We start from the raw sequence: 144,179 nt of genomic DNA, 5'->3' as shown, positions 1-144,179 counted from the left end.
TGAATTACAGTCTGCTTTCACTGTTCTGTAAAAAAAACATTTATTGACCTTAAATGTATGTTTTTGTGTTTGCTTGTGTGTGAGTGAGCAAGTCTGTGTGTGTGTGTGTCAATGCTGGCTTATGAGTGTGTTGGTAATAGGAGCAAAGGAGGAATTTGGTTCCTAAACAACCAAATTAAATACTCCAATAAACAGCCTGTTGTAATGAAGATCAAATGTGGTTGTGTGAGAGCTGGTGAGAGATTCACTCCCATATGCTTCCTCTAGGGTTTTCACTGGAATAGAGAGAGAGAGAATCCCCCCTAATCTAGTCTCTCCCTGCAGATCTCAACAGCTCGTCATCCTGCTGGCTCTGGACTAATGGCTTTGGTTGGCAGATCTGCAGGGAGGGAATAGATTAGGAAATATTCTCTCTACAGATAGGGAGGTACATTTTTCCAGTGCCAAAATTTACACCCCCTTGAACAGTTAAATCGTAATTATTTGTAATTGATCTACTCCATAATGTTAAAGTGAAAAGAAAATTCTACAAATGTAAAACTAAAATATAGCCATTGCGTAAGTATTCAACCCTTTTGTTTAGGCAAGCCGAAATTAGTTCAGAAGTAAAATTTGGCTTAACAAATCACATAAGTTACATTATATTTCTGTGTGAAATAATAAGGATTGACAATATTTGTATGGTCCCTCAGTCAAGTATTGAAATTCAAGCACAGATTCAACTAGAAAGACCAGAGAGCTTTTCAAAATCCTCATAAAGAAGGGCAGTGATTTGGTAGATGGGTAACAATAATAAATCAGACATTAAATATATCTTTAAGCATGGCCAAGTTAATAATTATGCTGTGGATGATGTATTAAACCACCCAGACACATAAAAGATGCAATCGTCCTTCTGAACTGAGCCGCAGGAAAGGAAGGAAACCGGGCGTAGGGATGTCACCATGAGGTAATTTGTGATTTTAAAACAACAGAGCTCAATGGCTGTGATGGGAGAAAACTGAGGATGGATCAACAACATTGTAGTGACTACACAATAATGACCTAAATGACAGAGTGAATAGAAGAATTATAAATATACAGAATACAAATATTCCAACACATGCAGCAAGGCACTAAAGTAATACTGAGACGGAAAAAAACACAGCAAAGGAATGTCATTTTTGGCCTAAAGGCAAAGCCTTATGTTTGGTGCAAATCCAACACAACACATCACTGAGTAAGTGCCTCCTTATTTTCAAGCATGGTGGTGGCTGCATCATGGTATGGGTATGCTTGACATGGGCAAACACTGTGGAGTGTTTCAGGATGAAAAGAAACGGGATGGAGCTAAGCACAGGCAACATCCTAGAGGAAAACCTGCTTTACACCAGACATTGGGAGATGAATTCCCATTTGATCAGGACAATAACCTACAACACAAAGCCAAATCTGCACTGAAGTTGCTTACCAAGAAAACAGTGAAGGTACAGTTTTGACATAAATCCTTGGCAAGACATGAACATTAATATCTAGCCATGATCTCCAACAACTTCACAGAGCTTCTCACCTGCATTGCTTGCTGATTGGGGTTTTAGGCTGGGTTTCTGTACAGCACTTTGAGATATCAGCTGATGTAAGAAGGGCTTTATAAATAAATTTGATTTTAGCTGGAATCAATTTCTAAAGAATAATGAGCAAATAATGTACAATACAGTTGTGCAAAGAGGACTCAACGCTGTAATTGCTGTCAAAGGTGTTTCTAACATGCATTGGGGATGAATACTTATCTAATAAAGATATACTGTATTAGTGTTTTACTTTGCATTAATCTTTAGAGTATTTTGTGTAGATTGTTGATAACCAATGACAATTAAATCAATTTTAAACCCACTTTGTAACACAATAAAATGTGAAGAAATCCAAGGGGGGTGTAGACTTTCTTTGGGCCTTCAGAGAGTATTCACACCCCTTTTCCAAATGTTGATGTGTAACATCCTGAATTAAAAATGGATACCATTTAGATGTTTTGTTACTGGCCTACCCACAATACCTCATAATGTCAAAGTGGAATTATGTTTTTTGACATTTTTACAAATTAATTAAAAATGAAAAGATTAAATATCTTAAGTCATTAAGTATTCAACCCATTCGGAAACATAATGTTAACTTTCACTGCTATGCGGATGATACACAGCTTACATTTCATTGAAACATGGCGATGCCCCAAAATTGCCCTCCCAGGAAGCCTGTGTTTCAGACATAAGGAAGTGGATGGTGGCAAATGTTTTACTTTTAAACTCGGACAAAACAGAGATGTGTAATGGTTTTCCTCCTTTTCGTCTGAAGAGGAGAGGCGAGAAGGATCGGAGGACCAATATGCGGCGTGGTAAGTGTCCATGATTGTTTATTAAACACATAAACCGAACACTCTATACAAAACAATAAACGTACCGTGAATAACGAAAACCGAAAATAGTACCGTGTGGTGTATAACACAGACACGGAAACAATCACCTACAAAAACACAGTGAAACCCAGGCTACCTAAGTATGATTCTCAATCAGAGACAACTAACGACACCTGCCTCTAATTGAGAACCATACTAGGCCGAACACAGAAAAACAACCTAGACACATAAAACATAGAATGCCCACCCAGCTCACGTCCTGACCAACACTAAAACAAGGAAAACACAAAAGAACTGGTCAGAACGTGACAAGATGCTTGTTCTAGGTCCCAAGAAACAAAGAGATATTCTGTTGGATCTGAAAATGAATCTTGATGGTTGTACAGTCGTCTCAAATAAAACTGTGAAGGACCTCGGCGTTACTCTGGACCCTGATCTCTCTTTTGACAAACATATCAAGACTATTTCAAGGACACCTATTTTCCATCTTCGTAACAATGCAAAAATCCGAAACTGTCTGTCCCAAAATGATGCAGAAAAGTTAGTCCATGCTTTTGTCACTTTTAGATTAGACTACAGCAATGCTCTACCTTCCGGCTACCTGGACAAAGCACAAAATAAACTTCAGTTAGTGCTAAACATGGCTGCTAGAATCTTGACTAGAACCAAAAAATGTATCATATTACCTCTTTACATTGGCGTCCTTTTAAGGCTATGGCTGATTTCAAGGTTTTACTGCTAACCTACAAAGCATTACATGGGCTTGCTCCTACCTATCGCTCCCATTTGGTCCTGCTGTACATACCTAGACGTACGCTACAGTCACAAGACGCAGGCCTCCTTATTGTCCCTAGAATTTCTAAGCAAACACCTGGCGGCAGGGCTTTCTCCTATATAGCTCCATTTTTATGGAATGGTCTGCCTATCCATGTGAGAGACGCAGACTCGGTCTCGACCTTAAAGTCATTATTGAAGACTCATCTCTTCAGCAGGTCCTACGATTCAGTGTATTATGGCCCAGGGGTGTGAAGGTGATGAACAACCCTTGCAAATCTCTGCCAGGGCGGTTCCCCTCTCTCCACTGGGATTCTCTGCCTCTAACTCTATTACAGGGGCTGAGTCACTGGCTTACTGGTGCTCTTCCATGCCGTCCCTAGGAGGGGTGTGTCACTTGAGTGGGTTGAGTCACTGATGTGATCTTCCTGTCCAGGTTTGGCACAGTGTCTCCCGACCCCTCCTGTCTCAGCCTCCAGTATTTATGCTGCAATAGTTTGTTTTGGGGGGCTAGGGTCAGTCTGTTTTATCTGGAGTATTTCTCCTGTCTTATCCGGTGGCCTGTGTGAATTTAAGTATGCTCCCTCTAATTCTCTCTCTTTCTCTCTGAGAACCTGAGCCCTAGGACCAAGCCTCCGGACTACCTGGCCTGATGACTCCTTGCTGTCCCCAGTCCAGCCTGGTCTTGTTCTTGCTCCAGTTTCAACTGTTCTGCCTGCGGCTACCTGTTCACCAGACCTGCTACCTGTCCTGGATCTGCTGTTTTCGACTTTCTCTCTCTACCGCACCTGCTGTCTCTACCTCTGAATTATTGACTATATAAAGCCAACTGACATTTACTCCTGAGGTGCAGACCTGTTGCACCCTCTACAACCGCAGTGATTACTATTATTTGACCGTGTTGGTTATCTATGAACATTTGAACATCTTGGCCATGTGCTGTTATAATCTGTTACAGCCAGAAGAGGACTGGCCACCCCTCAGAGCTTGGTTCCTATCTAGGTTTCGTCTTATGTTCCTGCCTTTCTAGGGAGTTTTTTCTAGCCACCGTGCTTCTACGTCTGCATTGCTTGCTGTTTGAGGTTTTAGGCTGGGTTTCTGTATAGCACTTTGTGACATCGGCTGATGTAAAAAGAGCTTTATTAATACATTTGATTGATTGATTGATAATATTCCAAAAACATGCATCCTGTTTGCAACAAGACACTAAAGTAATAACAGTGGCAAAAATGTGGCAAAACAATTACCCTTTTGTTTTGTCTGGCAAATCAAAAACAACACATTACTAAGTACCACTCCATATTTCAAGCATTGTGGTGGCTGCATCTTGTTAGGAGTATGTTTGAAATCATTGAGCTGGATGGTTTTCAGGATAAAAAATAAATGGAATGGAGCTAAGCACATGAACAATCTTAGAGAAAAACCTGGTTCAGTCTGCTTTCCACCAGACACTGACAGATTAATTCACCTTTCAGCAGGACAATAACCTAAAACACTGGAGTTGCTTACCAAGAAGACAGACAAAGTTCCTGGGTGGCCGAGACAGGTGTCTGTCACCATGACATGCGGTACTTTGGGGTGAACACCCACCTGTCTCGATCAATGAGAGAACACTTGAAATAGACAAGATGGCAGCGTACACTTTGTTGGATTACTTCATGGAGCAAAACAAATATTTATTTTAAAAACAGAGCATTTTCTAAATTCAAACGGAACCCCTGCAACTGGAAGTTATCATTTTATGGGACTCCTGTTTCCACAAACTGAGGATGAAGACAGTATTGCCAGAGTTGGTTGAAAATTATTTGCGCTACACCAGAGTACCTATGCTGTAACTCCCAGTAATGGATACCAACATTCTTTGGTTAAATCACATTATCTGGTGTAACAATAAGCCGCTACAGTTCTCTGCACTTTACTATACCTGAGACTAGGGCTGTTGCAGTGACCTATTACCGCCACACCAGCGGTCACGAGTCATGAAGGCGGTCAAATTTCACATGGCAGTCAGAGTCATGAAGGCAGTCTAATTCCACATGACCATTTAGTCACGGTATTTAGGCTTCTCCAAGCTCTGATGCTGCTGTAGCCGTGGTAGCCTACCGAACTTGCTAACTTTGGGTACTCAGCACTCTATTGTTCCTCTAATCACGCTGACATCAATGTAAATCTATTCGGAAATCTATTCAAACCCTACAAAAGAGCCCTTGAGCTAATGTTGCGTGACATTTGTATAGGCTAGGCCTACTATATTTATTTATCAACTTTCCTAATATTAAGCACATTGCTTATAATTACAACAGGAGTATAGCCTACCTGGCTGGCATGAAAATAAACCACGATGAAAAGCGTCTTCCATTCACTATTTAAGTGCATAGATGACATGTCTTTTTTCCTCCTGCCCCTGTTTCGATACAGGTGCATGATAATGGTTCATTCTAAATCAAAACAAATGTCATGCATATATATATATATTATTTAGTATAATGTAAAGACAAGATTAAATCACGAATAGTCTGATGGGTGACAGTATTAGCCTATCACTTGTGAATTATATATTATCACTTGTGAATGATGCCCAGCTTAAGAAACAATGCCTTTTTTTGCGACTTGTTCGAATCATAGACGCACACCTCATGTAGCCTAGCCCATGAAAATCGCTTGTAGATACAGCAGCCAATTGAACTACACTAGTTCAAAGGTGATAGACCTTCATTAGCTGAAGAGCCTATTGTCATTACATAATCAACGTTCACATCACTGAAACTACATTTCACTGGGGAACTACACTTCCCACACATCTGTTTGACGTTTTAATAAGGCTTGTGTCACAACTAAAGTGGCCAAATTACTTCTTAAAATTAAGCACATTAATCTGCTTTACAATGAGTGTAGAGCCTAACTGGCATATATAAGCAGAAGCTTTACTTGACTTTCAAGTTTGGGGAAGATAATTTTTACCATAAAAATGCACCTTTATAATAAAAGCGTTACACTTATAGCTCATTACCATGTGCGCATTGCTGCGCTTATAATGTGAAGAAATAACCTAATAGTTTATCAACACGGTTGGCTTTTGTACTCTGGTGGTTTGCAGATTGCGCTCTTTTGCTGTTCGTTAGGCCTAATCATCTTGTTGGCTGACGAAAAGTAAATGTGGACAGTTCTTCCAATATCTTCAATATGCACCTCAGAATTGGATGTGAGGACCTACTCAAGTGATGGAGAGGCGTGTGAGTGATAGACGGTTCGGATTGCGCAGCACACTCATTGAGAAGGGCACAACGCAGCACCCTGGGCCGCAAATGGCATAGATTTTTTTTTTTGCCCAACGTTTGAAGAACAACTCAAGTTACATTAATAACTCTAAATTAAACATATAGGAGGACCTATTTCTTTGTTAACCGCTCAACACAGAATAGCCGCATGTGCGCACTCCCTCAAATCGGTTGGAAAAATATTTATATTTTATTCATCTTGATTCAGTTGTATTCTTCATACTATACAATAATATACAACAATGCCACGGAATTCTAAGCAAATCTTGCCAGCTAAATGTTTGTAATACCTTTATTTAACTAGGCAAGTCAGTTAAGAACAAATTCTTATTTTCAACGACGGCCTAGGAACAGTGGGTTAACTGCCTGTTCAGGGGCATAACGACATATTTGTCCCTTGTCAGCTCGGCGATTTGAACCTTTCGGTTACAAGTCCAACGATCTAACCACTAGGCTACCCTAAATGAGCTACTGTAGCCCACAGCCATTTAACATAGCCAGATCCGGACCTAACATAAGGACAACTCAGAGAATGCTATTATTTTCTTCTGAAATAGACTACATTTTCTTCATCTCATGTTTCTTTTGACCTGTCTAAAATAAATAATACATTTATTGTGAAGGTGTAGGCTATATTACATGGATTTATTAGACTTTTTTAAATGGCTTTTTAAAATGGCTTGTGCTAAATGTGTTAATGTTAACAAATGTGAATTACCGTGAGGCCGATAGTTATTTCCTTGCAATCACTAGCTGACGAAATTTCGTGACCGCCACAGCTCTACCTGAGACACACTCGGACACACTGAACTGCACTACACTGTTCATACTGTATTTTTTTGTGTGTTACATTTACCATATAACATTCTTGTTGAATACCCAGTTATCTTTTTTAATTAGCATTAAATATTGTACACCCCTGTATTTTTAATTTTGACAAAAACATTCTTTGGATATATCTGAATGTCTAACATCTGTTTGATTCTACAGAGTGCTGTACAGCTTATATACTTATTTTCTATGAATCTATAAAGGAAGACAAATTTCAAAGATTGATAGAAAATATCAATATTTATTTTATGGTGGTTCTACATCAGGGTGTCAAACTCATTCCATTGAGTGCTTAGTGTCTGCTGGTTTTAGTTTTTTTCCTTTCAAGTTAAGACCTAGACAACCAGGTGAGCGGAGGTCCTTGCTAATTCATTCATCAATCAGGTACAAGGGGGAAGCGAAAACCCACAGAGACTCAGCCTTCCTTGGAATGAGTTTCACACGTGTTCTACATGGTCTTATGCTGAGCCACACTGGCTGCGTTTGCACAGGCAACCAATTCTGATATTTCTTCCACTAATTGGTCTGTCTGCCAGAAGTGGTATAGGGCTCGTAGACCTTAACCACCAACTGTTTGGAACTTTTGTAGAAGATTTTCTGGTATTGCACATCTCCTGGAAAGACATAGTTGTGGTGTTACCATTTGACACTTTTTGTGGAAGGGACGTATTGACACTTATTTGGCAAAGGTGTCAACCGATTGGGACCTAAGTGTTTAGAGACAGACTATTGAATTTGGAGCAGCTTTTGAGAGAAGAGCAGTCAACAAAGTGAATGAGCTGGGGGGACTGCAGAGGGTTTGAAATGTCTTAGAAGTGCAGTTCTTACACAGCATGTATTTCTGTGTGTTGGAGATTGAGGAGAAATGGCACCTTCAATCGTTCTCAAACACAACAAGACATGTATTGTTTCTAAGCACAATCCTGCACAATAAAAAAAAACTTCCTCATTTCAAAGACCTATCTGTAAACCTCTCCCAGCCCATTGACTATGACAGATCATTTTTGTCAATAGTAGCCCTTTGCAGGGGATTTTTGCAGACATGTCTTTCTACTGTGTTTAGAGAATCTGCAGAGAAAAGAATGGGGTGATTGTGGCTTATTTTCTTAAGAATAATGTGCAAATATTGTACAGTCCATGTGTGCAAAGCTTGCCCAGACTTGTCACGAAAGACTCACAGCTGTAATTGCTGCCAAATACATTTTCAAACATTTCTAAAAACACGTTTCTACTTTGTCATATTGCTGTATTGTGTGTAGATGGAAAATGAATCAATTTATCCAATTTGAATTCAGGCTGTAAGAACAAAATGTGGAATAAGTCAAGGGCTTTGAATACTTTCTGAAGGCACTGTACCAAGAGTATTCCTCCAAATACATTTCATAGGTGTCAATTTACCACCACAAACTGATGCTGGCACTAAGACAGCACTCAATGAGCTGTATAGGGTCATAAGCAAACAAGAAAATACACATCTAAAGGCGGCGCTCCTAGTGGCCGGTGGTTTTAATGCAGGGAAACTGAAACAAGTTCTACCTCATTTTTACCAGCATGTCACCTGTGCAACTACAGGCGACAAAACTCTAGCTCACCTTTACTCCGCACACAGAAACCCATGCAAAGCTCGCCCTCTCCCTCCATTTGGCAAATCTGACCCTAACTATATCATGCTGTCAAGCAGAAACTCAAACAGGAAGTACCAGTGACGCGCTGACATTTTTTTTCAAATGCTAACATGCATTGGTCAAAACTGAAGTCACATTGTCAAAACTCTTCACACAGTCAGCGAAACAGAAGTGTATGTGGACCAAACTGTGAATCATTTTTCATCGCATTCACACAAAATGCATTCAATGACCACATTCTCCGAAATCCATGAACACTTTCAACATTCATACTCCACCACCTGCAAAACTAGATATTTGCAGCACATGTTTTCAAATGCTAAAACACTGTTTCCAAAACTGTTAAAAATACATTCAAAATAGAATAATTGCAAATGAAATGCATTTCTGCAGTAACCAGGTTGAAACATATAGAAAATCTCAGCAGAATATTTAATCATTCCAATTGTAATTTCAGCTGAAAGCCGACCCAAGTGTCCTGTTTTTAGTCTCGTTACCAAACAGACAAAAGAGGACGGCTTCAGAATGGTTTAGTTTGGAAACATGGATCAAGGAAGACAGGTTGGTGGGGAAAGAAGAGTGGCAGGGAGAGGGAGAACGCGTGGAGGACAAAGGAGAGGAAGACCAAGAGCAGTGGTCTCTGATGAGATAAGGGCCACAATTATTGACCATGTTGTAAACCATGGTCTCTCTTTGAGAGAGGCCGGTTTAAGGGCACAACCAAATCTGCGGCGTTCAACAGTTGCATCAATAGTACGCATTTTCTGGCCAAACAACAGCTGTGATGTGCATCCTTCAATGATAATTGAACTACATATTACAGTACAATACATTATGTTCACATGTTTACATGTACTGACGTTTTGAAATATATTGATTGTTTTGTGTTTTTCAGTAGGATCCAAAGTTTGCCTCCCACAGGAGGGAGAGGCAGAATATTATCAGATGCGCAGGAAATTGCCATTGTTGCCATGGTAATTGGCAACAATGCAATAAAACTGTGGGAAATTCAGGACAGAGTGCTGGCAGACAATATCACTTTTGGAAATGTGAGTCCTAGAGAAACATCAAATAAGGATGAAGCAGTGGTACTCTGTACCCTTTGAGAGGAACGTGTGAATGAACTCCGGTATCAATATGTCCTGGTAAGATGTCTGCTCAATAACCAAACAGGGTACATACACAGCTATGCATAATGTAAAGTACTGTAAAACTGTGGATTTACTGTATTTTAGAGTAATGGAGATGGAAGCCAGGCAAACTGCACATTACATTCCTCTTTGTGGATGAAGCTGGATTCAACCTGGCAAAAACACGCTGCGGGGGAAAAAATGTGATTGGACAGAGAGGAACCGTGGAGGTCCCAGGCCAGAGGAGCTAACATCACCATGTGTGCAGCACTGTCCAATGATGGTTTGTTGTTAGAGAAACCACTCATTGGCCAGAGAGGCTCATTTATTTGCTGGATGACCTGCATAATCGACTTGTGCCGGCAGAGGGGAGAGGGGCAAGAAACTCCCCTACCTTCGTTGTTGTGTGGGATAATGTGGCATTCCTCCACTCTGCTGCAGTCACAGACTGGTTTTGCTGCAGTCACAGACTGGTTTCCCACACATCCCAGGATGTCAGTACTATTCCTGCATCCATACTCCCCCCTTCCTAAACCCCATAGAGGAGGTTTTTTCTCTCCATGGAGGTGGAAGGTTTATGACCACCATCCACATGACCAGATGTCCTTACTGGATGACACTTCTCCTGAAGACTGCCAGGGTTGGATTAGACATTCCAGAAGACACTTTCCAAGATGCATCACCAGAGAAGACACAAGATGTGATGTTGATGAGAACTTGTGGCCAGATGCAGGAGAGTGGGAGAACTAGAACCATCATACAGTATGAGTGATTATACTATACATATAATTATTATTGCAGCCCTGGAATTTCAGGATTACTATTATTTTTTCAACTTTTTATTTTTCACAAGTAAGTTTCCCCAATTGTTTACACACTAAAATTGGAAGTTGAAATGCAATCACCGAAACCGAAACTCATGTACCAAATCCCGAAACAACGTCTGCAAAATTGCAGCCACAATTCCCGCTTTACACTCAGTTTTCAATTTTATATCACCCTTTTTGCAAGACACTACATACAGTTCTCTACATTAGGCACAACATTAAAATTAAAGTCTCTTTAGTTCCTTTGGAAAGCGACGCCAAAGCGACGCCAATCACAATGCCAAGCTCTACACCAATTGGCAACACCCAGTCCTCACAGGTGTAAACACTAGTTGCTGAATTGTTCACTTAGAAATCAGAGCTTTAGCACTATAAAAGGCCACAGATGTGCTCTCCTGTTTTGGAGGAAAATGGAAGTCAATGGTGAAGCAAGAGTTAGAGGTGAAGGAGTGAGAGGAAGAGGAGGACGAGGAAGGACAGTTGTCTCCGATGCGATCAGGGAGTATGAGTTGAGGGAATATCACCATGTGCGCAGCCGTTAGCCAGCAAGGCATCCGCCATCACCATGCCAACCTAGGTCCCTACAACACCGCCCTTCTCATCACATTGTCACGCCCTGACCTCAGAGATCCTTTTTATGTCTCTATTTTGGTTTGGTCAGGGCGTGAGTTGGGGTGGGCATTCTATGTTTTGGCCTTGGGCATTCTATTTCTAAACGCATTGTATCCACATTTGTAGTTGTATTGTAGTTGTATTGTGTTATTAAATATTCAAATAAAATCAATCAATCAAGGAATACTAGTGTGGAGTATTGTATTCTACATTATACTACAACATTTTATAGTAATGTAGTATAATATAGTAACACGATCGAGGGGGAACCTCGGCATGAGCTCCCCACGGACAGCACGTTCGAATCAAAACAGCATTGACAAAGCTAGCAACTAGCAGTAAAGCTAGCTAGAAGTTCAATTGATCTAAAAAATCTCAAGTTATCACGATGTGATCAAGGCATACTACAGTGTCTAGTATAGTATTCTCCAGTGTACCACAACATTCTATAGTAAGCACTACATAATTGAGGGATACTACAGTGCGTAGTATAGTATAATACACAATTCTAGTTCAAGTGCAAATTAGATTTTCACATCTGCAATTCACGTGAGGTAAAAACATGTTATTCTCATGTGTTAAAGGTGGTGTTAACATGAACTCTATATTACAGTTTTTTCCAACTGCTTACACAAGTTTTCAAAACTGTCTCCTTTTTTTCAAAACTCTACACACAATTCCCAAAACTGCACACACAAAAATGCAAAATGCCTAACATCTCCTTCAAAATGTAACACTGCATTCAAAATGCCATAAACACATGTCAGAATGAAGCATTTGCATCAAATGGCAAACACTGCTTTCATAATACTACATTTTTGGATATACCATGTAAACACTGTTGTTCTAAATCTAAAGTTCTTTGGTCTTTCATAGGCTTATATCTATATTTCAATACAATGTTCTACAGTGAAAGTAATCTGCTGAGCGGGGTAACAAATACACTGTAAACACCAATGCAATGTAGAAACAGAAAATATTTATTAGGCCAAACATTACTGTTGTATACAGTAGCATACAACAAAACCATAAACATATGTAAACCAAAAGTATATTCTTTAGAATACAGTAAAGAACACAATTTGTGTGTGTGGGGTCCCGGGGGGTCAGTCCAGGAATTGGTAGGGGGGGGGGGGGGGGAATCCACGTCCACATCACAGGATACGTTTTCTCTTGCCAAACATCGAGGGAAGTATCTCCTAGCATGGCGTATCCAACCTTGGACAGAGGCAACCTCTATGTCCCCACATAGACCATATTTATAATTGCAGTCTCTTGTACATCTGTAAACAAGCGTCCTCGTCCTCCATGATGTCTTTACCTTTCCACTCTGTACAGAATTCAAACACAGTATGTGTTCAGCATAGGAACTGTAAACAATGTACAACAAAAATGTAGTACAGCATGATAACCAACCTCATTCATTCAATGCAGTGCAGTAAATGGATGGCTTAGAGTTACAAATGTTTATGCAATACTATGCAGTCATACGTATTTTACAGTACATTGCTGTAATGCTAAAATAGTCATTAGATAGTTGCATACCTGTTCTCATTTCTGAAGGTTCGAATTATGGACGCCACTGTAAATCGACTCAAGTTGGGCTGGACTCTCAGTCCAGCCTCTCTCATGGTCAAACCGTGGTTGATCACATGATCAATAAGTTTTGCCCTAATCTCATCAGAGATGGCTCTCCTTCCTTCTCTTCTTTGCCCTTGTCCTCTTCCTCTCCCTCCTACTCCTCTTGCTCTCTGTCCATTGTTGGCATCCATTTTTCAAAACAGGTAATCTGACCTTTGACCTATTTATAGGCCTATACTACAGTAAAGCAGTGATTGGTTAGTGATCAGTTAAGCTATTAGTGTTTGCACATGTGAGGAGTGTGTGTGTGACCTGGTGAATAAGTGTAACATTTTGATTGGTTGTGTTTGGAAAAGGAAAGCAAGTCACTTCCTGTTCGATTTTTGTGTTTTAGGTAGATAATTGTGTGTAGTGTTTTGAAAAAAGTGTTTTATGCAATTGACAACTGAGTCAAACGTTGAGAAATAGCTTATGGTTTTGGATATTTGGTGTGTAGTTATGCACTTTGAGTGAGAGGTTTCAAAAATTGTGTGTGTAAGCAGTTGGTAAAAACTGTAAATACATCTCTTTTTGTTTTCAAATGTGAAAATGTCAGCTCAACATGTGAAAACGGTTATTTGTATTTTGTAAGGGAAGTAATTACATGGTATGGGGGTAGCAGGAAAATCGGAATGCTGTGAACCAAGAGGTTGTGAGTTCAAATCCCAGGTAAGGATATGTTGAATAATGATTACTGTATAAATTAACATACACAATGTAATCGTGTGTGTCAAATATGTAAGTGGAGAACACTGCGGCTATTTCGTGATGTTCCGGGGACATCCTAACATCTTTTGTTTGCAGGGCATCATGTAAAAATGTTCATCCACATGTGAAAGGTTATGTGATCACGTGACAATCTACATGTGAAACTTCATGTGAAATATCATCACATGTGAATTGTTCCAAAACCACATGGTTTCACACGATTTCACATGTGCATAACATGGAAATTCACGTGAAATCATATGTTTTTTCCCCGTAAGGGATAGTCATAGTCCCAAATGGCAACTTATTCCCTATACAATATATACAGTGTGTGTATATATAATGTATACCATTTATCAGACACTTTTATCCAAAGTGACTTACATTCAAGCATGCATAAACTTTTGCATAGATGGTCCCAGTGGAAAACAAACCCACAGTCCTGGCATTTCAACCACCATGCTCTACCAACTGCGCCACCCTATTCTACAGTATATAGTGCACTTCTTTTGACCAGGGCTCATAGGGTCAAAAGTATTTTTACTATATAGGGCATAGGGTGCCATTTGGGAGACACCCTATGACTATTTTGGGCTCCCGAGTGGTGCAGCGGTCTAAGGCACTGCAACTCAGTGCAAGAGCTGTCACTGCAGTCCCTGGTTTGAATCCAGGCTGCATCTCATCCGGCTGTGATTGGGAGTCCCATAGGGTGGTGCACAGTTGGCCGGGTTAGGCCATCATTGTAAATAAGAATTTGTTTTTAACTGACTTCCTTATTTAAAGGTTAAATTACATTCCAGAGAGGAACAGGCGAAGCCACACGTTTTTAAAACCAGAGTTCCAAGCGGACCAATCAGACCAGTGACAAATTCTTCTTTAGGTGTTAATTTTCTCAATCTAAATGCAAAACCTAGATTCGAGCCAATTTCTTAAAGTAACTGTCCAGTGAACATCTCACTTTTAAAGGTTCATATTCTATTAACTCATACCCAAATAATGTTGTTGACTCGCCCTATAGCCTACTCGTATATGTGGCCAAAGCATAAATTGGAGAAAATAAACATTAAAAAACCCACCTCAAACTTGTATCTTAAACAGATCTGCCAATCAGCAGTCTACTCGCATTAATATTTTTAATGACGGTAGATGCCCTCACCATTCTGTTGTTGGGGTACATTTTAGTTCATATTTCATAGAAATCTGGAAACATTGGACAGTTACTTTAAGTAATAATAATTAATAATAATTCATTTCTATAGCGCTCTGTGCTTAGGCTGCTACTAGGGCACCATGGCAACTAGAACTAGCATCTGAGCATGTCCTAACTCCAGCCTCGTGAAGTTCCCAATATGGTCAAAAACGACTTTCTATCAAAAGAGTGCTTTCAATTTGACTGCCTGCACATACACAGTTCAGCTTGAAACGACCTGATGACGTGTTTCTGCGCATAACGTTGGCGTGAAATTGCCTACAAGAGTGATCGGGGGATTTATATTGGAGAAGCAGTTCCTGGAACTCTTCATGTCCTCTATACTCTTTGTGGAAAAAGCCGTATACCACCATCTTTGCTGTCGAATCTATCCTGTTTGCGGGGCTAACCAAGTCAAAAGTCAATTTTCCACTGTTGCATTGCTGGAATCTACAGGTAACTGGCAAACTAAAGGAAACACTAACATGTAGGGCCCTATTTTATCAAACCTAACGCAATGTTAAATCTAGGCGCTGGTGGTGGCGCTATAGACACGCTCAGGTATGGCAGAGATATTTTAGCTATTTTCACTGCTGGAATTATGGTCTTAGTAGCTGGTTGCTGCACGAAAGGGCTCGGGTTTGATGAATAAATACATTATAGGCGTGTTGAGGCTTGACCCATCAGTGGACAATCAGAACATGCTCCATGGCGAAATATGTGGTTGTTTGTCACGGATCCTCCCCGGTGCTGCTGCTCATTCCTTTCACCAGCTCCGGAGGTCTATGTCACAGGCCTTCCATTCATCACAGGCCTTCTACGCACACCTGGTTCCCATTCCCCCTGATTAGTGTGTATGTGTGCCCTCTGTTTCCAATTGTCATTGTCGATTATTGTCCCCATGTCCTTTGGTCTTGTGAGTGAGTACCTGTGCTCTGTTGTATCGGCTTTCGTGTTATTGTGCACTTGTTATTACCGGTCTCGTCCCATGTATTATTTAGAGGTTTACACCTCACTCTTTTGTTTGGATTACATCCCTGTGTTATATATTTACGTGTCTGTTTTGGGCTTCGTCCCTGTCGTTTTCATGACGTACTTTATTTTTGGGAGAAATAAAAGCCCCTATTACGTATTCCTGTGCCTGTCTCTTATCGTAATACATCGTAATATATTGCTTCAAGTTCTGTGTTTTATGTATTGCGTTGTCATCAACTCCAATTCGAATGTTAGTCCGTTATAGCCAAGCTGGTTGAATCAACATTGTTTCAGCATAATTTGTCAACGTATTGTGACGTGGGGTCTACATGTAAAACACATTTGGATTTGCAAAAAGTCATCAACCAGCATCAGGGGCAGACTGGGACAAAAATTCAGCCCTGACATTTCAGCCACACCAGCCCACATCACTGCACCCGCACACTTGAGCTCCTCTGTCACTCTGTCTGTCTGATTCTCCTTGTTGTCCTCTGACTTTTCTGGGGCATTTGCCTCTCTTTCCTCAACTTGATGATGGGCTTGAGCATCAACATTATCTGGTTCAATGTCTGTTGGGACTAGCATCATCCTGGTTGTGAATTAATAAATAATCCTTTTAGTCAATTATAGGGAACACACGTTATAAACTAATGTGCAGTTTTCAGGCTCTCCTTAACAGTGCCATACACATACAGTGCATTCGGAAAGTATTCAGACCCGTTCCCTTTTTCCACATTTTGCTACATTACAGCCTTGTTCTAAAATGGAATAAACAATTTTTTTCCATCATTGACAAAGCGCAAACTGTTTTTTTTTAATAGAAATCTTTGCAGATTTCTTAAACAGAAATACAGTATTTAAATAAGTATTCAGACACTTAGCTGTGAGAAATGAAATTGAGCTCAGGTGCATCTGTTTCCATTGGTTATCCTTGAGATGTTTCTACAACTTGATGGGAGTCAAAATTCTATTGACTGGACATGATTTGGAAAGGCACACACATGTCTATCTATATAAGGTCCCACAGTTGATAGTGCATGTCAGAGCAAAAACCAAGCAATGAGGTCAAGGGAATTGTCCATAGAGCTCCGAGACAGGATTTTATCGAGACACAGATCTGGGGAAAGGTACCAAAAAATGTCTGCAGCATTGGAGGTCCCCAAGAACACAGTGGCCTCCATAATTCTTAAATGGAAGAAGTTTGGAACCACCAAGACTCTTCCTGGAGCTGGTTGCCCAGCCAAACTGAGCAATCAGGGGAGAAGGGCCTTGGTCAGGGAGGTGTGAGTTCGTCTGTGTAGATGGGAGAACCTTCCAGAAGGGTAACAATCTCTGCAACACTCCAATCAGGCCTTTATGGTAGAGTGGCCAGACAGAAACCACTCCTCAGTAAAAGGCATATGACAGCCTGATTGGAGTTTGCCAAAAAGCACCTAAAGGACTCTCAGACCATGAGAAGCAAGATAATCTTGTCTGATGAAACCAAGATTGAACTCTTTGGCCTTAATGCCAAGTATTACGTCTGGAGGAAACCTGGCAACATCCCTACGGTGAAGCATGGTAGTGGCAGCATCATGCTGTGGGGATGTTTTTCAGTGGCAGGGACTGGGAGACTAGTCAGGATCGAGGGAAAGATGAACGGTGCAAAGTACAGAGAGATTCTTGATGAAAACCTGCTCCAGAGCGCTCAGGACTTCAGACTGGGGCGAAGGTTCATCTTCCAACAGGACAACGACCATAAGCACACAGCCAAGACAACACAGGAGTGAAGAAACCTGAAAATAGCTGAGCAGTGACGCTCCCCTTCCAACCTGACAGAGCTTGAGAGGATCAGAATGGGAGAATGGGAGAAACTCCCCAAATACAAGTATGCCAAGCTTCTAGCATCATACCCAAGAAGACTCGAGGCTGTAATCACTGCCAAAGGTGCTTCAACAAAGTACAGAGTAAAGGGTCTGAATACTTACACTACTGTTCAAAAGTTTGGGGTCACTTAGAAATGTCCTTGTTTTCCATGAAAACATACATGAAATGAGTTGCAAGATGAATAGGAAATATAGTCAAGACGTTGACAAGGTTATAAATAAGGATTTTTAATTTAAATAATAATTGTGTCCTTCAAACTTTGCTTTCGTCAAAGAATCCTCCATTTGCAGCAATTACAGCCTGGCAGACCTTTGGCATTCTAGTTGTCTATTTGTTGGATTGGCTTGATGGGCTCTTCTTACATACCATACGGTCAAGCTGCTTCCACAACAGCTCAATAGGGATGAGATCCGGTGACTGTGCTGGCCACTCCATTATAGACAGCTGACTGCTTCTTCCCTAAAGCATAGTTTGGAGCTGTGCTTTGGGTCGTTGTCCTATTGTAGGAGGAAATTGGCTCCAATTAAGTGCCGTCCACAGGGTATGGCGTTGCAAAATGGAGTGATAGCCTTCCTTCTTCAGGATCCCAGTTTTCAGCTGTGCTAACATAATTGCAAAATGGTTTTCTAATGATCAATTAGCCTTTTAAAATGATAAACTTGGATTAGCTAACACAATGTGCCATTGGAACACAGGAGTGATGGTTGCTGATAATGGGCCTCTGTACGCCTATGTAGATATTCCATTAAAAATCTGCTGTTTCCAACTACAATAGTCATTTACAACATTAACAATGTCTACACTGTATTTCTGATCATTTTATGTTATTTTAATGGGCAAAATATTTTCTTTTCTTTCAAGAACAAGGACATTTCTAAGTGACCACAAACTTTTGAATGGGGGTGTATGTAAATGTGATATTTCAGTTGTTGTTTTTTTTATAAATATGCTAACATTTATAAAAATCTGTTTTTGCTTTGTCATTATGGGGTATTGTGTGAAGATTGATGAGGGGGGAAAATTATTTAATCACTTTTTGAATAAGGCTGTATTGTAACAAAATGTGAAAAAAGTCAAGGGATCTGAATACTTTATGAATGCACTGTGTCTATATACAAAAATGTCATGCCCTGATCTGTTTCACCTGTCGCTGTGACTGTCTTCACCCCCTTTAGGTGTCGCTTATTTTCCCCAGTGAATTTATCCCTGTGTTACCTGTCTCTCTGTGCCAGTTCATCTTGAATGTTTAGTCAAGTCAACCAGCTTGTTTTTCCCCATACACCTTTTCTATTCTCTTTTGCTAGTCTTCCCAGTTTTGACCACTGCCTGACTCTGAACTACTTTCCCGCCTGCCTGATCTGACCTTGAATCTGCTTGCCCTTCGGTACCTATTGGACTCTGAACTGGTTTTGACCTTTTGCCTGTACACGACAATTCTCTTGCCTACCCCTTTTTGGATTAATAAACATTGTAAGACTCCAACCATCTGCCTCCTGTGTCTGCATCTGGGTCTCACCGTGTGCCTTGATACAAAAATGCAACCAAGTAATAGACAAATCATGTTTTAAAGAAGAAGCAGGAAGGGTAATAGGAATATATACACAATGAATATGTTGAATATTTAAGTGGTAATGCCCGAGAAGCCGGTGTTTGGAGGGGTGTTGTGCCAATATATCCTCCATCACCGGCTTTGAGGGCATCATCATTTTTATACAACGGGTAACATTTTCAAATAATGATTGACATATTTTAATGAAAAACGTTATTTTCATATATTCATTCACTTAAATATTTTGTCTTGCCCATTCACCCTCTGAATGGCACACACACAATCCATGTCTCATTTGTCTCAAGGCTTAAAAACCTTCTTTAACCTGTCCGCTCCCCTTCATCTACACTGAATGAAGTGGACATCAATAAGGCATCATAGCTTTCACCTGGTCAGTCTCCGTCATGGAAAGAACTGTTCCTTACGTTTTGTACACTCAGTGTATATCTACTATATACTGTATCTACTGCTGATTAGGAGTTTGACTGCCTTTATCTGTTCAGCTTACAATGAGGAACCCTGTTGTGTCTGCCTGAGGGGAGAAGCTGAAACTCTAGGTGGAGTACATGGGAGGGTTAGTCTCATGATTGTTTGTTCATAAACACAGTCTGCAATGCAGAGCTACCTCACACCTACTGTATCACCTTCATGGCTGTCTGGACCAGGTGATTGATTTGTTATTTTAAAGTAACTGACAAGTTGCCAAACCAGGCTGAAATGCCCTTAGAATTGAATACTCCATATTTGATAGCCTGGTAGAATAGGAGCATGCCCTTCTGTTTGACTCCAAAAACCCTGAACCTACGCAGAAAATAAAGGCATTGTTGGACACTAGAGCATTTGTAAGAGTGGACCTGAGTATTGTCCACGTTATGGACCACCACAGGTGAGTGGTCACCAATAGATTTGGGGTCAAAAAACATTTGCTGGACATTTAGGATGAGGTGGTGGTCATCACATCACTACACAAACCTTTGCATCTCTGACATATACACAGTAGTGTCAGTGTCTATACATTAGACTGAGAATGGAAATATCAGAAAACTGGACAACATAGTCTACTTGTACATTAATTTGTATACTGTGTGAATAGGATGGGTGAACTCTCAGCCTTGGGGGGCACCTCAATGACCTTTGGCTCCCGTTGGTCAGAAATGAGTGATACCACCCGATGGTATAGAGTTTGACTGACATCTGTCTGAGTTTACTGAGGAGGATGTGTGGCTGCAAGATGTTAAATGCTGAACTAAGATTCACAAATAGCAGTCGAGCATAAGCCTTGGGGTTCTCCAAATGTTGCAGGATGAGATGCACTATGCTGAAGATTGCTTCATCAGTGCCACGCTTGTATTCGTAAGTAAACTGATACAGGTCCAACAGTGTGTTGAGTCTGAGTGAAGCTTAAACACCATGATCTTTTCAAGACCATTGATTACAATGGAGGACAGAGCAACAGGTATACAGTCTTGTTTTCTTTGGGAGAAGGCTTTAAGGGAAGAGGGGTGATGATTGCTTTCTTCTACCAAGGTGGAACCGTGTGGGAATGTACAGACCTCTGAAAGACCAGGACCCAGGCTGGTGTAACTAAGGGAATGGCGTCGGCAAGTATAGCGGCCGTTTTACGGGCTCCTGACCAATGATGCTTTTTTGTTTTTGCATTGATCATAACTTTTTTTTGTACATAATGCTTCCGTCATAATGACTGAAAATAGCTTCTGGACATCAGAACAATGATCACTAACCTCGATTTGGATGAAGAATTCTACTTCAATGACTCGGCCGCGAAGGACATACTGTTCAACCGGGACCAGGTCTTAATCCCTGACACTGAGACAATGAAAAGATGAGCTCCGTTCGAGATTATTCTATTAACGGGACCTGGATTACCAAGACTCATGAGCTGACCAGCTGGCAAATGTCTTCACAGGCATTTTCAAACTCTCCCTGACCCTTTCTAAAGGACTATCGCACCGTAGCACTCACATCTGTAGCCATGAAATGCTTTGAAAGGTGGGTCAATGCTCACATTAACACCATCATCCCAGACACCCTGAACCCACTCCAGTTCACATACCGCCCCCAACAGGATGCAATCTCTATTGCACTCCACACTGCCCTTTCCCACTTGGACAAAAGGAACACCTATGAGAATGCTGTTTATTGACGACAGCTCAGTGTTCAACACCATAGTTCCCTTGAAACTCATCACTAAGCTAAGGTCCCTGGGACTGAACACCTCCCTCTGCAACTGCATCCTGGACTTCCTGACGGGCCACCCGCAGGTGATGAGGGTAGGCAACAACACATCCGCCACGCTGACCCTCAACACGGGGGCCCCTCAGGGGTGTATGCTTAGTCCCCTCCTGTACTCCCTGGTCTCCCATGACTAAGTGGCCATGCACGACTCAGACACCATCATTAAGTTTGCCGACAACGATGAGATTGCCTACAGGGATTAAGTCAGAGACCTGGCAGTGTGGTGCCAGGAAAACAACCTCTCCCTCAACGTCAGTAAGACAAAAGGAGCTGATCGTGGACTACAGGAAACGAAGGGCCGAGCACGGCCCCATTCACATCAATGTTGATGTAGTGGATTGAGTAGAGAGCTTCAAGTTCCTCTGTGTCCATATCTGTCACGAACCGGTTCAAAGTTCATAACAAAAAGGGAGACAAAGTGGAGATAAGGAATAACAAAATATATTTATTAACTGGAGTAAACTAAATACAATTAACAATGGTGTGTGTAGTCAGTAATCAGTAGTGTAAGTGAGTGTTTGCATGCATAAATGTGATAATGAGGGGTGTTGAAAGGTGCCAAAGCACGCACACAAACAAACAAACAAACAAAACAGCCACAAAAAATGCCACAACCAAACTCTATCAGTGTGTCTACATGGAGAGAGTCTCCTCAATAAATGGGGAAGAGGTGTATTTTTCCCAGGACACACCCGAGCCAAGGTGTGTCCCATTTCGCTGACGACCCTCCTGGCTCCGCCCACCGACATCCTATTAAGGAAAACAAGAGCAAAGAGAAATAATTCGGCAGACAGAGTGGGAGGGTCATCACACATCACTAAGGGTCTATCATGGTCCAAACACACCAACACAGTTGCGAAGAGGGCACGACAACGCCTTTTCCCCCTCCAGGAGGCTGAAAATATTTTTTATGAGACCTCAGATTCTCAAAGAGTTCTACAGCTGCACCCTCGAGAGGATCTTGACTGGCTGCATCACCACTTGGTATGGCAACAATTTGGCATCCATAGTGGGCAGTGCGTACGGCCCAGTACATCATTGAGGCCAAGCTCCCTGCCATCCAGGACCTCTATACCAGTTGGTGTCAGAGGAAGGCCCAAAAAATTGTCAAACACTCCAGCCACCCAAGCTACAGACTGTTCTCTCTGCTACTGCACGGCAAGCAGTACCAATGCACCAAGTCTGGAACCAACAGGACCATGGACAGCTTCTACCCCCAAGCCATAAGACTTCTAAACAAAACTGCTAGATAGCTAATCAAATGACTACCTGCATTTACCCTTTTTGCACCAACTCTCTTGCACTGACTCTATGTACACATACTTACACTGACACCCCAACACACACATACACACACTGCATAAGCCCTCACAAACATAACATGCACACACATGTAAACTGATGCCACACACTCTAACACACACACACACACACTTTCACACTCAGTGTAACCATGTGAAATGGCTAGCTAGTTAGCGGTGGTGCGCGCTAATAGCGTTTCGATCGGTGGCGTCACTCGCTCTGAGACCTTGAAGTAGTGGTTCCCCTTGCTCTGCAAGGGCCGTGGCTTTTCTGGAGCGAGGGGTAACGATGCTTCGTGGGTGTCTGTTGTTGATGTGTGCAGAGGGTCCCTGGTTCGCGCCCGGGTCGGGGTGAGGGGACGGGCTAAAGTTATACTGTTACATTGATGCTGCTCATTGACTCGTTACTGGTACTCGCTGTACAGTATATGGCCATGTTATTTTTACTCATTATTTGTATTCGTTATTTACTATGTATTCTTTTCCCCTGTGTCACTATTTATGTGTTTTATCTTATCTTTAACTCTGCATTGTTGAAAATGGACCCGTAAGTAAGCAATTCACTGTTCGTCTACACCTGTTGTCTACAAAGCATGTGACAAATAACATTTTATTTTTTTGGAATGTTACTTTGCACAAAGCAGAGACGCCATCGGGGCCTGTTTGTCAGGTTGCTTAAAGAGTCTTGTGGCCTCTCTATAGGGTTACATTTTAACTTGTGGTCACAGCCATCATTAACAAAGGTGTTGAGCAATGAAGTATGCAGAAGTCATGACTAATTTGCCATTGTCTTTTCATCTGTTGTGTATACTGGCTTTCTGGTAGGACTCGCATAAGTGATGGATTTTTATTGTTAAACCCTTGTCCTTGAATACTGTTCATTCTGGGCTGGTATGCTGCCAAATTCTACAATAGTGATTGCTGTATATTGAGCCAAACGCAATTGTATTGTCATTATCTGATGATAATCAAATAGGTGCCATGAGTTATAATAGTCAAACATAGATTTATTGTTAAATAAAAAACAGTTGCCCATACTTGTGTCTTAATCGGGCATTGGGCCACCATTCGCTGCCAGAACATCTTTAATGCGCCTAGGCATAGATTCAACAAGTGTCTGGAACTCGATTGGAGGGATGCGACACCATTCTTCCGCGAGAAATTCCATAATTTGGTGGTTTGTTGATGGTGGTGGAAAGCGCTGCCTCAGGCGCCGCTCCAAAATCTCCTAGAATTGTTCAATTGGGTTGAAATCTGGTGGCTGAGACAGCCATGGCACATGGCTCACATAATTGTCATGCTCATCAAACCATGCATTGACCACTTGTGTGCTGTGGATGGGGGCATTGTCATCCTGGAAGAGACCACTCCCATCAGGATGGAAATTATTCACCATAGGTTGAAGGTGTTCACTCCGGATGGCTGTGTATTTATCGGGGTTGAGTAGACCTAAACCATGGCATGAAAATGCACCCCACATACCATAACCGATCCGCCAGAACCCTCATTTACTCAAGTGTTTCCTTTATTTTGCCAGTTGCCTGTAGCTATTACTACTCTGACTTTGGGGCGAAGCAGTATATACCGTCATCTTTGCTATATCACACTTACTCAAGTCCACCCTGTTTGCGCTAGCAGGGTCTAGCCTAATCAAAAGTCAAATTTCTCCTCTTGCATTGCTGGAAGCTATTGTTACTGTGACTTGTCCTGTATATGGATAATATTCTAGAATAGAAATGATAGGAGGCCGTCTGCTCTCTTTAAACGTCCTTTATTTCAAATAGTGATGTTCCAGATGCGTATCAAAATAAAGAATAGTGGAAGAGAGTGTGCTGGTCCCTATATCTTCTAATATTCTGTAATAATAACATGTAAGAACATGGACTGTTGCACATCATTGCAAACGAAAATGTGTCGTTAGGACGTCCCCGGAACATCAGTAGGTTGTGTCATGGTCGCCTGGATGTCCTTAAGATGTCCACTGTTTGCTTATATGTTTTTATACTTTTCTACTGGATATTTATTGCACTTAAAGACGAAAAACCTGTTAACTTTACCATGCTGTCTTTTTCTATATCTCTGAAAGCTTGTACATTTAATCCCACCAACAGAGGTAGTGATGATTTCAGTATTTAATTTCATCCCGCCATACACCTCTGTGTAAACCGAGCCATAAAAACATTTCCAGGCTTTGGGACGATGCTCACTTGTGAGCCAATCAGAAAGATTCACAGAAATGCTTTTATTCATTTATTCTCTCCATTTAAATGTATACAGTTCCGTCCTTGAGCTGTTCTTGTCTATTGTCGCAGAAATGCCTTGGCATTTAGCCTGGAGGAACGCACGCAGTGCATCTGCCATTTTATCTGGTGGCTACTTTCAGCCAGCTTCATCTCATTCTTGATACCATGTCTTGTTTTGAGATGTTTTGACTGACTATGGTTCAAAATGTGCTAGCTATTCAACAAGTGTAATGATGTGTTTAAGAGACAGGTGCTCATTGTGCAAACGTATATATGTTTTCAATAAACATTGGAGACAAAATATAGTTTATATCAGGGGTGTCAAAGTCAAATGGACGGAGGGCCAAATAAAAAAATCAGCTACAAGACGAGGGCCGGACTGTTCGAATGTTCATTGAAAAATTTTTAAATGACGCATATAGTCTAGTGAACCTAATTGAACCTACTGAAAACCTAACAAATATATTACAATATGATCAGATAAATAAAGCAATATTTTCTTATGGCTCTGTCAGTAATCTTTAATTTTCAACAGACACAAAAGACAAATTTCCTTTATATAAATATCCCCATAACATGAACATTAAATGAAAGAAACCGGTATTCAAGGCACCATCAGTAGACTATATTTTCTATTTTAGCAAAAGTGGGCTAAATTTACTTCAAAGAAAAAACAATAATAGCAATTTTCTATCATCCACTCAACTGAAATATTTTTAAAATATAATTGGATTGAAATACAAAAAAATAAAGTGCAAAAATCTATTAATCAAAAACAACACTTTGTTTAAGGAGAAGTAACATGCAGTGAAAACAAATATTAAATTTTAACTTTTAAACTTGAACTGAGTAAAAACTCTAAATATGTGATTGCACAGTAATGTTCACTTGTTTGAGGTTGAGGGTGATACTTGGTGGTGTCCCATCTTTTCCACAAGTTCATCAATGTTCGGGGTAAGGCTCTGAGCTGAAGAAATCCTCAGAATTGAGTGGAGGTGTTCAGCAGTAAGTCGACTTCTGTGTGATGTTTTGTTCAGGTTCATCAAAGAAAACAGTTGTTCACACAGGTATGTGCTGCCAAACATAGACAACGTTTGAGCAGCCTGGATGCGCAGCTGGGGCATTGTGCCGGGGAGGAAACGGGCGAACTCCGCAGCACCCACTGCCGCATATTTTGCCCTCAGTGCATCATTGCATTGGAGGTCAATCAACTCCATTTGGAGGTTTGGTGGTGAGCTTTCCACGTCAACAGCAAATGGGTTACCGAGCAGTTCCAACCTGCTTTTTTGTGCTTCAAAGTCAGCAAATCGGCGTCGAAAGTCAGCGGCAAGCATACCTATTTTATCAGCCAACTGTGTGCTCGGGAACGCACTGGTAGAGAGCTTCTCTTTCATGGTCTGGCAGCTGGGAAAGTGGCTCAAATTTTCTTTCCGCATCTGCGTCTCCCACAGAGTCAGTTTGGTTTTAAATGCCTTCACTGTACTGTACATATCAGAGATGACACGATCCCGACCCTGCAGCTGCAAGTTTATTGCATTCAGATGACTCGTAATGTCACACAGAAAAGCCATTTCACACAGAAACATTTCGTCTCGGAGTTGTGTTGTGTCTTTCCCTTTGCTGTCCAAGAACAGACAAATCTCCTCACGAAGCTCGAAACATCTTTGAAGCACCTTTCCCTGGCTTAGCCATCGCACCTCTGTGTGATAAGGCAAATCACCATGCTCCGTTTCTAACTCCGTCAGAAATGCCTTGAACTGGCGGTGATTCAAACCTTTGGCTCTGATAAAGTTAACTGTGCGCGTGATGATGCTCATTACATGCTCCATTTTCAAGGCTTTACCGCACAACGCTTCCTGGTGTATGATACAATGATAAGCTGTCAGCTCACCTGTCGCGTTTTCCTCTTGCATCTTTTCCCGTATCTTCGCCACCAGTCCGCTCCTGTGTCCACACATCGCAGGTGCTCCGTCGGTTGTCAAACCCACGAGTTTTTCCCAAGGCAGCTCCATCTCATTTACACATCTTGACACCTCTTCATACAAATCATGCCCCGTAGTTGTGCCATGCATAGGACGTAAAGCCAAAAACTCCTCTGTCACGCTTAGGTTGGAGTCCACTCCGCGGATGAAAATTGACAACTGGGCAATGTCAGAAATGTCGGTGCTCTCATCCACAGCCAAGGAATATGCAATAAAATCTTTTCCCTTTTTCACAAGCTGCTCTTTTAGATTGATGGACAACTGGTCTACTCTCTCGGCAATGGTGTTTCTGCTCAGACTCACATTTAAAAAGAGTTGCCTTTTTTCTGGGCAAACTTCGTCACAAACTTTAATCATGCAGTTTTTGATGAAATCCCCCTCCGTAAATGGCCGGGCTGATTTAGCGATCTCTTCTGCCAAAATAAAACTGGCCTTGACAGCAGCCTGGCCTTGTGATTTGGCTTTTTTGAACAGAGCCTGTCGAGATTTGAGGCCTCGTTTTAATTCCTCTGCCTTTTGTAGCCTTTGTTCCATGTCCATATTCTTGTTTTTGTCCGCGTGTTTCGTTTCATAATGTCGTCTCAGATTATACTCTTTCAGTACCGCCACACTTTCTCCACACAGAAGACACACAGGTTTTCCAGCTACCTTCGTGAACATATACTCCGACTCCCACCTTGTTTGAAACCCCCGGTTCTCAGTATCCACCTTCCGTTTTGCCATTTTTGATGGGTATCTGAAAGTTAATTTTACTGTGATGCTGACGACTGCTGTGCCAATAAATATTGAAATGAAGCAGCCTACTGCTCGGTGCGTCACCTTTGCATTGTGGGAAATGTAGTATTGGTGCGTGTAAAAGATCTGCGGGCTGCCGGCTTGCTGCGGGCCGGTTCTAATAATAAATCAAGATCATCCCAGGGGCCGTAAAAAACCTTCTTGCGGGCCGGATGTGGCCCGCGGGCCTTGACTCTGACATATGTGGTTTATATGTTGTCAAAAATTGTAGGCCAACGCTGTTTGTTTCGCTACATAGTTGCGCACACGTTGGTTTTGTTGCTAAACAATGCAGGCAAAGATATTTCTAACTAACCCAAGATAGTTAATTGATGTCAGTTACGGTGGGAGCAAATTAATTGCATGTTTGGACAAAGCCACACACAAGCTAGCGTTGTAGCATATATTTCAATTCAAATCAAATTTTATCAGTCATATGCGCCAAATACAACCTTTCAGTGAAATGCTTACTTACGAGCCACTAACCAACAATGCAGTTTTTAAAATTTTTTATCAGAATAAGAAGTAAAAGTAATAAGTATTTAAAGAGAAGAAGTAAAATAACAATAGCGAGACTATATACAGGGGGGGTATATGCGGGGTCAATGTGCGGGGGCACCGGTTAGTTGAGATAATATGTACATGTAGGTAAAGATATTAAAGTGACTATGTATAGATGATAACAACAGAGAGTAGCAGCGGTGTAAAAGAGGGGGGGGGGGCAATGCAAATAGTCTGGGTAGCCATTTGAATATATGTTCAGGAGTCTTATGGCTTGGGGTAGGAGCTGTTAAGAAGCCTCTTGGACCTAGACTTGGCGCTCCGGTAACATTGTCGTGCAGTAGCAGAGAGAACAGTCTATGACTAGAGTGGCTAGAGTCTTTGACAATTTTTAGGGCTTCTTCTGACACCACCTGGTATAGAGGTCCTGGATGGCAGGAAGCTTGGCCGCAGTGATGTAATGGGCCGTACGCACTACCCTCTGGCATCCTCCCTATATATGTCGTGCCTGGCCGTGCAGTCATGAGTGAACAGGGAGTACAGGAGGGGACTGAGCATGCACCCCTGAGGGGCCCCGGTGTTGGGATCAGCGTGGCGGATGTGTTGTTACCTACCCTTACCACCTGGGGGCAGCCCGCCATGAATTCCAGGATCCAGTTGCGAGGGAGGTGTTTAGTCCAAGGGTCCTTAGCTTATTGATGAGCTTTGAGGGCACTATGCTGTTGAACGTTGAGCTGTAGTCATTGAATAGCATTCTCACATAGGTGTTCCTTTTGTCCAGGTGGGAAAGGGCAGTGTGGAGTGCAATAGAGATTGCATAATCTGTGGATCTGTTAGGGCGGTATGCACATTGGAGTGGGTCTAGTGTTTCTGGGATAATGGTGTTGATGTGAGCCATGACCAGCCTTTCAAAGCACTTCATGGCTACAGACATTAGTGCTACAGGTCGGTAGTCATTTAGGAAGGTTACCATAGTGTTCTTGGGCACAGGGACTATGGTGGTCTGCTTAAAACATGTAGGTATTACAGACATGGAGAGGCTGAAAATGTTAGTGAAGACACTTGCCAGTTGGTCAGTGCATGCTCGCAGTACACGTCCTGGTAATCCGTCTGACCCTGCTGCCATGTGAATGTTGAACTTTTTAAAGATCTTACTCACATCGGCTGCGGCGAGCATGGTCACACAGTCTTCCGAAACAGCTGGTGCTCTCATGCATGTTTCAGTGTTATTTGCCTCAAAGTGAGCATAGAAGTAGTTTAGCTCATTTGGTAGACTTGTGTCACTAGGCAGCTCTCGGCTGTGCTTCCCTTTGTAGTCTGTAATGGTTTGCCACATCCGACGAGCATCGGAGCCGGTGTAGTATGATTCGATCTTAGTCCTATATTGACGCTTTGCCTGTTGATGGTTCGTCAGAGGGCAGAGCGGGATTTCTTATACGCTTCCGGGTTAGAGTCCCACTCCTTGAAAGCGGCAGCTCTAGACTTTAGCTCAGTGCGTATGTTGCCTGTAATCCATGGCTTCTGGTTGGGGTATGTACGTACAGTCACTGTGGGGAGGACGTCATCGATGCACTTATTGATGAAGCCAATGACTTATGTGGTGTACTCCTCAATGACATCGGAGGAATCCCGGAACATATTCCAGACTGTGCTTGCAAAACAGTCCTGTAGTTTAGCATCTGCTTCATCTGACAACTTTTTTTTATTGATCGAGTCACTGGTGCTTCCTGCTTGAATTTTTTAATGTAAGCAGAAATCAGGAGGATAGAATTATGGTCAGATTTGTCAAATGGAGGGTGAAGGAGAGCTTTGTATGCATCTCTGTGTGTGAAGTCAAGGTGGTCCAGAGTTTATTTTCCCTCTGGTTGCATCTTTAACATGCTGAAAGAAATTTGGTATGACAGATTTAAGTTTCCCTGCATTAAAGTCCCCAGCTTCTAGGAGCGCAGCCTCTGGGTGAGCGTTTTCCTGTGTGCTGATGGCGGAATACAGCTCATTCAGTGCGGTCTCAGTGCCAGCATCGGTCTGTGGTGGTATGTAGACAGCTACAAAAAAATTCAGATGAAAACTCTCTAGGTAGATAGTGTGGTCTACAGCTTATCATGAGATACAAAAATGATTAAATGTGGATCAAACAAGCTCCCTTTTCAGAAAGAGATTTCTAAAGCACATACAAGTTTCTAAGGTTTCTAAAGCACATACAAGCACCTTTGTTCCACAAAATTCAAGTTGTTTGGGAAAATATTATTAATATTTTATTCTATTATATTCCATTATATTCTTATTATACAATATATGTGTTGACTGTTATTAGGGCAGGGGAATGTATGTGTGTCTTATCTGTTAAAGTAACAAAATAACAAACTATTGATTGTATTTGTATGGTATAGCCAAGTAGTCTATAGGCTGCACCGACCAGTAACATAATTAAACTCAAAATGACTATTATGCTATTTTGAAATAACATAACAAGAAATAGAGGAAAATGGGACTGTTTGAAAGGGATCATATAAACATTGCCTGTTTTTCTTTTACTGGCAAAAGGCTGTGAATTCTGTGTCAATTAGGTATTATATGGATAATCATGTTGATTCATGGGTGTCAGTAATATGCAAATAATTGTCCACTTATGAATTTGACAGTATAGGTGTAATTTCCCCAGCCCCATCATTTACCTTATTGTAAACAAGGTGGCAGGAATGCTGACATTACAGATCGTGCCTTTAAATGAACTAGATAACCGGAAGATACACGGGGCTGTCATTCATGGCATGGACAATATGTCTTCACATTAGGCCACTCATACAGCAGATAAACTCATACGAAGGGTTGTTGTTCCTTGTGGCATCAAGTCAACAAGCTGAAAAGTTTATACACCAAAAGGTGTGTCGTCGGCCACAAAACTTTGAAGAGGAAGAAGGAAAGTGTTAATGGGAAACATGGGAAATGTAGGGCGGTAACGCATCAAATTGAATGCCCACCGCCGTTACGTTAAACCTCATAGAAGAAGAAGATGGGAAATGTAGTTTAGATGCGGAGTCTGGGGTCGCCATCATCATCACGCGTGGTTTTCCCCCGATGTTCAACCAGTGACGATATCCGCAGGCATTAGGTGTTTGTTTTACGAATAAGTACTTGAAGTAGATTTGATTTTGTTTCGATTGTCATTTTATTTAGTTTTTTTTGCCAGTGTATTTGCTTCCATTCATCGTCTCCGTTCGCGGGGAACTCAGAGGTAACGTTAGCTAGCTGGGTAGCATGTTAAATTGACTTGCTAATTATGAAACGTTACGTTAGCCACGGTAGTTGCTAGCTACCACGCGGGGTTAAACTATTTCGATATCTAGCTACTATAGCTGACAAAAAAATATAATGACCTGACTGCTGTCCAAATAACGTTAGATACCTATATTATTTTGATGCATTCCACAAGTGTATAGCGCACTGTAGCTGCCTACGTTAGTTGCTAGCTAGCCTAGATAGAAGGCCTATTTGGGCCAAAGTTTGGCCCGTAAGGCAGGGGGCTCGTTCCAAGCCTCGGTTCGATCCTTGTGGTTACTGGGGGAGATGACGCTCACAAATAGTGTGTTTGTCAAAACGTTGTCTTTATAAGTGCATTAACTAACTAGTCAGGTAACGTTAACAACTGATTTCGACGTATTGCCCGCTAGTTCGCCAACGTTAGTTATTTCGCTAGCTAGATATCCACGATTCATTGTAGCCGGCCATTTGCTCCTACTACTAGTTTAGTGCGTAACGTTAGCTAGCTAGCTAACTTATTTAGCTATCTCAGTTTCTGATCAATCTCATACTACTAACGTTAGCTAGCTAGGCTTGTTTGTCTCTTTCCTGTTGCAAAGTGTTGTGGTATGGTACAGCAGTAGCTAGTTAACGATAGTTGGTTACCTAGAGATTGGTGGGTTCAAAAGCAGGTCACTGTTTTTTAAATTATTTTTTGGCTAGCTATCGGTGACTATATTATTACGCTCTACTAAGCTAACTGTTGTATTCAGGAAGTAAACAGAATTTCAAATACCGAATGTTTATCATACTTCCTGAATTAAATCATTATTGACCCCAACTAGGTGTTTGGCGTTTATTACAGTGTAGCCTAGTTTGGAATCTCTTCTATATCATCAATATGGTTTATAGGGGAGGATTGTTATAGTTAACTATTTGTGCATTGTACCTACCCAATCCACTCCCATTTAGTCTTTATTGGCATGCCTAACTCCATAGTGCAGAGTGGATGGCTTATGATACTATGACCAACATTTATTTTACAATAGTGTACTTCCTGATTTGTAGGCTGTCAATTCTGTTCTGTTCGGGACTGACAAATAGGCCTACCCTCTATCATTCCAGTCCCCATCATTTTAATACTCTCACTTATCTGACCATTGTCCTGTCTCTCTCCACAGAGGAGCCATGTACAACGGCATTGGCCTGACCACGCCACGGGGCAGCGGCACCAACGGCTATGTGCAGCGCAACCTGTCGAGCGTGCGGGCAAAGCGTCCACGGGATGAGCGCGGCGGCGAGCGAGACGAGAAGGACCGTGAGAGGCTGGAGAGCCAGCTGAACCGTCAGCCCAACGCCGAGATCCTGGAACATCAGAGAAAGAGGCAACTGGAGGTCAAGTGTGCAGAGCTGCAGGACATGATGGAAGAGCAGGGGTAAGAAAGAGGGATAGGTGAGGGAGGGATGGGCAGGGGTGGGGGGAGAGGAAGGAGTAAGAGGGGGGATTTAATTAAGCTGGCCAGTGTTGCACTGGGCTATGGCCCGTCACGTAACCGGATGAAGCCGCTGAGGAAGGTGTGCCCTGGTCAAATTGAACGGTAATCTGCACCGCTCTGTCATATTGTCAACTATGCAGAGTGTTGTTTAGAAACATCTGTTTTCTATAAAATGTATATGTTTACATTTTCAGGCTAGTCTTCCATTGGGAAGGCAGGTGAAGCAATCACTTTCATATGTGGACACAGAATCCTACTCATTACTCCACATGCCAACATCACTTTTTTTGGGGGAGGCAATGTCGGCCAGAGTGGGGGCCCTGGTTCACGCCGGGGAAGCAGTCCGGTTCCAAAATGAATGCAGTCACTTTTCGCCCAGTGCAAACTCCAGGCAGCCGGACCATTTTAATCAATTCCCCTCTGAGAGGAATGGGAGGGACTGAAATATTTGGAGAGAAAAGGGTGCAGAAGGGGAGAGTTAGCTGCTGAGTCTTATCTGCTGATCTGTGTGTGTGTTGGATGACAGGTATTCCGCTGAGGAGATTGAAGAGAAGGTGAACAGCTTCCGCATGATGCTGCAGGAGAAGCAGGAGCCGCCTTCGGCCCCCACCGAGAGACCATTGTAAGTACACTCCACCATAGATCACTGTAGAGTAATGAAACTAGTGAAACCACCACAGATCTGGCCATCACTACGGACTAGTGACATTTCTACTGCGGACTACTACAGACCAGCATGGCTGCACAAACTTTAAATCAACTCATCCGGCTTTATTTATGCAGCACATTTCAGACATGGAAAAATCTAAGAAAATAAAAACTGAAATATTTACTCAACAAAGAGGATAAAAAAAGAACAATTAACAAAAAAAACTGAATGACTAAAAAGCACCCTAAGGAAAAGTAAAGCTAAAAAGGTGTCTTGTCTTTTTTTTTAAAGATCTCTTAAAATGTCAAAAGTTTCAGTCCCCTTCAGGTTCTCAGGCTGGGGGCATAGTAACTCTAGGCTGCCTGGCCATGCCTCTTGGTCCTGGTCTTTGGTATAGTTAAACGGCAAGTGCCAGGGGACCTACTGGGTACATACCTTAAAAACATGTCTAACATGGATTGGGGTGCACAGTTGTGGATTGATGATAAAACAAAAACAACAGAATAATCTTAATGTAGTTTGAAACTCACAGGCAGCCAGTGCAGAGACCTTAAAACCGGTGTAATGTGTGCTCTCTGTCTGGTCTTGGTCAGTACCCGTGCTGCAGCATCCTGTATGTTTTGCAGTTGACCAATGGCATCCTTGGGTAGACCAGACAGGAGAGCATTACAGTTGTCAAGCCTGCTTGTAATAAAAGCGTGGATGATGAGTCTCTGTATCAGCCTGAGAAAGAAATGGCTGCACAGGTGTTAAAAGTCTGTTTTGGTCACATAAATTATTATTATTATATATTTTTTAACCTTTATTTAACTAAGAAGTTAAGAACAAATTCTTATTTTCAATGACGGCCTAGGAACAGTGGGTTTAACTGCCTGTTCAGTGGCAGAACGACAGATTTGTACCTTGTCAGCTCAGGGGTTTGAACTTTTAACCTTCCGGTTACTAGTCCAACACTCTGACCACTAGGCTACCCTGCCGCCCCGAATCACACACTCCTAATGTGTGATTCGAAATTGAGTTCACAATCTAATATACCACCTTGGTTTTTTACCTGGTGTTTGGTCTTTATTGCCTGTGAATTAAAATGTGCGGCCAGATACTCTCTGTGCTTTGGCTCCAGAAATAATTACCTCGGTCTTGTCTTGGAGCTAAAATCCTCTTGTGACTGAAATGTAAAGTTGTGTATAGTCTGCTTAGCAGTGAAAATCAATGCTGTGCTTTCTGATAAAGCTGCCAAGGGGTAAAATATACAGTTGAAGTCAGAAGTTTACATGCACCTTAGTCAAAAACATTTTAACTCAGTTTTGCACAATTCCTGACATTTAATCCTAGTAAAAATTTCCACAATAAGGTGGGTGAATTTTGAACCATTCCTCCTGACAGAGCTGGTGTAACTGAGTCCGGTTTGTAGGCCTCCTTGCTTGCACACGCTTTTTTAGTTCTGCCCTCAAATTTTCTATGGGATTGAGATGGCCACTCCAATACCTTGACTTTGTCGTCCTTAAGCCATTTTGCCACAACTTTGGAAGTATGCTTGGGGTCATTGTCCATTTGGAAGACCCATTTGCGACCAAGCTTTAACTTCCTGACTGTCTTGAGATGTTGCTTCAATATATCCACATAATTTTCCTACCTCATGACACCATCTATTTTGTGAAGTGCACCAGACCCTCTTGCAGCAAAGCACCCCCGCAACATGATGCTGCCACCGTGCTTCATGGTTGGGATGGTGTTCTTTGGCTTGCAAGCCCCCCCCCCCTTTTCCTCCAAACACAACGATGGTCATTATGGCCAAACAGTTAGATTTTTGTTTCATCAGACCAGAGAACATTTCTCCAAAAAGTACAATCTTTGTCCCCATGTGCAGTTGCAAACCGTAGTCTGGCTGTTATATGGCGGTTTTGGAGCAGTGGCTTCTTCCTTGTTGAGCGGCCTTTCAGGTTATGTCGATATACGACACGATTTACTGTGGATATAGATACTTTTGTACCTGTTTCCTCCAGCATCTTCACAAGGGGCTTTGCTGTTGTTCTGGTATTAATTTACACTTTTTCCACCAAAGTACGTTCATCTCTAGGAGACAGAACGCATCTCCTTCCTGGGCAGTATGACAGCTGCGTGGTCCCACGGTGTTTATACTTGCATACTAGTGTTTGTATAGAATAGCATGGTACTTTCAGGCATTTGGAAATTGCTCCCAAGGATGAACCAATTTTTGTTTCTGAGGTCTTGGCTGATTTCTTTTGATTTTCACATGATGTCAAGCAAAGAGGCACTGAGTTTGAAGGTAGGCCTTGAAATACATCCACGGGTACACCTCCAATTGACTCAAATTATGTCAATTAGCTTATCAGAAGCTTTTAAAGCCATGACATCATTTTCTGGAATTTTCCAAGCTGTTTAAAGGCGTAGGCAACTTAATGTATGTAAACGTCTAACCCATTGGAATTGTGATACAGTGAAATAATGTCTGTAAACAATTGTTGTAAAAATTACTTGTCATGCACAAAGTAGATGTCCTAACCAACCTGCCAAAACTATAGTTTGTGAACAAGAAATTTGTGGAGTGGTTGAAAAGTGAGTTTTAATTACTCTAACCTAAGTGTATGTAAACCTCTGACTTCAACTGTATGAACTGAACAGTACCAGACCCAAAATTGAAGCTTGTGGAACCCCGCGCCGTGATAAGTATTTTCTGAGTTATGTTCACCAAGGGTGACAAACTCTTGACCGGTTAAATGGGTCCTAAACCAATTTAGAACTGGACCAGAGAGGCCAACCAACCTCTCCAATCTCTCCACAGTCTCAGTCAACAGTCTCAAATGCACCACTTAAATCAAAGGACCGAATGGAGAGGGGGGTTGGCCTCGCCCTTGGTGTAATCGGTAAAGCAGTGCTTTGGTGGCCTTATACGGGGTTTTGGCCAACACTGGTGGCTGAAATTGAAACACTATAGCGTGCTGCTTGAAAGACCCAACGTCACCAAATGAAATGTCCTTACAGCTGAGACCATAAATAGATGCTGTCCCCACCCTTTTTCCTTTTAATGATAGTGTGAAAAGCTGTAGTCTGAGGGGAGAGTCTCTACAGTCAGCCATGTGTCAGTGTGAAACATGAAATCAACTTTGCGCTCAGTAATGAGGTCATTTACGAGAGAGCTTTTACTAGTGATTGCATTTAAGAGTGTCATATTCAATGTGTGGGCCACTCTTCACCTGGGGCATCTGCCTAGAGGTAACCAATGGAATAACAACCAAATTATTAACGTTACAGCCACGTTTTCTGACAGTCTCCAACCTATCAGAATGGTACGAGGTGAGTTTGTATAAACTCACTGGAAAGCAGAGTTAAAGGAACATACAATTAGGTTACTTGCAATAACCAAAGTGCCATTGTTGTCGGAGTTGATATTGTTTCCTCTTCTGCTTATTCTGACAGGGAGAACTGGAGCACTACCAGACCCTGTCTGTCAGTCTGTAAAACAGTTTGATGTTGCTGGAAATTGGAACCCCTGCGGTTAGGGGGAATCCCATCTCTTTTAAAAAGTTCTGGTTGCGCCCACAAAAAGACATTCCTGTCGTTGGAAAGTTTCTTCAGGTACTCGTTTTGGGCAAAGAGTCGGCTGAAACGTTCCGAACCCCTTCGTAGCACGGGAGAGGGCCAGAGATAATTATTATCTTCCCTCTGCTAGCAAGGGTCTTTAAAAAAACAATGTGTAGTTCTCCCTCAGATCGCCTGAAATGAAGGTTGTTTAAACCTACGTGAGTGACGATGGTGTCTATTGGAGTAGTTGACCAGAACCTTGGGCAGGAGAGTTGATGTCATGGACACGGGCTCCTGGGTGACAGTGGACCTTAGTCGGTCTGTCAGACCAACATCTCTCACCATCGAGCTGCCCACAAGGATTGTGGTAGTGATGGAATCCAATGGGGAAACAACCTGCTGAACTGTGATGGCTATCAGGCTGTTGGCATACACCCATGCTCCGTGCGGATTCCGGGGGCTGCTAGGTCCATCTCAAGCGGTGCGAAGCTGTTTGATAGATAGATCGGATCTTCTCGGCTAGATAGGTGACCTAACTGCCTCCCGATCTCCTACGCCTATGTCCAGTCTCCCATGGGGCCGCGGAGTTGAGCTTCACATCTGTCTGTTGGATTGGGACAGATCAACGCTGCCCGACTCATAAACAGCTTTGCTATAGCAGCCATTTAAAACAGAGATTTGGGTTGCCTGGGTTACAGCAAGGTCGGTGTACATAGAAAGCAGGGTTTTCTTTTCTCGCAGCCGAGCTAACAGCTGGAGGATCTCTTCCCTAAGCTGCTTGATGCTGGTGAATTTAGGGCAGACTAATCCTTGTCCATTTTCCACTTCCACCTTGTGATTGTGTGGAAATCATCTCACACCTGAAGCATTTGTGCCCAGCCTGGGATGAAAACACTGGTGGGCTAACACTGCTGATGTTCGCCTGCTCCACATGGCTAACAGCTAACTGGAATCCGGGACACAAACTTGCAGTCCAAGGCGCAAAGACTGACCACGTTGCAGAATTAATAGCAATAAAAACAGCAAACCGAGTGTAGGCAGTGAAGTGTTCTGTTGCTTGGTGACGTGGCGCTTCCTACAGTTGCTGACCATTGAACAACGTGGCGAAACACCACTGTTCCACTCTTTGGGAAGTAACCTAGTGTGACAATAATAGGACCTATTGAACAATGCCCCGCACCCCCCTTTCTCTCTCAGGGCGACAGAGACTCACGCCCTGGCTGCAGCCAATCAGCAGAAGAATGACCGGCTGAAGGAGGCGTTCGGCATCGCCACGGACTATGTAGATGGCTCCTCCTTCCATCCGGAGCGCAAGGAGCGAGAGAAGGAGAAGAGGGAGCAAGAGAGGCTGGAGAGGGAGAAGCAACAGCATCAGAAATATGCGTAAGTCAAGGGGGGGTCTCGTAGCTAGCTAGCCTTTCTTGTGTAACTCTGATTTTCCTTTGTTTATCCCCTCTGTTACTTACCATCTCTTTGTTTCTCTCTTCCTCGCCGTCTCTCTCTCAGGCTGGTAGAAGAGTCAGAGGACTCTGACTCCCCGGCCCGAAAACAGAGCCGCAAGAAGAAAAGGAAGAAAAACAAGAACAGAGACAGGTGAGAGAAGAGGGAGAAAGAATGGAATGAGACAGTCCTATTTCGTGTGCGTGCGTAAAAATAATGCGCAGCGTGTTTGATCGACATGTCACTTTACTCTCTTCTCTTCAGCTCAGAGAGCCCTTCCCCCTCTCCTAGACGGGTGAAAAAAACGAAAAAGAAGAAAAAGAAAAGGTTTACCGGTCGTTTTTTCTTCTTCATTTTGCAGTCAGTGAATGGACTTCATGTCCAGCGTAGTGTCACAATGTTGCTAGTTATTTCAGAACATCTCAATTGCAGTGGATCAGAACCTCTTGTGTAAGAGATGTGTGTGCTTACAGCTTGACGATCACCTGTGCTCGCAAGGACTCCTTAGGGCTCAGACACACCAATACAATTTGCTGGCCCAGAGTACTTAGCACCACTGAACGTAATTTGCGCACTGAGTGCGTACCGGTTTTACATGTGGAATCACGTACCCTGTTCCCTGAAAAACGAAGCGTGCTGAACGATTGACAGACAAACGCTAGATTCACGTTCGGGGTGATGTGTGTGAGCCTTTACCCTTTTTTCTGTGTTCTCTGTTCTAGGGACGGGTCGGAAGAAAAGGATGACAAAGATAGGTGGGTCCTACAGAACGTGGGTCCTACAGAACGTGGGTCCTACAGAACGTGGGTCATAGTGTGTGTGTGTGTACTAAAATACTTTCTTTGTTCCCCATCTCAGCTCCTCAGACGAGAAGCAGGCGTCTAAGAAAAAACGCAAGAGAAGTGAAAATGAGACTCCGCCCCAGAGTAAGACACGGCGCCATAGGAGTGGGTCCTCCAGCTCTGCTCACAGGTACTTCCGGGTCACCAGAACAATTGGGGGTTGTAACTTACTCTAAATTCCTAGGGTTTCCACAAATCCCTGTCGAAGCCAGCGAAAATTTGCAATCCTACTCGCATCAATTCTAGTCATTCAATTCAGTGACTTCATTCAATTCAGTAAAGTCAAGGCAGTTTTGAGTTGCACCCCATGCTGTTATTTTATCTCTCATGCCATATCTCCATTTGATCAGCCAATCCCCTGCCCCGCTGAGAGAGAGGCAGAAGAACCAGCCTGTCAAGAGAGCAGAGGAGGGGAGAAAGGGGCTATCTCCTGACAGGAGGGGGCGTGGTCGCGAGGACGGGAGTCCACAGCGTTCGGGAGGCAGAGCGGTAAGACCACCTGTGATTGGTCTGGTGATCAGCTCCCTCTACCATTTCAAAACCTGCTTTTTGCAAATTGGGCATAATCAATGGCCTCCAGCACTCGCTCATTCTCTATTTTCTGCTCACCTCTCTCTCCTTACCTCCTTTTCCCTCTCAGAGATCTCCCAGGTATCCCAGCTCCCCTGAACGCCGACCGAGGGCAGACAAGGAACGGGAGAAGGAGCGAATGAAGGACAAAGAGAAAGGAAGAGAGAAGGAGCGTGAGAAAGTGAAGCCTACCAGAACGAGACACGACTCCTCTTCCCCCTCTCCTCCTCGACTGGAACGAGAGAAAGGCAGACGCTCCAGAAGTGGAGAGAGGGAGCGAGAGGAGAGAGGAAAGGAGAGAACAATGCTGCAGAGGAGCAGACATGACTCTTCTTCATCCCCCTCTCCACCCCCGAAACAACTGGACACCAGGAAACAGAGGAGCGGAAAGGACAAACCACAAAGACGAGACTCCTCGTCGCCCTCTCCAGAAAGAGAGGGAGCAAGGAGAGGAAGGAGCGGAGAGGGGGAGCGAGGAAAGGAAAGAAATGCCCGAGCCCCAGCTGACAGAGAGAGGGGGAGGGGGAGTGAGAAAGAAGGATCTCCCCCTAGTCGGAAAAGTGATGGCGGGAGAGGTAGAAACTCATCCCGCGACTCCACATCCCCTGTCCCTCAGTCACCTCTCACCAATGGACGACAGAAAGAAAGGGAGCACGAGGGAAGGAGAGGGAAAGAGAGGAAACCGGAGGAGAGGGGGAAAGAGAGGAAACCGGAGGAGAGGGGGAAAGAGAGGGAGAGGGAATTGAGCAAAGAGAGGGAGAAACAAGAGGAGCAGAGGAAGCGGGAGATCGAAAGGGAAAAAGAGAGGGAGCGAAACCGAGATGGAGGGAGAGAGCGCGAGAGGTCCGGCAGACTGTCTTCTACCCAACAGCCATCTACCTGTTTGACTGAAGACCTCCGCGCAGAGCGAGAGGGTGAGGGGGAGAGGAGGGACAGAGAGAGGGGGGCAGGAGAGAAGGAGAGAAAAAGACAAGCAGAGGAGGACAACAGGCGGGAGAACAGAGACCGAAGCCTGCAGGAAAAGGAGCGAGAGAAGGAGTTGGAGAAGGCAAAGGAAAGAGAGAAGGAGAAGGCAAAGGAAAGAGAGAAGGAGAAGGCAAAGGAAAGAGAGAAGGAGAAGGCAAAGGAAAGAGAGAAGGAGAAGGCAAAGGAAAGAGAGAAGGAGAAGGCAAAGGAAAGAGAGGAGAAAGCAAATGAGAGCAGCAGTAGCAGCGGGAGTGACAGTGACAGCTCTTCCTCATCCTCCGACTCATCCTCATCATCATCCTCCTCCTCTTCTTCCTCGTCCTCCGAGGGAGAGAAGAAAAAGGGAACTGTGGTGAAGAGCAGCCCAGTGAAAAAAGCCCTCCCCGCTCTCATCTCCCCTCCCACTGTAGGTGCTGCCTTCCAGAGGTATGTGGCCAATGGGGGCAGAGAGAGCGCTTCAGAGAGTGACGGACGGAGAGAGAAGGAACGTGAGAGAACAGGAGGGGACAGGTTCATGCCCCCTGAAAGGGAAAACCCGCCTCCTGCTCCCCAAAAAGCTCCTGTCTCCCAACTCCCCTCTGCTGCAGAGCGCTACCCCCCCACAGACAGAGAGAAGGAGCGAGGGAAGGGACAGGAGAGGTACAGCCCCACCGAGGTAGAGAGCTCCAGCCCTCCACCCTCTCCTCCCAGAAGAGGAGCCCCCCAAGGTGGAGACGAGAGGTACTCCCCCACTGAAGTGGAAAGAGAGAAGGAGCGAGAGAAGGAGAGAGAGGGAGGGGTGAAGAGCCAGGCCAGGAGGGCAGAGCAGTACAGCCCCTCTGAGCAGGAGAGAGAATGGGAGAGGAGGAGGGCGCCCTCCCCAAAAGCCCCCGCAGCAGCAGTTGTCCCGCGGCCCTCCCCTCCTCGCCGCACCCCCCCACGGCAGTACCAGGACCCCCCCGCTTGCTCCCCCAGCCCCCGACGACAAGCCGCCACCCGGAGAGCCTCCCCTCCGTCCCGCTCCCCGACTCGCCACTACGCCCCACGGCGGAGCCGCAGCCGGGAGCTAGAGCACAACCGAGAGAGGCAGAGAGCGAGGGATAGAGGGAGGGACCGTTCCAGAGACAGAGGAGCCAGAAGGAGCAGGTCGAGGAGTCCCAGAAGACGCAGTCCCCTCTACAGGTAGGACCAGGACCTATTCACACCAAATCAAACGCAACTCAACTATACACACATCAATCAAACATCACACACAGTGGGGCAACTTCCTGCGTACATAAATCAATAATAACTCAATTCAAATCTGCCAAGACCTCAGATTGCCAAACCAGATTCTGAATTGTTTATTTAATTTATATTTTGTATTTGTTTTCAGGTCCCGGCGATCCCCCTCTCCCGTTCGACAAAGGAGAAGCAGTCACTCGCTATCCAGAGAAAGGCAGAGACACCAGGAGAGAGAGAAGAATAGAGAGCTGGAGAGGGCGAGGGAAAAAGAGCGGCAACGTGAAAAAGAGCAAGAGAGGCGAGAGCGCCAACCTCTTAAAGAGGTCCCCCCACCCCGTCGCTCACCCTCTTCATCTTCTCGTTCTTCTTCTTCCTCATCCCCATCCCCATCTCCGGCCCGAGAGAGAAAGGAGCCGCCTGTAGAAAAGGTGATGAAACCAGCGGTAGAGAAAGACCGAAGAGGTGATCGAGAGAAAGGGGGAGACAGAGGAAGGAAGGCTTGTTCCATCTCCTCACCGCTCCCCTCCAAGGAGACCAGTCCCCTTCCCAGCCAATCAGAAATCAGAGCCCACCCCAAAGAAACACGGCACTCTGACCCGCCCCGCTCCAGGTCGCCACAGGCCCTCAGCCATTCAGAGACCAGAGTCTCTCTACGAGATACCTCGAGGACCCACTCACCTGCGGTGCTCCCCTCAAAAGGCTCTGCCCACCCCACAGACCGACCAGTCAGGACTGAAAACGGTGTGAGCGAGAAGGGGGTCAAAGAGAAAAAGAAAGGAAAGATGGGCAGCCCCAGCTCATCATCATCATCTTCCTCCTCCTCGTCATCTTCCTCTTCGTCTTCATCAGACAGTTCTGACTCTGATGCAGAGCAAGGAAAAGCGTAAGGAGTGTTAAATGACTGACATGTTTTTACATTTGGATCATAATATATTGAACATTGTCGATAGAGATGTCCTAAATAGAGCTGACATGATTCCTCTCTTTATAATGTCCCCCTCCTCTCTCTCTCTCTCTCCCAGAGGTGCCAGGATAGCGGCTGCCCATAGCTCTTCCTCCTCCTCCTCCTCATCATCATCCTCTTCTGAAAGCGAGAAGGAAGACAAGAAAAAGAGGTAATGATGCTGACATAATGTTAACTACTTGTTACAGATCTATTATTTCCATTGATTCGTGACCAGAACTCCTATACTTTAATGCTTCTAGTTATGATTCATGGAAATGACAATGTTATTTATTGTTATTCAAAAACTCTGAAATATTTCTGTAACATACAGGAACCAGTTGACCTTTGACATTTGACATCTCTTCCAGCCCAGCGCGACCTCACAGAGTGCCAGCTGATTCGCTGAGAGACTCGCGCTCCCTCAGCTACTCTCCACCCAGACAGAGGCGACCTGCACATTCCCCACCCACCCGCAGGTCAGTAGCCAATTTGAAGGCAAACATATTTCTGTGTTCCTATTGGACAAAACAGACTAATATTTAAAATGATTGACTCCAGAAGGTACAGGTTTTGAGAAATAATGGGAGGGAAAATGTATGTGATTCTCGCCTAGCCATCTTAAGATGCATGCACTAGTTGTATAAGGTCTGCTAAATGACTAAAATGTAAATAAACTACTCTGTATGTCAATCGTGATTGTGGAGATGTCTGTATTGATTTATTTGGTTATTCTTCCTCTTTTTTCTAGGAGTGGCAGCAGGCAGTCCCCAAGCCGATCTCCAAGCAGTCGGAGAGGAAAATGACCCTTCACTCTGAAATGTAACTGTAACTTTCCCTCCCCCTCAATCCTCAGATTTTTCCTAAACACTTCTGGGCTGGTTTGAACTGGACTGTACCATTGGATATTATAGGGAGGGGGAAGTTAAGGACATTTGATCTGTGAATGACCGAGTGAATTAAGCATTGTTGTTGATTCTGTGGCATGAGGATAGCACCACAGGAAGAGAGAGGCAGAATTTGAAACCCAACAGAGGCCAAGAGGTCTGCTTTTAGTCAAGGGTTTCTGTACATTTTGTTTTATGCTGTACTGTAAGGAAGAAATGTAACTGTAAATGGTAGGTGAGAGTCCGTGATAGGAAAGTAACCTCTGTGCAGACCCATACAGACTGGAGTGACGCATTCCAGTATCAAAACACACACACGCACACACAGTCCTATTAAATTATCTCACAACAACAAAGTAACGTTCACTGCGCTTTTTCTGCCCCTCTGTATTTGCGCATTCTACATGTAGATATGACTCATCTGTATTTTGGTTATCGCCGAATGGATTACGTGCTGTTTCCATATATGTTGACTAGAAACTGCAACTCTTGGTTTGTTTCTCTTTGTGAAAATAAAAAGTTGTATCTTCATTTGTGTTGGCAGTGATTGATTTTAAACCATGCAACCATTTGTAAGTAATTTCTGCAACCTAGAACTAAAATCTCGTTCCATTTTATGTTAAATACGTCTGTCCACAACGGATTCGTTTGTAAGTAAACAGTGCAATTACTAACCAGGTTTCCATCCACACTTTTTATGCGAAGAAAGTACTGTAATCTGGTTGATCTTCTTTGAGAAACTTTCTGATTTGATTTAATTGTGTTAAATTCATTTGACTTAAGTGTTATATAAATATTCATACACATAGCTCATATAAACAAAGACATTCCGTCGTAAGAACACATACACCCAGCCATAAGACTGACCCCCTCTTCCTTATATAAACACACATCTCATCTCCCTCTAACTGGCCGGTCCCAAGAGCAAAGGACTTTTGCTGTGCACCAATGGGGCCCGCTCTGGCTAGAGCAAGGCCCGCCTCCAACCCTCCGACCAGTCAAGAAGACCGAAACGACAAGACTCCACCTACTTTATTCTATGTATAAAAATGAATGTAACCGTAGTATAAGGCCTCTTTTTCACCTGGCTCCTTGCCGAGTTATGTGAACTAGGTCCGTGCACGTAAAACTGCGGGACAAGATATCTCTGACTCATTAAAACTGTATTTTGTTACAACTGAAATCCACTCTGTCCAGCGTCCGTGATTTGGTCTCAACTCTCCAGTAGTTAAACACTAACATAAGTTACTATGTTGATGGAAACTGAACATTTGTAGGTAAACTTTCCAAATGTCGACAAAACACGCAAGACAAGGTGGGATATTTTTGTGTCAGTAAAATTAATTATGCGAGAATTGTAGGCGGAAACGCATTTCTGCACATATCGCTATAATATATGTAAACTTGGAGTAACGAACGTGTTGTCCTAGCTATTAATCGAAAGTGTCTCGAAGGGTGCAATTGCGGCCTGCAATTCAGTACGTTCCTGCGTGCGCAGGAACACTTTTTATACTTATATTGGTCCATTTTTAATCTATGACAGACGGGGGCAGTACAATAGGTGGCGTTAATGCACAAGAACGTTGGATGCCAGCCACCGGGTACAGTTTCCCCGCAGTAGTTCTGCGAATGGCAGGTGTTAGGCAGACAGGCGCGAAGGACACTGCTAGTTTAGCCAGCTAGTACGGTACACAGCAGGCAGGAGGTGGAGGCGTTCATGCAGAAAACAAGGTGGTGAAAGTGCAAGGTGATGAGCTCAATTGATGCTCCTTTCCAATAAATATTGAAGGTCTAATTCTGGTCACCTAAAACCTTGACAAACTTTTACAGATGCACAATTGAGAGCATCCTGTCCTGCTGTATCACCACCTGGTACTGCACTGCCCACAACGGTAAGGCTCTCCAGAGGGTGGTGCAGTCTGCACAACACATCAACCTGGGGCAAACTACCTGCCCTCCAGGACACCTACAGCACCCGATGTCACAGGAAGGCCAAAAAGATCAAGGACAACAACCACCTGAGCCACTAACTGTTCAAAGCGGGGGCCGAGTGACTGGAAAAACAGCTTCTATCTCAAGGACATCACACTGCTAAACAGCCATCACTAGCACTGAGAAGCTGCTGCCTACACACAGACTCAAAGTCATTGGCCACTCTAATAAATGGATCACTAGTCACTATAATAATGACACTTTAATGTTTACATATTTTACATACTCATCTCATATGTATATACTGTATTTTATACCATTATTGCATCTTGATTATAGCTGCTTGGTCATCACTCATCCATATATTTACATGTACATATTCTTATTCCATCCCTTTAGATTTGTGTGTATTAGGTAGTTGTTGTGAAATTGTTAGATATTACTGCACTGTCGGGAGTAGAAGGACAAGCATTTCGCTACACATCTGCTAACCATGTAAATGTGACCAATAAAATGTGTTTTGATCATCGATGCTTTGCTGTCGTTTGACGAATAAAAATAAACGAGCTCTTTTGTCCATAATCTCATGTAGGCTGGCCTACCCGCATTTATCTGTGAGCTGTTAGCTAGAGCTCCCGTTCCAATACCAGAGTGGGCGCACTTGCTATATAACGCAACATTTTTTACGACAAAACCATCAGAGTTGAAAATGCGATGAAAACCCATTTCATTTATATTGTTTATTCGGTACATGGGAATTTCACCGGGGAAAGTACTTTTATGTGCACTCTCATCACGCACAGATTTGTATCTGCAACAAGTCAATTTGATGGAAACATCTCTTCTGGGAAAATGTGCATATTGTTTTTATGCAGATTTTAGAACATTCGCATGAAAATGTTCTAAATTGGATGGAAACCTAGCTACTGATGGTAAAATGCAACTTCTTATAGTTTTCCCGGTGCAATCACAGCCTCGACAAATATGTTCTATCCAAGATAGACCAGAGCCTGTCATTTCCACTTGCACTCCTGTCATCACCATATGTGGTAGTGAATGGAAACGCCAACAGGATGCTTCACATTAATACATCCGGTGAAATATCTGTCTCATTCTCTTTTCTTTTTTTTGTTCCTTCATTTTTTAAATTAACATCAAATCAATACAGGAAGTACATGTGTGAACACAAGTATATATACATAATATACAAAGGACAATTGGGCTAGGGGGTACAATATCACATTATACAAAGACCTTAAGGGACATACATCCACTTATAATTCTAACAGTATTTGTCTTAAAAAACAGTTAATTTTCTTTTTGTAAGATAAGAAAATGTGTTGTTTGTAAATTTACATTTGTCAATATGAAATTTGGCCAAAAGAATAATGAAATTAATTACATCAAATTGTTTCAGCTTATTTATATTGTAGGTAAAGAATCCAAGCAGTACATCTCTCCACAATAGTGTAAAATCTTCAGAAATTTGTTCAATTATAAATCTACTGCTGTCTTGCCACAGTTTTCTTACATGAATACAATGTCAAAAAAGATGCAACACTGTTTCTGGGTGGTCATTACAAAAGGTACAATTTGAGTTGATGTTTTCCTTACACTTCTTCATATATTGGTTGGCAGGATAATATTTATGAATAATTTTAAAGGAAACTTATTTAATTTTGTTAACAAGTAGGAATGTGTGTGGCAACATCCAAACTTTTTTCCAACAGATATTATCAATAAATCCATTCCAATAAGGCATGACATAATGCTGAAACAAGGTTTGTATCGCTCTGTTGTTGAATGGACCAAAAGAGAAACAAATCTTTCCTACGGATGAGTCAACAGGGGTAATGGAAGGTAGGCTCTGAGGGTCAGGTCTTGACACGTCCATGAATAAAAAGCAACACCTGAGGGAATGGCATCTAAAACAATTGCAAAAATGTTAGGTGTTCCAGGGACCTTGTAAAGTGATAAGAATTCCTTATAACTAAGTAAAATACCCTCTGCATTTACCAGTTGGCTCACCAATAGGATATTTCGGAACCAATATTCTAAAAGCAAAGAAGTATTTTTATACAATATATCCCATTTATTCCATATATAATATCTGTCTGGAGAAAAATTGTGCTTAGAAATTAAGGACCACGACAAGAAAACCTGCAATGAAAAGCAGAAAGTATCACTGGAACTTTGTCAATATTATAATTGCAAACCAACATAAGTTAAGGCCACCAAAAGTAAAGAAGACATGATGAGGAAAAAAAATTCCACATAGAAGTGCATCTTCATAGGAATTGTTTTATCCAATTGATCTTAAAATGCTTATTTAAAGTAGTAGTCCAGAAAACCATTCTCATAAGTGTTCATTACAACAGTTTTCCTAATGTAATGGGTACAGTTTCTCCAAAGAAAGTTGAGAAGCATCTGGTCTATCTCCTTGCTTATTTTACTGTCAAGATATAAAGATAGAGCACCATATGTTAGTCTAGAGATACCTTCAGCCTTGGTTATTAGGACTCTACCTTTTAAAGATAAGTCTTCTTTTACTGGAATACCATAATATGATGGTGTCACACAATCTTTGACAGCTATGAGTTCACATGTAATAATGTTAAGATATAGACCAGTCGTTTTGGAAAAAATAGTATTATCTGTCTCATTCTCATTGTTCTATCTGTGGCTTCTATCACATCCGCGATTTCATGTCCCAGAATGCTTGTAAAATGTGCTCTGACGTCATCTTTTGGCGACTGGTTTAAATGGGAAACACGACATTCTCAAACATTAGTTCAACAATATTTAGATTTTCTGACCCTTAAAACTGTATATTCGTCTGCGCAATGGGTCCTGTCGAGGTAACAGTTTCTACCGTTTATGCATTTACACTGTTTTCTTCTGGCCATATCAGGAATAGTTATGCAATCAACGGAAATCAAGTCGCCTGTTCCGATAACACGATCGCTAGCAATGTGATCGTAGCTAAGTTAGTTTGCACTAGCTACATGAACGCTTACAGACATGTTATTAGTCATCTAGCTATCTACATTAGTTAGCTAATGTTACTGTAACGGTAAACATCTAGCTAGCACTATTTGTATCATTCCCATTCAATATGTTTTAAAATGCTGCTATTGTTTACAAAAAATCTGATATCTTAATTACATTAACTATGTGTCACTGTTCCTCGTCCAGCACCTCCACATGTCCGTGTTCTCCCAGAGTTTCTCTCCCTGTGGGCGCTTCCTGGCCGCCGGCAACAACTACGGCGAGATAGCGGTGTTCAGGTGAGACCGAGCGAAGTCGAGGACATGTCGTTTACTGGCTGCTTGCACTTTGAGTAGTGACAAATACAATGATATGAACAGAGATTATGTAATCAGCCTGTCTCTGCAATAAACATGTATAATTTAAATGTTTGAATGGATAAAGCACATTTTTATCTGAGACGCCCACCTCCAATGTATCCTATTTACTTGGGTTCTTTACAGTAAATTGCTATTTTAATGATTTTCCCCAGTCTCTCCTCAGCGCTTAGCCCAGATGCTACAGATCTGAGCCAGACACCCATCCTCACATTTACTGGTCAGTCTCTCTTTCATTTGATGTGTTGAAACATTCTCTACTTGCTACTTTATGGTTGAACACCAGTGTGAAATAGCTTTCAAGACATGCTGTATCTCACCCTTCATCCCTAGATTGTGACACCTGTCTCTCCGTCTGCTCCTCTTACCCCTCTTCTATTTCTTAATTTTCTGTGTTTCTCCCCCTCATTCGTTTATTCTCTCTCAGCTCACGAGGGGCCCGTCTTCTCTCTCTTCTCCACTGACTCTCACCTCCTGAGTGCCGGCAATGGAGAGATCAGTGCATGGAGCTGGGCGGAGCTTATCAAGCGGGTAAGGCCGTTACAAGATAAAGCAAGCCTACCAAAATGAATGGCTGCTTAGTGTGAACAGTATGTATTTCTATACAGTCTATGAGGGTATGTGAGATGGACCAAGTCTCTGTCTCTCTCTCTCTCCCTCCCAGAATACCAAGGCTGCTTGGACAAGGAGGCCAAATTACAAGTAAGGCACCACTCAGCCGTACATTTGTTTTGAGAAAACGCATGAAAGTTTGTCTGTGTGTGGACTGTGCACATTTGTGTCGGTTATTTTATCTCCAGATGATTGTCTTTGCTGTCTGATGCTTGTAGCCAACAAGTGAGTATGTTCATAAATGCTCCTCTTTGCAGATCCAGCCTGGAGATCCCAGAGATCAATGCCATGACTGTCAATCCCACAGTGAGTACACAGACACTTTTCAGATTCATTAAGTACCTCACTGTACTGAGACAAGTTCTCTATTTAATTATCTCTCTCTCTCGCTCTCAGGAGAACAGTCTAGTGATTGGTGGAGGGGACAATAACATCCACATAATGGATCTGGAAAGTGGTGTCTTTAAGGTTTGAGAGAAATTCATTTATTCGATTGTGTCTCAAGATTCAGCAATGGGATGTTGAACATTTATATAAATATTATTTGTTGCTACATCTCTTTTAATTTCTCTCCTCTCTCCCTCTTTCTTCCAATTATTTCTCTCTTCATCCTTCTCTCTCGCTATCCCACACTTAACCTTTATGTTCAATCCCTTTATTGCTCTCCCTCCCTTCCCCAGTCAGTTTTGCAGGGTCATACAGACTACATCCACTGTCTGAGTGTGAGAGAGAGGGAGGGGGAGATCCTCTCTGGGGGTGAGGACGGCGCTGTCAGGATATGGGGTGAGTGACGGATGAAGCAACCTATTACTGCTTCAGGTTCCCTTGTCAGTCACTGACACATCTGGAATCAATGCATGGCTGTATTACATTATACTGTAGTGTTGTCATGTATCTCACTCTCTGAGCTCCGCCTACAGACCACAGGACCGGCCAATCCGTGCACTGCATTGAAGTCTACAAATATGAGGTAAGATATTGGGATGGATGGGTGCCTGCCCCTACCCTTCATATGTACAGAAGTTATAATGTAGCATATTTCTTACATACAAAAGTGTATTTCAGTTATTTTTTTCTTCACCAAAAACATGTTTATGTGTTTATAACATGTTTATAACCTGTTTTGGTGATTTCTGGTATATCATCTAAATAAATGAATCTCCACCTATTTTTGTACTAATTAAGCAGTTGTTACCCGATTTAAGTACAATACCATTGGAAATTAATGTTGAAAGTTCCATTTAAATATTCCTAAAACTAAGTTGAAAATGATGCTGTTGCTTTCTGTTGACCAGACATATTGATACATGTGCAACAATGGTAATCAAGGAGCACCTTATAAACTGCACATGCACCAAAAACCCTGTATTTTGTCAAGTGACATTAAATCACTCATCGATGGGGCGGGGGGTATATGCACAGTTGAAACAACCACGGCTCAAAATACACATGGAAACTGGATGTATTTTTACATCACTGGTTAAAGGAAAACATGCAGAACAGTCAGCTACATTTTGTAATGTAGAATTGTGGTACAGGAGTCACCAAAACAGAAAGACAAACTCAACACTGTTTTTGTCAGTCACTCCTATCGATTATCACGTTGAAATCAATTGTTGCACGAGAGGAGGGAGATGAGGCCTCCTGAGGTTGTTGGTAAAGCATGACGCTTGCAACGCCAGGGTTGTTCGTTCAATTCCCACAGGGGACCAGTACGAAAAAGTACGAAAACGTATGCACTCACTATTGTACGTCATTCTGGATAAGAGCATCTGCTCAATGACTAAAATGTAATAATGTTGCATGTCCTGTTAAAACTAACACAGCTCAAAAACCACACGGAATCTGGGAATAATGTATACACCACTGGTTAAAGGACAATTTGTAGAAGACAGGTAGCTAGCTACATTTTGAAGTTGTATTTTGATTCAAGTGGGTCGCCAACGCGGTAAGTATAACGCCACACTTTTTTTTGTTAATCAATTCCATCGATATCACGCTGGAATCAATAGAACGGGGCGAACGTTTGGGGTGTCGCACTGTTTTGATCTAACACTATTCAAGGCCACACGGAAACTTGGAATAACCTATACATTGTTGTTTAGATGAGAATGTGTAGAAGGCTTCTATCTATATTTTGGAATGTTGATTTCAGGAGGCTGCCATCATGGAAAGGGGGGGGGGGCTTTCTGTTAACTTCAACTAATCACAACCCTCCATAGGATATCAACAGTGACAATGGTTGGCTGCTATTTAAGTGATAGTTTGACTGTCAAATTTGTGCATTGGTGTGTGGTTAGCGTCTTTTATAGAGAACTGCCATTTCAGAAAGAAAATGATGGCTGCCGTCTAAGTCCTGCGAACCCCAGCGCGTATGACAAAATCAGCAGTACAAAACCAAACATATTGAAATGTTTTAAGCAATTGATATTTTGTCATTGCGTTGACTACATTTTTTATAATAACATCACCAATCTGAGGTAAAAGGTTTTTACCTCCCCCCCCCAATTTCATGTGGTCAAAACATTAGCTTGTGTAGTTGGGTAATATACATTTAATTAGATATGGCAAAATAATTATCTTAATTTAGGATGATAGTAAATCAAGAAAACAGATTTTTTTTCAATTATCACTTGTTTAACTGTTTAGTGATGACAAAATGCTCCTTAACACAATTTAACCAGACAGGTGGTCTTCACAAGAGCCTGCATAGGGCCTGTGCAGCAGGCTGAACGTTTGACATCCATATTATACGGCACCTTTCTGCAGATTGCTGAACAAAATACACATCAAACTACAAACAAAATCTTTCTCCCTTCTGTCTCACTCCCCCTCTCTTCCTAGGAATGCGCCCGCCCCCAATATGGCAAGTGGATCAGCTGCCTGACGACAGAATCTGATTGGATGGTGAGGAAAGGGCAGCCCTTGCAATTAGTCAACAGTCCCTTCCCCATAGGATGAGCTCTCTCTCTTTCTAGAAATTGTAATGACTTGTTCAGTACCTCAGTCTGAAATGTGGCACTTATGTTATCAGTGTGGCTGCCGTGGCGATGCGTTAGAACAGTCGCCAAGGTCAACTCCACCTGTGGAATGCCTCGCGCTGTTGTCGTTTAGTCCTTCAGGATGAAATTATTTGCAATGCAGATACTGTAACATTACTCAGCATTTTCCTCCTGTAATTTGATCTCCTTTAATGTAATTAAATAATTCTCCCTTACCCCTGTCCCTTATTTTCCCTCACCAGCTCTGTGGAGGAGGCCCATCCCTCTCTCTATGGCACCTCCGCTCCATGTCACCCACCTCCATCTTCCCTCTCTCTGGATGCCAGCGGCAAGCCAACTTTTACCAGGACATGGTGAGGCGTGTGTGTGTAATCTTCAGGGTGTGTGTGGGTCAGACTGTGTGTGAAGGGAGAAAGAGTTTATTGGTTTGTCTTTCTCTAACTGTAGACACTTGTCCGTCTGTTTGTGTGTATTTGTGACCTCGCCTGTAGATCTTGTCGGTGGGCGAGGGCCAGTGTGTGTCCCACTGTCTCCTGGGGGGAGAGGTAAAGGCTCAGATCCCCTGCACCCCCCACTCCCTCAACACGCTGGCACTGAACCTCAACAGCACTGATAACAGGGTGAGAATCGTTACATTACTCATCCAACCCCTCAGGTTAAATTTCCTTCTTTGCTTGTCCCGCTTGTGGTCTTCCTGTTCTCGTTCACAAATCCTGTGTGGCTCAGTTGGTAGACCATGGCGCTTGCAACGCCAGTGTTGTAGGTTCGATTCCCATGGGGTACCAGTACGAAAAAGTAAAGTCATTATGCACTCACTACCGTAAGGCACTGTGGTATGGAGCGTCTACTAATGACTACAATGTAATAAATAGTTTTGTCCACATCAGAGCTTCAGTACATGGAATAATTGATATTCAGTTTTGATATGGTCTGTCGATATGGTTGAGTTTTGTTAAGCAGGGACAGTGGTGGCTTTCAGTGTATGAAGGACGTGGTTGTCATGTTGTGTTCTGTTGTCTTTGCTGTTCCAGGTGCTCACAGTAGGTGGAAGCAGTCACCAGATAGACGTATTCACCAACCTGTCCTACAGAACCTTCTCGTTGTCTTTCTGAGGACACACACACAACCCCATTTAAGCTCATAATGTGCTGTCTTGGATAATTGTATTTCACTATTCTGTACCTTTGCTCATGCCTCTCTTGTTCTAAGGACTCCCATTCCAGGATTCATGTTTTTTATGATAATAAAATATTTTGATCACTTTTCCATATCTGTGCTTCAGTCTTGATAAATTTGTCCCGGTTTTATGCTCTGAAGGAATAAATTGTCTGAAATATCTGTATGTACTGTCTACATAAAGTCTTGGATTATTCCATTTAGAATTCTAGAATATTGGGTTTCCTTCCCCAGTTTTCCTATTTCATATTTGCAGCGAATGTAAGTAACCCTGCCAAATACTACAATAATCCCATTATACAAGTATAGTACAAACAGCCCTATTTCGTTTTTTGTATGTATTGATGAGACAAGATAAAGCACATTGGGCAAGAAGGGAGATGGGATGAACAGAGATGAGGGAGAAGCACATGATTTGGATGAAAGTAACTCAACAACACTCAGGTGTGGCCTGAAGACGTCGGGCCGTGGACCAGTCTAAGGCTCCGAACTTTCCTGAGTCATCCCCCCCCGGAACCAAGACGTCTGGAACGGTCAACAGATCCTAGCATTTCTTCTTCGGACTGACCAATTGCACAAGTCATCGTTTTGGTGATCGCAATTGATCATTTTGTAGCACGACGCGTTTGAAATACGCATAGAAACTTAGCTACGTTAGAGGAATTATTCCTATACCGTTATCTAGCCGAGTTGTGTTTTGCGTTTATCAAATTTCCACGAGAAAGTAACTTTTAACTTCGCCTGTGGGCGAGCGGCTTGCTAATGGCAATCCCCAAAGATCCCGGATATAAACGAATCTAGCCTCTGCTCAGACAGTCATTGCTGATCCTAGCTGCTGATAATGCCCTCTGGTTGCATGGTAGGTAAGTGTGTTAAACCCACATTTCTATGGTTTAAACTAAATCAAACGTTGTGGTTTGTGTCATCAACTGTTTTTGAATTGTTTGCGATTGTACCTAATTTACGACGAGTGTTATTGTTGCGACCTAGCCAACTTGTTTTTCTCGGACAGCTGACGATTGTAGGGACTAGGGAGGGACACTTTCTCAGGATTTTCAGTAATATTTTCATTGATAATCACGATGAAGAAGAAGCCCTAGTAAATATTTTAACTATGTACCAATGTGTCAGGATTTAATTTCAAGAACTAACTTGTACTCTTTCCTGTTTTTATTATGGAACAAAAAACTCCTCAGTCTTTTTTATTCTTTCGCCCTAAATCGGCGACGCCGACAGACATGAGGGATTCTTGAGTTGTCCCTGAAAATACTTTGCTCACTTAGTGAATATCAAAGAACAAGTATGTTTCTATGATACCTATATCCTCTCTACTATTTAACCATATAACATTTCCCCCAACGTTTGTTTTAACTTCTTCCCAATCCAGCTCACCTTCAACCATACATGCAAGCTGATGTTTCATGTGGTTAATATAGGCCTATATTTAATGAGTGTGTGGAGAGAGGGCAAACGGTTGGAAACGTTAAATTTAGAGACAGCTGTTCTAGTGAACAGGGAAGGGAGGGTGCATACAGGGACTGGGTTGGCATACAGTCAGGGAAGTTTTGACAATGACAGACTACAGGTTGTCTCCTCACTCTGTCCCTGTATATTGTCATTGACAAATGTTCCATACAAACGTTTTTTTTTCAGGGTATGGTCCAAAGAAGGGAGTTGAGGAAAGCCTGAAACAAACCAAATACTGTGAAGGCGCCCACCATTTCTCCGCCCATAGCTCAGAGAGGAAGTGAAACCAAGGGATTGAGACCGAAGCAGTTCAATGGATGAAAACGTTGCATGGACTGTAGATTGAAAGAGGAAGAACTTCATCCTCTCAGATTTTTGCTTTTGGTCTCTGCTTGTACAACCTTTCAGGCCCCTCTGCCTGTTATTTTGTTTCTTGTAAGAGGTGCGTGATAACTTGACGCAGAGATGACAGTGAGACTGTGGGATAAGCAAAAGTGGTAACTGAGAAGAGCAGTGACGTGAATCCTTACATCCGTATGCTACCCACTGGAATATCTAAGTATTAGCTAATCAAGCAACAACAATCCGTCTACCTTGGACACAGACTAATAACTGAGCACTTTTCAGACACTCATGGATGTAGTGACTGACTGCCAGAACGCGATTTGACGAGGATAGTCTCTTTGCCCATGTGTAGAGTTTAACGTGCCAGAAGTCCTTCACCGTCTGTCACTACAGCCCAACTTTAAGGGGGAAAAACATTTTACCGGACTGATAGAAAGAGAACTTAGGTAAACCTGTGATGAGTCGGAATGTGGTGCTGCAAATAACTGGGAATCCCCTACAGGAGTTAGTGGGAGGAACTGGAACTGAGGTGGAACCAGAACCAACCGAGGCCTAAGCACGACAACTGAATGCCATGTACTAAACTGGAAATACGCTTGATTTAACTGGTAATTATTGCACTTGCGAGGTAACAGGAATAGTTTGTAATATTGAATAATAATTCTGGACTGGAACTGATCTGGGAAATCAACTGGAAATGAAATTGCAATGTAAGTGTTTTGTGGATGTTTTCTGTACAAAATCTTCTTCCATTCTGAACTGGTAGCGTTGGGGGGGAGACTTGTTTCATCCTGGGATTTGGGAAGACTGGAATCTGTTCCTGTGGAACTGCATTTATTGGGAGAGGATTACTGAAACCAACAGAGCACTGTCTGCAGAAATGGCGGGGCCGGGAAAGGACTACAACCATCTCTTCAAACTGCTCATCATTGGAGACTCCAGTCAGTGCATCTTAACTTCCATTTTCATACAAAGTTCCTGTGGTCCCTTAGTGCTTACTCTGTCTGTGTTAAAATAGTAGTGTAATTCAAGTGTGCCGTGCTGTTACACTGATGTTTGGCAGGCAGCTCATATTGTGCGAGTTGTGATTTAAAGAATTAGGCTAATAATACGGCTTAATCTCCTTAGTAACACAGCAAATATCAGTCAATCTGCTTGTCATTGGGTGATTATGATGAACATGCCTCACTTACTCACCAAGCTTACAGCTCTGATGACTTACAAAGGAGACTTATTTGTCGCTAACTCTTCAGACAATATGATAGATTTTAAAACATTTACCCATGCTCTAGTGATGTGGCTTGCCATATGTAGGCTACTAGTAATGGGACAGTAAGTAGCCTGATACTGTCTACTCAGAAGTGAATGAAGAAAGGCCTAATCACCTAACCTCTCATCCCTGTCTGACCTCTCTGTTCTAGATGTAGGGAAGAGCAGTCTACTACTACGATTTGCAGATAACTCCTTCTCTGGTGAGTTGCTGTTCTCTATCTGGTCAATATATACTATTAAACAATTTGAATGCGAGTGGCTAGGAACTGTGTTTTTAAAAATATTTTCTTCAAGATTGTGAATGTGTGGTTAGCATGTTGTGTGTTCTAACCTTGCTGCTTTGGCCTGCAGGTAGCTACATCACCACGATCGGCGTGGACTTTAAGATCCGTACGGTGGACATCGACGGGGAGCGAGTCAAACTGCAGATCTGGGACACGGCGGGCCAGGAGCGCTTCAGGACCATCACCTCAACGTAATCTATCATCTATATCAATGATCTATCTACACGTATAGAAGCTATATATCAATACGAACGCTGTTTATCACCATAGTTGGTTTGAATTTACTCTCAATTTCAGTTAGTTTCATTCTTTCAGTTTTATAGTCATTAACTCTGTGAAGTGCTATTGATACCAGCCCGGGATAACTATCACCCGAAAAACAATGCAGCGATTTCCTGTTTTTATACAGTACTCTTTTACAATCCTTTGCTATTTTCCACTTTCTCCCTGTTTCTCCTACCAGGTATTATAGAAATACCCACGGTGTGATTATTGTTTATGACGTCACCAACCCAGAGTCGTTTGTGAACGTGAAGAGGTGGCTTAATGAGATCACTCAGAACTGTGACAACGTCTGTAAGATCCTAGGTGAGTTTGGTGTGCTGAGGTGATGGATGGATGAAGAGTAAAATAGATAGAGTAGATTGGATGAATGGATAGAAAATTCACTGAGGAATGACTTAGACTTCCAGTCCAATGTGGTAGTGTTATGCCTGATTGTGAACTGATAAACATACACTATATATACACAAGTATGTGGACACCCTTTCAAATGAGTGGATTCAGCTATTTCAGCCACACCCGTTGCTGACAGGTGTATAAAATCAAGCACTCCACCATGCAATCTTCATAGATGAACATTGGCAGTAGAATGGTCTTACTGAAGAGCTTAGTGACATAGCACGATCATGTCATTGGATGCCACCTTTCCAACAAGTCATGTCCAAGTGCTGTTATTGTGAAGTGGAAACGTCTAGGAGCAACAACGGCTCAGCCGCGAAGTGGTAGGCCACACAAGCTCACAGAATGGGACTGCCCAGTTCTGAAGTGCGTAAGAATAATCTGTCCTTGGTTGCAACACTCACTACTGAGTTCCAAATTGCCTCTGGAAGCAACGTCAGCACAAGAACTGTTAGTCGGGAGCTTCATGAAATGGATTTCCATGGCTGAGCAGCCGGGGCTGTTTTTCATGGTTTGGGCTAGGCCCCTTAGTTCCAGTGAAGGGAAATCTTAACGCTACAGCATACAATGACATTCTAGACGATTCTGTGTTTCCAACTTTGTGGCGACAGTTTGGGGAAGGCCCTTTCCTGTTTTAGCATGACAATGCCCCCATGCACAATGCGAGGTCCATACAGAAATGTTTTTTCAAGATTGTTGTGTAAGAACTTGACTGGCCTGCACAGAGTCCTGACCTCAACCCCATCGAACTCCATTGGGATGAATTGGAACGCCGACTGCGAGCCAGACCTAATCGCCCAACATCAGTGCCTGACCTCACTAATGCTCTCGTGGCTGAATGGATTCTTGTCCTTGCAGCAATCTTCTAACATCTAGTGGAATGCCTTCTCAGAAGAGTGGAGGCTGTTACATCAGCAAAGGAGGGGACCAACTCCATATTAATGTCCATGATTTTGTAATGAGATGTTCAACGAGCAGGTATCCACATACATTTGGTCATGTGTACTATACTGTCCAAAACATATTTCATTCATCCCCACTTCTTTCTCTCGCCCTCCCTCAGTGGGGAACAAGAATGACGACCCCTCCAAGAAGCAGGTGGACTCCCAGGATGCAATGCGTTTTGGGGAGTCGGTGGGCGTCCGGGTATTTGAGACGAGCGCCAAAGAAAACATCAACGTGGAAGAGGTGACCCTAGTAGCCATGTTCATTCACTTCCTCAGTAATAATAATAAAAATCAAACTAAGCCTCAAATATCCCAGATGTCTTTGGGAATGCTGAGCTTGAGACCTGATATGGCTCTCACAGGGAATTATCAGTTTATTATGCTTTTTTTAATGACAAAAAATATATAATAATTACACTGCCAATAAATTGTCCACACCAGTGTGACCATGGTCATCTCTTATATCTCTAAAACAGTTAACTTCTTTCAACTTAGTCCTGGTGGCTAATTCCCTTTCCAAGGAATAGCACTTCCGTGTGTACTGGTATGTATCTGGGTGTGTATGTGTTTTACAGTCATTACCCTGTTTCTTTCCTTCTCCCCATCTCTCCTTCCCTCTCAGATGTTTATGGCTTTCACTCACATGGTCCTTCGGACAAAGAAGCAGAGTCAGAGTCGTGCAGAGAGAGAGCGGGAACGAGAGAAGGAAACGGTCGACATCAATTCTCACAGACACAGAGAGAGGAGGAAGAGGGGGAAGAAGTGTTGCTGAGGGAGAGAAAGGAAGGTGATTTTTCTAAGAACAGGACAGACCAATGGAGAGTCGAGCATCCAAAGTCTGTCTGCACTCATGGGGAAAGAGCCAGGACATTACATGTTGACATTGCACTGAGACAAGATTACAAGAGGGTAAGGACAGAGAACCACTATTATGTGCCGAATTTTTACCTTAGCAGTTATTTTTTATGAATGCATAATAATGTCATTTTATCATTAAAAGGGAAACTGGATCCCCACTGTGTCAAACTGTCATTAAAACCCCTAATTTAGGAAATACACTAATGACTTCAAAAGTGACTAGAGTGATGTATCTGTCTTATTTGTAATGAAAAAGACTGTCGTGAAAAATGTAACATGTCTAAATAAACAGTGAGCAATAAAGTCAATGTGTACCTTTTATATGCAATATAGGCGACGTTGTTGCCGGTGATGTCTGGTGAGGACCTGCCTTACAACAGGCCTACAAACCCTCAGTGCAGCCTCTCAGCCTATTGCGGACAGTCTGAGCACTGATGGAGGGATTGTGCATTCCTGCATGGTGTAACTCAGGCAGTTGTTGTTACCATCTTGTACCTGTCCCACAGGTGTGATTTTCGGATGCCACTGTAAGGACAATCAGCTGTCCGTCCTGTCTCCCTGTAGCGCTGTCTTAGGCGTCTCACAGTACGGACATTGCAATTTATTGCCCTGGCCACATCTGCAGTCCTCATGCCTCCTTGCAGTATGCCTAAGGCACATTCACGCAGATGAGCAGGGACCCTGGGCATCTTTCTTTTGGTGTTTTTCAGAGTCCGTAGAAAGGCCTCTTTAGTGTCCTAAGTTTTCATAACTGTGACCTGTCTTAGCGACCGTTCTACAGGTGCATGTTCATTAATTGTTTATGGTTCATTGAACGAGCATGGGAAACAGTGTTTAAACCAACGTCATAAATCTGCCCGGTACAATTGAAACTGGGATTAATCCGTGAAGAGCACACTTCTCCAGCGTGTGGCCATCAAATGTGAGCATTTGCCCACTGAAGTCGGTTACGACGCAGAACTCCAGTCATGTCAAGACCCTGGTGAGGAGGACGAGCACACAGATGAGCTTCCCTGAGATGGTTTCTGACAGTTTGTATAGAAATTCTTTGCTTGTGCAAACCCAGAACTTCTTCAGCTGTCCGGATGATGAGGTGAAAAGTTGTTTATACAGCAAAACCCAGCACATTAAAACCTGCTTGTGAAAAGCTGCCAATTTCACAGGAAGTTTACCCACAATATAGGGACTTTGTAGTAAAAAAGTAAACCTTCCGAGCTTCTGAAAAACAAAATGAGGTACAATATTCCAGAAACTGAGTTTTTTTGAAGTACCTTTTAACCCAGTTGACTTATCTAATTAAAGAAAGTGAAGTCTAAGACATTTAGACCGCCATCACAAACCCTGTTGGTGATAACATCTCTTTTTATCTTATATGGCTTGTTTTTCCATGTGAAGTTGTACAATAGCCTATCTACAGTAAGTGGATTTGGGAATGTCAATAGATGAAAAAAGATAAGATGCACGAGATAGCCCCTCAGTTTTGGATAAAAGTACCCTCTTTTGAAGACTTATATCCCACCCTAACCATGAGGATAATACATTTTTTATAGATTCAGTTACAGGATTCAAATGAAGATTATTCTCAGCCTTAAGATTTTTGGTTATCTTTACACCAAGGCAGGTTACAGTATCTTTTTCCAGAGATGTTACAATCTGCTGGATTGACAGCTCCTTTCAGAACAAACATCTCACATTTGGAAAGATTTAAATCCAAACCTGAGATTTTGGAGAACAGCTTCACGATATCCAATGCTAATCTAGCTTGTGACATCTTTCTAAAAAAAAAGTGAGGTGTCAGTTGGGATATCTTGATCTCTCTGGCCTGGAATGTAAATACCTTCAAATTGACTTTGATAAACTAATGAGCATAAGGTTTGGAGGATAAGGATAATAACAAAAATAAAAAAGGTGAGATTGGACAACCTTGTCGTATTCCTTTGTAAATGTTAAACGTGGAGGATATTCCATGACAGAGTTTGACACAGCTATTGCCACCATTATACAGAGTTAGCATCAACAAAAAAATGACCAAACTTCAAATGCTTAAGACAATCAAAGATAAAATTGTAACTTACAAAAAAATAAAAAAATCAGGTAACAGGAAAGTCATCCAATACATCACAATTCTCAATCTAACACTAGCCTCAGATTATTAGATATATGGTGCCCTTTCATACATCCTGATTGACATTCATCAATCAGATCATTCAAGCATATCTTTAACCTTTTCACAAAGATTTAGGCTATAATTTTGTAATCGTCATTTAGGAGTGTGATTGGACAGCAATGATCAATAATTAAGAGATCCTTTTGTGGTTTATGTATGAGAGTAATAACCCCTTGCTTCAGAGAGGCAGGTAGTTCTCCCTTCTTTATAGCCTCCTTAAAGGCTTCAAGTAAAAAATTTGCTATTTCTTCAGAGAATGTTTTGTCAAATTCAGAGGTTAATCCATTACAACCTTGATTTGTTATTTTTTAGTCGAGCAACCCCATATCGGATGTCCATAATGGATAAATCTTGACAAGACCGATTTAATTATTCACTAACCGAGTTAACATTCTCTATTGAATAAAGGAGAACCTTAGAGTCACTCAAACTGTTATCTAAGGAGTAAAGATTCTCATAAAACGTAGTGGTAAAGTCTGATAACAACTCTCTATCCTCAGAGGTTACCCCATTAATCTTAAATTATTCGAAGTATGTTGAGTTCCCCTCCTCTTTTCAAAATTAAAAAGTATCGACTTCTTTTTGCCTTTTTCAAGCCATTGTTTTCTGGATCTTATGAAGGCACCTCTAGCCTTTTCCTCATAAAATGTATCTACTGTAGTTGATTCTTTCTCATGAAGTGTGATATCAGCTATTTTCTCAGAGAGCTCAGCTACCTCACATCTTCTTAAAGCAAGCCATTTCCCATAAGTAATACAGACAGAGTGGATTTTAAATTTCAGCAGTTCCCAATATTTCCCCTATTCTGCATTAGAGGTAGATTAATTCCAGTGAACAGAAATTAGATTCTTAATCACAGTTTTTCAATCACCATGCAATAACAATGAGTTATTACATTTCCAATAATCACCCGAGTATTTCTTATCATCATTACTGCACATTCTTACAGTCAGCCATATGACTTTATGATCATCAGGACTGCAGGCAGTATTTTTACCTCTACAGTGTTGGGCTCAAGACAAGAGGTTATCACCCACAAGTCAATTCTTGATTGTAGTGAAGATCTATATTACTCCATGTGTATTGTTTCTCTCCAGGACTTTTAACTTTCCATATGTCAATTAAGTCCAGGATTTGACAGAATGTCACCAATTTGTTCACACCAATGTTAGGCCTATGGGGCAATCTATCAGTCTCATTATAATAAACCATATTCAAATATTAATATCCCCACCAACTATAATCTGACTGGATGGATATTTTCTCGTAAAAATGTAAAACATTTCCTCTAGAGTAAGTAATTTGGAGGACTAGAACAGTATCTATATACAGTATATTACACAACACAAATAATCTGTCCATGTGGTTGATGACCGCTACTAGCAAATGTCCATTGGTGTCTATTTGAGTAAACAAAAATGTCCCTTTAAAATTGTCTGCTAAAATGTGGCGGGCCAGGTGCATGTACGCTGACACGGTCGCCAGGTGTACGGTGTTTCCTCCGACACATTGGTGTGGCTGGCTTCCGGGTTAAGCGGGCATTGTGTCAAGAAGCAGTGTGGCATGGGTCGTGTTTCGGAGGACGCGTGGCTCTCGACCTTCGCCTCTCCCGAGTCCGTACAGGAGTTGCAGCAATGAGACAAGACTGTAACTACCAATTGGATACCACGTAAAAGGGGTAAAAGTAAAAAATATAAATAAATTGCAACCCTAGCTGAATGATTAGTCCCGTGGGCCAAGATAATGTCACTGCCCCACTGATTTTTCAAAAATTATAGTCCTCTTTGCATGAATGTGTTTCTATAAAAAGGTGCTTCATAATTGTATTAACAGAAGTCTTGACTTGTAAACCATAACACCACAATTCAAAACTAGAATGCTCAGTTTGTTGTGGGGAAGGGGCTACCTTATAAGGATAAGGATAAGGTGGAGCAAATCCCCTAAGTCTAATTTATTTTTTTGTCAGCGAAAAAGGCTCGGATTCCCCTGTAGTATCCACCCTTTCCTTGATTTCGGGCCTGTTGGACGAGAGGCCACTACTTTGCCTTTGCTGCCTTGTCTGCTGCAGTCAGGTCCTCACCGAATCAAAATTTTCTCTCTTTCAGAAAGGCGCTTTCCGTTGCTTTCTTTCAAACGACATCTCTCGCTGTGCGGAAAGCAAACTTGAATGATGATCGAGCGGCTGCCGATGGCATCTTGCTTTGTCCCAATACGATGAGCGGCATCCACAGCCATGTCCATATATCCTTCGGGGAAGTCCGGAACCACATGGTTACAGATGTCTCTTACTATGTGCTTCACATTCTCACCCTGGTCCTCGGGGATACCACAAAGCCGTAGCCCCCGCCGTATACGGTATCACTCTGCTTCCGACAAGCGCTCTTGCATATCGGCAATGGTCTTCTCCTTTGCAGTACATTTATCAGAGGTTGCAGTGGTTGCACGTTTAAGCTCTCCGATACTCTCATATGCATGATTCAGGGTCGTCTCGAGGTCAACAATTATTTATGTGTTTTCGTGTATCATTTTTCCAGACCATCGTTTATTATTTTGTTTATCTTTACAGTGACAGCATCGATTATGTCGACCTAGAGTTCACGCTAAGACAATTCTGTCTGTCTTTTTGGGTGCCGGACTATTGACTAGAGTTCCTGAATCAACCGAATGTACAGATTCCTCCATTTCTTCTCCTGAGGAGTCGGGTGGTGTTTTCTCCCTGGTGTATGAGTGGTCAGTTAGCAACTGCCTTCTTCTTTGCCAAGTTTCCGATCAAGGTAACGGTCTACTGAGCGTTGCTCTCTGTTGTGTTTACTATAAACCAAGTTTTGTTACATTTAAATAAGTTTGAGAGGGATAAAAGTTACAAGATAAAATCCCATCTGCACTCGCCGCCATCTTTCTGGAACCCCCTCAGGATGAAGTTGGTGAAGAGCAACTTTAGAAACATGCAGTCGACTGCAGCAGAGAGGAAGAGAGAGGCTGAACTTGGCGGAAAATCTGTCTCCCTCCAGCAGGTGGCGTTTTTTCATTGTTTCACCCACCAAGCAAAGAGATGTTTGTATGGAGGTCAATGAGAGTGTTGAATTTGGTCACCAAAATAATGTATGGCATATTTACTGAATTAGGTTTATTTGATCTAATAGAAGTTTTGTAATGCTTAAGTTGTTATGAGTGTACTGATTTAAGCAGGAGACGTGACATCCAGGAAACTTTGAGAATAAATCAAATCAAATCTAACTTTATTTGTTACATGCGCCGAATACAACAAGTGTAGACCTTACCGTGAAATGCTTACTTACAAGCCCTTAACCATCAGTGCAGTTCAAGAAGAGTTAAGAAAATATTTACCAAATAAACTAAAGTAAAAAATTATAAAAAGTAACACAATACAATAACGACGCTATATACAGGAGGTACCGGTACTGAGTCAGTGTGCGGGGGTCCAGGTTAGAGGTCATTTGTACAAGTAGGTAGGGGTGAAGTGACTATGCATAGATAATAACCAGTGAGTAGCAGCAGTGTACAAAACAAATGGGGGGGTCAATGTAATAGTCTGGATTAATTATCCAGCAGTCTTATGGCTTGGGGGTAGAAGCTGTTAATGAGCCTTTTGGTCCTAGACTTGGCGCTCCGGTACCACTTGCCGTGTGGTAGCAGAGAAAACAGTCTATGACTTAGGTGACTGGGGTCTCTGACAATTTATTGGTTTTCCTCTGACACCTATTATATAGGTCCTGGATTACAGGAAGCTTGGTCCCAGTGATGTACTGGGCTGTACGCACTACCCTCTGTAGCGCCTTACAGTCGGATGCCGAGCAGTTGCCATACCAGGCGGTGATGCAATCGGTCAGGATGCTCTTGATGGTGTAGCTGTAGAACTTTTTGAGGATCTGGGGACCCATACCAAATCTTTTCAGCCTCCTGAGGGGGAAAAGGATTTGTCGTGCCTCTTCACGACGGTCTTGGTGTGTTTGGACAATGATAGTTTTCTGGTGATGTGGACACCAAGGAACTTGAAACTCTCGACCCGCTCCGCTCCAGCCCCGTTGATGTTAATGGGGGCCTGTTCGGCCCACCTTTTCCTATAGTCCACGATCAGCACCTTTGTCTTTCTCACATTGAGAGAGAGATTGTTGTCCTGGCACCACACTACCAGTTCTCTGACCTCCTCCCTATAGGCTGTCTCATTTCTGTCGGTGATCAGACCTACCACTGTTGTGTCGTCAGAAAACATCATGATGGTGTTGGAGTTGTTTGGCCACGCAGTCGTGGGTGAACAGGGATTACAGGATGGGACTAAGTACACACCCCTGAGGGGCACCAGTGTTGAGGATCAGCATGGCAGATGTGTTGTTGCCTACCCTTACCACCTGGGGGCGGCCCGTCAGGAAGCCCAGGATCCAGTTACAGAGGGAGGTGTTTAGTCCCAGGGTCCTTAGCTTAGTGATGAGCTTCATGGGCACTATGGTGTTGAACTCTGAGATGTAGTCAATGAACAGCATTCTCACATAGGTGTTCCTTTTGTCCAGGTGGGAAAGGGCAGTGTTCCTGGAGTGCTCTGTAAGGGTGAAGGAGATTGAGGTGGCAAAAGGTCGAGCAGTAATTTGAATCTCCTATGCGGAGGCGATTAAAATAATTGAGAAAACAAGTGATGCTAGTGAAAATATGGTAGTGGGTGCACCACAGCCTGTAGTAAATGTTTGCTGCCAGTCAAAAGACACCCTGTTATGTTAACAAAAAAGGGGGTTTTGTGGTGTTCATTGCCACAGTTATAAACTGTATGGCACAAGTCTCAAAGAAGTCTAAGAAACTGGACATTTTTCTGGCTGTGGCAGAAAAGTTTGGGGGATTTAAGGATTTTTACCTCTGAAGACTTGCAAGGGTGCCGGAAGACCCGGTGCCGGAAGACCCGCCCTCCCAGGTTCCCCTTGAGCCTTTGTAGGGATCAGATCTGTTTTTTTTTTTAGAAATGTTGTTTGATTTAGTTTAGTTTATTAATAGATTTTTGGGGTCATTTGGAAGTTTTTTTGGGGGGTATTTACTTCCCTTTTTGGTCATCCTGTTTCCATCCCACACAGTAGGTGGCGGGATACACATTTAAAATGTGCGATCGCCAATATACCATAGAAGAAGAAGTAGTCCCGGTCGGCAGAACGAAGATGGCAGCTGAAAGCGAGTGAGTTTGTTGATGATAGCGTGTAGGTGGAGAAAATGTGGCAAATGCCTGTATAATACGTTCATTCATATTCAATACCATTTAATTGAATATGTATCTACAAATGATATGTACGTTGTAGATTGTGGTTAGCTAGCTATGTGTCGCTAGCTTGCTAGCTCCGGGGGCTAGCTAGCTGGCTAGCTACATACACCCTGTTAACTAAACGACACTGCTGAGTGCAGGGTATGATGCGTGTTGTGATCATACGAAAAGGCTCTTGCAAGCAAGCTGTTTGTTCAGCATTGTAATTTACCAAAGATATTACATTACATACAGTGCTAGTTAGCTGACATCCATTTAGGAAAATACACAAAGTTTATATCGGCTTGAACCAGAATCTGGCCTTAAAGAAGACGTTGAACGTGGCGAGGAGAATCGACCAGATTCTGGTTCAGTGCTACGTCGTTCCATGTCATTTCAGCAAGCCATGACACCCACTATCTCAGATTGTTCTGAAGTAATTTCCGTAGTTAGAAACCCATAACATTAGCAGTCCTGACACATTGTTTTGCTGAAATGTAATTGATCTGAGAAATTAATAAGATTGATTACACCCAAATGGGCAATTTTAAATGTATGGAATGCATAATATCCAATAAATATAGTACCTAACATCCGGTTTTGACCGTACTTTTTTCTAACAATGAGTAAGTCATGGAAAAATCCAAGGAAATGGTCAAACGCCAGCCATGGACCCCTCGCCCCAAACTCCCCGCAACGAGTGACAAGTAGTATGGCGCTGCGGCTCGGAGTATTGTTTCTTTGTCTTATATAATGTATTCTCATAGAATTAGTTGATTTTTATTTTTCTCCTCCTGTTCAGAGAAATTAGTCATTGAAATTGTTAGGTTTATGTCCTATCCTGCATTCTCATATTACCAGGTTCTGACCACTAGATGTTGGTGTTCCTGCTAGTATGTGATTATTTATTTTTAAACAGCCCCTCAATGTTAAAGGGATAGTTAATCAAAATCACAATTACATTGGTTTCCTTATTCTGTAAGTGGTTTATGGACAAGGTATGACCGCAACCCATGCTTTTGGTTTTGTTTCCCTGGCCACTGTTTCAAAGGCTAACGTTTTAGCATTTGTGACACAAATCCAATGCAAGTCAATGGGACAGTGCCTAACAGAAAGTCTACACCCCCTTGGATTTCTTCACATTTTTGTTTTGTTACAAAGTGGGATTAAAATGGTTTAATTGTCATTTTGTCAACGATCTACGCAAAGTACTCTGTCAAAGTGGAAGAAAAATGTAATTTATTTTTTAAGATTAATGAAACACTTACACCTTAATTAAATAGGTATTCACCCCCCTGAGTCAATGTTAGAAACAACTTATGATTACACCTGTGAGTCTTCTTGGGTTAGTCTCATAAGAGCATTGCAGGCTGTCACATCCGGCTGTGATTGGGAGTCCCATAGGGTATAGCACAATTGGCCCAGCATCGTCCGGATTTTGCCGGAGTAGGCCGTCATTGTAAATAAGAATTTGTTCTTAACAGACTTGCCTAGTTAAATCAAAATTCTCCATGCTCTGTCAAGATGTTGGGTATCATGGCTTGACAGCAATTTTCAAGTCTTGCCATAGATGTTCAAGCAACTACTGAGTATGCTCAGTTCAGAAGTATGACTGCATCTTTGTGTCTGGGTAGTTTAATACATCATCCACAGCATAATTACTAACCTGACCATGCTTAAGGATATATTCAATGTCGGATTTATCTACCAATCACTTCCCTTAATTATGCGGCTTTCGAAAAGCTCCCTGTTCTTTAGTTGAATCTGTGCTTGAAATTCAATACTTGACTGAGGGAGATGTTGTGTATGGGGGACAGAGGAAGGGGTAGTTATTCAAAAATCATGTCAACACCTATTTCAAACACAGTGAGAGTCCATCTAACTTGTGTTATTTGTTAAGCCACATTTTACTTCTGAATTAATTTAGGCTTGTATAAACAAATTGGGGGAATACTTATGCAATGACAATTTGAGTTATTACATTTTGTCTTTTCACTTTGACTTTATGGAGTATTTTACGTAGATCAATGACAAATGCTAAGTTAGTGGACGACAACCAAAGCATGGTGGGGTTCTTATAAAACACCTCGAGCCGCACCGTCTAGTGGTCAGAACCTGATGATGTAGGATGAAACATAAACCTAACAACTTTAATTACTCATTTCTCTGAACAGGGTTTTGAAAACCATCACCAAATTCACTGGGAATACATAGGCTGAAGAAACAATACCCTGAACCGCAGCAAAATACCACTTGTCAGACAGAGAACTAATACTATATACTCATTGTTGGAAAAAAGTTTGGTTCAAATCAGGTGTTTAATTATTATATGAATCCTATAAATTAAAATAGCCAATTTGGGTGCAATCAATTACTTTGGTTTTTCAGAGATCAAATTATATTTCAAACAAAATAATTTCTGAACAATCTGAGATGATGGGTGTCAATCCTCTTTTGTGTGCTTTGAGGTTAAATGACCCTGCTGTCATTTTATAGCTAGCTTGACCATTTACCACGCATGATTAACTGAGCTATGCAGGGTCTACATTCTTACATTTGGTTTCGCTAGTTAATGATCCTGCTCTGCAGTAAGTTAATGCGTTACAGTTCAAGCCATTTCTGCTGTAACATCCAGATTGTTGCATCATTCATTGACATTGGCTACATCTCCTCTCTACAGTGTGCTGTCTGAGATTGAGGTTCTCCAGTCCATCTATCTGGATGAGCTGCAGATTAACAGGAGAGATGGGTGAGCCACTCAGTTTGATGATAACCCATGCCCCAGAACACCACTAAGACCTCACTTTGATGGTTAGCAGTATTTTGCTGACTCATGAATCTATATAAATACCAGCTGTAGCCTGGTTGCAGATCTGTTTGTGCCCTGGTGTGGCATAGCAACAAATTACAAAGTAACTTGGTTCACCTTAAGCACATACAGTATAGATCTGTGACCAGACTATAATACTATACACAAACACCACACGCCATTGTATCAGAGGTGCGGTGTGCTAGTTAGCTATGTTATTTTGTCGCGTCACGAGGCTGGACCAGATAGAGGGATATTACAGGTCTGTTGCATCATACTCAGCTGATTGTTGCGTTCCTTCCTCTGTATTCAACATCCTGTCCTCCCAACTGCTCTCTGAAGAGGTCTGTCAGCCTTCACACTTAAACAGACATCTCTTTCTGCCCTCTCTTCTATCCCTGGGTGTTTCACTATAATGTATGAGTGATTAGCCTCCCCCGGCCAATGGATAAGACTAGATGAATAGCTGATAGACTTCGGGCTTTGAAGTGGGTGCGTGTGTTTAATTGACATTCTCTGTTGCTCTCTCTTATAGGGGATGGGAGGTGAGTCTGGTTCTATATCCCTCCACGGGTGAAGATTCCCTCTCTCAGTTTGTGCGACTCACCCTAACTTTGACTCTCGACTTGCAGGTATGCTCATATTCCCTGCTACCTTGTCCTTTGCAATCCATTTGATTGTAAAAAAAATAATATTCCCCGTCCCCTGGCTTAGGACATGCATTTAGGTTACTTGTGTAAAAAAAAATATATATAATAATAATTGTGTACCCCCTAAATATACTGGCCTTCCCTTCTCCTGGAGAGCTACCTACAAGGTGTGTACACTTTTTTGTGTATTGGTGCAGGGATGTAACAAACGCCTGCTTACCCAGTAGTTCTCCAGGACTGGAGTTGACACTTCCTGTCATTGTGAAAGTTTTTCCTCATGCTTTCATAATTTCCTTTCCTTAGAACCCTGCCCTGTCCTTTTCATTTTCAGGACATGCCACTTTCAAATGTTATACACTGATCTCTCTTTCTCTTCCTAAGTATCCCTCCTCTCCTCCCTCCATTTCCATCCACAACCCTCGGGGTCTTTCTGATGACAAGCTGTGCAGGTAACGAGAGTAAATCTGTTGTCCTCCATCTTAGGTTCATTGTAGTCTGCTCTGATGAAGGGTAGTTTAATTTAGTTTATGTCCCCTGTTGCTTGTATTGCTCCAAGATTTCTCTCTCTCTCTCTCCCAGTGTGCAGAAATGTCTACAGACAGAGGCGGAGTCCTGCCTGGGTTCCCCTGTGTTGTACCAGCTCATTGAGGCCAGTTCTCTTTCTTTCTTCCCGTTTCTCTCATTCTCTCTGTTCTTATTTGAAATCTCTTAGTTGGAGACTACAGTAATTTAAGAACTGCATTTGTGATATTATAATTAGAACTGTGGATCAAGGATGCCCTTTGTCCTGATTTTAAAAAATGTTTTTTAAATTTAGGAATGTATAAATAGAGATGAATATCAAGTACCTGACTCGGTCCCTCTTTTCTCTGTCTCTCTCAGAAAGCCAAAGAGATCCTGACGGAGAGCAATATTCCCCATGGGAACTGCGTCATCTGCCTTTACGGGTTTAAGGTGATCTGTTTTAATTAGTATTTCCATTAGTCCACACAAGATGAGAATTTAAACTAGTCTTCCTGTTTGAAACTCTCTGTAGCCCATGTTAACACCAATCCAATGCTTTTGAAATCCGCGAGGGGGAGTGAGCAAGTGGACACAAAATAGAACCGCAGCATTGTGTGTGATGTAAACCTTGTCCTCCCTTGTCTTTCTGGTCTGTCCCAGGATGGGGAGGCGTTCACCAAGACCAGATGCTACCACTACTTCCACTCCCACTGCCTAGGCCGCTACATCACCCACTCTGAGACTGAGCTCCAGGAGAGGGAGAAGGAGCTGGAGCAGGACAAGACACGGGAGAGGACCGACGATGAGGTGAGATCAAGTATCCATATGCAGCAGTAGAATTGACTGGGAGTTGCTGAAGTGAAAGTGCATTTATTTTGGGGGGGGGGTCAAAGTATTTTTTAAAATATTTTTTAGCTATATTCCTGGAGATTTTAGTGATTCATTTAGTGGTCATTTTGACTGGCGGTTCTTTCTCCCTCCCCCTGTAGGAGCTAACCGTTGTGTGTCCCGTGTGTAGAGAACCTCTGACTTACAACGTTGCCCAGCTCCTGTCCAATCCCGCCCCTAGCTTTCCAAAGGTAAAGACACAACTGCACACACTGACGACACACTGTACTGCTATGTTGCTTCTTGTAGCTGTTCTTTTTTCCTCTACAGTACTGTCATAATTTCGCTTGCCATTTCAACTACACCACTTGTGTTACACCACACCTTCAATTATAGTGGCTGCTATTGCAAATACATCCATTTGTGCTGACCTCTACTTCACTCAGCTGGAGGGAGCGGTGATAGGGGTGGAGTTCCGGCAGAAGTGGGCTGAGCTCCAGAACCTTTTGGAGCGTCAGAAAGCAAAAGGCGGGATTATTGACACAGAGGCGGAGTCTAACCGCTTCCTCATACATATTAATGAGGTAAGGAACAAGGAGGGGCTTAGCAAACAATATTAGCTGAAGTGTGTCAGTGCGTGAGCGTACACTTTCCTGATGATGTATCTTAATTAAACAACGTTATGACTTGTTTTTCACAGCCGCCTCCCGACTTGGACAACGTCACCACTGACGGGAATGCCTCTCCCAGCCAATCACTGCTCTCCCTTCCCCCTGCCTCCACCAATCAGATCACAGCACCAAAGCTGCAGCACGCTGGCCACTCGCATCGCAGGGGAAGGCCAGGTCACCAGTACTGGCACCAAGGGCCACAGGGCCACTTCAGGGGCCTGAGGAGGGGAGGGAGAGGCAGGCCCCACACCCACCCAGGGACACCTGGGGGACCCCCCACTGACCATCTGGACAAACTCTCCCTGTCCTCAGAGAAACATGACAACTTCCACAGTGCTCCTCCTGCCAACTCTCACGACGCACCGATCAAAGCCAGACTTCAGGAGAACTCTAGCCACCCAGAACTGGGACAAGCACAATTAAGCCAATTGGAGAAGGAAGAAGGGGAGGGACGTACAGAGCTAGGCCAACAAGAGGCTCCAGTTCCTAAAGACGGTCAGGCAATAAGCAAATCAAGCCTGGACACTCCTAAAATGGACATCCCACCTAGCAACGGCATGGAAATGGAGCCTGGGCGAGGCCATAGGGAGAGGGGAAGGAGGAGAGGCCCTCGCGGTTCAGCGCAACAGCCTGACCAATGGCAAGAGCGGTATTTCAGAGGAACGGACCAATGGGATGCTCGGGGGGGCAGGCACCATCGCTACTGGGACGGGCGAGGTCAGCGAAGCAGGGGAGGTGCCAACTACCCCCGTGGCAGAGCTCACATGGCTGGTGGGAGGGGCTTCCATCAGAGTGTGGTTGAGGGAGAGGTAGAGAGAGAGGGTGCTGCTCTATGACAAAGGGACAAAGGAGGAACTAAGAACAGCTATGTCTGTACCTCCATTTACATTCTCGATACACCTAAAATAAAGCTTTGCATTGTCTGGCACCTAAGTGAACCGGTGTGTTCTGCCTTCTTTCCTATTGCCGTTTGAATTGTTGTTGTCAGTGGGCAGTTGTTTAGTTTACGCTGAAGCATTCTTTTTGCTTCATAAGATACTAATGACAGGGTACAGTTGTCCTGAGGGAACATACAGCACATTTATTATTGACAGAAATCGGCTAAAATTGACCTCCCTTGAGTATCAAACACTTATTTTCCCCACCCTCTTCTTTTTTTCCTCCTGCTTTCCCTCCACCCCTTATTTCTGCATACCTCCCCTCCCCTGGGCGTCCAGCCTCACCCCCAGTCCAGTAGTAGCAGTAGAAATAGGCCGGGCGAGAGAGCCCCTCTGCTGGAAGTCTGGCTGCTGTCCCCCAGTAGGGACACTGACACCCCGGGGGAAGCGTAGACGGGGCGCCCGTTGAGGCGCTGCACTGGCCGGTAGATGTTTCTGTACTTCAGGGTTTTAGGAAACCGCTCCACCTGAGAGTGGGACAGGGGTATGAAAGAGTTAGCTTAGGCACTGTACTTTATTTATGAGGGATACCTGTGGAAAATCAGACGTCTGAAATAAAAATGGATGGCCCTCACTTCAATAAAATATATTTTTACCTGACCCTCCCTTAATGCTTGAAAAAAGTGACCCTCTCCTACACCCCAAATAATAAGTAAAAGGTGCACTATGCAGAAATCGCTCCGCCATTTCCTGGTTGCAAACATTCTAATAGTTGCTTAATTTCAGTGACAAAAAGCAATGTAGACAATCATAGTACCATCTAAACCCCTGTGAAATATACCGTACATGACCAAAAGTATGTGGACACCTGCTTGTCAAACATCATTCCAAAATCATGGGCATTAATATGGAGTTGGTACCCCCCCCCCCTTGCTGCTGTAACAGCCTCCACTCTTCTAGGAAGGCTTTCCACTAGATGTTGGAACACTGCTGCGGGGACTTGCTTCAATTCAGCCACGAGCATTAGTGAGGGCACTGATGTTGGGCGATTAGGCCTGGCTCACTGTTGGAATTTCAATTCATCCCAATGGTGTTGAGTTCGGGGCTCTGCAGGTCAGTCAAGTTCTTCCACACCGATCTCGACAAACCATTTCTGTATGGACATCGCTTTGTGCACAGGGGCATTGTCATGCTGAAACAGGAAAGGGCCTTCCCCAAACTGTTGCCACAAAGTTGGATGCACAGAATTGTCTAGAATGACATTGTATGCTGTAGCGTTAAGATTTCCATTCACTGGAACTAAGGGGCCTAGCCCAAACCATGAAAAACAGCCCCAGACCATTATTCCTCCACCAAATGTTTTGTCCGTCGGGCTGCCAAATGATGAAGTGTGATTCATCACTCCAGAGAATGCGTTTCCACTGCTCCAGAGTCCAATGGTGGCGAGATTTACACCAATCCAGGCGATGCTCGGCATTGTTCATGGTGATCTTAGGCTTGTGTGTGGCTGCTCGGCCATGGAAATCCCTTTCATGAAGCTCCCGACAAACAGTTCAGAGGCAGTTTGGAACTTGGCCGTGAGTGTTGCAACCAGATTGCATGGCGGTGTGCTTGATTTTATACACCTGTCAGCAACGGGTGATGCTGATATAGCCGAATCCACTAATCTGAATGGGTGTCCACATACAGCGTATTTCCCATAACCAAAAGTATTGTATTGTCAGCTGTTTGAAGCTGGTGTACCAAACCTAATGTATAAGACGCAAAGATTACATTTAAGAACAGGAAGCATAGAAATAGCGAACAGAACAGATCTACTGCTTCTTAGACTTGCTTTCACTGAGAATGACAGATCTATAACTCACATTTCTATGTGAATTTTGTTAGTCCCCTAAAAGTAACATATTGCAGTGGATAGCAGAGAACATGCCTACATTCACCACTGCAGACGGGTGAAAATATCTCAATTTCAGTAAAAGCACTACAAGAATACAGTATATCTTCTTATTTGCGGCCCAATAAAAAAATAGCCTTGTATAAACGCATTTCATGCAGTTCTATGTCATTTTATATGATTGGAGACGAGCAGAATCTTTTAAAATTCCACAACAGAGCATGACAACGAATGAATGCACGCTGCATCATCTGAGATGTTTTGATTTCTATACAGGCGAATATAAAAAAAAAATAGGATAGTTTAAGTCCTCATCTTCACACTCTCCCTCTCTCTCAAACTGAACAGGACATCAGTAGGCCTAGTCCGCACGCACAGATATTGAATTTTTGGGACAAATACAATTTATTTTGCAGAAGAAGCCTTTGACTTTCTTCCTGAAGGGCCACAGTATACTTAGACATCAGCAAGAGCAGGCCAAGGCTCATGATTGTGCTAGGTCGTTTTATATACACACCCCAAGTACATTTTCCCCAGGACTGAGTTTGGGAAACGCTGGCCTAGGTCTATAGTATAGGCTATGGATCACTTGATTGAGACCACACTAGGCGCACCTGATATTGCACGCCCAGCAGAGAATAAGGGATGAAGGGGCAGCAATGGGCACACATCGAGATATAAGCAACTAATTCTCAAACACTGAGCAATATGACATTTAATCTATTACAAATGACATGACCCTCCCCTGGACGAAATTTTAAAAATATAACACTCCCCCTGACTGAACTTGAAAAAGCACGAACCTCCCCCATTTTCCTCTGGGTAACAATTGTGTAAATTTCAACCGCTGCCTTAGGCTTCTTCAATGGCTCAGGCAAATAAAGCTGCACACTCCTCTTTCATTTGACATACATTTTACTAAGGAGAACGCTTGTTGGAGTGTAATCCAACCAATCGACAAGTCAGCCCACCACCACTCACTCACCCTCAGCGGGGTTGAAAGAAACCGCAAGCATACGGTTTTCAGGAAGCGGAGGTGAAGACTCAAACCGGATGCTTCCTGTTTCTTCCAGCTCCGCTCAGGCTTTTCTTTTACGCCTGCTATGTTAGGTTACCACTAACTAGATCTCTCCGTAACTTGATTGGCTCTTCAAACACGGTCCATACCACCACTTCATCGCAGGTGGGGGTGGTCAGAGAACCCTGGTAGCGGTAGAACTTGGTGAGGTCCACACTTCCTAGCAGATCACTGATAGATAGTGGCTGCACTATGTCAACTGATGAACCTGAGACATAAGGAGAGGGCTGTAGTGTGAAAAATACTAGAAACATCACCAAAGGGAGGAAGCTCTCCCTTTGTTAGTGCCCTAAAAGCAATGGAGGTTTCACTTTGCTCTTGCTCTCTCTCTCTGCAAATTCAAATGAGCTACATTGGCATAAAAATAGAGAATATAAGTACTTTAAAGCTAGCTGGCACCACTGCTCCTCACCCTTCTCTGTTATATTCAGCAGATATGATGTCAAAGTCCTCCAGGATTCCACATGCCATTGGTTGCCTGCCACCTGGAATCCATGGAATGTGTTGATGATAGCACAAATAACACGCAGTGGAGGCTGGTGGGAGGAGCTATAGGAGGACGGGCTCATTATAACGGCTGGAACGCATCAAACACATGGTAACAGCGTGTTTGACTCCATTCCACTGATTCCATTCCAGCCATTACAATGATCCCGTCCTCCTATAGCTCCTCCCACTGGCCTCCTCTGATAACAAGATATTCTGCCATAACTCCGATTACTAAGTCAAGAATCATAACTCTGTCATAGTATTGTCATCATCAGTGTAGAACTGTTGTGACATACATCTATGAAGAATCCAAACACTGCTATCCTCTCCGGGTCAGTCTTAGCCTGCTCCATTGTCAAGCCTTCCTTCAGTGTCACAAGGTGGATCTGAAATCCAACAGAGAGTCACATCATATAGGACACAACACACACACACACACACACACAGAGTGATGTGTATTCATGGATGCCAAGGGAAACTAGGCTTCCCAAAAAACTTGACCAAGAAAAAAAAAATAAAGCATAACATCATTTAGCTTTCGTCTCTGTGTTTCAACATTTTCCTTCAATTCGCAAAAGGCTGATTGTATCTCAGAGGAGAAAGCTAAATTAGCCATGGATGGAGAAAGGGATTTGGACTTGCGGTTTTACTTAATTCTCCGTACTGGCCAATGATTATCACGGCGATTCTGGTCCAACCATTAATTCATACCATGTGCCCCTGGCCTGAGAGGATGGAAGTTCAATATGTAGCTAGATGTAGAAAGCTAATGTTAACTAGCTAACATTGCACAAGAATGGAAGTTAGGCTAGCGAGCAGGCATTTTAGCCAGGTAGCCTAGGACAACAAAAAAATGTAAGTGTGTACTGTATGACAGAGATATAGACCATTTCGTCAACATGAAAGAAAGGAGGATGACATTGGTGTTTCTCTACAAGTAGGGTGAGTCAACATGTTTTTCTACTTGCACAAACGCGCACGTAAACACACATGCACACAGAAATCCGAACCATGGGCAGCCACATCATATTTAGCTTACATTGATTGGACTAAATTGTTTTTGGTATATTTTAGTTGTCACTGTATTAGAGGTGATTTGATGATGTTGACATGTTGAAGTTTAAATGGTGCTGGAATAGTGGAGGCAGCTCTTGTTTTCTTTGTGACTTGCGGTAACTCTCTATGGTAAAAAAATCAATAGTTGTTTTGTGGTCCAAAAATTTCTGAAATATGAACTTGCTTGACCAAGCTGTAGGTCATGTAACTGTCTTACTGTACATGCTATATGCTTTGTGGACTTCACTGAACAGAGGTTGCTATCAGGTTTTGTGATAAAACAAAGGTGTGGCTGAATTTATTCACACTTTGTCTTCTTATTGTCTCTGCCTTTAGGCCTATATGTCATGGTTGCAAGACATATGAATTAACAGGTTATAGAGCAAACAACACAGTTATCGAAACACAGGTTGTAATATGGCTTTTTTTGGGGGGGGGGGGGCCTTGGCTTCCCCAGTGATTTTACCCATGCACCGCTACTGCACACACTCTCTCTCTTCTAGTACAGTATCTCACCTCCATGGGGTATCTGACTGAATCCACTGTGTGCTCAGAGCCTGGGTGGCACAGTGAGTCGCCTCCCCAGTGGAAATGCATCATGACGGCCGTGTAGCCATGAGGGAGCCCCCCTCCTCTCACCTCCATCAGGCCCTCTAACACACAGCTCACTGGAAGGACGAAAATAAGTTGTGGTTAGTATACGTTAATATGGTATTGTGTATTCACTAACAACTGTTAATGAGTAAATGATACCTGTGTCCTGAGCTACTGAGATTACTTTAAAGAAGACTAGACAACACATGTCCTACAGACACACTATAAGGACAGGACCAAGGAGATTCACCACAAGAGTACCTGTGTGTCCATTGTTGGTGAGGAACTTGATGCTGTGTGGATTAGTGATGTCACTGAAGGTGAGGTTGCGGAGACTGGGGTCAAAGGTCAGCTGGTTAGTATCAATGTTGATCGGCGACTGTCTGACCCCCCCACACTGAGAGTTGGGAAGGGAGGGCCAGAAAGAGGGGCTGTTCTCTAAAAGAGAAGAGAGAGAAAAAGAAAGCCTCTGTCAGTTTAAATGTTTGCTGTTCTGAACTGTGTTTGTGTAGCACAATGGACGGAGGTGAAGTCAGAACTAGTGAAGTCTTACCACAGCCATTGTGACACCAGGGCTGGTCTAAAAGAAACACATTTGAAAATACATATAATTCATAGAAAATATATTAATATTCATGAAACTTAAAAAAAAAGTTGTTTTGGAAGGCTACTCACCTGCTATAGCTCGTGAACAGAGATAGAGGATAATATACACAGATGTCTGAAACGCAAATATAAATACAATGTAGCATAATGATGCATGAAACTATCTTTGTTATCTACATGATTAGATTTCTGTCCAAATGTAGCCATATCAAGATCCCTAAATGTATGATTTAAAAAATGTCTTACCCACTTGTACAACATAGTTTCATGAGTTGAATTAATTAACCACATTAATATTGAAAATACATGTTCTTATATGCCTAGCTACAGCCTGCATTGCCCAACCGCCAAAACGACTTTTCAAGGCTATGTGGAACGTTATAACAAGTGTGTAGTGCTGGGGGAGCACGAGCCTCACCTTTTTCAATTTGAAAATACATGGACAATTTATTCTGATCAATTCTAAATAAATGATATTTAATTACGACAAAAAAAATCTATAAAAAAACTATAGATAAATATAAATAAATATGTAGCCTACAGCAGCCTAGAGTTAGGTCTGGCGGAGGCGAGAATGATGAAGAACTGTAGGCTACATGTGGGCATTGCGGAAGCCCTTTGGAGGCTTGACAAAAACAAAATCTAAGTTCATCATGTCTGTCTTGATGTTCATAAAACTTCACCGACCCCATCTTGCGCAGTGGAACGGAAAACGATATGTGACCACTTGGTTACGGTGACGTTCTGCCGAGGACACCCAAACCAGTGGCCACCTGCAAAGCCCAAGAGCCTGACCCTCTCTGGAAGTTGCTGTCGCCCTGCTTGGGAAATTTAGCCTACAGAATTGTAAATGAAACAGCAGGGAGCAGGTCTCGAACCCTCGACCTTCTAGCCCGAAGTCCTGCGCGCTATCGACTGTGCCGCAAAAACATGCTCAAGCAGTCGATTTCCGCGCTTATAAACCCAGGGTCGTTACACTATATTGGCTATTGGTTGAGACGCAGGGCCGGTTAGCTTGGTATGTCAGGATATTGGACATTGGGCCAAATTGGAAGTAATAATGAATTTAGGTTATAGTTTATTGAGATGCATTAATACATCACACTAAAAGCTTGATTTTATGGCTGTTTTACAACAAATTTCCTGCAGTTCTATGTAGTCTAGTAATGATTTATGTTCACTACTTGGTCAATTGATTTGATGATCAAATCTATGCAAATTCATTATATGAATTGGTAGTTCACCTGTTTTATTTGATTCTGTAATAAGGTATACTGCAACCATGTGTTCAAGCTAATCAAATCAACGTGTATTTAGCGCTGTCCTTTAACAACCACGAAGGGCGCCCTAATCATTTAAAATAACACTCATCACGATCTGTTGCCTACGCCTAATAGTGCTTCCCACTCATCATGTATTATTATGACAAATGGAAGATGATCACTTCTCACGATGGTGCTCGTTTAGTAAAGTTAGATCAAAGCTTAATCAATGTCTCGCAAGATCACATAACGATAACATAATGGAAGCGAATATAATAACATAGTATAGTAGGCCTATAACGTTACTGTTCAACTCTGTTACGCCAAAAGTCCTCATTTCTAATGAGCTTTTTAGCTGAAACTGAATAACCATCTAATGAGATGGTTAGCTGAAACTAAATAGTAAAACAAAAACAAAAATAACATTATTGCGCCAAAACTCAACAGAGCCACGAGGCAGGATATATGCTGATTGAAACAAAATACAGGTAAGGCTAATAATTTTAATAACACCATCTGCTCTAATTCGCTCATGAAAACAGTATTTCAAGAAGATCAAAATGCATTGGCTATTCCCATGAAACTGATTGAGATCAATTAAAATATTGGCATGCAGATGCGGTTTCACCGGCAACACGTGAATAGGCCTAATTAGCATTCACGATTGACAGTGATGATGGCCTATTTCGAAATTAAGTATGCCTAACTTGAGGGTATTAAAAATACAACATTTTCTTCAGACAATATGTGGGCATTGGCAGACGTTGCAATTGGAGTATGCACTTGATGCATATTCTTTAGCAGAGCTCTCCAACCCTGTTCCTGGAGAGCTAACATCCTGTAGGTTTTCATTCCAACCCTAATCTAGCGCACCTGATTCAAATAATTAGCTGGTTTATAAAATGAATCAATGAATCCAATTGCGGTTGGAGTGAAAGCCTACAGGAGAGTAGCGTGTCAGGAACGGGGTTGGAGAGCCCTGTAATGGTAGGCTACATGTCGTACGAACTTTGACTGAGGAAATTATGACGTCTTTACATACGTCGTCTACGGCGATACGGATATCACTTATTATTGATATCGACATCGTTTGAGTTTAGTTGAATTTTTACAGGGACAGTGCACATTAATCAACGTTTCAGTAAAAGTGCCGGTTTTAGCCAGCCGGCTAATTTTCAAACGCAGTCCCTGGGCAGGTTATTAAAAACAGTTACAATAACAATACAGACAATCAATGAAGAGTGAGCACACCCAGAGCAACATAGGACAAGCAACACGTAACATGCGCATTGTGAATCACACTGCTGCTCTCTCGTTTATCTATTTGCGTCTTGCGGATTGTGGTTGTTGTGGATGGCTGTTCACCAATCTAAATATGTATTTGAACCCAATAATGGTTGAATTCAAGAAGTTTATTTAAGCTACCTATCAATCGTTGTTTTTGAAACAAGTGGACAGCCAGTGAAAAATGCACTCTTGCAACAGCTGCATAGTGCGGATCCAAGCCTATGGAATAAACGCGGAGCTTTTATTGCTCAATCTAATTAATGCTGATAAATAAATCCATAGGCCTAATGGACACATGCTCAAACTTGTACACTTTTGATAGGCTTAAAGGGTCAATCTGTAGTTTCTACATCAATTTGACTTATAAATTATATATCTATATCCATTGATTCTTGAAGAATATAATTGATAAATCCCTCATGAGCTTAGTTCATCTGTCACACTCCATGAGAACCCAAAATATAAGCTTGTGAACATTGTTTGTAAACATTGTAAATATTAACAAACACTGTATAGCCCCATAACAAGGTTAAAACAATCATTTTATATCATGGATGGTCAGTTCTTACATCCATAGCTCTGTCTATTAATCTTAGTTAGAGTGGTTACATTTCTCCAGGCCCATCCCTCAGCTTTTAACCAAAACAGAGGTGGGGTGTCCGTTTTGTTATTGTTTCATCTGTGGATTTGCCCTTTAAACAGCTGCGTATTATCAAGATATCAAAGTGTCACCAACAAAAAGGTAAACAACAGGCCTATAGTAAATGCAGCATATGGCATTAATTTTTCACATGTAAATAGTACTTTTCTGTAGTGCTCAAAGCATGCCATTCCATGAGAGCAGCATTTATTTTTCAACTCGACTCAATGAGCCCAATCAGTCCTCCGTGACAACACAATCATAAATAATGAGGAGGGGTGGCTAATAAATCCTTCGTTTTGAGTCATGCTCAGGTAAAACAATTTGGCTAATCTGTACTTCCATATTTCCAAGTCCTATTCTTAAAGATCAAGAGGTATAACATTTATTGGAATGACTGGAATACTGATAGACTTTGGTTTTTAATGTAAAGATATAATTTAATCATATTATTATATGTATTAGAAAGCAATGGGTTAGAAGAAGCCAACATAACCAACCCATAAAGTAAAATGTAACATCCATATATGGCCAGCTATATAAACTTTAACATTGATTTATCCTGCAATAGATGTCGTTCAATTGGTAACATACATTTTTGTCTTCTTCTAATGCCTTTTATAGGGAAAGTACTCTAAAAGTAACGGAATGTAGTCAGATTATGTTACTGAGTTTAGGTAATCCAAAAATTACTGATTACAATTTTGGACAGGTAACTGTAACGGATTACATTTAGAAAGTAACCTACCCAACCCTTGGGGTAGATAATCTGATGCTAGATCTGTTAGAAAAGCAATTTGCTAAGTGTCGTGTACGCCCACCTCTGCACTACGCAACTCACATCGTCCGGGGCAGTGTTTTGAAATCAAACAAGATGTCTGCCGGAGCAGTGCTAATGACGAGCGAGCGTCATATTCGAGACAATAACTATAACAACAATCTTCCAGAGGACCGAATGGACGTTGAAATTGACCCAGGACACAACCTAACGGACCGGGAAGACTTGGACGCCGGAATACAAGCCCCTTGTTCATCTAACGGCAGTGGCGGGGAGGAGGATGAGTCGGAGGCCATTGATCGGGAAAGAGAAGCCGGGGGCTCGATTCCTCAGCGCAACGGGGAAGGAGTGTTGTTGGGCAGGGAGCAAGAGGTGTCGGTCGAAATCGGAGAGACGTATTTATGTCAGCGAGCCGACAAGACATGGCGTAAGTATTTGTTTATAAACCAATACTAGTTAGCTACGTTTGAGAAGGCTGTGAGGCAGAGCACTATTTATCAGTGCGTCCCGACTTGTTCTGCGTGCATCTAAAGACTGATAGAGAAACATTTCGTGACTAACTGCAGGTAATTTTTTTTATCGACGTTGTTGGTGATCTCAAGATCAGGTTTGCTTCTTGACCATTAGATATGTTCAATTGTGGTTTTGTTTATTGTTTACATTCAAGCCCATCAAGCTCTATGAGCTGTAAGCTATAGTTAGCAAGCTAGATGTGCTTTTTACAGAGATGGCTACAGTTAATTCAGTACAACTCAACCTCTTTCAGATTCTGCTGAGGTTATCCAGTCCCGGCTGAACGAACAGGAGGGCAGAGAGGAGTTCTACGTACACTATGTTGGATGTGAGTGGGGCACACACACAGCACTTCCATGCTCTATCTTTTCATACACCTCTCCTTCTACTTTCCTCCACCGCCCTTTATCGTTTCTTCCTTCTCCTCCAATGCCCTCTCTACCTCTCCCCTGGAACTGTAGTTAACAGACGTCTGGATGAGTGGGTGGGCAAGGCTCGCCTGGCACTGACCAAGACGGCGAAGGACGCAGTGACAAAAATCGCTGAGGGTGGAGGAGGGGGTGAGCTGGGGGAGCAGCCCGAGAGGAAGATCACCCGCAACCAGAAACGCAAACATGATGAGATCAACCACGTGCAGAAGGTAGGCTAGTGCAGGAGATTCTAGACTACAAACCCCCACAGCGGGGGATCAGGTCCCCTTTGTCAATTTCTAAATTGTTCTTCTGTCAGTCAGATGAGTTAGATTCCGATGTTAAATGGGCTCCCTCTGTTCTGTTTTCTAATGGAACTCCTCTTTCCCTCCAGACGTACGCAGAGATGGACCCCACCACAGCTGCCCTGGAGAAGGAGCATGAGGCGGTAAGTGTGTGTAGCTATAATGTTATGCACCTTTTGATATACAGAACCTGTCAAAAGTTTGGACGCCTATTCATTCCAGGGTTTTTGTTGAATTTTTATTATTTTCTACATTGTAAAAGAATAGTGAAGACATCAAAACTATGAAATAATCATATAGTAACCAAAAGTGTTAAACAAATCAAAAATATATTTGAGATTCTTCAAAGTAGCCACCTTTTGCCTTGATGACGGCTTTGCACACTCTTGGCATTCTCTCAACCAGCTTCATGAGGTAGTCACCTGGAATGCATTTCAATTAACAGGTGTGCCTTGTTAATTTGTGGAATTCCTTTCCTTAATGGGTTTGAGCCAATCAGTTGTGTTGTGACTAGGTAGGGGTGGTATACAGAAGATGGCCCTATTTGGTAAAATACAAAGTACATATTATGGCAAGAACAGCTCAAATAAGCAAAGAGAAATGGCAGCTCATCATTACTTTAAGACATGTAGGTCAGTCAATCTGGATTTTTAAGAACTTTGAAAGTTTCTTCAAGTGCAGTCACAAAAACCATCAAGCGCTATGATGAAACTGGCTCTCATGAGGACCACCACAGGAATGAAACACCCAGTTACCTCTGCTGCAGAGGATAAGTTCATTAGACTTACCAGCCTCAGAAATTGCAGCCCAAAGAAATGCTTCAGAGTTCAAGTAACAGACACATCTCAACATCAACTGTTCAGAGGAGACTGCGTGAATCAGTCCTTCATGGTTGAATTTCTGAAAAGAAACCACTACTAAAGAACACCAATAAGAAGAAACTTGCTTGGGCCAAGAAACACAATCAATGGACATTAGACCGGTGGAAATCTGTCCTTTGGTCTGATTAGTCCAAATGTGAGATTTTTGGTTCCCACCGATGTGTCTTTGTGAGATGCAAAGTAGGTGAATTGATTATCTCCATGTGTAGTTCCCACCGTGAAGCATGGAGGAGGTGTGGGGGTGCTTTGCTGGTGACACTGGCAGTGATTTATTTATAATTCAAGGCACAGTTAACCAGCATGGCTACCACACCATTTTGCAGCGATGCGCCATCCCATCTGGTTTGCGGTTAGTGGAACTATAAATTGTTTTCAACAGGACAATGACTTAAAACACACCTCCAGGCTGTGTAAGGGTGGTGGTGGAGTGCTGCATCAGATGACCTGGCATACAGAATCACCCCACCTCAACCCAATTGAGAGGGTTTGGGATGAGTTGGACCGCAGAGTGAAGGAAAAGCAGCCAACAAGTGCTCAGCATAATATGGGAACTCCTTGAAACTGTTGGAAAAGCATTCCAGGTGAAGTTGATTGAGAAAATGCTAAGAGTGTGAGAGTGTGCAAGGCAAAGGGTGGCTATTTGAAGTATCTCAAATATAAAATATATTTTGATTTGTTGAACACTTTTTTTTGGTTCCTACATGATTCCATATGTGTTATTTCATAATGTTGTCTTCACTATTATTCTACAATGTAGAAAATAGTACAAATTAAACAACAACTTGAATAAATAGGTGTGTCCAAACGTTTGTATGTAGTAGTAAAACAATGCAATTCCTAGAGAAGGGGGGAGGAAAGTATAAATGTGTCCTTGCCTCTCTCTCTCTCTCTCTCTCTCCCAGATTACTAAAGTGAAGTACGTGGACAAGATCCAGATTGGTAACTTTGAGATTGACGCCTGGTACTTCTCCCCATTCCCAGAGGACTACGGCAAACAGCCCAAGCTGTGGATCTGCGAGTACTGCCTCAAGTACATGAAGTACGAGAAGACCTTCAGATACCACCTGGTCAGTGACTGTCAGCTTCATCAGTTTAAAAGCACTGTTAGCTTCAACATTGCTGTTGTCTTTTTATTACCACCTAGCATTTGAGACTAGTACTTCTATTTGACCAATATACAGTTGAAAAGTATGTGGTTCAAAGCTTATGTCTCATCCTTCTCCACCTCTATTTCCTCTCTCTATCTGTTCCTCCAGTCCCAATGTCAGTGGAGGCAGCCTCCTGGGAAAGAGATCTACAGGCGGAGCAACATCTCTGTATACGAAGTGGACGGTCGCGACCACAAGGTAAGGACACGAGGCAGGACCAGACCACAGAGAATTACCCCAAACTGTGTCCTTGAAAGCAATATAACAGGTGTTAGTTAACTGGGAACAAGAACAACCTTGAGGGTACCCCTGATTTGCATATGTTTGTTCCAGCCCATCACTCGCACCTGACTCAACATCATTGAGCAACTGCAAAGTGTATTAAAACAAAACAAACAAACCCGCTGATGATAATACTGACCCATGTTTCTTTCTGTAGATCTACTGTCAGAACCTGTGTCTACTGGCCAAGCTCTTCCTGGACCACAAGACGCTGTACTTTGACGTGGAGCCTTTTGTCTTTTACATCCTGACTGAAGTCAACAGGCAGGGAGCACACATAGTGGGATACTTCTCCAAAGTAAGTACTGGTCCCAGTACAGGGATGGGGATATCGGTGGCTACTTGTCCAAATAAAAAAGGTATATCTGTAATGTAGCTGGTTTCTTTTGGGCATGGGTTAGTAACAGATTTCATTAATGATTGCCATTCAAATCAAAATAAAATTGTATTTGTCACATGCGCGGAATACAACGAACACAGTGAAATGCTTACTTACAAACCCTTAACCAACAATGCAGGAAAAAAATAAGTGTTAAGAAAATATTTACTAAATAAACTGAAGTAAACAATTAATACATAAAATAGAAAAATAACAAATAATTAAAGAGCAACAATAAAATAACAGTGAAGAGGCTATATACAGGGGGTACCGGTACAGAATCAATGTGTGGGGGGCACAGGTTAGTCGAGGTAATGTGTACATGTAATGCAAATAGTCCGGGTAGCCATTTGGTTAGCTGTTCAGGCATCTTGGGGATAGAAGCTGTTTTTGGACCTAAAAATGTCTTATGTCTTGAAGAAAGTCTCAAATCTGAAGGAAAGTGTTCATCGTTTTAGGAGAATGGATAACTGGTATAGTGTTGGCCTACAAAAGCTGAGCCTGTTTTGTGTGTTCCACAGGAGAAAGAGTCGCCAGATGGGAATAACGTGGCGTGTATCCTCACCCTCCCACCCTACCAGCGCAGAGGATATGGAAAGTTCCTCATAGCCTTCAGTGAGTGGGATACACACACACACACACACACACACACACACGAGCTGGGCAGTATGGACAAAAATCCATATTACGATAAATTGAGTGAATTATTAGGTTAATGATAAATTGTGAGAAGTTAATACAATTATTAAGCACTAATTACTTTATTTATACCCCTTAAACAACAACAACTACATTGAATGTTAGCAATTTCTCCATTAGCAATAGCTCATATTAGCCGGCTTAGGCCTATTCCATTTCAAACTTCACATTTGTAGTAATGGCTACTTATCATTATTGTCGATATCAGTAAGATGTTGTTGATAAATGGCCGGTTTGGTTGGTGACGATTTTTGGTTTATCGTCCCAGCTCTAACACACACTCACATGTGCTCTCTCTCTAGGTTATGAGCTGTCTAAATTGGAGAGTACAGTAGGTTCTCCAGAGAAGCCCCTGTCAGACCTGGGCAAGCTGAGCTACAGGAGCTACTGGTCCTGGGTGCTGCTGGAGATCCTCAGGGACTTCAGGGGCACGCTCTCCATCAAGGACCTCAGGTACGTACACACACACGTAACCTCTTCCACCTCACCATAAATATATTCTCATGTACAGTTCCAGTCAAAAGTCTGGACGCACTTACTCATTCCAGGGTTTTTCTCAGTTTTTACTATTTTCTACATTGTAGAATAGCAGTGAAGACATCAACACTATGAAATAACACGTATGGAATCATGTAGTAACCAAAAAAGTGTTTATATTTGAGGTTCTTCAAAGTAGCCACCCTTTGCCTTGATGACAGCTTTGCAAACTGTTGGCATTCTCTCAACCAGCTTCATGAGGTAGTCAGTCACCTGTGATATATTTCAATTAACAGGTGTGCCTTGTTTAAAATTGTATATGTGGAATTTCTTTCATTCTTAATGCGTTTTGAGCCAATCAATTGTGTTGTGACAAGGTGGGGGTGGAATACAGAAGATAGCCCTATTTGGCAAAAGACCAAGTCCATATTATGGCAAGAACAGCTCAAATAAGCAAAGAGAAATTACAGTCCCATCATTACTTTAAGACATGAAGGTCAGTCAATTTGGAAAATTTCAAGAACTTTGAAAGTTTCTTCAAGTGCTGTCGCTATAGTGAAACTGGCTCTCATGAGGACTGCCACAGGAAAGGAAGACCTAGAGTTACCTCTGCTGCAGTGGACCAATTAATTTGTGTGACCTGCCTCAGAAATTGCAGCCCAAATAAATGCTTCACGGAGTTCAAGTAACAGACACATCTCAATATCAACTGTTCAGAGGAGACTGTGTGAATCAGGCCTCCATGGTCGAACTGCTGCAAAGAAACCACTACTAAAGGACACCAATAAGAAGTGACTTGCTTGGTCCAAGAAACATGAGCAATGAACATCAGACTAGTAGAAATCTGTCCTGATGAGTCCAAATTTTGCATTTTTGGTTCCAACCTCTGTGTCTTTGTGAGATGCGGAGTAGGTGAATGAATGATCTCCATGTGTGGTTCCCACCGTGAAGCATGGAGGAGGATGTGTGGGGGTGCTTTGCTGGTGACACTGTCTGATTTTTATTTAGAATTCAATGCACACTTAACCAGCATGGATACCACAGCATTCTGCAGCGATACGCCATACCATCTGGTTTGCACTTAGTGGAACTATCATTTGTTTTTCAACAGGACAATGACCAAAATCACACCTCCTGGCTATGTAAGGGCTAGTTGACCAAGAAGGAGAGTGATGGAGTGCTGCATCAGATGACCTGGCCTCCACAATCACCTGACCTCAACCCAATTGAGAGGGTTTGGGATGAGTAGGACCGCAGAGTGAAGAAAAAGCAGCCAAAAAGTTCTCAGCATATGTGGGAACTCCTTCAAGACAGTTGGCAAAGCACTCCATGAGACTACCTCATGAAGTTGGTTGAGAGAATGCCAAAAGTGTGCAAAGCTGTCAACACTTTTTTTGGTTACTACCTGATTCCATACGTTATTTCATAGTTTTGATGTCTTCACTATTATTCAACAATGTAGAAAATAGTAAAAACAAATAAAAATGGAATGATTAGGTGTCCAAATTTTAGATTGGTACTGTATGTGAATATCCATCCACTTGCAAATCCACAACATAGGTACACCTGCATTCACTTGTACATACACTACCGTTCAAAAGTTTGGGGTCACTTAGAGATGTCCTTGTTTTTTAAAGTAAAGCACATTTTTTTTGTCCATTAAATAACAAATGAATCAGAAATCCAGTGTAGACATTGTTAATGATGTAAATTGCTATTGTAGCTGGAAAAGGCAGATTGTTTTATGGAATATTTACTATGGAATATTTACATAGGCGTACAGAGGCCTATTATCAGGAACCATCATTCCTGTGTTCCAACGGCATGCTGTGAAGCGGCAACTCCGGGATGCTGACCTTCTAGGCAGACTTGGAAAGAAAAAGCCATATCTCAGACTGACTAATAAAAATAAAAGATTAAGACGGGAAAAAGAACACAGACACTGGATAGAGGAACTCTATCTAAAAAGCCAGCATCCCAGAGTCGCCTCTTCACTGTTGACGTTGAGACTGGTGTTTTGCCCGTACTATTTAATGAAGCTTCCAGTTGAAGACTTGTGAGGCGTCTGTTTCTCAAACTAGACACTCTAATGTACTTGTCCTCTTGCTCAGTTGGGTACCGGGCCTCCCACTCCTCTTTCTATTCTGGTTAGAGACAGTTTGCGCTGTTCTGTGAAGGGAGTAGTACACAGCATTGTACCAGATCTTCAGTTTCTTGGCAATTTCTCGCATGGAATAGCCTTCATTTATCAGAACAAGAATAGACTGACGAGTTTCTAGACTGAAAGTCCTCTGTTTCTGGCCATTTAGAGCCTGTAATCGAACCCACAAATGCTGAGGCTCCAGATACTCAACAAGTCTAAAGAAGGCCAGTTTTATTGCTGCTTTAATCAGCACAACAGTTTTCAGCTGTGCTAACATAATTCCAAAAGGGCTTTCTCAGTGACCCCAAATTTTTCAACGGTAGTGTATGTAAACTTCCGACTTCAACTGTATACAACTAAGGTTGGAGTCATTAAAACTCATTTTTCAATCACTTCACAAATTTCTTGTTAACAAACTATAGTTTTGGCAAGTATGTTAGGACATCTACTTTACATTTGTTTACAGACAGATTATTTCACTTATAATTCACCGTATCACAATTCCAGTGGGTCAGAAGTTTACATACACTAAGTTGACTATGCCTTTAAACTGCTTGGAAAATTCCAGAAAATTATGTCATGACTTTAGAAGCTTCTGATAGGCTAATTGACAATTTGAGTCAATTGGAGGTGTACCTGTGGATGTATTTCAAGGCCTACCTTCAAACTCAGTGCCTCTTTGCTTGACATCATGTGAAAATCAAAAGAAATCAGCCAAGACCTCAGAAAAAAAAATTGGTTCATCCTTGGGAGCAATTTCCAAATGCCTGAAGGTACCATGCTATTCTATACAAACACTGGTATGCAAGTATAAACACCGTGGGACCACGCAGCTGTCATACTGCTCAGGAAGGAGATGCGTTCTGTCTCCTAGAGATGAACATACTTTGGTGCGAAAAGTGAAAATCAATACCAGAACAACAGCAAAGGCCCTTGTGAAGATGCTGGAGGAAACCGGTACAAAAGTATTTATATCCACAGTAAAACGAGTCTTATATCGACATAACCTGAAAAGCTGCTCAACAAGGAAGAAGCCACTGCTCCAAAACCGCCATATAAAAGCCAGACTACGGTTTGCAACTGCACATGGGGACAAAGATTGTACTTTTTGGAGAAATGTCCTTCTGGTCTGATGAAACAAAAATAGAACTGTTTGGCCATATTGACCATCGTTATGTTTGGAGGAAAAAGTGGGAGGCTTGCAAGCTGAAGAAACCATCCCAACCATGAAGCAAGGTGGCAGCATCATGTTGCGGGGGTGTTTTGCTGCAGGAGGGTCTGGTGCACTTCACAAAATAGATGGCAGGAAGGAGAATTATGTGGATATATTGAAGCAACATCTCAAGACAGGAAGTTAAAGCTTGGTCACAAATGGGTCTTCCAAATGGACAATGACCCCAAGCATACTTCCAAAGTTGTGGCAAAATGGCTTAAGGACAACAAAGTCAAGGTATTGGAGTGGCCATCACAAAGCCCTGACCTCAATCCTATAGACAATTTGTGGGCAGAAGTGAAAAAGCGTGTGTGAGCAAGGAGGCCTTCAAACCTGACTCAGTTACACCAGCTCTGTCAAGAGGAGTGGGCCAAATTTAAACAATTTAAAGGCAATGCTACCAAATACTAATTGAGTGTATGTAAACTTTTGACCCACTGGGATTGTGATGAAAGAAATAAAAGCTGAAATAAATCATTCTCTCTACTATTATTCTGACATTTCACATTCTTAAAATAAAGTGGTGATCCTAACTGACCTAAGACAGGGATTTTTTTTTTTTAAATGTCAGGAATTGTGAAAAACTGAGTTTAAATGTATTTGGCTAAGGTGTATGAACACTTCCGACTTCATCTGTACATTTGACCACACACACACCCAGCCCCAGATTCTCATTGCTCTCCTCCCTCCACAGTCAGATGACCAGTATTACCCAGGGTGACATCATCAGTACGCTACAGTCCCTCAACATGGTGAAATACTGGAAGGGCCAGCACGTCATATGTGTCACTCCCAAACTGGTTGAGGAACACCTCAAGAGCGCCCAGTACAAGAAGCCGCCAATCACAGGTAGACATGTTTCCTTTTCACTTCTCCTTTTCATGTCTCATAGGCTCCCCCCCCCCCCCCCCCCCCCCCCCCAGCGGTTAAGAATGTTGGGCCAGTAATTGAAAGGTTGCTGTTTCGAATCCCTGAGCCGACTACATGAAAAATGTGTCTGTGCCTTTTGAGCAAGGCACTAGTTGACCTGTGTTTCAGGGATATGCAAAAATTCAGATTGACTTGCATATAATATACACTACATGTGTGAAATAGAACAAATGTAAGCACCCACTTTTTTATTATTCCCTATATAAGGAATAGGGTGCCATTTGGGACAAGCCCTAGTCCCCTCATTTGTAAGTACTTATCAGAAAGGACTGAATACTTTTTTTGTGGCCTTGGTTCCATCTGAAATATACAGCAAAATGATTGAATACTTATAGAGTTTTCCTCACAGATTTGAAAAATGTGTTTTGCTATTGTGTATAAAAAACAAAAGTATTCAGACCCCTTGACTTTTTCCACATTCTGTTACATTACATCCTTATTGTAAAATGCATTAAATAAATACAAATCCTCAGCAATCTACACACAATACCCCATAATGACAAAGCGAAAACAGGTTTTTGGAAATTTTTGCAAATGTATTCAAAATAAAAAACTGAAATGCCTGTAATTAAAACAGGTTGAATGTTGAAGGATTAATGTTCTCTCTCTTAGAAAATAGTCCTGATCATATAGGTCTAAACCTAGACAATTAAAAAAATAACAATAACCAGAATTCATACATTTCCTTCATTTTAAATTGTAAAGTCATGTCTTCCTACACAGTAACAAAACACATTTTTGAAATCTTGGAGGTAAACTCTATAAAGTATTCTATCATTTTGCTGTCTATTTGATGGAGTCAAGGCCACAAAAATGGTTCATTTTTGCAAAAACAAATCTTACCCGTGGGGGTTTCATCAGACCAGAGAATCCTTATTCTCGTGGTCTGAGAGTCTTTAGGTGCCTTTTGGCAAACTCCAAGCGGGCTGTCATGTGCTTCCGTCTGCCTACTCTACCATAAAGGCCTGATTGGTGGAGTGCTGCAAAGACTGTTGTCCTTCTGGAAGGTTCTCCCACCTCCACAGAGGAACTCTGGAGCTCTGTCAGAGTGACCATTGGGTTCTTGGTCACCTCCCTGACCAAGGCCCTTCTCTCCCGATTGCTCAATTTGGACGGGCGGACAGCTCTAGGAAGAGTCTTGATCGTTCCAAACTTCTTCCATTTAAGAATGATGGAAGCCACTGTGTTCTTGGGGACCTTCAATGCTACAGAAATGTTTTGGTACCCTTCCCCAGACCTTCCCCACAATCCCGTCTTGGAGCTCTACGGACAATTCTTTCAACCTCATTGCTTGGTTTTTGCTCTGATATGCACTGTCAACTGTGGGACAGTATATAGACATGTGTGTGCCTTTCCAAATCATGTCCAATCAATTGAATTTACCACAAGTGGACTCCAATCAAGTTGTAGAGACGTCTCAAGGATGATAATTGGAAACCGGATGCACCTGAGCTAAATTTCGAGTCCCATAGCAAAGGTTCTGAATACTTATGTAAATAAGGTATTTCTGTTATTTGAATAAATTAGCTAAACAAACTGTTTTAGCTTTGTTTTTATGGGGTTTTGTGTGTAGATTGCTGAGGATTTTATTTAATACCGTTTTGAATTAGTCTAACGTAGAAAAATGTGGAAAGTCCAGGGGGTCTGAATACACTGTACTTTGAAGAACTGCTAAAATGGTTTATTAATTATTTTTTCCCTTCCCAGACAGCATAGGCAGCAGCTCTTTAGAGATGAGATGATGACTTGGAATTAAATGATAGTTATAAAACAAATGTAATATACACAATTGAAATATTTGATTGAAGTAAAGTAATGCGAATAAATGTGTGTGTGTGTGTGTGTGTGATAAGCGGTAATGGGCCGTGACTACCATCATGAGACTTTTTATTAATTGTTTTATTCTGTGTTACAGCGTTCAATGGTTAAACAAAAACTTTTTTGTTGTTGTAATGTACCAAAACCAAACCAACCTCAAAGCAGTAATCGCTCAGCACTAGTATACAGTATGCAGTTGTCTCGTGAGGATGACATCATAGTAACACTGTCACAATATGTGTGTGAGCCTGACCAGAGTGTTTCTCTGTCTCCTCAGTTGACACCGTGTGTCTGAAGTGGGCCCCGCCCAAACATAAGCAAGCCAAGTTCTCCAAGAAGTGAGGGGAGGTGCTACTGACATCATGCCAGACCACTCAACCAACCCACACACGCATGGTATTCGTTCTCAAAGTGCCTCCTTCCCTCCCCTTGTTCTTTGTCCCCAGTTTAAGCTATTTGTTGTAAAGAGGAACCAACATGTACATCACTAGCATCTTTCAGTTTTTTCATTGTTTTTTTTAAATAAACAAGAATAGTGATTCACTTGGGTGATCTTTTTTCTTTCATTTAACTTAGTGATTTGTACTGACAATTTCTACTTGACTCAATAGCAGGGTTTCTCTTAGTTATTTTTTTCCCTTCGTGTGCAAAGGCACCTGAAGCAACTACTATGAAGACTACTTTATGCTTTGAAAATACTGGTAATAACAATCATGGATTAATTTTTTTTTAAGTCAGTATTTATTTTTTATTTTTTTTAAAGACAATGGTATTATATGGAGCACAGTTGTTACTCATTTGTGTAATATGACAAATTTCAAGTGAAATATGACATGAAGTGAGAGAAAGCAATTGATATTGATATTAGATTTTTCATTGTACTGTATTGTCATGGGGATAATAATACGTTTTTAAAGGAATTGAATGGGAAAACAGGGGTGTACGACACTCTTCCTAGAGTGTTAGGTTTGCAGGCTTTTGCTCTACCCCTGCTCTAACACACCTGAATACCGGTACACTTACTTTTCCTGGCAACTCATCCACGTCGCTCTGGCCAACTGACGCTTCTTCTCCACCATGAGTCTGGATTTGCCTTCTCGACGATTTCTAGAATGCGAGCACATTCTGATTGGTCCCAGAAACAGATATAATGATGCTATCAACTTTAATACTCTTATTGGTTAGATTTGTTCTACGATCCAATAGCTGATGAATTTGTTTTGTACAATGCCCCTCATTTTGAAGTCCGTTTCAGATTGACTGAATGTATGTAGCGATCTATAGAGCAGCAGCATTAAAGTCCGGGTGAGTCATCAGGCAAACACTTGCTGAGCTGCACTGTTTCAGGACTGCCTTAAAGGAATACTTTGCCAAAATCACAACAAGGCCCTTTATCAACTTCCCCAGAGTCAGATGAACTTGTGGATACCATTTTTATGTCTCTGTGTCCAGTATGAAGGAAGTTAAGAGATTTTTACAAGCCAATGCTAACAACATTGGCCTCAGTATTCATACCCCTCGACTTATTCCACATTTTGTGTTTATTTTATTTATTTAACTAGGCAAGTCAGTTAAGAACAAATTCAAATTTACAATGACGGCCTACCAAAAGGTAAAAGGCCTCCTGTGGGGATGGGGGCCTAGGATCTTTAAAAAAAAATATATAATATAAATATAGGACAAAACACACGAGAGACAACGCTACATAAAGAGAGACCTAAAGACAACATAGCAAGGCAGCAACATATGACAACAACATGGTAGCAACACAACATGATAGCAGCACAAAACATGGTACAAACATTATTGGGCACAGACAACAGAACAAACGGCAAGAAGGTAGACTATAATACATCACACAAAGCAGCCACAAATGTCAGTAAGAGTGTATGTGATTGAGTCTTTGAATGAAGAGATTGAGATAAAACTGTCCAGTCTTGAGTTTGTTGCAGCTTGTTCCAGTCGCTAGCTGCAGCGAACTGAAAAGAGCGACCCAGAGATGTGTGCTTTGGGGACTTTTAACAGAACGTGACTGGCAGATCGGGTGTTGTATGTGGAGGATGAGGGCTGCAGTAGATATCTCAGATATGGGAGAGTGAGGCCGAAGAGGGTTTTATAAATAAGCATCAACCAGTGGGTCTTGCGACAGGTATACAGATATTACCAGTTTACAGAAGAGTATAGAGTGTAGTGATGTGTCCTTTAAGGAGCATTGGTGGCAAATCTGATGGCCGAATGGTAAAGAACATAGAGCCGCTCGAGAGCACCCTTACCTACCGATCTATAAATTATGTCTCAGTAATCTAGCATGGGTAGGATGGTCATCTGAATCAGGGTTAGTTTGGCAGCTGGGGTGAAAGCGGAGCAATTACGATAGAGGAAACCAAGTCTAGATTTAACTTTAGCCTTCAGCTTTGATATGTGCTGAGAGAAGGACAGTCTAGCCATACTCCCAAGTACTTATATGACGTGACTACCTCAAGCTCTAAACCCTCAGAGGTAATAACACCTGTGGGGCATTCTTCTTACCAAACCACATGACCTTTGTTTTGGAGATGTTCAGAACAAGGTTACGGGTAGTGAAAGCTTGTGGAACACTAAGAGAGCTTTGTTGTAGAGCATTTAACACAAAATCTGGGGAGGGGCCAGCTGAGTATAAGAATATCATCTGCATATAAATGGATAAGCTTCCTACTGCCTGAGCTATGTTGTTGATGTAAATTGAGAAGAGTGTGGGGCCTAGGATCAAGCCTTGGGGTACTCCCTTGGTGACAGGCAGAGATAGCAAATCTTTGGACTTTATACACCGCACTCTTTGAGAGAATTAGCTAGCAAACTAAAGACCCCTCAGAAACACCAATATTCCTTAGCCGGCCAACAAGAATGGAATGGTCTACCGTATCAAAATCTTTGGCCAAGTCAATAAAATAGCAGCACAATATTGCTTAGAATCAAGGGCAATGGTGACATTATTGAGGACCTTTTTAAGGTTGCAGTGTCACATCCATAACCTGAGTGGAAACCAGATTGCATACCCGAGATAATACTATAGACATCATAAAGCCAGTCAGTTGATTATTGACAAGTTTTTCCAACACTTTTGATAAACAGGGCAAAATAGAAATAGGCCTATAACAGTTAGGATCAGCTTGATCTCCCCCGAATAAAGGACGAACTGTAGCTGCCTTCCAAGCAATGGGAACCTCCCAAGAAAAGAGAGACAGGTTAAAAAGGTTGGAGATGGGCTTGGCGATGATAGGGGCAGCAACCTTAAAGAAGAAAGGGTCTAAACCATCTGACCCAGATGTTTTTTTGGGGTCAAGTTTAAGGAGCTCCTTTAGTACCTCGGACTCAGTGACCGCCTGTAGGGAGAAACTTTGTAGCGGTGCAGGGGAAAAAGAGGGAGGAGCATCAGGGATAGTAGCATTAGAAGGGGTGGGAGATGAGGAAATGTTGGATGGGCAAGGAGGCATGGCTGAGTCAAATAGGAAGAGTGGCAAGAAGAAAGCCATTTCTTAAAGACGTCCATAAAAAGTGTTGTTTAAAGTTTGCCACATGTCACCTGGGAGACACACCAAACATGTGGAAGAAGGTGCTCTGGTCAGATGAAACCAAAATTGAACTTTTTGGCAACAATGCAAGACGTTATGTTTGGCGTAAAAGCAACACAGCTGAACACACCATCCCCACTGTCAAACATGGTGGTGGCAGCATCATGGTTTGGGCCTGCTTTTCTTCAGCAGGGACAGGGAAGATGGTTAAAATTGATGGGAAGATGGATGGAGCCAAATACAGGACCATTCTGGAAGAAAACCTGATGGAGTCTGCAAAAGACCTGAGACTGGGACGGAGATTTGTCTTCCAACAAGACAATGATCCAAAACATAAAGCAAAATCTACAATGGAATGGTTCAAAAATAAACATATCCAGGTGTTAGAATGGCCAAGTCAAAGTCCAGACCTGAATCCAATCGAGAATCTGTGGAAAGAACTGAAAACTGCTGTTCACAAATGCTCTCCATCCAACCTCACTGAGCTCGAGCTGTTTTGCAAGGAGGAATGGGAAAAAATGTCAGTCTCTCGATGTGCAAAACTGATAGAGACATACCCCAAGCGACTTACAGCTGTAATCGCAGCAAAAGGTGGCGCTACAAAGTATTAACTTAAGGGGGCTGAATAATTTTGCACGCCCAATTTTTCAGTTTTTGATTTGTTAAAAAAGTTTGAAATATCCAATAAATGTCGTTCCACTTCATGAATGTGTCCCACTTGTTTTTGATTCTTCACAAAAAAATACAGTTTTATATCTTTATGTTTGAAGCCTGAAATGTGGCAAAAGGTCGCAAAGTTCAAGGGGGCCGAATACTTTCGCAAGGCACTGTATATTTTGTAGTGACTGGGTGCATTGATACAAAGTTTAGTGAATAACTTCACCATGCTCAAAGGGATATTCAGTGTCTGCTTTTTAAAAATGTTTTATCTACCAATAGGTGCTCTTCTTTGCGAGGCATTAGCAAACCTCCGCGGTCTTTGTGGTTGGATCCGTGTTTGACATTCACTGCTCAACTGGGGGACCTTACAATTATCTGTATGTGTGGGGTACAGAGATGAGGTAGTCATTCAAAACACATGTTAAATGCTATTATTGCACACGGAGTGAGTCCATGCAACTTATTTTTTACTCCTGAACTTATTTAGGCTTGCCAAAAGACAGGGTTGAAGAAATATTGACTCAAAACTTTTAAACTTTGAATTTTTTATTAATTTTTTTAACGTTTCAAAAAATATAATTCCACTTTGACATTATGGGGTATTTTGTGTAGGCCATTGACACAACATCTCAATTAATACAGTTTATTTTCAGGCTGTAACAACAATGTGTAAAAAAGTAAAGGGGTGTGAATACTTTCTGAAGGCAGTGTTAGCACAATGACTGGACAGGACAACTTCCGGTGACGCTGGAGGGCGCGCAATTCAAATAAATAATCATAAAAATTATGGATATTAAACATTTAGATACATACAAGTGTCTTATATCGTTTGAAAGCTTAAGTTCTTGTTAATCTAACTGCACTGTCTGATTTACAGTAGCTCTTACAGCGAAAGCATGCCATGCGATTGTTTGAGGACGGCGCCCCACATCAAAATATTTTTCCTCCGGCACAGGTTTCATAAATTCACAAATAGCGATTAAATATCCACTTACTTTTTGAAGATCTTCCTTTGATTTGTCATACAAAGGGTCCCAGCTATAACATGTAGTGTCGTTTTGTTAAATAAAACCCTTCTTTATATCCCAAAAAGTCTGTTTAGTTGGCGCCATTGATTTGAGTAATCCACTCATTCAACGTTTGACTGCTGACACCCTGTGGAAGCCATAGGAATTGCAACCTGGGAGCTAGAATTCAGTATGCCCCTATACTTTCCATTGTAAGAGCATGGTCTCTCAAAAAAAACTATTAACCCTATTACAGGGGCTGAGTCACTGGCTTTTTGGTGCTCTTCCATGCTGTCCCTAAGAGGGGTGCGTCACTGAGTGGGATGAGTCACTGAAGTGATCTTCCTGTCTGGGTTGGCGCCCCCCTCGGGTTCGTGCCATGGGGGAGATCTTTGTGGGCTATATTCGGCCTTGTCTCATGGTAGTAAATTGGTGGTTTAACGATATCCCTCTAGTGGTGTGGGGGCTGTGCTTTGGCAAAGTGGGTGGGGTTATATTCTGCCTGGTTGGCCCTGTCCGAGGGTATCGTCGGACGGGGCCACAGTGTCTCCCGACCCCTTCTATCGCAGCCTCCAGTCGGGGGGCTAGGATCAGTCTGTTATATCTGGAGTATTTCTCCTGTCTTATCTGGTATCCTGTGTGAATTTAAGTATGCTCCCTCTAATTCTCTTTCTCTCTGAGAACCTGAGCCCTAGGACCATGCCTCAGGACTACCTGGCCTGATGACTCCTTGCTGTCCCCAGTCCACGTGGTTGTGCTGCTGCTCTAGTTTCAACTGTTCTGCCTGCGGCTATGGAACACAGACCTGTTCACCGGATGTGCTACCTTGTCCCGGAACTGCTGTTTTCGACTCTCTCTCTCTCTACCGCACCTGCCATCTCTAACTCTGAATGATTGGCTATGAAAAGCCAACTGACAGTTACTCCTGAGGTGCTGACCTGTTTCACCCTCTACAACCACAGTGATTATTATTATTATTTGACCCTGCTGGTCATCTATGAATGTTTGAACATCTTGGCCATGTACTTTTATAATCTCCACCAGGCACAGCCAGAAGAGGACTGGCCACCCCTCAGAGCCTGGTTCCTCTAGATTTCTTCCTAGGCTCCTGCCTTTCTAGGGAGTTTTTCCTAGCCACCGTGCTTCTACATCTGCATTGCTTGCCGTTTGGGGTTTTAGGCTGGGTTTCTGTATAGCACTTTGTGACATCGGCTGATGTAAAAAGGGCTTTCTAAATAAATGTGATTGATTGATTCAGCGTGTGGACAGCCTCCCCTGGGGAATCGCATTGTGGGAGGAAGTGCAGCTCGAGAAGGAGCATGGCCGTGGCAGGTGGACATTCAGATTGGGGCCAGTGGACATGTATGTGGGGGTTCCCTCATCACCAGGGACTGGGAGCTGTGTGCCGTTCACTGCTTCCCCAAGTAAGACTACTTACTGCCTGTGGGATTGGTGGGGATCCAACCTGGGTTGTCTCAGCAGTTTGTCCAGGTTGAATCATCTATTTAAGAAATATTGTCTGAAATATACAAAATAGTTACCTGGAATACTTCACATACACTACATGTCCGAACATCTCATTCCAAAATCATGAGCATTAATATGGAGTTGATGCCCCAACTTCCTAACCCCAGGGCACATTTAAACAATGCCAAAAACTTCAGTGATTACAGTGAACATTTAGGCTAGTTCTTGTATAGGATGGAGTGATTCTGAAGGGAGGAGTATTGTTGAGAAAGGGCTTTGTAGAGGAACAGAGGAGTGAATGAAAGATCAATTTAGTGGGGGTTACTTGTTCCTATTAAGCTACAGATCAGTAATGGGAGTAATCCTGAACCTGTCTAGAACCTGTCAATGCAAAACAGCCGGCATGCAAAGTTGACCTCAAGCAAATCACATCAAGATTGTTGGTTTCTGGGCCAGTTGGGAGAGAGGAGGGTAATTTACATTTAAGTCATTTTAGTCATTAAGCAGACACTTATCCAGTGCGACAAAGCCCCTATCAACATTCACAGTGAATACTTTTGTTTATATGCTACATTTTGTTCCAATTAATTATAGTTAAATGTGCAATAAAGTGTTGTGCCTAGGCATAGTCCTATTTAATTCAACCCTAGCTGTTGATATAGGCAATAGATAAAAAAAAAAGCAGGGCTGCTATATCTAGCTTAGCTGTGGAAGAGCACACGTCTGCACGGTTTCACATTGTCAACCATAATAACTGCACAGTACGACGTACAGTACACCCTTAAACAACAGTTCAGTTCATTAACCTGTTGTGTTAGCTAAGAAGCCTAACGGAGCCTAAGTGTGAAAAGAGGTTATGTATTCGCCCAAATGAGCAGGGTGAATCCGTGCCCGCACAGGCCTATCTTCAGCCAGCACTGCTTGTGTCTTTGGCCCTTGGGGAGCCCACAGAGGCTTGGGCTCGGGTGGTAGTGGTGGAGGAGGGGCATCAGGTGGTTTCTCTGTATGTCTGTGTTGTACTTGCCCATGAGAGATGAGTGGGCATTTACATTCAATGAGGGGCAGGGACTTTCCTGAGGTGGCTGGTGTGCCAGCGTGATCGATTGCTCGGCATAAAGGTGGTGGGCCCCAGTTGTCAAGCAACCTGGAAGGGTTCTGACCAGATTGAGGCCATTTTGTTGCACCGCTGAGGCAGACTGATGCGATGAGAGATGCCGGTGAAACCTGTGTGGTGTTTTTGCTTGCTCTATAGTGCATTCGCGTTTGGTTCAGGAACCGCACTAGCGGTTTGGAACATGCACCCATGGACTAGGTGTGCTCTGATGCCGTTCTTCAGCTTTTTGTTGACACTTTCCACCCCTCCGTTAGCTTGTTGGTTGTAGTAGGCCATGCGGATGTGTTTGATTCCCTTGTTGCTGAGGTAGGAGGAGAACTCGGCAGAGGTTAGCTGGGACCCTTTGTCCGTGGTGAGTGGCAGAACCCAACTTGGGGCAGAACCCACCAGGAAGCGCTGGTGGTGAGGGACTGCTTTCCCATGGATCTCACCACAGATGTCCAAATGGATGTCCTTTCCAGGGGCGGGACGGCCATGCGAGAGGCTACAGGGGCGGTGGGGAGGCACACAGTACACTCCCTGACCAGGGCTTCAATGTCGTGGTCGAAGCCTTGTCACCACACGAGGTCTCGACATCGCTGCTTGACCTTCACTATTCCCAAGTGTCCTTTGTGATCGCTGTAGTGCACTTGCGCGGGCTGAAGCTGCTGTGTCAGAATGGCTGGGGGATGAGTGTATGCTGCAGAGCTATCTGTTAGCATAGTGAGCCAAAGACCGTACAGTATGGAGATAAGTAGAAACTGCTTCTCCAATAGAAATCCCCAATCACGCTTGTAGGCAATGTCATGGCAACGTTGGCTAGCTAAACTCATGCACAGAAACGCGCCACCGGGTCTAACGGTCGTCTTGCGCCGAACTGCACACGTGCAGGCCGTCAACTCAAAGGCACGCCTTCGATATAAAGTTGTTTCTGACGAAAATGTCACTTTCACGAGGTTGGAATACTAACATCTTCAACTACTTAAGACATTGGCTCGAATCTAGGTTGCGCCTGTTGATTTTGAGAAAACTAACAACTAAGGAGGAATGTTTCACTTCTCTCATTGACTTCTCTAACCCCAAACCCCAGCCTGGTCTGCTTTGCAAGAAGTTGTTCTACGTTGCGCCTCTGCGTTTACAAACTCTGTAGTAGACCATTCAAAAGACGCTTTCAACCTGGAGTGCTATTTTAATAGCTAAAAGTTGTAAATTGCCCAATCCCAAAAGCAGTTTCTCCCTTGTCTTTTTGCATAACATCCCCTCTATCAGCTGATTCCTGATGATCTCATCTTGAAGTGCCCCCTAGTTACAAGAGCTAGCCAAGTCCCTCAGATTAGCCATGTAGCTTTGATTTGACTCACCGGCCGTTGGTGTCTTTTCCACAGCCGGTAACGTCAGAAGAGCACTCGCTGTTTCCTGGCAAAGTGGTTCCGTAGGAGGCTGACTGCAGCGGTGAATGTAGGAGCCGATCCAAGCGCTCTGAAAATCCTCTGTACTTCCGTACCGAGGCAGTCAAGGAACAGTGCTGTTCTCCGCTTGTCGGAGATTGAAGAAAAGTCCTTAGCTTCGAGAAAAAGTGTTAACTTTCGAGCCAGTTATTCCACGGGATTGGTGGTTCACCAGGCACAGCAAGAAATGGTGTCGGTGGATGTAAACTTAATTCAGCCAATGTTATGTCTATCTTAGCTGTCCAAAAATGCACGTCTGCATGGATTCACATTGTACATCACTCTGACATTTAATAACGTGCCACTCATTCTGACAACCTATTCGTACATAAAGCAGCACACTGTCATAAACCATAACAAAACACACAGAAGATGTACAGTACATAACTAGGGCATTCTCGATTCCCCACTGAGCTAAACTTTTTTGGAAATGGCAAGTTCACTTTCTCATCCATAAACACATCTCAAGTGCAAGTGCGCTGTTCAGCAGTTCACATCAGCAGGATGGGGGGCATTTTCATTAGGAAGGATGTCTACTGTGGATCGCTAAAATAATGATTATGATCACACTTTTTTTTTTTTATGGGGACACCTATACATTTGGCAGCCTTTATCGTGTACACATGAAGTTGAAATATCTTCAGTCTGGAATAAAAAAAAGACAGGCTTCCATCAAGAATCAATTGAATAAAAAAAAGTAATTACAGGGGGCAGTTTGGAAAAATGAATCCTGTATGAATCATGTTCTGGAATAACGCATATGTCGCAATAGCATCTGATAAACACGTATGTGACCAATAAAATGTTATTTGATTTGATATGCTGTGGTAATAATTACATAACCAACATCTCTACAGTGGTGGAAAAAGTACTCAATTGTCATACTTGAGTAAAAGTAAAGATACCTTAATAGAAAATGACTAAAGTAAATGTGAAAGTCACCCATTAAAATACTACTTGAGTAAAAGTCTTAAGTATTTGATATGGTTTTAAATATACTTAAGTATCAAAATTAAATGAAATTGCTCAAATGTACTTATGTATCAAAAGTAAAAGTATAAATAATTTCAAATTCCTTATTATAAACAAACCAGCACAATGTTATTTTTATTGAAGGATAGCCAGGGGCACACTCCAACACTCAGACATAATTTACAAACAAAGAATTTGTGTTTTAATGCATTTAACAGATCAGAGGCAGTAGGGATGACCCAGGAATGTTTTCTAGATAAGTTTGTGAATTGGACCATTTTCATGTGTCGTGGAAATTTCCTGTATTTACCAAATCATGAGAGCAAACCACACACAAGTCAGAGTTAGTTAGTTAATCACAAAGTCCATCTTTAATTATATGAGCTCCATCACAACCCTGTGACTCTCAGATCAATTCAGTGTCTATCAATTAATTCTCTGAGAGTCCCTAACACATTGCAACTGAGATCCTTTATAGCAAAGACACACATAGCCAGACAGCATTGGCATAATTTATCGTTCAGCTTTGTCTCCTAAACTATGTTATTTTCTCAAACTCAGAACCATAAACCAATCCTCCATATCAACAGGCATATATCAAATCCACCCTATCTTGACAAGATCACAGAGACACATTGACTGGCACACAGACATTGTGGAGCCAAGAGATACACGCTTGACCTCTCCCCTCTCTCTGGCCCAAATAACTTAGTCTTGACAGAGAACAGATACTGCAACCCCGCCACAGGATTATACAAACACATTCTGATGAGAAGTAACTTACAAACATATGATGAATATAAAACATCTTACCTATGTTACCAACTAATTCTGATTATTCCCCAACACCTGTCAAAATGTAACGAGAACTTTTGGGTGTCAGGGAAAATGTATGGAGTAAAACGTATATTATTTTCTTTAGGAATATAGTCAAGTAAAAGTTGGCGTAAATATAAATATTAAAGTAAAGTACAAATAACCAAAAAAAACTACTTAATAAGTACTGTAAAGTAGTTTTACTTAAGTACTTTACGCCACTGCTTCTCTAGTAAAACCAGTCCCGTCTGTATAGGGTTTAATATTGGCTTTCAGTTTGGAGAAAGTCAAAATAATATCACCATGCAGACATTTAATTAACTGACTTATTTGGCAATTCATTAGTTAATTGGCACAATATCATCCCCCTTAATCTTTTAAAATTGAAATAGGCACTGGGAAAGTTGATTTATATGACAAAACAGATAATTTATCTGTAGGCTACGTGCATAGAGCAAAGCCCTATTTTACTGGGGGAGGTCGGGTAATATAATTATGTGTACGACCACAAATCACGACATGCTTCATTTTAGTCCCATACGAATTTGCCTTATCTGAATATTATTATTTTTTCAGTCCCAAAAACGTACTGTTTTTCTGCAAACTCCCAGGTCAATTGATAATACTTATCCCGTGCAAATCGATATCCCTATGTTTTGTGGGATATTACAAGGTTTAACAGGTGCTGCATGCAGTTTGGATAAGAGCATGAGAACAAATTGATGCTTAAAGCTACAATATGTAACTGTTTGGGCGACCCGACCAAATTTACATCAATTTCATTATTGTTTTTGGGGGTTTTGTACAACAGCTTCAAACAGCTGAAAATACAATATTTTTGGTTATAGGAAAGATATTTCACAGCGGTTTAGATGTACAATGATTCTCTGCAAAATAACTACTTGTTTTGTCACAAACTGAAAGAAGCGAACTATTTATCAACCAGGAAATGGCGGAGCAATTTCTGCATAGTGCATCTTTAAACTGAAGTGCTATACACTAGCCTACAAATGAATGATCTGTTTTGTCATTTATCACATTTCCCAGTACCTATTTCTCTTTTAAAAGATTATGTGGATGATATTGCCCCAATTAATGTATACATTTACAAATATGTCAGTTACTTAATAAATGTCTGTAAATTATTTTGACTTTCTCTGAACTGGAAGCCAATATTATATCTATCCCTAGTTGAAATTGTAACGATCGGCCACTTCTTCTGACGAGGAGTAAGAGAGGTCAAACCAATGTGCAGCGGGGTAAGTGTCAATTTTAGTTGATTAAACTGAACACTAAAGAATACAAAATAACAAACTGAATGATACAAACGAAAACCGAAACAATCCTGAAATGTGAAACAAACATTACAACAGGAAACAAATCACCCACCACTCAAAAGTGAAACCAGGCTACCTAAATATGGTTCTCAATCAGGGACCAGGCCAAACACAGAAATCCCAAAACGGGCCTCCCGGGTGGCGCAGTGGTTAAGGGCGCTGTACTGCAGCTGTGCAACTGTGCCATCAGAGTCCCTGGGTTCGCGCCCAGGCTCTGTCGTAACCGGCCGCGACCGGGAGGTCCGTGGGGCGACGCACAATTGGCCTAGCGTCGCCCGGGTTAGGGAGGGCTCGGTCGCTAGGGGTGTCCTTGTCTCATCGCGCTACAGCGACTCCTGTGGCGGGCTGGGCGCAGTGTACGCTAACCAAGGTGGCCAGGTGCACGGTGTTTCCTCCGGCGCATTGGTGCGGCTGGCTTCCGGGTTGGATGTGCGTGGTGTTAAAGAAGCAGCGGCTTGGTTGGTTGTGTATCGGAGGACGCATGACTTTCAACCTTCGTCTCTCCCGAGCCCATACGGGAGTTGTAGCGATGAGACAAGATAGTAGCTACTACAACAATTGGATACTACAAAATTGGGGAGAAAAAGGGGTAAAAATTCACAAAAAAAAAAAAAAAGAAATCCCAAAACATAGAAAAAGGAACATAGACAACCCACTCAACCCTGACCATACTTAAACAAATACATAATAAAATAACTAAGGTCAGAACGTGACAGAAATAGAGATTTTATAGGCACTAACCCCGCCATGGTTCGTTGGAAAGATTAATGGCATTTTTGTAGGGGGTTTGGATAAATACCGAAAATAAGATCTGTGGGAAACACAGGCTAAGGAGATATGTTTGTTCTGTGAGATAATCTTAAATCAGCTAAATTCACTTATTGTGAATTAGGTTGTTTGATTTAATCAAGATACTGACACCTTCAGAATGGTTTCACTGTAACATGAAGAGGTGGAGCAATGCTGGCCTAGACAGATCCAATAAACATTTCATAACACATACTGTCATGCCTTTACTATCATGAATGTGATGGTGATTATTTCAAATCAATTCAATTAACTATGCTTAATTATTACGATGATTAAATTAATCCTGTAACAATTAACTCATTAGCAATCTTGGGGCACCACGGAAAAAGTTTATTTAACGAGTTACCGTATTCCGAATGAACTCTTAAAGATAAAGATCTCTTACATTTCAGTCATTAATTAATTGTTACCTTCTATCAGTCTCATTCTGAATGTCCCAAAACTCCTGGATATTTGCACGAACCCAAGCATAAATGATGAATCAGCTATTTACAAATTGGCTTAATTATTTATTTACTAACTAAATAATCACACAGAATTACATAAATACACAAACAGAATCGCTTACACATTGATTACTACATAATGCAATGAAAAGTCCCTAGTGGACTAAACCGATAATAAGGCTTGTAACACCAAATGACGGATTCAAAAGAGAGGGAACGGTGATACCTGTTACCAGCATAAACTACCAAGTTAAGTTCTGCAGCAGTTTGGCACCATAGCAGCATACAGCTTTAAGGCCACTCCATCCTCTTCTGCTGGTTCCAGCTCCGTGACAATGCAGTTGGACAGTGAAGATGAAGAGGATTTCCTTGCCAATCAATGATTCATCATATTTACAGTACGTATGCAATGAGTGGACTTTCTGGAACTGGTGGAGACACACAGCTGATGGTGGCAGTGTACACCTCAGTGTGAGCGAGATCAGTTGCAAAATCTGGAGGAAACCATTGAGCAGCTAGTCAGCCAAGCAGCACAACAACCTGGAGAGAGATGCCTAGCGCACACATCATTATTTGAGTTAAGTTGCTTGTTCAATCAGATAGCATATATACTTTGTTATTATCTTGTACCTATAATTGTTGATCAATTAGGTAGCATGTTAACTACCAAAACACTGCTTAAAACTATAATTGTTCAGAATGTGTAGGTTTACTAGTTAAAAATAAAATAAAATGTAATTGTTCAATAATTCAGTGTTGTGTTTAAAAATATCTGATCATATAAAATCTGTTGTGTTTATATTACTTTTACAAATAAAAATGTGATAAACAAATCTAAACAAACAAATGTCAAATCATATTTTTTGCCCAGATGGCCAGTCAATTTGAGTAACGTTATTGTGTATTCTACGTAATGACGCAGTTTTGTGTTAATACGTAATGACGTCATCACGCAATGACATCACAACGTCATTTAGCAACAAATCGACCTGCCTCTAGCAACTTCCCCTGAAAATTAGTTGGCAACACTGAATGCGAGGGGCATGTATGAAAGAGAGGGAGTAAAAGATAAAGGACTTCACTAACATACATACAGCTGAGAACTATGCTCATGGAAATGCGAATATCTTGCACATGAATGGCTGCTCATTCGAAAGAATTGCAATGTACATATTTATGTGTGTATGTCTTTGCTGTCTTTATGTTGAAAACATTTGATCCATCTACGGGGAGTAATTCAACAGAAAGTCTCTTGTTGTCCAGCAGAGATCAAAGTCTTTCATAGTTTTAGCGTGTTCAGTGGGCTTTGTTATTATGTATATGTCAGACGTACCAATGGTCGTTTGATGGGGGAATTTTCTTTGAATGGATCTTTCAGAGTACCAACCAATGGTTCTCGGTCAAGTTTACTAGACTAAAGTTCTTAAACAGCTGCAGACTGAATGTTCCTGTGTAGTCTTCATCTTCTTCACTTGAGAAAGTTTCAGAGTTTCTAACTATTTTATACCTTTCAGCTCACGCTGTCCGGGTACTGGTCTTGTAGAGTAACCATTCGTGACGTTCGCCTGCTTGGTCTGATATGTTAATTCTTCACGAGAGGTTTTATGCACTCTGGAAAAAGGGGTGTTCCATGAAGTTCGGCATAATGTCTGTGCTCACGTGGGCGTGGTTACTGACTGGATAAACATATGATTTTTTTTTTTCTCATTTAGAAGGCTAAGTTCGCAATTCATCTTCTCACAAATAGTTTAATATTTAATCATATAAGTTCCACAACATCTGGATGTGAACCTGACAACTGGGAAATATACACATTGAGATACAGTTATGTTGTTATACTGTCCTTAGTTACACCACAAATTAGCCCAAGTACCCTTCCAACTGCTTGGATTAAAGAAATATTGTTTCATTATCCTATCTTGGATGTCATAGTACTACTAAATCCCTGTCGGGTGCAGGAACTCTACAGGAAGTGGCAGTGCTCATCGTGGAGCAGATTATTTGTTGTCACAGGATGTATCAGATCCAGTCTTACGACTGAGACGGTAGACATCCTGTGGACACAACCAGACATACCAAGCTAAACATTCCAATTCCATTGGCAAACACACAGTCACACACATCTTTGAGTCTCTAAACATGTTTTTGTTCTCCTGTCTCTGGAGGCCCTCTTCCATAGGAAATGGGACATGGATCCAGGCTGGGGTGGTGAGTTTTGGACTGGGCTGTGCTCAGCGCAACCGGCCTGGAGTCTACGCCAAGATGTTTGCCTTCGATGATTTCATAAGAGCCAGAGAGCAGCCAGCTTGTGTACACCCTGGCTTCACTACGGCTGGCCATATAGGCCGCAAAACATCCCAGCCTACAAAAACATGTAGATATACTAGACTTCAGACATCCAGTGCATACAATGGTGTTTGACAACCATAAACATCATCTGTACAAGCACTAAACATCCAAATTGATATAAACAAGATGCATACCATGTAGGCATAAGTGAAACAATGTGTAAAACATGAAATGTTTGAAGTAGGATGTAATTTAGCCTTCCATAGTCTACCGCGTCATTATGGTGTCAAACAGCTCATAATATGAAGATTATTACATGAAGAAGCCATGAAGAAACTCCATGTTCTGGTTCAGTGCCAATAGCCTAAATGTTGGTCTTGTTAAACAATAACGGTTTAAACATGCCTGACAAACACCCACTTAACCAAGATGGTCCTAAAGCCAATACCTAAAATGTCAAATAGACTTGACCGACATACTGAATTTCCAGAAACATAACATGTGAGAATGTATTTTTATCTTGGTGTGTAAAACTTGTTTGTTTTGAATGAGATCATTTCAAACTCATGAGAAATTTTGACACCCCTCCATTCAGCATGACTCAAGAAAAACATCCTATTACACCCCCGCCCTACCAAAACCATTTTGTATGTTACCTGGTGGCGGTCTGTGATTGTTTGAGTCTGAGTGTGAAAATGATTTTTCCTTGTTACCAATTCCATAGTATACACAATTGCCTAGAATTCTTTTTTTATACCACAAGACATTTTATGATTCTGGGCCATTTCTAATAAAGGAGAAAATGTGTTTAATATAATTAGTGTTCTATTAAAATGTCTGTCTACTTTTGTGGCAACTCAAGTATTTGACACATGGTCTTCTGAGCAGATGGAAATCCTAATTTCTTGCTTCATTGATAGATGAGAATTAAATCAGACAAACCTTGGGCTATGGATAAATTTGGCCCTTGATGACGCTTGCATTACGTCTGGTGTCGTCATCTGACATGCAATTGTGCATATTGCTGCATTCATGTACTATTTGGAACAAGGAAACTCGGACTGTTCCGACTTAACTGGTGGAACGCTGCACGTGTCCAACTACAACCAGTTAGCAAGGCTGACATTTCCGAATAGACCTTGAACGCGGCATATGACTGGAGGCGGAGAGAACAATTATCTGCCTTTAGCAGCAAGTGTGACCTGCGGTCTTGAAGAATAGCCCAACGTTAGCGAAATAATCAACATCTGACAAGTTTGAGGGTTTTAAACGAGGAGATGGCGTCGAATGGTAAGAATACATTAGACAAGACGTTCAAGTGGCCATTAAAAATAAAACATTGGCTAACGTCTGAAAAGGAGCTAGCTTGCAAGCTAACTATAACGTTATATAGTATACATATGTTGTATTTCAGCTAGATAATCAATGAAACGTTTACCATGTTTGTAACTGGCAAGTGAACTAGTCAAGTCAAACAAAAGTTAGCCAGCCAAAGCAAAGACGGCTAACGTTAGCTAGATAGATTCGACAACCACCATTTTGTTTAGCTAGCTGCTAACGTTACAACAACCAACTGAACCAAGCAAGGAGACCGGTTTGTGCTAGCAACTGACCTAGTTTTGTAGAGGTCATCTTATTAGCTTGGTGGTTTAGTTAACATATTCGAAATAGTCCGTGGAATAAGATTACTTTTAAGCAGAGGTGAAAGTAAATGTAATATCTTGTCGGCAGGGGACACCAAGTGCGCGCACGCATTTATTTTTCTTTCATAGAGGTGTAATCATCGAATTGCAAGTAGAAGCCATATTCATTTCATACAGTGCATTCGGAAAGTATTCAGACCCCTTAACATTTTCCACATTTTGTTACGCTACAGCCTTATTCAAAAATGAATTAAATCGTTTCCCCCCATCAATGTACACACAATACCCCATAATGAAAGCAAAAACTTTCTTTAGAAATGTATATTTTTTTTATAATCACTAAACATTTACGTAAGTATTCAGACCCTTTACTCAGTACTTTGTTGAAGCATATTTGGCAGCGATTACAGCCTCGAGTCTTCTTGGGTATGACGCAGCAAGCTTGGCACACCTATTTGGGGAGTTTCTCCACTCTTCTCTGCAGATCCTCTCGAGCTCGGTCAGATTGGATGGGGAGAGTCGCTTACCTCCCTTTCCAAGGCCCATCTCCCCAGATTGCTCAGTTTTGCCATGCGCCAAACTCTAGGAAGGGTCTTGGTGGCTCCAAATTTCTTCCATTTAAATAATGATGGAAGCCACTGTGTTCTTGGACCTTCAATGCTGCAGAAATGTTTTGGGTACCCTTCCCCAGATCTCTCTCGACAAAAACCTTTCTTGGGCTCTACGGACAATTCCTTTGACTTCATGGCTTGGTTTTTGCTCTGACATGCACTGTCAACTGTGGGACTTTATATAGACAGGTGTGCGCCTTTCCAAAATCATGTCCAATCAATTAATTTATCACAGGTGGACTCCAATTAAGTCGTAGAAACATCTCAAGGATTATCAATCTAAACAGGATGCACCTGAGCTCAATTTTGTTTCTCATAGCAAAGGGTCTGAATACTTATGTAAATAAGATATTTCTGTTATTTTGAATACATTTGCCAAAATTTCTAAAACCAATTTTCACTATCATTATTGGGTATTGTGTTTAGATTAATGAGGATTCTTTAAAAAAAATCTATTTTAGAATAAGCCTGTAACGTAACAAAATGTGGAAAAGGGAGGGGGTCAGAATACTTTCAGAATGCACTGTATATAATGTCTGTATGCCTAGTTGCCTAGCCTTAGTAAATACTTGTCATATAACTTTTAACATATGTGGCGCAAAGCTATTTTTCCCCATAAACATGCACCCTTATAATAAATCATTCCATGCATCCTTGCGTTTGCAGACTTATGTAAAACAGCCTACTATTACTAATGTGATGATTAGATTGGATAGTCATAATTTAAGCTGAAAAAATATAACTCAATCACTGATTGCAAAAAAGACTGTAAAATGCAGTGCAGGCTTAGGCTATAGGCCTATCAGATACATTTCTTGTTGGCATTTTATAAACACATTTCATGCAATTCTACTGCACTTTATATGAATGTGGACATTAGTAGAATCTTTTTAATTCCTATAAAAATTATAGAGTAGACTACTCTGCTGACTGACAAACAGATCAATAAAAATGTTGTCTGATCCATGTAATTGGCATACGAAAAGGGAAGACGCATACAATATGACGTCCATCTACCCTGGAGGAGGAAATGATTGTCCAAAAACAAACAAACAAGCGGCACTGACCCAATGAAGACAGTGAATATGCACACTCTCCGGGGATATGACAGATGTTCTTCGCTGGTGTCAATAAGATACTAGGCCACTCAATTAAGTTGAGAATTTTGTTAACGAAATTAGATTGGATTATTTTCATTGTACTCTCTTTACGGCAATAGCCATTTGCATTCCAAACTGTTTTTCCGCAATTGTTTATTTAAATATTGTGATATGCCTGGATCTCTGCTTTTCATTGACAGTCGCAACTCAACTATCATCTAGGCCTATTTGGTATTTGCCTGGCACGCTGCCCAAATTGCGGAACCTTCCGACTGTAGGCTATGCAATTTAAAACAATCCACAGGTTTAAAATAAAATGTAACTTAATTGAGCGACCAGTAGCCTAGTATCTTATTGGCACCAGCGGAGAACATCGGTCATATGAGTGTGCATATTCACTGTCTTCATCATTGGGTCATTGCCGCTTTTGTTTGTTTTTGGACAATCATTTCCTCTTCCAAGGTAGATGGACGTCATATTGTATGCGTCTTCCCTTTTCGTATGCCAATTACATGGATCAGACAACATTTTTACTGATCTTCGGTGGCCAAATCATGCTTTCTAGTGTAGTAGCCTATTTTTTTATGATTATTGTAGACAGGAATAAGTTACTTAGACAAAATCATTTTGGCAATTTAATTAAATTGAATCTGGAGGGGAAAAAATTCACACATGTTTAGGCGAGGTGCTGGCTAGCGGAGTAGAGAACACTTGAAAATGAGAGCCCACTCTAGAAGCTCAGATGCAATAATGTAATAACCTAATAACCAACGTTGACAGACAAGCTGTCTTCATCAGGGTATAATGACAAACACAATGGGTCACTAGTTTACTTAGTGTCAAAGGACACACAGGTGTCTGTAATCATGGCCAGACACGAATGGAACATATTAAAAACATAAATGGATAGCATACAATCATAGATACAAATCTGGCTACATAGACCTACAAACATTTACATGATTGCAGACACTTGTGTGTATCCTTTGATACTATATAAACTAGTGACCTGTAGTGTTTGTCATTATACCTTGATGAAGATAGCCTGTCTGTCAACGTTGGTTATTCAATTATTGCATCTGATACTCCTAGTGTGCAGCTCTCCTTTTCTTTTTCAAATTTAATTCAATTTACCTGCAATTTGATAAATGGAAAGAGATCCCTACGTGTATTGTAATGACATTCTGCGATTGTCATTAGACCTACACTTGTAGCCTGAATTGATCCATCCACTGTTGTCTGCGCACGCTTCGGTCTCACTCAGCCACTCATTTATGCGTTTCTCGGCCACGTGTGTCTCAGCCGCTCCTCTCCTCGGCTGCTCACTCATCTCCGCCTTGACCAAATGTAAGTGTTTTCATTGAACCTCTGCGCAATTTGGGGAGAGTATACCTCCCAATTTCGTAAACATTTCATTCGGCTGACATGCAGTAATGTTAAATAATGTTCTAATAGCCTATAGTTTTTTGGGGCATGTTGTATTAATTGTGATAGGCTCACGTTTTACCGGTACGGCGGTATCCCCACTATTTATTTTGCCGGCTAGCTCATAGGAACATACAGAGAAGGAACTGCCAGACGTGTCATAATAGCTTGGAAGAAATGCTGCGTTCAAAACCACTGGGAACTCTGAAAAATAAAACGTAAAATCATGACATCAGTGATCTTCAGGTCAGAAAGTTGGAGCTCTAGAAAGAGGCCTGAGATTCTGAGTTGGATGACCTTTGAAAAATCAATTTTTAAACTTTTTTTTTGAGAACTCACAATCACCAAAATAAAAGCTAGACTTTTAGGGAGAATCAAAAATTCATAATAATTAATTCAGAATTATTTTTGTCATGGCATGTGGCACCCATTGATTTTGATATGTTTAAGTCAATCAGATGGCATAAGCCTTGGCAAAATGTTTTGAATTGCAGGAAACTCGCTTTAAAACTGCACTTTTTCTTTAAGCTCCATGGCAAGATCTGTAGAATTGCAGGAAATTAGATTTTAAAACTTCCAATTTTTCATTCACCCTTTTAAGCTATTAAAACAGTAACATTTTCACTGTGGCCAACAGGAAGGCCTCTAAAATTTCTGGTCTGTGACAGCACCATTGGCCACACCCATGTCCACGCCCCTGTCACACCCACCAGCTAAGCCCCATTTTGATCCAGAAAAAACCCTGGCTGCATATGAGATGCTGTGATTAGCCCTGACTCGATCCACCTCATCCTCCTTTACCCTCGTCGGGCAATCCAAAGATGTCGCTTCATGCTTCCCACCACAATTGCAACACTTCACATTCTCCTCACTTCTACAACACATTAGATTATCTCCTCCACAACATGGACAGTCGGTTTTTACCCTCCTGCAGACACTTTCCACACGCCCAAAAGCTGTACAGTGATTACACTGCATCACTCTTGAGAGAAACGCTTTTACATGAGAATTCACATATCCGAATCCAGAGGACATAAAACAATATAGAGGTTAGATGGATATCTATTTTGAGACATAACGTAGTATTTTCATATTTTTGTAATACGGTTTTTAAGATTTCTTACAAAAACATGCATATCTCTGAAATGTCAATTGATCACTGCGTTTACCGGCAAGCCTTTTATTTTCAAAGCCTTTTATATTTAATTCAGTTCGTGTTGTGCTTATTTAGCTTTTTATGACCCGCAGAAGCAACTTTGCAGACGACCACCACAACATGTAAAATCCTCAAGTTACTGCGAGAGTAGCAGCCCTGCTCTGTCAATTATACATTAGGTTACGAAATCTAAATGTTTTCATATAATGTTAATGATCTGTTAGAGAGACCCCACTGAACGGTTCAGAACATGAAGAATCATATGTCTTGGTAAAATGTGTTTTTTATAACAATAGAGGGAAATTTCATCACCAAAGCGTGTTTTCACCCACTAGGCAGAGCGGTGGACACCCTACTATTAGGCTACCTCTACTGATCACATCCCTTTTCTTGTTCCTCAGATTACCCTCCGACTGCAGCCCAGGGGTGAGTCAAAATATGTGTTTGGTATCCTCTCATTAGTGGTAATTAACTTTATCCCGGATTGCTAAACCCAGAGCCAACTAAAGTTAAATGCATGGCTCTAGTTAAGCCCAGCCTACATTCTTTTCTGCAAGTTTAATCAATTTACGAACACTACATCAATGGAAAGGTGTTTTCTGTATGTATGTGAAGTCCTATATAGGTTTTTTCTTACTGAAACTACTTGTCACACCAATTTTGAAGTGACCCATTTCTTATATTGAGATGAGATTTTATGTGCATGTCGCCACTCCATATAATATCTGTGATTGCTACTTTCAGATATGGGTCCTATGGTGGTGGCCAGGCCAGCCTGATTGGCTACAGTCAGTCGTCCACCCAGCAGGGCTACGGCAGCAGTGGCGGCTACAACCAGAGCTCTGAGGGCAACTCCGCCTCCTGCGGCCAGGGAGGCTACGGGTCTAACTACGGCCAGTCGCAGTCAGGTACGTCACCAACTGCACCACAATAAATCTTCATTAAAACCAGCCGCTATAGGGGTTGTGTTCCTCATGTAGTCTGGTCTCTAAGCATTGTCTCCTGTTGTATTATCTGGCGATGGAGCTATTTATTGACAGTTTTATTTTTTTTGCTTCCAAAATTGGTGCTTGGCAGCTTAAGTCTGCAGATGCATATCCACCTCACGTCCCCTCTCTCTCTCTCCCTTGCTGTGACCTTCCTTCAGGAGGATATGGTTCTCAGCCTCCATCCCAGGGCGGTCAGCCCTACAGCTCTGGGGGCTACAACAACAACAGTAGTAGTAGTCAGCCACCACAGAGCGGCTACAACCAGCAGTCGCCCTACTCTGGATATGGACAAGGGCAGTCTGCTGCACAGTCTTCTACCAGGTGAGAGACTATGGAAGACTGTGTTTGTGAGTTCTGCATTGTGGGATGAGCATACAAAATGTGTTGATAAACATTGACATTTTGATGCATATGAATATCCTTAGTGTTCCTAAATGGGAAAGCAGCTGGGCTTAAAATAACATTGTTCCCCTTTTCTCCCTTTTCCACAGTAGCTATGGCAACAACTCCCAGCCATCTAGCTTCGGGCAGCAGCAGTCGCAGAGTGGGGGCGGGGGCAGCTATGGGAGCCAGAGCGGAAGTGGCTACGGGGGTAGTGGCGTTGGACAGAGTGGGGCTTATGGGGGCAGCGGGGGTCAGCAGCAGCCCGGGGGGGCTCCCTACAGCCAGGCCCCCAGCTACAGCTCACCCCAGAGCTATGGCCAGCAGACCAAGTACAGTCAGGGGGGTGGAGGTAAGGATCCCCCTCTGATATTAGAGGTCCAGTTGACGTTCATTCAAATGCACCCGCCCTTCTATTTTTGAGCACCCACCTGGAATCTCTACCTCAATTCCTCCATCTACTACTCCACAGGATACAGAGGCAACTCTCCACCAATGGGAGGAGGGGGTGGAGGAGGGTATGGTGGCTCGGACGGAGGCTACGGAGATAGTGGAGGGCGAGGCCGTGGAGAAAGGGGAGGCGGCTTTAGGGGTCGCGGGGATGGTGACCGAGGATTTGACCGAGGTGGCGGCCAAAGAGGCACTGGCGGCATGGGGTAAGGACTCAATAGCTCCGCTCCTCCAGACACTCACTCACACACTCACACACCCACCTCAGTATTCACTTAGACTTCTTGCATCAGTCCCCCATAACATTTATCTGGACTCACCACATAACAAAAGGACACACACACACACACACACACACACACTCAACTCTTGTATCGATGTTTGGATACATCTACACATCAGTCAGGTAAACACATGTGTAGTGTAGTTGATACTCAATCCAAAGTGTCTGTATTTGGGCTATTACAAGATAGGGAAGGGCATGGTTATTTGAATATCTGAACAGACATTAGTATTCCATTACTTGGGAGAGTATTAGGGCTGTCCCCGACTAAAAACAAATCTTGGTCGATCGAAAGTCATCTGTCCTTTCGACCAACCAGTTTTTTCCCATAAATAGTCACACCTTTTATATGTTTTAATAAAATCAACTAAACGCATTGAGCTTATGGTTTGATGAAATAAGACAAATGCCCTGAGGGCGCAAAAGATCTAGATAACCAGAAGAGAGAAACTTAACCTGAACCAACCATCTCCTGCTGGCTTTCAGATTCTGCCATTACGCTCCTGAAGTTGCCTGTAATAGGCTACATGAGGAGTCTGCAACCTTTCTCATGGGGGATGACAATTTCTGACCATTTCTACCGATATGCGTGCCAGTTAGGGTTTTCATATGCACATTTTCATGAAACGGTTTAATTGAATTTATAATAACGTCTTTGTGTCTCAAAATCATTGTCATATGGTTAATCAAAATTCTATACAAATCTAAATTAAATGATACAAACCTAAAAAGTAACTTATTCTATTGTCAACTATGTAAAAAATAGCCTACATAAAGCCAACAAATAAAAACATTGCAGCCTGCAGGTAGAAAATATACTGATTAAAAAAAATAAATGTATAAAAAAACAATCCTATAAATCACATTGGCTACACATGGCCTGTCTGCAATGAACTTGAAACATTGTATCAACTATTAACTTGGGTCAGGCCTGAAGCCTGCCCTTGCGAATTTGCAACCTTGTATAAAATATTCTGGGGGCTCAGTTTCCCTCACTATTGAGCTCGGGACAGACACAGCTGTCGGCTATTTGCGCAAGGGATAAGAAGCAGTGGTTGACTTGGGCAGGAACTCTACCGGAGCTGAGTATGGGCACCTCAAATTTTCTACTGTATGAGCTCCTGTTTCTCTTATAAAATATTAGCTTAAAAGTATTGTGGAGCTCCTGCACCTAAATATAAACAGTACCAGCACCCAAAATGAATACCAGAACCTATTTCAGTCCAAGTCAAGCACTGATAAGAAGTAATCAGGTAGAACTATTTTATGACATTTCCACTGGATCAGAGCATGACTTTTTCCCAGTGGTTATCAAAAGGGAGAGACCTGGAAAGATTTTTCAAATACTTTGAGGAATTATTGTCATTCTCAATGGATGTGAAAACAGACTTTGTTGCTGTTTGAGGTGAAGAAAACATTACTTTGATAAGCTCCACAGGTCATTAGTGGTGCTGTGTTAAGCCAATCAGAAATACTATCACATCCCCAAATGGGCACATTTATATGCCTACATTTACTCGCAGGCCAGGTAGCCTATATGACTACTTCTATGCATGCACGTCTTAACTCATCATTGACAGGAGCTCTCCAAACAAAGCCAATGACTAAATTGACTCGTGAATGGAATGAAATGAACCAAAACTTGTTTCTCACAAGTGTAGCATAGGTTGTGCACACTTCAAACAATGTGTCCGTTCCAACTGGAATAATAGCCTAATATTGAATGCATTAACAGAAATGATAGGAATTAACATTAAATGTACTACTGATATATGTAATGGGGAATTGATATACACTAACAATCAAATGCAAACAATTCACACAATGAAGTTATGAAACAATGAATGTTAACAAACTGGCAGGAGAGAGCACATTCGGGAGAGAGAAGTGCATCTGGGCACATGGTCAATCTGACGTCTACATTGGCCATGCAGCATTTACGGTAAAACTGCCTCAGCAGGAGTCAGGGCATTCATACTTCTTGTGTTTCGTGGAGCAGTGCAGAGCTGTTGTCAAGAAAGTGAGTTTGTGTTTTATACAGGATGTACTGCCTCCACCTACCGTCAACCAATCACGTCAATGCGGAGTTCTACAGAGCCCTCCGCATTGTTACAAAATTTGGGAGGCGCATGGCGATGCGGTGAGGAGCTCGATTTGGCTTCTGCATTCCTCTGGAGGCTCCACAATTGCGTCACACTCTCCATATGGAGCCTCCGACCGCATTTTCGGAACAATAATACGTTGGCTTTTAGTCTAGGCCTCCAATGGATTAGTTCACTGAGATGGGCGCGCGCGTGTGTGTTACTGCTCGACTAAAACGATCTCGGTCGACCAACAGCCTAACGACTAATTGGGTTCAGCCCTAGTGTGTGTATTATTATTATTTCTGTGATATTGCTACATAGCCTATAAGGATAGACTATTACATTCCACATTTATATTAAAAAAACAGTTCTTACAGTTTTTACAAGTGCACCCCATTTAAAAAAGAAAAAAAAGACACTGTCAGCCTAAACACGTTTCATACGTGTAGCTTGTTGTTAACTGTCGGGCAATCAAAGCGCTGCTACAGTCAGAGGCTCCATGTGTAGCAAGTGATGTCAGAGATTTCTAATCAATGCAGAATGGAATTAAAATTAGAATTAAGTTGGCCAAATGAAGAGGAGGAGGAGGAGTAGGCTGCAATGATCAACCAACAGGTAGGCTGTTTTTTCACTCACACAGCGCGCTCCAGTCGCACAAGCAAGTCTCCATTTTTGGAGTTTTTCTTTAAAACCTGTATTTCAACTATCCGGATATTCCCCCAAAATACTATCACCGGTCTGATTTGTACAGAAACAACTCAGTGGTGAATTGATTGTCTTGGTGACATTGTCAGTTACCTGGAAATCCAAGGGGGACAAGGAAAGATGTAATTGTCCAAGTGAACTGTAGGAAGCGCTTGTCAATTTGATCAATGAAAAATGGATGCACTGTTGTGCTAGTGCAACTATGATAATGGGAAAACTCTAACTCAGTAGGGGTTGAATAGTTTGGAGTTGTATGTGCAAGCGACCCACGAGACATGACAAAGTAACAGTGTTCAGGCTGGTTATAGGGGTTGTTTACAAAGGAAGGAGTTTTTGAATGTGATAATGACATCGGTCTTAGGTTCTCCCAATTATTTGGTTATTAAATAATTTACTTCAGTCCCCATGTTCTCCTCGCTGCCTGTTATCTATGGAACCTGAACTGAGGGTCATACTAGCGTGGTGCACGTTCACACTGACAAAACTGCCCATGCTCAAACCAAGCAAACGCAATCCATGGCTACAGGGAAATGCTGTGTAAAGTGCACATTTGTGTTTGTGGTTGCTTGTGTGCAAATACAGCATCACCAAAGCCGCTGTGATGAAGTAAGACGAATCCTACTAGCATTAACTACCTAGCTGTGCAACTGACTCCTAGTAACAGTTGTGTGGTTCTTTAAAAGCGGAACACAGCTAAACGTCATCCATCTTAACTTTAAACATGCTATGTTGCTGAAATGGTAGCAATAAGCAAGAGATGTAGTCATTAATCACATTTCATCAAGAGTTATCTTCTGCTTACATTGGCAGCCATGTGACGATGTATTTATCTTAGTGAACAATCTGAAGGGTCTCACTGGCAAACCTTTGTGCACACTGACACTGTCCACACACAAACACACCACATGACCTTGCCATCCTCTCACTCCACCCTCCTCTTCACCTTTTTATAACGCCACTTTCCCACCCACCCTTTACTGTGTGATATGATGCTTTAATAAATCTCTGAATCTCCTCCTAGGCTCTCACCTCTCCATGGTGGGCTTCTGTTTTTCATTTTGTTTTTTTCTCTTGAGGAAAGGGGGAATGGTAGAAAGAAGGAAGGACAGGCAGGAGAAATTCACTGAATAGGCAGGGGTTAAAGAATAAGAGTTGCAAGTAGCCTGACGCACTGGCTGATCAGTTAGAACGGATGTCAAAGACCTACCTAGGAAGTGTGCTCTTAAGACAATGTCAAAGTCTCAAGACGGTCACCTATATAGAAAATATCAAGGAAGGTTTCATGAAACTCCTTTTTGTAGGTGCTTAATTTATGTTTACTTGGATTCCGCAGCTGTTCTTGCAGTGTTATAAAACAGTGTACAACATGACACAGCAGTTCCAGGAAACAAGAACATTTGGTCTGAGTTGGTTTCAGAGATCAATGCAAAAGGAGTGTTAAATGATCTCTTGTACAAAGCAAGGAGAAGTGACTGTGGACAATTTTGATCTTCGGATTAAAACCCACTTGCAAACAAGATGCAAAGGTCTTCAAAACTGACCTCCGACTCCTCAGTTGTAGAGGAGAAGGGACAAATCCTAGGGTGGTTCCAAAGAAGAGATAGGGGGTGAACAAAGTAAGAAAGAAGTGAAAAGAGAGTTAAGGGGATGGGGTAAAAAAAAGGGGGTGGAAACCCCCCCCCCAGAGAGATTTGGCTTCGTCCACACCAGCCTTCAATGCGTCTCGCCTTTCTCTCCTCATCAGAATGGGCGATCGTGGAGGATTCAATAAGTTTGGTGGTAAGTGACAAAACTCTTTTAAATAAGAGATTTGGTGGGTTTAAAGAGTCAAGCTTAAAGGGAGGGGGAAAAACAAGATATAAAAGATTTAGATTATTGGGCCCAAAAAGGAAACTGGCCCTGGACATTATAACTATTTATTATGTGATGGTTTTTGAACATGGGAAGAGGAAATTGATGTCGGAAGAACAACCAATATGGGAAGTATTACACAAAGTTAGCTAACAAGGAAAGATTGGTCATGATTTTATCTTAGAAACAAATCTAATATTCAGGAGTTCTGGGTAGAATGGAAAGAAAGCATAGCATATTGAGGTGAAAAAGGGTCATGATAGAAAACCAAAGCGTAATTAGGATTTAAGGTCTTTATTATTCATTAGATGGGTTGCTTTCAACAGATCTATTGGTCCTGTTTTGCTCAGTTGACACTAGGATTGTGTGGTTTGATTCCCGCTGGACTCACACCCATACAATAGACCTAAGCACGCGTGACTGTAAGGCTGGAGCTACATTGGGGCGGCAAGCGTTCGGCGCTGGAGAGGCGGGATAATCGATCTTGGTGTAATAATTGGAAGCAGCCACACCCCAGGTTGGTCTGCTTGGTCTGATTTGCAAGCGTACCCCGGAATTGCGACCTTGCGCCTCTGGGTTTAGAAACTCTGTGGTTGTCTTTCTTCGTTTACTTGATGCTTTTTCAGTTGTCGTAAATTCATGTTATTAAATGGGCTACAAAGGAATTAGTTAAATGATTCTTTAAAAATATATATATATTCTTTCCTATATGCAACCTCGGCGTACCCCTTTTCAGTGATGACTCAGCTAATCTTTTGTTATTTAGGGCTGATTGTTATATTTGTCATGACTGTGGGTGCTTGAACTTACGCACACTTGATGATTCCTTTCAAATTTCGATTTTGCATCCAAGTGAGCTGATTTTCATTGACTGTATTGCTCTCTGTGAGTGCGTATATGTAGAACCTTACGTACTTGGGCAAAATGACGCTGACGCCATGCTTTAATGTAGCTCCAGAATAAGTCACCTTGGATAAAAATCTGCTATTTGTATTATATCTTAGTTGTCTTGTTTTTTTCTTATGTAAAACATCTATAACACCTCAATATGCTATGTAGCACATGATGGATGTACTGCATGTTGTCACCTCAACAGGTAAGAAAAATCAGTGTGTATGTTCCATATCCGAAATTTCACTGTCGTGTTTGGTACTGAGTAGGGTAGTTTACACTGCACTCCAAAATCCTTAGCAGCAGAGGGAGCTAGCTGTACAGTAACTTCCATCCCTGTTGAGTTACCTTGCTTTAATCTTCTGAATTTAAGTCACTGGGCTCTAAGATTATTTGAGTTGAGGCGGAAGGTCTTTCTAAGTGTCAAAGTTTTAATTTGCCTACCTGGATGATTGAATCTGAACAATGGGTGTTGCCCCCCCCCCCCCCCCCCCAAAAAAAAAAGGTCAAATAAGGTATTTCTTCTTGCTTGAGAAGATTTTGACAAAAGTGTTGTGTCCAGATAAATGGTCAGCGCTGTTACAGCCTCCACAACGGTGTCAAAAGTGTTGCTAAATAAATTAACAAAAGTATCCTCACAATATTCTACAATATGTGTGATGACATCAAATTGCAGGGTGAACTCTAAGGAAAGCAACTGACGTAGGGTGTTTGGTTATGTTTCTCCCTTCTGTAATGCTATGCTCACTGTTGTTTTGTTGGTGTGAGGAATTTGGCTCTCTGCACCTTCTGATTTCTAAATACTGTCAAAGTGTACTGCCTAGACAGTCCACTTAAAACCATGGGTGGAAGTACTGATGATGGTAAAGTCTTCAATGGTGGTATTGATGATGGTGCTGGTGTTTTTTTTTAGTTACCATCTTGGACTTTCATGCTGACTACACTGGCGCCATTGTGCTCACATGTTGAATATATCCATCCACATCAGACACGATCATAACATGCAGGTTAAAATATCAAAACCAACTGTGAACCATCTTAGTTTTGGGGCAAGTCGAAGCATGCATTCATGGACATTGGGTTATTTTATTTGACATGCATATGGTCCTCTCTTTAGCTGGTACTTTTGTCAAGTTTTGACCCAGAGCCATACAAAAGTCTGTTTCTCTACGACAGTTAATCCACAGACAACAATGGAAACCTACTTAGTTTTTTGTTTATCTTTAATCTGTCCTCGTTTGTCTTCCAAGCATCCACGTGGGTTTGTATCTTCCTAATATCCAATAAGGGAGAAACTTGCACCACGTGAAGCGTCTTGAATAGAGTTCTATTTTAGCGCTTGGCTACGCAGACTCTCGTTCACATGCGAATTGATTGAATAACATGTATGTGTACATTTATTTTGCACTGCTCACGCACAGAATATAGCCAGTGTGGTTTGCATGTTAGTCATTCCTCCTTTGACTATGGAACTCAAAGGTCAAGCATAGACAGATTTAATGCATCTCCTGTCCCGTGTAATTTTACAGTATGTATCTAAAGAAAATAATTAACCCGTACTCTGGTTCCGTAACGGCATTGATCAGAGGGAAGGGAACAGAATGGGAAATATGTATGAGGAAAAAACGTTTTGCTCCCAGGTAGGTAGTGAAAGGTAGTGGACAAAACACTAAAGGATTCTTGTGGTGTTGCAAGGGTGCACTAATGGACCCCTCTCATCTTGTAACTGTGGTCCACTAAAGAAATTAAGTGTTTGTTCAGCGTACAAATTGTTCTTGTACCAGAGACCTGTTTGTGGCAAACAGTACTCCAGGGGAAAGTCCATTTTCTCAAACCGGTAAATTAAGTGTTGCCGCACGACTGGAAGGAAATAACGACTGCCATGCAGTCACAGTATTGTCATGATGCTTGTGATATGTCAGAGGTGGGATCCATACACTATCAAAGAGTAATGTTAAACTCTTGGATAGGCCTTGTTTCCTGTTGAATGTCCTCCGTTGTTTGTGTTGATGTAGTTAAGCAGAATATTTGAAACGGCACTAAAGCATGATGCATTCTTGGCCCGCCCCCCCCAAAAAATAGATATATTTATCACAGTCCACACTCGCCTTATTGTCAAGGTTCTCGCCACACGAGATGAAAACGGAACAATATCACACACAGTGAAATCAACAGACAAGTCATATCTTGGTCTCAGAAATGTTGTACAGTGAGCAAAGTGGGTTATCTTGGCCACAAAGGAAGAGTACAGCTTTTGAAAGTGGCCACGGTGTGGGTAAAACGATAGCAGCAACACAACCGCATGGTAAAAGAGTTGGACCTCTGCGTAAAGTATACTGAACAAAAATATAAACGCAACATGTAAAGTGTTGGTCCCGTGTTTTCATGAGCTTAAATAAAATATCCCCTACATTTTCCATAAGCACAAAGAGCTTATTTCTCTCATTTTGTGTCGCTATTTGTGACCTTTGCCAAGATAATCCATCCACCTGACCGGTGTGGCATATCAAAAAGCTGATTAAACACCATGATCATCAACACAGGTGCACCTTGTGCTGGGGCCAGTAAAAGGCCACAATGCCATAGCTGTCTCAAGTTGAGGGAGCATGCAATTGGCATGCTGATTGCAGGAATGTCCAGCAGAACTGTTGTGAGAGTACATCCAACCCGGCCTCACAACCGCAGACCACATGTAACCACGCCAGACCAGGACCTCCACACCTGGCTTCTTCACCTGTGAGATGGTCTGAGATCAGACACCTTCTCAGGGAAGCTCATCTGTATGCTCGTCGTCCTCACTGACTTCAGTGGGCAAATGCTCACCTTCAATGGCCACTGGCATACTGGAGAAGTGTGCTCTTCACGGATTAATCCTGGTTTCAACTGTACCGGGCAGATTCCAGACAGCGTGTATGGTGTCGTTTGATGATTTAAACGTTGAGTGCCCCATGGTGGGGTTATGGTATGGGCAGGCATAAACTATGGACAAAAAACACAATTGCATTTTATCGATGACAATTGGAATGCCCAGAGATATTGTGACGAGATCTTGAAACCCATTGTTGTGCCATTCATCCGCTGCCATCACCTCATGTTTCAGCATAATAATGCACAGCCCCATGTCCCTAGGATCTGTACACAATTCCTGAAAGCTGTAAGTGTCCCAGTACTTCCATGGCTTGCATACATGTCACCCATTGAGCATGTTTGGGATGCTCTGGATCTATGTGTACCACAGCATGTTCCCACCAATATACAGCAGCTTTGCATTGCCAGTGAACATTCCACAGCCCACAGTCAACAGCCTGATCAACTCTATGCGAAGGGGATGTGTCGTGCTGATGGTCACACCAGATACTAACTGGTTTTCTGATCCACGCCCCCTACTATTTTTTTATATATTTTTTAAATGTATAGATATATAAATGTACACTACATGACAGTATGGACACCTGCTCATCGAACATCTCATTTGAAAACGATGGGCATTAATATGGAATTGATCCCCCCTTTACTGTTAAACAGCCTCCACTCTTCTGGGAAGGCTTTCCACTAGATGTTTGAATATTGCTGCACAAACTTTCTTCCATTCAATCACAAGCAGTAGTGAGTTAGGGCACTGATGTTGGCCGATTTTAGGCCTGGCTCGCAGTTGGCGTTCCTATTCATTCCAAAGTTGTTCGATGGGGTTGAGGTCAGGGTTCTGTGCAGGCCAGTCAAGTTCTTCCACACCAATCTCAACGAACCATTTCTGTATGGACCTCGCTCTGTGCACAGGGGCGTTGTCATGCTGGAACAGGAAAGGGCCTTCCCCAAACAGTTGCCACAAAGTTGGACGCACAGAATAGTCTAAAATGTCATATGCTGTAGCATTTAAGATTTCCTTCACCCCCCCCCCCCAAACCATTATTCCTCCTCCACCAATCTTTACAGTTGGCACTATGCATTGGGGCCTGTAGCGTTCTCCTGTCAGACTGTCAGATGTTAAAGCGGGATTCCTCACTCCAGAGAACACTTTCACTGCTCCAGAGTCCAATAGTGGCGAGTTTTACACCATTCCAGCCGACGCTTGGCATTGCGCATGGTGATCTTAGGCTTGTGTGTGGCTGCTTGGCCATGGAAACCCATTTCATTAAGATCCCGACTAACAGTTTTTGTGCTGACGTTGCTTCCAGAGGCAATTGCAACCGAGGACATACTTTTTTTTATGCGCTTCAGCACTCAATGGTCCCGTTCTGTGAGCTTGTGTGGCCTACCACTCCGCGGCTGAGATGTTGCTCCTAGATGTTTCCACGTCACAACAACCGCACTTACAGTTGACCAGGGCAGAAATGAAGCGGGCGTTGTATCAAGAAGCAGTGCGGCTGGGTTGTGTTTCGGAGGACGCACAGCTCTTGAACTTCACCTCTCCTGAGTCCGTACGGGAGTTGCAGTGATGGGACAGGACTGTAACTATTAATTTGTTACCACAAAATTGGGGAGAAAAAGGGGTAATAATAAAAAAAACACATCGAGACAGGAGTCGCATTTGTCATGTGAAATCCATAGATTAGGGCCAAATTAATTAATTTAAACTGACTGATTTCCTTATGAACTGTAACTCAGTAAAATCTTTGAAATTGTAGCATGTTGTGTTTTATATTTTTGTTCAGTCTATGTCAGATCAAAGGGTGGGTCTGGTTTTATGTGCAAACTTAGAAATAACATGGAAACTTGAGACAAATGGTGACAAACTGAAGGAATGTGAACGTCCCCAGGCAAACAATCCGTGGCGGTTCCTTGTTCATATCGTCCACTGGGTTCATAGATCTCTTCGGCCCCTTGTGTTAAATGCATTAATTCCTAGTAATGCTGGTTGGTACATGTGGAATGGATGTATTATCAACAAAAATGGGTGATTTAAAAGTGGAATGAAAGGTTTATTTGATAAAGGTGAGAGAAAAAAAACTGTCCAATTGTTTCTGGTTGTAACTCTTCTGATGAAGTGATAGGAAGGTTGTACGACGGACACTTTGGCCGTCGTGGGTCATTATTTCACTTCAATAGTGTCTCAAATCTGGAGTCTGGTCTATGGCAAGCATACACTGTAATGGTCCATGTCAGGTATACACTGCACACTACACAAAAGGCATGTAGAACGGTATACCAGTAGGTGTGTTTTGTGTAATTGGTTTTGTAGGGATGAGAGAATCAAAAGAATGCAGAAGTTGTGGGACTGTAGACTAGTAGTATGTGTGGTACTTTTGTAAGTGTCCACTTACAAAAACAAACATAAATATGTCCTTTTTCTTCCTGAAGGACCGAGAGACCAGGGACCTGTTGGGCCCAGCTCCAGTAAGTATTGACCTCTGACAGTTGATAGTGCAACAATTAGAGCTGATTATATTTCTTGCCATCATGTTAAGTGAATTAGTGTGTCACTATACTGTTCTGGAATATCTAGGTCAGCAGCAGTATGCATCTTGCTTTTCTGATCTGCTCCTACCTTTTGTAAATTGTGTATATTAGTTATGTTAAGTATTTGTATTTTCTGGGATATAGATCAGAACCACCTTACATAATGAATGAATGTAACTGTCACTGTGTATGAACCCTATGCTGGCCTGACCACCTCCCTACAGTGGAAGACCAGGATAACTCTGACAACAACACCATCTTCGTGCAAGGCATGGGAGATGGCTACACCGTTGATTCTGTGGCTGACTTCTTCAAGCAGATCGGCATCATCAAGGTACCGCCCTGCCTACCTTTTTTTTATTTATTGATTGATTGAACTCCCTTATTAACACCTCCCTCCATTAAATTATACCTGACACACCCATCACTGTCCTGACTTTGGTGCATGGGTGGCATCTTTTCCTGAGGCTTTGCTGTAGATTACTAACATGCTATGTTTTGAGTGGTAGGCCATTGTGTTTACCTATGCAATGCCATCTAATGCATTTTCCTTCTGCATCTTAATGTAGCTTTTTTTCTCAATCCATCTCTCGTTTTCTACTCGTTTTCTCCCTCAATCCCCCTATCTCGCTCTCGCTCTCCCTCTCCCACTTTCTCTCTGTCACACTCTCTATCCCTACCTCCCCTTTTCTCCATCTGTCAGATCAATAAGAAGACTGGTCTGCCCATGATCAACCTGTATACAGACCGAGAGACAGGGAAGCTGAAGGGCGAGGCCACCGTGTCCTTTGACGACCCCCCTTCTGCCAAAGCTGCCATCGACTGGTTTGATGGTGAGGGGATTACCTGTGGAGAAACTGCTCTTTACATTGTTTTAGGGGGGCGGGGAATAAAATATTTTACTGAAACTTACAACATGAAATAGATAAGTGAAAAAAATAGCATGGTGGGTCACTGCATTTCTCCATTTTAATAATTTTCTGTACCTTTAAGTGTAGTCTCTGAGCATTTTGTTTTTCTTATAGGTTTGTTTATTGAAGAAAATGGGTACAGTCAGTGATTTTCACTTGTTGCCCTTCATATTTGTGTTTTGTAAATTCTATTGTTTTCTTCGCTGCAGGGAAGGACTTCAAAGGGAACCCCATCAAGGTGTCCTTTGCGACCCGCAGGGCGGACTTCGGAGTAGGCCGGGGTGGGGCTGGCGGCATGAGAGGAGAACGAGGAGGTGAGGCAGAGTTTGGTGGTGAGTTGGTCATTATAGGGTCGGCTCAACTGGGTTAGTCAATTCCACTTCATATTAGTCCACGTAGGATATGAATTGAGGGTTTTTAATTATTTAATTTGAATTTCAGTTAATTTACTGAAATTATTGAATTGAAAGGGAACTGTTCCAGCAAAACTGCTTGCCCTCCCAATGAAAAGGGGCCAAGTATCTGTATAATTTTGTATAGCCCATGGGAAGGAGGGCATGAATGAGAGCACAGTATGATTTAGCCATTATTCAAGACCATTGGACGTCCCCTTTAGCCTCGTGAGGGAAATGGTCAGACGTTCCTCAAATATTCTGTCTAAATGCAATTTTGGAAACATTTGGAACTTAACTTTCATATAAGATAAATACTTTTTCAAATTCAAAAGATACACTTACTGTATTCAGTTTAGGAATGTTGTACCCGGCTGTATTTTGAGAAACGTGATCCAGCTATGAAATATGGAATGGTCCAATGGAAATGCGAGCGCAAGGTAAGAGGATGTGTCGTAGCTGAGGTGGTGTGTGCCGGGTGGAACTTTGCTTAACTGTACACAGTAAGTGTATCTTGTGATTATTTCTTGCTTATATGAAAGTTTATTTTCAAAGGTTTCCAAAACCATGTCGCTAGCGAGGATTAAGGATTCTAAATGTTAAAACCGAGCCTTCGGATTCTAGTTCGTTGACCAAGCTGTGGTCCGGACCTTCAGTTGACAAATCAAGGGCTGGGTATGCCCCCCTCGGGTTCTCGAGAGCTAAGTATGATTGTACCTCTCCTGTATATTCTAACCCTCTCTCTGTAGGGCCGATGGGTCGTGGCGGATTCGGAGGTGGTAGAGGAGGTGGTGGTGGTGGTCTCTCTGGCGACAACGGTGGCCGTGGCAATGGAGGACAGCAGAGAGCTGGAGACTGGAAGTGTTCCAACCCGTAAGTCAGGGCTGAGGTGTGTGTGGACTAGAAGTGTTCCGACCTGTAAGTCGGTGCTAAGGGGTGCGGGTGGGTGGACTGGAAGTGTCTTAAGTCGGGGATGAGGTGTGTGTATATTTTGGGGATGGGGGTGAGCTGCTAGTTAATATGGTGTGTGTCTGAGATTCTCTGTCTCTTTCCTTTCAGGGTGTGTGGGAACCTGAACTTTTCGTGGAGGAACGAGTGTAACCAGTGCAAGTCCTCCAAACCAGAGGGGACCGGAGGTGGCATGTCTCCTATGGATGGAGGCGGTAAGGCTGAAACCAACGTTCTGCACTGGCTTTCAGACTTTAGCCAAAGGTTTTAGTCTTTATGGAGCAGTTTAATGGCTAAAGGAAGCCTGGTGTACAGAGAATTATTTGCTTATTTACTAATGGATGACGTGTAGACTGCCTTTTATACTAGGCCATGTTAGCCAGCCTAGTGGCCAAGGGCATAATTAAACTGGATGCCCGTCGTAGCTCTGTGTTTACTCGTTTTAATGACATTTTCCCCCCTTTTTTGTCTTTAACTCTCTGTATTTCTGTTTGTCAGGAGGTTTTGGTGGAGACCGAGGGGGTCGTGGGGGTTTTGACCGTGGGGGATTCCGGGGCCGAGGGGGTGACAGAGGTGGGTTCCGAGGCGGACGCGGAGGCGACAGGGGTGGATTCGGACCGGGCAAAATGGATGGAAGGTAAGAAGGTGCATGTGTCCCAACATTGTACATAGACAATGACTTATTCATGTACACTATATATACAAAAGTATGTGGAAACACCTTCAAATTAGTGGATTCGGCTATTTCTGCCACACCTGTTGCTGACAGGTGTATAAAATCGAGCACACATCCATGCAATCTCCATAGACAAACATTGGCAGTAGAATGGCCTAACAGAAGAGCTCAGTCACTTTCGATGTTGCACCGTCATATGATGCCACCTTTCCATCAAGCCAGTTTGTCAAATTTTTGCGTCGCTAGAGCTGCCCCGGTCAACTGTAAGTGCTGTTATTGTGAAGTGGAAACGTCTAGGAGCAACAACGGCTCAGCCACGAAGTGGTTTGCATACAAACACCCTGGTCCACACACATAAACAAATACCAGATTCAAACTCAAGTGCACATGCATCTGTTTTTTGACTTTTTAAAATGAATGATGTATACCATTGATTCTTGAAGAATATAGCTTAACTATATAAATTCCTCGTGACCTTATTTAAACTGCCGTACCCCATTAGAACCCAAAATATAAGCTTGTTTTACAATTTTTGGTTTTACTGCATTGTATTTACGCATCTCACACGCCACATTTCAGAATACCCTACAATTGGACACACTAGTGCACTTGTCAAACTCTTTCCACGGAGGGCGGAGTGCCTATAGGTTTTCGCTCCTCTCTTACACTTGATTGATGAATAAAGGTAACTAATTAGTAAAGAACTCCCCTTAACTGGTTGTCTTGGTCTTAATTGAAAGAAAACAAAAACCTGCAGACTCTAGGCCCTCCATGGAATGAGTTTGACAACCCTGCTCTGGAGTCTTTGGTAAATGACCTCTTCCAAGAAGAATGTATGTTTGTTTTATAGTTTTTGTGTTTGTTTCCCACCTTGATTGATGTAATTAACTCCTTATTGTGTAATTTGTATTGCTTGCTGCTTTGTAATGCAAAAGAGGCCTTGGTCTCAATGGGAATTCTCCTGCTTAAATAAAGGTTAAATAAAGAAATAAATACAATGTAATTGTAAACTAGCACGGTATAGCCACAAAACATGGTTAAAAATAGAATGTTGATATTATAGGTCAGTCCTTGTAGCCATAGCGTTGTCTGTGAATTTGAGTGATTACATTTCTCCAGCACCATCTTTGATTTTTACCTAAACCGTGGTGGGGTGTCCCTTGGTTATTTTTTAAACCCCTTTAACAATGTGACATGTCTTTCTGTTGTAGGGGTGAACACAGACAGGACCGCAGAGACAGGCCCTACTAGACCAACGCCACTCCAAGCTGGGACTAGTTCTCCATCCTGCTCCTCCTTCTACACCTCCTCTCCTACTTTCCTCTACGACCCCCCCTCCCCTCCCTGCCCAACTCCCTCCCAAACCCTCCTTTTATACAGTGTTACAAGTTGTTACTTTGACCATGTTTCTTGACTGTTTTGACAGACCTGAGCATCCCATAAACACTCACACTCCCCATAATCCCCACTCCCTCCAAAGTTTGGTAAACTTGATTTTATTTGTTCTTGAAGAGCTCTTTACATTTGTTGTTGCTGTCTTTTGAGTTGTTTTGGAATCTTAAATGTTTTGTTTTTAAAATTAAAGTATTTAAAAAAACAAATGTTTTGGATTTGAGTGGAGGTTCAGGCATCAAAATACAACTTTTGGTTGTGAGTTGATACACAAGATCTTACACCACTCAAACATTTCTGTGGTAATTCTGAATGTACCACCATCTCACTTGGGTTGACACTGCAGGGGGAAGAAGCTACCACTCACTTTGATGCTTTAATTGTCAACATCAGCTTGTGTCCCAAATTGTATCCTACTTCCTTTATAGTGCACTACCACTGTAGGCCTCTGGTCAAAAGTACTGCACTTCAAAGGGAATTTGCGACAGATATACCAGGGGCGGAGCCAGAGGGGTGTCCAGGGTTGCATTGGACACCGCTGACATCTGATTGGCCACCCCAAAATGTAATTTGCAACTGGCAATTTGATGCTGATTAACATCTCATTTCACCTTTTGTTTAAAGAAGCATTAATTTTGACATTCGGCGGCACATTTTTCAAATCTAGGATGAGGAAGAGAATATTAACATTGGTTGGGAGATGCAGAAGAAGAAGAATAAGAACAACACACAGAAGAGGAAGAGAGAATATCTCCACAAGCTTTTTTGGGGATTGGCGAAAGCATATTTGAAGTAAATTAAGGTTTAGCATCAGGTTTAGATTTCCTGAACAACCTTTACAAAAGTTGAGTCGCTGTGTAAGTTAACATTAGACCTTTAGCTCTATTAACATACAGTTAATCAGATAAGAGATCGGTTCCCAATTTAGTCTAACATGTTTACATCTGCTAGTAATGCAAACATGTGCAGTGTCGGAAGTTACAGTGTGGAAATATTGAATCAAATATTTCTCAGATACCGGAGCTTGTGAATTCAAATAGACTTTATTACAAAAAGTAACCAAGCCAAACAATTCCATGAAACAACTATGTAGCCTCCTGCTGCAGATACATTTACACATATCTATAGCCTTATTTAATTATGATCCCTACAGCAACTGCCGTAAGAATAACTACTGCCTGTAATCTGTCAAGTGTTCGCCGGCTGTTAGAAATTGGGAACAATATCAATGAGTTGGAAGAATATCTGTTAGAGGAATTAAATTCCTATATGCTTAATAACCAATTAAATGAATACACTCAGCCCATTTCTAAGGATTTGTAAGAAACTTATTTGCATAAAATGGGCGGAGACCAGTCTCAAAATCAAGCAATAGCGTTTATTCTCGAGAGTACTGAACATGATACAATTTACAACAGGTTATAAACTGAAAATGACGTCATTAGGTTTCAAACTGTCCGGTCCCTCCTCCACTCCGGTACAATGGCAGTATAGTTCTCAAGCCTTCCTACATCGACCCCCACAGTATAGATAATTTATGACCAGGCCAAAGCCTCCCTGTGTAGATAAGCATTCTAGCCAGTCTGACGATAAGTTCATTCGTTTCTACCAAGGAACAGACAGTCATTGTTCTAATTCTTGATTATAATTACACATTATAGTCAGTACTAGGATTAAAAGAAAATTCATACATCTATACAGTAACATAATAGTATTCTGATTAGTCAGTCCTGATTGAAATGTATACATAATTAGTCATTATTGATAAAAAATCCCTTAACAATATCCAACCTAACAAAACTCTTAAGTCACAAGTCTCTTAAACATTTACCATGTCTAAAATACCACCACTATCTCTTTTACTCGCAGCATAATCTAGGTATGTGTAATGTTCAATTTACTTATAATTTCCCCTATATTTTACACAGCCAGCTGTCCTCCCTCCTATGAGCTGTCTCCTGTAACAATATATATAGTCTCTGGAAATAACACCCCTCTACCACCACACCCTTAATATATGAGCCCCTCCCCAGATCCCCAATGCAGACAACGTTCCATCTAAATCCATAACACACTAGTCACTACTCCTAATGTACTTCCACAGTTATAAACATACTAAAACATTCTCAAATCAATTTAGTCAATATACCTCAGTACCTACTTTCCACAAAACCTAAAAATATTGACTTAACAAGAAAAGAGAGAAATAAATGTCAAAAGAAATACATGTTTAATAACTTCCCACTACTCTTAATGTAACTTAAACTGGGGGGAGAAAACCGTTACGTTCTATCCCCATGTTATGGTCTCCTTCATCTCCATCATTGGGTGTTATCGCAAAACACAGACTATAAACCTTATATGCAATTAATGATATATCATCCAGCCATCTCTGTCAATACAATTTAACATTACAATTCTAATGAAATAACAAAACAAAACAAAAAAAAAACAACCTTTATGTTAACCCAAGCTATCATCCAGTATGTTCTAACAAACTCCCTGTCGAAGGATACTTCGAGATAAGGTTTCCAGAGCTTCCCCAGGCCAAATCAATTTAAACAGTGCCCCCAACCCTCACCATTCAAAAGCAACACGTCTGCTATATCCAAATCATAACTAAAACATTTTGTAAATTCTCCAACCCAAATTCAGAATAACAGTCCTTAGTGCTTACTTTAACTCAAAGTCAAACTTCTCAATTTAGCACACATCATCCCTATTAAAATGTACATTTATAAACAAAACCTTTTAGTACCAGCAATAACTATTCTCATTACAGCTGATATTCGGGAGCTGATGGTGTTGGAGGATTTTAAAACCAACCTCCCTGATAGAATTGTAGTTCATTTAAATGAACAGAAAGTGGCGACATTGGCCCAGGCAGCAGTGTTGGCAGATGAGAACGCTTTGACACACAAGACTGTCTTACGTCATCAGTACCACGACCCTAAGCCTTTGCACGATATCCATGAATGTTTTTACTGTCACCAAAAGGGCCACGTGATTGCGGACTGCCCGGTTTTGAAAAATGAACCGAAACAGTCCCTGTCACCATCCCCAAAATTAAAAAGCGTGGGTTTAGTCCAGTCTTTGGCTCTTGGACCGAGTTATTGATTCAGCATTTGGGAAACCGGATCCTATCTATGCTCTGTTTATCTCTGCCGGTTGTGTTTCCTAAACTGGAGAGAACAAGCTGATCAAAAGCCCATACAAATCTTACGAGACACCGGGGCGGTGCAGTCAGTAGACGTTTCGTCTCCTGAAACGTATTGTGACTGGCATGTCATATTACAGGGTATAGACAAAAACCGTATCTGTACCATTTCACTGGGTCCACTTAGTGTCAGTCTTTGTATCAGGACGTTTCTGTGTTGGTGTAGAGTCTACACTGCAAGTAAAAGGAGTCACATTGCTACTAGGGAACGATATTGCTGGTGGTAACATCACTCCTGTGTTAGAGGTAGTTGACAACCCAGAAATCAAAACTACAGATGATAAATTGGTTCAAGCATTTCCCCATGTTCTTCCTGCTTGTGTGTTAACGATGGCACAATCTCGCAAGCTAGGAGATGTGGTGGATTTGTCTAGTTCCATTTTTGAGAATGTTGAGGTAGAAGACAATGCACCTTGTATTCCTTCTGCAAGGCCAACAGTTTTTGTCAAGCGTGTAATGGCACAGACATACAGTGCCTTGCGAAAGTATTCGGCCCCCTTGAACTTTGCGACCTTTTCCACATTTCAGGCTTCAAACATAAAGATATAAAACTGTATTTTTTTGTGAAGAATCAACAACAAGTGGGACACAATCATGAAGTGGAACGACATTTATTGGATATTTCAAACTTTAACAAATCAAAAACTGAAAAATTGGGCGTGCAAAATTATTCAGCCCCCTTAAGTTAATAATACTTTGTAGCGCCACCTTTTTGCTGCGATTACAGCTGTAAGTCGCTTGGGGTATGTCTCTATCAGTTTTGCACATCGAGAGACAGAATTTGTTTTCCCATTCCTCCTTGCAAAACAGCTCGAGCTCAGTGTGGTTGGATGGAGAGCATTTGTGAACAGCAGTTTTCAGTTCTTTCCACAGATTCTCGATTGGATTCAGGTCTGGACTTTGACTTGGCCATTCTAACACCTGGATATGTTTATTTTTGAACCATTCCATTGTAGATTTTGCTTTATGTTTTGGATCATTGTCTTGTTGGAAGACAAATCTCCGTCCCAGTCTCAGGTCTTTTGCAGACTCCATCAGGTTTTCTTCCAGAATGGTCCTGTACTTGGCTACATCCATCTTCCCATCAATTTTAACCATCTTCCCTGTCCCTGCTGAAGAAAAGCAGGCCCAAACCATGATGCTGCCACCACCATGTTTGACAGTGGGGATGGTGTGTTCAGCTGTGTTGCTTTTACGCCAAACATAACATTTTGCATTGTTGCCAAAAAGTTCAATTTTGGTTTCATCTGACCAGAGCACCTTCTTCCACATGTTTGGTGTGTCTCCCAGGTGACATGTGGCAAACTTTAAACAACACTTTTTATGGACGTCTTTAAGAAATGGCTTTCTTCTTGCCACTCTTCCATAAAGGCCAGATTTGTGCAATATACGACTGATTGTTGTCCTATGGACAGAGTCTCCCACCTCAGCTGTAGATCTCTGCAGTTCATCCAGAGTGATCATGGGCCTCTTGGCTGCATCTCTGATCAGTCTTCTCCTTGTATGAGCTGAAAGTTTAGATGGACGGCCAGGTCTTGGTAGATTTGCAGTGGTCTGATACTCCTTCCATTTCAATATTATCGCTTGCACAGTGCTCCTTGGGATGTTTAAAGCTTGGGAAATCTTTTTGTATCCAAATCCGGCTTTAAACTTCTTCACAACAGTATCTCGGACCTGCCTGGTGTGTTCCTTGTTCTTCATGATGCTCTCTGCGCTTTTAACGGACCTCTGAGACTATCACAGTGCAGGTGCATTTATACGGAGACTTGATTACACACAGGTGGATTGTATTTATCATCATTAGTCATTTAGGTCAACATTGGATCATTCAGAGATCCTCACTGAACTTCTGGAGAGAGTTTGCTGCACTGAAAGTAAAGGGGCTGAATAATTTTGCACGCCCAATTTTTTCGTTTTTGATTTGTTAAAAAAGTTTGAAATATCCAATAAATGTCGTTCCACTTCATGATTGTGTCCCACTTGTTGTTGATTCTTCACAAAAAAATACAGTTTTATATCTTTATGTTTGAAGCCTGAAATGTGGCAAAAGGTTGCAAAGTTCAAGGGGGCCGAATACTTTCGCAAGGCACTGTATATCACCACAGCCTAAATCCATGGCTTGCAGCAGATTTACTCTGGTGTAGGGGTGTCTATCATACACTTTCCATCTCCAAGAGGAGAAAAACTCCTCAATTGGATTCAGGAAAGGCGAGTATGGAGGGAGGTACAAGTTCATAAACTGCCCATTGATGTTAAACCATTCCCTTACCTGAGCAGGTCGTTGGAAACTGACATTGTCCCACACTATCACATGGGTAGGAATGGGATTCTCATTTAGCTCTTGACCCTGCTGCTCTTGAACCTGCTGCTCAAATAAAATATCTCTTAGATTGGCAATAAATCTTAGAAGGTGCTGGGTGTTATATGGCCCTAGTGTAACATGGTTGCTGATAGCAGCACAGATTGTGATATTGCCACCTCGTTGACCAGGGACTTCAACAATGGCCCACTGTCCAATCATGTTTCGGCCTCTCCTTCTCCTCTTTGTTAGATTGAAGCCTGCTTCATCGACAAAGATGAACTCATCGGGTCTGTCCAAGGATTCCAAGCCTTTCAATTCTAAAAAGTAGTTGAGAGAGAGAGAGAGACAGAGAGAGAGACAGAGAGAGAGAGAGAGAGACAGAGAGAGTGAGAGCTGCAGTTCTAAGATTCTGAGACACTGACTATATACTTATGTTGAAGAATTGTAGTGAAGTAACTCTTTTGGACCACACTATCTGCCACATTGAAGAACTCCGGGGTAAGTGAATTATCACTTCTACCCCTAATCAATGATAGGATTCATTCATTTAAAAAATATATATATATTTGTATTTTATTTCACATTTATTTAACCAGGTAGGCCAGTTGAGAACAAGTTCTCATTTATAACTGCGACCTGGCCAAGATAAGGCAAAGCAGTGCTCATTCATGCTCCTTAGATGCCAGGTTAGTGTTACACACACATTTTCTGTCATGGTCTATGGACCCCCTGAAGTAGCTGTGGCCACCCCATGTATAAAACTCTAGTTCCACCACTGTTTGGTACGGAACCCTTCTGTGTATAGTGGGAAGAAAAAGTATGTGAACCCTTTAGAATTACCTGGATTTCTGCATACATTGGTCATAACATTTGATCTGATCTTCATCTAAGTCACAACAATAGACTAACACAGTCTGCTTAAACTAATAACACACCAACTATTATACTTTTTAAATGTCTTTTTTAAACAAACCGTGTAAACATTCACAGTGCAGGTTGGGAAAAGTATGTGAACCCTTGAATTTAATAACAGTTTGACTCGCCTTTGGCAGCAACAACCTCAACCAAATGTTGCGGATCAGACCTGCACAACAGAATTTTGGACCATTCCTCTTTAAAAAACGGTTTCAGTTCCACAATATTATTTGGATGTCTGGTGTGAACCGCTCTCTTGAGGTCATGCCACATCATCTCAATCGAGTTGAGGTCAGGACTGACTGGGCCTCTCCAGAAGGCATATTTTCTTCTGTTGAAGTCATTCTGTTGTTGATTTACTTCTGTCTTTTGGGTTGTTATCCTGTTGCATCACCTAACTTTTGTTGAGCTTCAATTGGAGGACAGATAGCCTTACATTCTCTTGTAAAATGTCTTGATGAACTTGAGGCTGTCCAGGCCTTGAGGCAGCAAAGCAGCCCCAAACCATGATGCTCCCTCCAGTTGGGATGAGGTTTTGATGTTGGTGTGCTGTGCCTTTTTTTTCTCGACTCATAGTGTTGTGTGTTCCTTCCAAACAACACAACTTTAGTTTCATCTGTCCACAGAATATTTTGCCAGTAGTACTGTGGAACATCCATGTGCTCTTTTGCGAACTTCAGACGTGCAGCAATGGGGTTTTTTGGACAGCAGTGGCTTCTTCCATGGTGTCCTCCCATGAACACCATTTTTGTTTTCTTGTTTTACATATTGTAGACTCATCAACAGAGATGATAGCATCTTCCAGATATTTCTGTAAGTCTTTAGCTGACACTCTTGGATTCTTCTTCTTAACCTCTTTGAGCATTCTGAGCTGTGCTCTTGCAGTCATCTTTGCAGGACGGCCACTCCTAGGGAGAGTAGCAACAGTGCTGAAATGTATCCATTTATAGACAATTTGTCTTACTGACTTTTAGAGTTACTTTTGTAACCCTTTCTAGCTTGATGCAAGGCAACAATTCTTAATCTTCTGTGTTCTGAGAACTCTTTTGTTCGAGGCATGGTTCACATTAGGCAATGCTTCCTGTGAACAGCAAACTCAAATTTTGTGAGTTTTTTTATCGGGCAGGGCAGCTCTAACCAAATCTCCAATCTCGTCTCATTGATTCGACTCCAGGTTAGTTGACTACGGACTCCAATTAGCTTTTGGAGAAGTCATTAGTCTTAGGGTTCACTTACTTTTTCCAACCTACACTGTGAATGTTTCAATTATGTATTCAATATAGACAAGAAAAATACAATTTGTGTATTATTAGTTTAAGCACACTGTGTTTGTCTATTGTTGTGACTTAGATGAAGATCAGATCAAATTTGATGACCAATTTATGCAGAAATCTAGGTAATTCCAAAGGGTTCACATACTTTTTCTTGCCACTGTATGTGGATTATTCTTCAGTTTATGCTTAAAGATGAGCTTTCCCACAGACTGAGGTTTCTTTCCCCAGGAGACTGTTTGACACTTATTATTATTATTATTACTAGTGAACATTTCCTGACAGGCATTCGAAGTGAGTTCAGCTAGGCCTCCACGCTACAGTACACAATGAAATTCTAAGAGCCTGAGCATTAGAAACTTGATGGAAACAGAAGTGACTGGAGCACATTCCATCCTTATTGGTGACAAACAGGTACCACACAACTATGTGTTTAAACATTTTTTTTTACGATGTTGCTGCAATAGCTTACGCCACAGCCTTCTATTAGGAATAAAAGGGCTCTCTGGCCTACACAGGTGTGTCCACTCTTCACAGTTGATCTTTGAATACCTAACTTGTTTGTTAGCCACAATTGATGAAATGGGACAAGTTTCCCACCAACTCAAAGCTTGCTAGCAGAAATGAGCAAACTTATAAATAAAATGATGACACTATTTGAGGGGCTGAATCATGATTATGAGTGCAAAATCATAATCATTGTAATCATCTGTGACCTGAATTACACTGAATGACACACAAATCACTAAAACAGTCTTATCCATCTCTCCATTGTTACAGCCTGGATATACTACGATCAAGCATGACAATGGGATGTGTAGTGGAATGAGCATTATATGTGTGCATTGCAACAGTGTGTTGAAAACAAGAGAAACTGACATATATAAAAAACATTTTGGACAAGTTGTTTTGGACAAAACTATATCCGTGCAGTTTTAAATTGACATTTGGGGGGTGTTGGAAAGGTTGTGAATCATTTCTGAGTAAATGTTTGTTAACACACATTCCATTATGTCGTTTGCGTCAATTGTCTGTGGCCCAACTCAGTCCCTGATTTCCTTCAAATGCTAGGATGAGTTTGCACTTTCAGGCCATAATGAGCTGTACTATTTTTATCCTGTGTATTTGTGTCTGTTACTGTTCCCTGGCATGTACATATGGAGGATTATTAGAGGCATGGGTAGATAAACCGGTAGGGCCAGTTCACCAAGGCTATGAAAGGTCAGCTTTCCTTCCATTGTCACGGCTTTCATGTGAATATATAGTACTGGATGGACCTGATTCATTTAACCAAGTGGTTTTGAGCGTTGATGAGAACATCACTCTGGAAGTTGGCCATTATGACTTGATGGAGCCACAGGAAGGAGAATAGACAAATATACTAGCATAGGAACATGAAGGAGTTTGTCTCCGGCATAAAGGCCACAGGATCGCAGGGTTTGACATTGTGTACCTTGGTTGTTGGTGGTGGTGGAACCGCCTACTATCATTGAAAAGTGCTTCATGGTGATTCTTCAAATGATATTGCTAGTGACTTTATTTGCATTTTTATATTACACTGAAGTGTTGTTCCCATGTTTCATGAGCTGAATAAAGGACCCTGACATTTTTCATATACACAAGTTTATTTCTCTCAAATTTTGTGCACAAATTTGTTTACATCACTGTTAGCGAGCATTTCTCTTATGGCAAGATAATCCATCTACCAGACAGGTGTGACATATCATGAAGCTGATTAAACAGCATGATCATTACACAGGTGCACCTTGTGCTGGGGACACTAAAAGGCCACTTCAAAATGTGCAGTTTTGTCACACAACACAATGCCACACAGGTATCTCAAGTTTTGAGGGAGCTTGCAATTGGCATGATGACAGCGGGAATGTCTATCAGAGCTCTTGCCAGAAAATGTCATGTTCATTTCGCTACCATAAGCCGCCTCCAACGTCTTTTTAGAGAATTTGGCAGTATGTCCAACCGGCCTCACAACCGCAGACCACATGTGTGAACCTCCACATCTGGTTTCTTCACATGCGGGATTGTCTGAGGGGGGGGGGGGGGGGGGGGACACAAGCTACGGACAACAAACACACTATTTAATTTAATAAATTGCCATTTGAAAGCACAGAGATACCGTGACGGGATTCTGAGGCCCATTGTCGTAAGGATCTGTAAGCAATTCCAGGAAGCTGAAAATGTCTCAGTTCTTCCATGGCCTGCTTACTCACCAGACATGTCACCAAATGATCATGTTTTGCATGCTCTGGATCGACATGTACGACAGCGTGTTCCTGCCAATATCCAGAAACTTCGCACAGCCATTGAAGAGGAGTGGGACAACATTCCACAGGCCACAATCAACAACCTGATCAACTCTATGCGAAGGAGATGTGTTGTGCGGCATGAGGCAAATGGCCGTCACACCAGATACTGACTGGTTTTCTGATCCACACCCCTACCTGTATTCCCAGTCATGTGAAATCCATAGATTAGGGCCTAATGAATGTGTTTCAAT

General features: G+C 42.1%; 7 protein-coding genes across 16 annotated transcripts; 6 read left to right on the top strand and 1 right to left on the bottom strand.

Annotated features, from left to right (window-relative positions):
- Positions 1-31,445: 31,445 nt before the first annotated feature.
- LOC139420949 (serine/arginine repetitive matrix 2) lies at positions 31,446-44,740 on the top strand. 2 transcript variants are annotated; one of them, XM_071171380.1, is made up of 14 exons: positions 31,446-31,665; positions 32,852-33,106; positions 33,693-33,788; positions 38,556-38,741; positions 38,865-38,951; positions 39,063-39,125; positions 39,521-39,553; positions 39,657-39,770; positions 39,991-40,129; positions 40,281-42,337; positions 42,531-43,262; positions 43,402-43,494; positions 43,694-43,801; positions 44,074-44,740. In XM_071171380.1, the coding sequence occupies exons 2-14, from the start codon at positions 32,859-32,861 to the stop codon at positions 44,126-44,128; spliced, it is 4,011 nt and encodes a 1,336-aa protein (XP_071027481.1). In that variant the 5' UTR covers positions 31,446-31,665; positions 32,852-32,858; the 3' UTR covers positions 44,129-44,740. The 2 variants fall into 2 exon arrangements, with proteins under 2 accessions (XP_071027481.1, XP_071027482.1); XM_071171381.1 differs by lacking the exon at positions 39,521-39,553.
- A 4,134-nt stretch (positions 44,741-48,874) lies between these two features.
- Positions 48,875-54,383, top strand: LOC139420981 (THO complex 6). The gene is made up of 13 exons (XM_071171430.1): positions 48,875-48,999; positions 49,337-49,428; positions 49,662-49,726; positions 49,934-50,037; positions 50,171-50,208; positions 50,376-50,424; positions 50,515-50,586; positions 50,799-50,901; positions 51,039-51,088; positions 52,963-53,025; positions 53,363-53,473; positions 53,612-53,740; positions 54,152-54,383. The coding sequence occupies exons 1-13, from the start codon at positions 48,985-48,987 to the stop codon at positions 54,230-54,232; spliced, it is 972 nt and encodes a 323-aa protein (XP_071027531.1). The 5' UTR covers positions 48,875-48,984; the 3' UTR covers positions 54,233-54,383.
- Positions 54,384-54,706: 323 nt separating this feature from the next.
- Positions 54,707-60,469, top strand: LOC139420994 (ras-related protein Rab-35-like). 6 transcript variants are annotated; one of them, XM_071171455.1, is made up of 8 exons: positions 54,737-55,159; positions 55,950-56,716; positions 56,875-57,049; positions 57,530-57,580; positions 57,732-57,855; positions 58,128-58,252; positions 59,409-59,533; positions 59,915-60,468. In XM_071171455.1, exons 3-8 carry the CDS (start codon positions 56,989-56,991, stop codon positions 60,062-60,064), a joined length of 636 nt encoding a protein of 211 aa, XP_071027556.1. In that variant the 5' UTR covers positions 54,737-55,159; positions 55,950-56,716; positions 56,875-56,988; the 3' UTR covers positions 60,065-60,468. The 6 variants fall into 6 exon arrangements, with proteins under 6 accessions (XP_071027554.1, XP_071027555.1, XP_071027553.1 ...); XM_071171456.1 differs by having other exon boundaries at positions 54,738-55,155; XM_071171453.1 differs by having other exon boundaries at positions 54,707-55,159; positions 55,950-57,049.
- A 6,955-nt stretch (positions 60,470-67,424) lies between these two features.
- LOC139420961 (ring finger protein 25) lies at positions 67,425-73,956 on the top strand. Its single transcript, XM_071171399.1, has 10 exons — positions 67,425-67,493; positions 70,237-70,305; positions 70,901-70,997; positions 71,397-71,464; positions 71,595-71,664; positions 71,898-71,969; positions 72,180-72,326; positions 72,509-72,598; positions 72,794-72,931; positions 73,048-73,956. The coding sequence occupies exons 1-10, from the start codon at positions 67,477-67,479 to the stop codon at positions 73,852-73,854; spliced, it is 1,575 nt and encodes a 524-aa protein (XP_071027500.1). The 5' UTR covers positions 67,425-67,476; the 3' UTR covers positions 73,855-73,956.
- Positions 73,957-74,237: 281 nt separating this feature from the next.
- Positions 74,238-79,569, bottom strand: LOC139422498 (carbonic anhydrase 6-like). Its single transcript, XM_071173658.1, has 7 exons — positions 79,561-79,569; positions 79,269-79,404; positions 78,930-79,081; positions 77,654-77,743; positions 77,281-77,353; positions 76,958-77,076; positions 74,238-74,423 (listed from the first exon to the last, which is right to left on the bottom strand). The coding sequence occupies exons 1-7, from the start codon at positions 79,567-79,569 to the stop codon at positions 74,238-74,240; spliced, it is 765 nt and encodes a 254-aa protein (XP_071029759.1).
- Positions 79,570-83,657: 4,088 nt separating this feature from the next.
- Positions 83,658-98,183, top strand: LOC139420963 (histone acetyltransferase KAT8-like). The gene is made up of 11 exons (XM_071171402.1): positions 83,658-84,007; positions 84,347-84,421; positions 84,555-84,733; positions 84,898-84,951; positions 86,592-86,756; positions 86,946-87,035; positions 87,277-87,417; positions 88,020-88,113; positions 88,500-88,650; positions 92,725-92,879; positions 95,056-98,183. The coding sequence occupies exons 1-11, from the start codon at positions 83,677-83,679 to the stop codon at positions 95,118-95,120; spliced, it is 1,500 nt and encodes a 499-aa protein (XP_071027503.1). The 5' UTR covers positions 83,658-83,676; the 3' UTR covers positions 95,121-98,183.
- Positions 98,184-111,793: 13,610 nt separating this feature from the next.
- LOC139420959 (FUS RNA binding protein) lies at positions 111,794-134,168 on the top strand. 4 transcript variants are annotated; one of them, XM_071171398.1, is made up of 15 exons: positions 111,794-111,964; positions 117,011-117,035; positions 117,354-117,517; positions 117,757-117,919; positions 118,093-118,331; positions 118,452-118,635; positions 123,246-123,280; positions 129,542-129,577; positions 129,865-129,974; positions 130,344-130,473; positions 130,761-130,865; positions 131,693-131,816; positions 132,003-132,106; positions 132,390-132,528; positions 133,779-134,168. In XM_071171398.1, exons 1-15 carry the CDS (start codon positions 111,952-111,954, stop codon positions 133,816-133,818), a joined length of 1,611 nt encoding a protein of 536 aa, XP_071027499.1. In that variant the 5' UTR covers positions 111,794-111,951; the 3' UTR covers positions 133,819-134,168. The 4 variants fall into 4 exon arrangements, with proteins under 4 accessions (XP_071027499.1, XP_071027497.1, XP_071027498.1 ...); XM_071171396.1 differs by having other exon boundaries at positions 130,761-130,883; XM_071171397.1 differs by having other exon boundaries at positions 118,090-118,331.
- Positions 134,169-144,179: the final 10,011 nt, after the last annotated feature.

This window comes from Oncorhynchus clarkii, chromosome 12, assembly GCF_045791955.1.
Source record: "Oncorhynchus clarkii lewisi isolate Uvic-CL-2024 chromosome 12, UVic_Ocla_1.0, whole genome shotgun sequence".
In the NCBI taxonomy this organism is placed as follows: Eukaryota; Metazoa; Chordata; class Actinopteri; order Salmoniformes; family Salmonidae; genus Oncorhynchus; species Oncorhynchus clarkii.
Note: the sequence above shows the minus strand (reverse complement) of the source record. Positions and strands in the feature narration are given on the sequence as shown.

Coding starts and splice junctions, on each gene's coding strand:
- LOC139420961 (XM_071171399.1), top strand. Junction 71,970..72,179: donor TCTGCCTTTACGGGTTTAAG/GTGATCTGTTTT, acceptor GGTCTGTCCCAG/GATGGGGAGGCGTTCACCAA. Junction 72,599..72,793: donor CCGCCCCTAGCTTTCCAAAG/GTAAAGACACAA, acceptor TACTTCACTCAG/CTGGAGGGAGCGGTGATAGG.
- LOC139420981 (XM_071171430.1), top strand. Junction 50,587..50,798: donor TGGAAAGTGGTGTCTTTAAG/GTTTGAGAGAAA, acceptor TCCCTTCCCCAG/TCAGTTTTGCAGGGTCATAC. Junction 51,089..52,962: donor TTGAAGTCTACAAATATGAG/GTAAGATATTGG, acceptor CTCTCTTCCTAG/GAATGCGCCCGCCCCCAATA.
- LOC139422498 (XM_071173658.1), bottom strand. Junction 79,082..79,268: donor CACCAACAATGGACACACAG/GTACTCTTGTGG, acceptor TCGTCCTTCCAG/TGAGCTGTGTGTTAGAGGGC. Junction 77,354..77,653: donor TGTTTGGATTCTTCATAGAT/GTATGTCACAAC, acceptor CATGGATTCCAG/GTGGCAGGCAACCAATGGCA.
- LOC139420949 (XM_071171380.1), top strand. CDS start 32,859: ATGTACAACGGCATTGGCCTGACCACGCCACGGGGCAGCGGCACCAAC. Junction 39,771..39,990: donor TCCTCCAGCTCTGCTCACAG/GTACTTCCGGGT, acceptor CCATTTGATCAG/CCAATCCCCTGCCCCGCTGA. Junction 40,130..40,280: donor AGCGTTCGGGAGGCAGAGCG/GTAAGACCACCT, acceptor TTTCCCTCTCAG/AGATCTCCCAGGTATCCCAG.
- LOC139420994 (XM_071171452.1), top strand. CDS start 56,989: ATGGCGGGGCCGGGAAAGGACTACAACCATCTCTTCAAACTGCTCATC. Junction 57,581..57,731: donor TGCAGATAACTCCTTCTCTG/GTGAGTTGCTGT, acceptor TTTGGCCTGCAG/GTAGCTACATCACCACGATC. Junction 57,856..58,127: donor TTCAGGACCATCACCTCAAC/GTAATCTATCAT, acceptor TTCTCCTACCAG/GTATTATAGAAATACCCACG.
- LOC139420963 (XM_071171402.1), top strand. CDS start 83,677: ATGTCTGCCGGAGCAGTGCTAATGACGAGCGAGCGTCATATTCGAGAC. Junction 86,757..86,945: donor AGACCTTCAGATACCACCTG/GTCAGTGACTGT, acceptor CTGTTCCTCCAG/TCCCAATGTCAGTGGAGGCA. Junction 92,880..95,055: donor CAAGAAGCCGCCAATCACAG/GTAGACATGTTT, acceptor CTGTCTCCTCAG/TTGACACCGTGTGTCTGAAG.
- LOC139420959 (XM_071171395.1), top strand. Junction 118,332..118,451: donor GTACAGTCAGGGGGGTGGAG/GTAAGGATCCCC, acceptor ACTACTCCACAG/GATACAGAGGCAACTCTCCA. Junction 129,578..129,864: donor ACCTGTTGGGCCCAGCTCCA/GTAAGTATTGAC, acceptor ACCTCCCTACAG/TGGAAGACCAGGATAACTCT.